Source organism: Pinus tabuliformis, chromosome 9, assembly GCF_031772625.1.
Source record: "Pinus tabuliformis cultivar Carrire ecotype Pingquan chromosome 9, CPIR1, whole genome shotgun sequence".
Classification (NCBI taxonomy): Eukaryota; Viridiplantae; Streptophyta; class Pinopsida; order Pinales; family Pinaceae; genus Pinus; species Pinus tabuliformis.
In genome coordinates this window covers 319287557-319431735 of record NC_142307.1, presented here as the reverse complement: position 1 = coordinate 319431735, position 144179 = coordinate 319287557, and the positions used below count along the sequence as shown (strand labels likewise).

Genomic DNA, 144179 nt, shown 5'->3' with positions numbered 1-144179 from the left:
ATATAGGAGGCATTAACTCCCTCCCAACAACCTGGAGCTAATCTAGGAACTGAATCCCTATTGTTGTCATCCTTCAGAGATTTTTGCCTATTTGACTAAAACAGAAAATCCCAACAATCTCCACCTTGACAACAATTCGCCTGATGCCCTGTTATTATTATTTTATCTTTTCTGCAAGCCAAGAGAAGCCAAACACCAGCGTAGCTTCTCCAACGAAACTGGTTTCGTGAACATGTCTGCACAGTTCTCCTTTGTATGCACCTTTTCAAGAGAAACTCCCATTTCAGTGATAACCTGTCTTACAAAATGATATTTGATTGGAATATGCTTTGACTTACTATGATAGGCCGGATTCTTAGCCAAATGTATCGCACTTTGACTGTCACAAAGTAACCTGATGTTATCCTGTAACCTACCAAATTCACCAAACAAACCTTTCAACCAAACCGCCTCTTTGCAAGCATGAGAAGCAGCAATGTATTCTGCTTCAGTAGTAGACAAAGCAACAATGTTTTGTAGCTTTGACATCCAGCTAATAGCTCCACCTGCAAGAGTAAAGACGTACCCTGAAGTTGATCTTCTCTTATCCAAATCACCTGCAAAATCGGAATCAACATATCCACAAACAAATTCACTACTCTTATTGTAAGAAATACAATAACTACTTGTGCCTCTCAATTACCGAAGCACCCATTTCACTGCTGACCAGTGTTCCTTACCCGGATTTGCCATGTACCTGCTGACAACTCCAACTGCATGAGAAATATCTCGCGTACACACCATCGCATACATCAAACATCCTACTACATTGGCATAAGGAATTCGAGACATATAATCCTTTTCTTCATCTGTATTAGGACATAAACTCGAAGAAAGCTTAAAATGGGAAGCTAAAGGGACTGACACAGGCTTCACATTATTCATACCAAACCTCAAAAGTATTTTCTCAACATACTTCTGTTGTGATAGCCACAGCTTACCATTGCCCCTGTCTCTGAAAATCTCCATGCCCAAAATCTGTCTTGCGGCTCCTAGATCTTTCATATCAAACGTCCTTGCCATCTGAGTCTTCAACCTGTTGAATTTCTTCAATGCTTTTGCTTGCTAAAATCATATCATCAACATATAACACTAAGATAATGAACATGCCATTATTTAACTGCTTAAAATAAACACAATGATCATATTCACTTCTTACATATTTCTGACTCAACATGAAAGAATCAAACTTCTTATACCACTGCCGAGGCGACTGCTTCAGGCCATATAATGACTTCTTGAGCCTGCAGACAAATTTCGCATTGCGATGTTGAACAAACCCTTCCGGTTGTTCCATATATATTTCCTCATCTAAATCACCATGTAGAAATGCAGTCTTAACATCTAACTGCTGCAACTCCAAATCAAACAAAGCCACCAATGCTAACACAACTCTAATTGAAACAATTTTAACCACTGGTGAAAATATCTCATGAAAGTCTATGCCAGCTTTCTGAGAAAACCCTTTTGCAACCAGTCAAGCTTTGTACCTGTCTTCCGTATCATTCACACCCCGTTTCAGCTTGAAGACCCATTTGCATCCCACAGTTTTCCTGCCTTTGGGAAGTTCAACCAGATCCCACGTACCATTCTTACCTAAGGCCATCATTTCTTCCTTCATGGCTGCTTTCCATTTGTCACTATTTGAACCTTCTACAGCTTCCTGATAACACAAAGGTTCATCATCATTAGCGATCAAAGCAACTGAAGTAACATGATCATCATACCTTCTCGGACGGCGTTTGATCCTTGTAGACCTCCTTAAGAATGTTTCTGGTGCTTCCACAATTGGCTGTCTATCAACTGTAGGAATTTCTTCATGATCGCCATCTGAGACCTGTTCATGTCCTCCATCTGAACCCTGTTCATAATCTGATTCTGAAACCTGTTCATGACTAGAATCTAAACTATGGTCGTTATGACTATCATTAGAAATGCTGTCAAACTGAATATGCTGGAAATCAGATACATCATCCTGTTTCAATCTTCTATCTACATCTAACTGTACAAGAGAGGATTCATTAAACTTTACATCTCTGTTGATGATGATTTTGCGGGTAGTAGGATCCCACAATCTAAATCCCTTTGTTCCATCACCATACCCAACAAAGATATACCTTTTAGACTTTGGATCTAATTTCGTTCGCTGATGTTTAGACACTAGAGCATATGCATCACAACCAAACACTCTGAGTTTAGAATAGTCACAAGGGTGTCCTGTCCATACCTCTTGCGGAACCTTGCAGTCTATTTCCGTTGATGGAGATCGGTTTATCACATAACAAGCAGTTGCCACTGCTTCCGTCCACAACTCCTTCGGCAACCCGGCGTTACTCATCATACACCTTGCTCTCTCTAGAAGAGTTTTGTTCATGCGTTCAGCAACTCCATTCTGCTGAGGAGTATAAACCGTGGTCTTATGTCTCTCGATCCCTGCATCCTTGCAATAGCTGTCAAACTCCTTGGAGGAAAAATCACCACCATTGTCAGTTCTTAAACATTTTATAGTTCTACCAGTGTTGTTTTCTACCAATGCTCTAAACTGCTTGAAAACTGTAAAAACATCAGACTTCTTTTTCTACATGTAGACCCAAACTTTCCGAGAAAAGTCATCAATGAATGATACAAAATAAGATGAACCACCATATGACGCTGTAGGAGCTGGACCCCACACATCTGAATGGATATAATCAAGTATGCCTTTACTAGTATGTTTGCCTGTTTTAAACTTTTGTTTACTTTGTTTACCTAACAGACAATGTTTACAGAAATCCAATTTTCCAGATCTTAGATTAGGAAGTAACTTTCGGTCAGCCAAACTTTTCAATCCTCTTTCACTCATATGCCCCAATCTTTGATGCCATAAGTGAATGGAACTACTGTCATGTTCAGACACAGACACATGATCTGACCCAGTTCTACCTTCTAACTGAAATAGATTTCCTACTTTCTTAGCTTTCATCACTAGTAAGATACCTTTATAGATTTTCATAACTCCACCTTGAATAACAGTTTTATATCCATTTGAATCAAGTGCTCCTAATGAAATCAAATTTTTCCTTAAATCTGGTACATGCCTCACATCAGTTAATATTTTGGTTGTGCCATCAAACATTTGTAGTTGTATGCTTCCAATCCCAACAATATTACATGTTACATCATTACCCATGTACACAACACCATCATCAATTGATCTATATGTTTTAAACCAATCTTTATGAATACACATGTGGTTAGATGCCCCGGAATCTAACAACCAATGTTGATCATGTTTTGAAATATTAACTGACAATACTTCATCACTCATACCTGAACCAGATACTGAACCTGTATCTGTGGTGTTGGCTTCCTTCTTTTCTGTCGAAGAGCCTTCTTTAGCAGCCTGCTTTCGCTTCCAGCAATCCTTTTTCAGATGTCCAGCCTTGCCGCAATGCCAGCACTTCACCTTGGGCTTCTTTCCTTTGGATTTTGAACGAGAGTCGCTATGCTTTCCCCCGGAGTGTCTCTCTCGTGAGCGACCTCTGGCCATCATTACCTCTGATGTAGAGGTGTCTGCATTCGACCTCTTCCTCGTCTCCTCAGCCAACAAGGCTCCAAAAACATCGTCAAATTCAAGAATTTCTGATGTACTAAAACTTATGGAAGTAACAAAGTGATCCCAGGATTCAGGCAAAGAACATAATAGAGTTATTGCCTTATCCTCTGAATCAAATTTCACATCTAGACTGTTTAATTGCACCAACAAGGTATTAAAAACATTCAGGTGATCAGCAATTGAGGTACCTTCTTTCATCCGCAAACTGTAAAGTTGCCGCTTCAGGAGAATCCGATTTGTCAAAGATTTCGTCATATAGAGCTTCTCAAGCTTCGACCACAAACCTGCGGCGGTTTTCTCTGACAAATGTTGAACAGAACATCGTCCGCCTGACATAACCGAATTGCACTCAGAGCTCTATCGTCCATCTCATCCCATTCATCCTCCGTCATGGAAGAAGGTCTTTTGTTTTTCCCCAACAGTGCTTTTGCCACACCTTGTTGAACCAACAGATCGTGCATTTTCACCTTCCAGATCTCAAAATTATTCTTGCCATTAAATTTCTCAATTTCAAACCGGGCACTTTGAGTTTTCGCCATTTGATATCAGCAAAAAACACAGTAATCTCCAAATATCCAACCAGCAAATTAAAAAATTGCCTATGCCTTTGTTTTTACATAACAAAAAACTGCCCTTCACAAAAAAATTTCTGCCTTTGCATTTGTTTTCACACAACCAAAAAAAAAAAAACAACCCTGCCTATGTCTTTGTACTTTGTCAATATAAAATTGTAACATCTATTGCTTGCAAATTTTCGACAGATAACATGAAGTTGGGGGCTTATTTCCTCACAATTCACTGCCAATGGCCTATTTTCCGCAAGTCATTATAAGAAATTGTAGCGTAGGTAGGTTAAACGGTGAAGAATAATCTGAAATGGAATAACATGTGTTTTTAGAAGCTACAGGATAGGGTGGACTTTTTATGTGACAGGTGGAATCGCTCAAAGGCAAACCTAGACCAGTAGGAAACTCCCCTGCATAACACTTCAACCCACACTGTAAAATATGCAATATTCTGCTTCCGTCACCGTGTGCTTCAAAGTCACAATCATTTCTGATCAATACTCAGAGTCTCTGGTATATTATATTCTAAATATCCCTCAAAATATTATCCTTCCGTGTTATCCACGATGCCATTTAATAATATAAATCCACGCGATTTTTAATATGCAGGGTCTGCTTACATAAATCCACGCTGTTTGTAAATCATTCCTGTTTCCACGCTACACTCATAGGCTCGCTGTTTAAAATATAGATCAACGCATTTTTCAAAGCCATACTCATGCTGTCTTTATAATACATCCACACCGTTTTCAATTCATATACGTATCAACGTTTTCAAAAACATACCCACGCAATGTTTAAACGGAACTATGCACCAATTTCAAATATGTAACAACGTTTTTGTTTAAACGGAAATACGCACCAATTTCAATACGCACCCATAACAGCGCTCTGCCAGGTATATCACTGCTCACGCAAGGCTCCACCGCTCCACGCAAATATGACAGTGCTCAGCGCGCACACACAGCAACAAAACCTTCAGCACCACGCTCCCACAGTGCTCAGCTGCGCGCCACCTCCAGCACCTCCAACATGCTCTGATACCAATTGTTGGATCAGGTGCACAGCGAACTTAATTCAACACACAGCAGAAAAATAAACAAGCACATAAACACAGTATTTAACGTGGTTCACCCAATCAATCTGGGCTACGTCCACCAAACATAGGCATCAGGAATATATTAATCAAATTAGGAGATTACATCATGAAATCCTCACACTCTCTTAGCAAATCATCCGAATGACTGCATGTTATATAGCATAGAGAATCTAACAGCCTCATAACTCCCTCACATCAAATATAGGAGCCATTAACTCCCTCCCAACAACCTGGAGCTAATCTAGGAACTGAATCCCTATTGTTGTCATCCTTCACAGATTTTTGCCTATTTGTCTAAAACAGAAAATCTCAACAACATGGACAATATAGAGTGTTCTGCAGTGCCAAACTCTCCTAATTCAAACTCTCTTTCAAGCATCGCTTTTTAATAATAACACCCATAAATTTTCCTAATATTTTTACCACTTATACTCGTCGACTTAAGCGTAAATTAGAAAACATCGAGTGTTGCACGATTTTATGGACGAAGCAGTCTATTCATAATATAGTCAAACTTGAAGTACGTACAATAATATGCAGCGAAAAAATTTACCATATGAAGTGATTAGGTCAACACATATTCACCCACTTAAATTTCCAAGTGGTCAGTGGGGAGGTAATAAATACCAATTAAGTATCGGTGCACCTTTCACTCTCCATAACGCTAACTTCTTCCAGGTTTCTACCAAGTATTGCCGAGACAACCAGACTTCTTAGTCGATTCAAGCCAAATATATTCATTATTCTTGTTAGCAAAAAGATGATATCCGGTAGAGATCAATGAGCTCCTATAATTTTCCGTACTTTGCATCTGTTTACCCCAAAACTTTTGGAGTCGGTAACATTGTAATTTTGGCTCTCAAAAATTCTACAGCTATAGCACACATCAGAACGTCTCACATATGGTAAACTTCTGTGTTTTTTCTCTTCAAAATTGAAGTATTTTGCGTAAGTAAAAAGCTTGTTGTCTGGCACTATAAACGCATTTTTGAACAACTCTAGAGTATCAATTATCCCAATTTCCATGAGCAAAAACTGACATGTAGTGTAGAAGGCTTCATGAGTCAAGTGACATCAAAACGTTTCAGACCCATAACCTTCTATCAAGAATATTAAAGATCTTGGGTGCAACTTCTGGAAAGGAATGGGTTGTGTTGAACTCTGGGTCTCTCATCTTTGGAGGAATGTATTTTAAATCAAGAGAGGGACTAATTGGAAAAGTATAATGACCTTTCTCTAAAGTATTCGACACACACCACCGAATTCCAACAAGCGGCATTTCCCTCTCATGGTTCGATCATCTTTACTCTGATAAGGCCCTTCGGACTTATCCCTTTATAACGTATACGACTTGCATATATAAATTTTTGGAAATTATTTCTTATATGGCTTTGTTCCTCATAAATTTTGGTATAAGCATTACCCCTATTGCCCATCGAAAATGAAGTGCCCCTTGAAGTAATAAATGAGAAAGGTCATCAATAAAGTCGATTATTTTACTCATACAAACGAGGCTTCATATCTATCGCTTTTTACGGTGATTGTAATTGGACTACATCGACCAATCGAATCAAAGAGATGTTGTATGAGGGATCAAATTCTTTTTTGGCTTGCTCCAACACATCTTAATACACATGTAGTTAGTGTGATTTTCTTTTCTGTAGACACTACACAAAACTCTATCATCCGGCCACAAGTAAACAAGCCTTTATGCTTCGGGAAACGATCATAGTCGATGATAGATATAAATGAGTCATTCTAAATGATGTTTGATTAAATAAAACTCTCTGATGATACACTTCCCCTAAAAGGAATTTAGTAATGGTGACAATGTATCTGAAGACCTTCCTCCTAAAAAATATAATCATTGGTTGAGGTATGGCCTGTTGTCATTACATGCAAAAATATTTGTTTGGGATGCCACTTCCTAATTGAGGGCCAATGCCATATAAAATTATTATCATGTTCGTCCTGAATCCAAGTCGGCTTAGTTAAAACTTGTACGTCAGTAAGGTCTCTTGTGGCAATAATTTGTCCCACTATAGTGCACAAGCTACAACTATCACATCTTCGTTGATTTGAATAGAAATAAAGGTGTTACCCCAAAGTACGACAGTTGAAGGGTGCAGTGTCAAACTTCGTGGCTGAGATCAAGGTGAAACGCTAATTATGAAAACTAGGGACAATGTACAAATATCCAATTTAATGTACTTGATTTCGTTACCTCCATTTGTCATTCAAAATGGCTCTATGCATCATTTTATTTTCTTTTTTGGAATAACATCCCACAGATTGATGAAAGGCTAGATAAGAAACCAACCCACTCTCATAATAATCTTCCAATTAAGACAATGTTTGATAAAAATAGATTACAGTGAGGAGAAAAGTCCAAGTCTATGGAAAGCGAATGAAATCGAGCGTTCGTGACCTAGAAACTCAAACAACAATGACGACCATAGACTTAACAATGATAACCCTAACCATGTGCCTCTTCCAAACATGTATTTCAGAGCAGGCTCTACGTCATCTTGAGTATAAAGAGAGAGAACGAAACCCATGGTGATGATTCAGGAAGTGTAGCGCAAAGGTTGCATCCTTCCATTCGAGCGTGCAAACTAGAAATTTCACAACGCTTTTAAATATAATCCAACAACAACATAAAGCATTAATTTTTCTTCCACCGGCCTACACAAGAAGTCGTACTTTGTGGCATGCCCACGAGAGAAATCATGATTCCTTAACAAAGAAAGCTCTTCACATGTATCTGATATATATATTTTTTTTAAATACCGAGAATGCTACTTGTAATAACATGGTGAAATGAACAGGGAAGGGTAGGTCGCCAATCCTCCCCCATATCATATCGAACCACATATTTTATTCATTTCTTTATACAATTGTATGGCATGTAAAAGTCAATGAGCAACGAATATACAAGTATATAGTCTGGCATCTTTAAACAAATTCCACAAATTTGAACGACCACTCTTTTTCATCCTTGCAACTTTTCCAATTGATTCATCTTCACTTTTCTATTCTGCAAGTTCGATTCTCCTCCATTCGCTGCTACTATCAGCCCGCCAAATGAAGAGGCAACCACGCTAGATTTTTATACACGATATGCGGAGAAAGAACAACGTACATTAAGAACAATAGGAAGATACATGGAACATGGAAATATGCAACATGAAACAAATAATGGGAAGGGAATTCCATTCCAAAGTTCTATTAAACTTTGGTTATATTTATACATGATTGATGTAGCTGGAGTAGTTGTGCCACCTCATAACCAATTTTCATTCACATTTATGGAAACTGGCTGACATTTACATATACATGATGACAACATATGGCTAAAAAACCTTACAACCCTTACCATATTACTCATATTACTCATTAATAGAATTTTTAAATGGTCAACTATATTATTATTTCATTACTTATTATGTTTATAACTAGAGTTTCTTAGCATGAACAATTGTTCTTAAAGACTATAACAATTTGATGTGCATATATATACATATACATATTCCAGTGACTACCCAAACACCAATTTCATTATTTCGTTTAATATTTATCAAACATTATTTATTTGTAAAGCGATATTTATCTCAGGTATCAAATACAATAATTTATTTTATTGTATTCTTGAAATGGATCTATTCATTATTTTTTTAATTTTTTTTCAGAATAAAGAGATCTAATAATACCTCTTATTATTATTTTCACTTTCAAAATTATTGTTTTCACTTTCAATATCCCCACGTACACATAGAATTTCTCTCTCTCGATATATATAGGAAGGTTTAAGTTGCAGTACACAACTGTATTGATGTTTTATCTTTACAAATAAGAAAAAGCTCTCTTCATATCGAGAATTTGTTATATTAAATTTTTGAAAATCTCTATATAAACTTAAGATTTCAATAACATTAGAGTTTTTTCATTACAGAAGTGATAATCAGAGTTTTCAAGTTAAAACTCCGTCACTTTTTATATGGTTATAGTTTAAAATAATTCAGGTAGAATTTTATTTTAATATAAAGAAAAGACTTTTTTCAAGAATAAAAGTGAATTCCTTTCCCTCTCATTGTTTCCTTTTTTACTATTACTTTCAGATATGTTATCAACACATAAAGGAAAGAGAACAAGTTTTCAGAGTCTTTTCTTTTTTTTTTCATCATTTTCAATAACATATAAACTACACATGATTAAAAACACAACACAACTACACATTTTATTTTATAAACATAACACAAAGTAAGAATACAAACTTGAAATTGGCTTATGGAAAATTGATAATTAGGTAGTTGGATAATAGTCTTGACACTTCCTCCAGAAGATATCCCCCCCGGAGCACACAGCTATGCAACTACTTTTTCCTTTTTCTCAATTAGTTATCTCTAGTCTCTCCTTTTTTCCACATAAAGAGATAAAATAAGGCACACAAAAATATTTATATATATTACCTATCTACCACAGTTTTGGTCATTGGCAACTACCTCCACCTCCCCAATAGGTGGTAGGTAGTTACTAGCTCGTTAATGAGCATCTATTTATCACTCCCAAAGATCATGTATTTTAGGGAAACAATTAATTGGGGAAGTTCCATAGTTTCTCAACCAATCTAATCATATAAATTATATGCTTAGGACTTATTGATGGGTAATTAATTTTCACCAATAATTTTGTGGCCACATCTCTTTCAACCACATGTACTTCAAAATTATTTTTCCATATTTCTTTATTTATAAAAATTAAACATCATAATTACAGATTTATAACTAGTCATTATCAATGATAAAATACTGCTAATTCATTAGAGGTCTAAAATGAGCCTCCTAAGGAAATTATAAAATGATAATGTAAATAATAAAATAATATTACATTAGATCATCAAATTTTAAAGCGAAAAAGAAAAAACTATATTTTCAACTTATCTCCCTATGAGTTAACTCACATTTTGAACGGAAACACTTGTTGGATGCAAAATTTGATTCCTCATCCAAGAAGTACCATGATGCATATTTTTGATGGACCCTACTACACAAAAAAATGAGAAATACATGAAAAATGTGAATGCAATCATGCTTTTTCTTGTATTTCTCATTTTCCATGTAGCAAGGTCCATCAAAAGTATGCAACATGGGTACTCCTTGGATGAAGAATTAAATTTTGCATCCAACGAGTACTCCAGCTATAAATGTGAGTAAAACCTTGGGGAGATAAGTTGAAAATATTAGTTGAAAAAGTAGTTTTATTATTTTATTATTTTTTAATCTTTTGACTTTTTTTACTCCAAAAATGGTGAATCATCCCCCATGGTTGACACCATCATCTTGAATCCTACTGGTTCTTATAAATTTTATTTTGGTTGTGCATTTTTCTTAGGAGGCCCATTTTAGCCCTCGAAATTCCCCTAATGAAATTCTTCACATGCTTTGAGACTTTAAACATTCAAGAGGGCAACACACATATGCACAATTAATTACATAAAAGCATCAAATTAGTGGATATCACAACATCGTGGGGTTGTGGCTCTAGGATTGAGGTCTTAGCCTCCAAATTAACAAAGTAACTAAAAGAGAACCATCTAGAAGTATGCGTTCATTTACATATTATCATAGCGCATCAACGTAACCATAAACACATGAATATACATTCTTCATGATCATTTTATTCAATAGTATAATATAAGAATACAATAAACCATGAATTCATAGGTCATCATCCATAGTGGACATATCAGTGAGCTTCATAGCTCAAGCAATCATTGATAAGTATAACATATAATATAATGCATTATGAACATTGTAATATAATTCATCATAGTCCGTAAGAAATTTCACATGAAAAATGCGTTAGTGTAGAGTTTTAGGAGAGGTCTACGAAAATCACTTACTTAAGTTGTAGGTGACGTTGGGCCTCCAATTTGTCATATTTTTGTTGATGAAACCATCCATTTTCAAATCATTCCATTCATCCATTGTCCATAAGACATTTCACATGAAAAATGTGTTAGTGTAAAGTTTTTGGAGAAGTGTACTAAAATCACTTACTTAAATTATAGGTGATGTTGGGCCACCATTTTGTCATAATTATGTTGATGAAACCATCAATTTTCGCATCATTCGTTTCACCCATTGTCATCATTTTTAACCTGCATACATGTTTACATTTACCATTATTATTATTTCCATTATTTTTAATGAATTAAGAATAATTTCAATGGTTTTACTAATGATAGTCTAGAAAGTTCAAGTCGCCATAGTTTTGTCAAGTTTCTGTAGCCATCTCCATGGTTGAGGTAGTAGCACCACTCTACAAGTAAATCTGGCACTTGGAATTGGTTTCTAGAAGGTCTAATATGGATATGTATTGTTAAATTCCACCCATCTCTTATGTGTGGACCTCTGGCATCAAATCAAGGGAAAAGCACAACAATTTTCACTAGTCAACTTTAAACATGTTTTCTAAGCAAACGAAAGCAAATTTGAGGAAAAAAACATGGGTTTTGTTCAGCACAGGCCCAATTATGATTTCATCAAGCAATGTTATAAATTTCATTATCATTTGAGATATTTTCAAAGATATTTGGACCCTTATTTTGCAGATTACGTGGATATATGGTTTTTCAAATTTTCATTTAATGTATAGTCAACAAAAACACACGAATGATATATTGTTTAGAAAAATCATGGCATATAGATATGTTTGATAAAATATAGGATGATCTTTGATTCAAAATCCATGAATTTATTTTTTATTTGATCTCGTGACCAAAACTTAAGCAAGAAAAATCTGAGTTTGTTAATTGTCTCAAAATTCTATAAATTACAGTCTCTTTGATTAGAGAGGGGATGATTAGAGATTTCAAGGATGATCTTAATTTGTAACTGTTGTTGCTTATTGAAGGATAAGAACTATATTTTTTTCATTGAATGCAATTTTGTTAACATGATGCAACTCTGAATGAAATTGGTGATTAAAACCTCTTCTATTGATGTTATCAAGAAATCTAGTGTCTATTCAGAGCTGCTTGTCCCACTAAGATGGGTAGCTATCTTAGAAACAAACAGATTAAAGTCACTTGTTTTTCCTTTACGAGAGAGAGATGAGAAAGAAGCAGAGAGTACCAACCTCAGTCTTCCACTTGGATCCTTGCTTGTTTCCTTTCTCCTTTGACAAAGTCTTGACACTGCTTCCTTACTTGTCCCGCTTCAAAGAGCACCTGTAGATTCACAACAACATAATACCTTCAAAGCATAGAGATCTATGATTGTAAAAAATATAGGATCAGATATATATTGATCATACAAATGAAAATATCAACACAATATTCAGAGATACACAAGAATATGGAGGAAAACTCAAATAGCTTTATTAGTAAAAGTAGTAGAAGGGAGGATTACAACCACTTGGTTTGACCCAGCGCCATCCTCCCAGCTTGAAAGCCCTCTTCACCTCACACAAAGCAAGATCACCCAACAATGTCTTCAAAGAGAAACCAGCAGCACCTCTTTGCAAATTACCAAATTCCAACCTCTGGATCTCTAGGATGAGGGATCTATTTATAGATATTTACAGAGGGTGAGTCAGCTTCTGGGATTTTGATTAGTGTCATCTCTCTGGTAGTTCTTTGTTCCACTTGGAGATTTCATGATCTCTTACTCATCCTTGGGTGAATTCAGGGAGGCAAGTGTCAAATGAGTAGCTTTTAGAAGATTCTCAGGGTCTCCACCTAGAAAACTGCTTGTGCCATTTGTCTTCTCTCGCTCATCGCACCCTACAAAAGTGCTTTCCAATATGCATTACAATTTTTGCATGTGGCAGGTGAGATGCATCACACCCTTTGCACTGGGCAGTCTTTATGGTCCTGCTTTGACTAGTTCTAAGTGGTTTTTCATGGAAAACTTCTGGGAAATGATGTAATCAGTTGACCTTGATCATTTAGGGTATGAAAAAACACTTTTAGGGGTTTAGAAGCCCTTGGTTTATGGGCATATGTGATTCCGGTTGTAGTGCCCAAATATGTCTATAATAGTTGCCCCCTAAAGCATGAGGTCATAAATATTTTGATGTTGGGTGAAATGCTTTATAATGAGGATCCGAGGGTTTTTGAACTGGAAGGTGGCCTGTAAAAAGATACAATACAATACATTATCTTCATAATATTTTCATGATCTAGCTGAGGCGGGCATTCCCATGCTCAGCTTTATAAATTCATTTTCATGTACATAGGACATACAACCGTTTGTGTGCAGACTGATGATTCTGGTAGAGCCATCATTCGTTAGTTTGGATGATTATCTATGAAGCAATGATGTACATTTGATGTCTTTATTTTCCTGAATATATCGCAGCCCAGATGGATGAAACTAGATTCGAGGTCTTGAAAACTCGTTCAATCTTCGCCTGAAAGTACAAGTTGGTCCATGTGAAAAGATCTTCTGATGTCGAAAATGGAAAGACATCGCCTGATTACCAGCCAATGATTAAGCTATTAATAGGTGCGAGAAGAATCATCGATGATGATGATGACCCTCAAGGTACTATAGTAAAATTCACGTGGTGTGAATACATTAGTCGATGTTGAACACGACGCAAAATCTTTCAGTCGAAGGCCATTAATGTAAATCTGTCGCTGGAAGTGAGAAACTTGTGATTGAGGCATGCAAGCTTCAAAGTACTGAAAGGGTTGTTCCTAGGTCGACTTCTTGGATAATGAGCTGATGTCGACAAGAAGTGACCCGTTGTAGGAGGGCCTTAATGAATCCCACATCTACACCACGAAACGGAGCAAATGATTTTGTGGAGGTGAAAACAATCTGATGAGACAACGTTTAGGGTGGTGGTCATGAAAGAATGAAGCGTAAAGGTATTGTAGCAGATGAGACACAATTTGGGTAGGTGAATTATCTGAGTGACTTCTCTTGAACATATCGGTGACACTGAAATGGATTGGTAGCATTAACCCCAAAAGTGGATGGTACAGTGGACCAATGGTGATATGACCGGTGAACAGAATAACCCAACCCAACTCAATCATGGTGATGGAGTGAAAGCGTCATGTTGAAGAACGACCTGCTACCAATAAAGTTTCTTCAAGTTTTCTTCCCAATTTTCCCCAGTCATTTCTTACCAGTACCTCTCTATTTTTGTCAAGCTTAAGGAGGATAACATATGCTTGTTCTATAATTTTCCCTTTGGGCAAACCAGTTGCTATGTTTTAACGAGCCTAGCGATAGTGAAACTTGCTCTTGTCTAAAAGGACAAGTTTGCCGCTATTGTTTTAACGAGTTTAACGACAAGGACAACTAGGTTCTTTTCAATTTTATAGAGTCTGAAAAGAGACAAAAAGGAAACTCCATTATTCCTTTTTCGTAATATAATCCCGTAAGTCTGAAAAAGTATAAAACAATGCGAAAGGGATAACTTTTCGATAGTTGTAACGAGCCGAACAAGACAAACGCTCGATCTTTTTGTGTAATAATCCCTCAAGTCCAAAAAGATTAAAACCTAGAAGAGGGATGGCACTTCCAATCACTTTAACAAGCTGGAGAGGCCAATTGCTCGAAAATCTTTTCATATTTTACGAGTCAAATGAAAAGAGCTTAAAGGAGACTAGTTTTTCGAGGAACGAGTTATGTTCTCGTATAGCAGCTAGTTCTAGGTAATGTTTGGAACTTTTCAATCACGGTAGTGTAAAGAAGGTGGTTAATAGGATCACTTGTCACAGCTATTCCTCAAAAGGGGTAAACAATCAAACGGAGGTGTATTATCGGCTTAAAAAAGAGTGGAGGTGATAGTGAGAACACGACCAAGGCTCAAAAGATAATAATAATGCAATCACACTAGTTATTTACTGAAGGTGGGCTCATTTTTTAATGAGCTTAAACTCTAGTGGAACATATGCTCATTGCTAGGTTTATTTTTTAACGAGCTTAAAGTTCGTGTAAAACTACTCATGGCTAGGTTTACTTTTTAACGAGCTTGAACTTTGCGTAAAACTGCTTAGATTCGGTTTCATGTTTACACAAGCTTGAAACGAGAAACTATGCTTGTTATAAGCTCGCATGCCCCCGGCATAATGATGGAAATCGAGGTGAATGCCCCGTAAGCTTCATTGCATTCAACGTGGTGGTTGGAATGAAGGTTTACCTTCGAAATCTTTGAAAGACTCAACTTGGATTTTATGAGATCGTAATCAAAGACTCAATTTGGAAAGGGAGTTGTTTCATTTTTTAATGAGGTTGACACAGTAAAAGAACTATCCTCATTACTCGTTTCATTTTTTAATGAGGTCGACATCAGATAACAATTGTCCTTGGAATCCACCGTATTTACAGTATTTGATAGAAAATCAAAAAATAAAGGATGATTAAGGTCGCTGGAATAATCTTCGTGGTAATCCAAAAGATGGGAACGATAGTGGTAATCTTCCCATGGTGCCTCTCCTATCATCATTGACTGAATGATTCCTTCGTCTATAGAATGTACATGCGACCAAGGATCTGAAGAGGTTCCATATTCCTTAGACCTATCTATCCAAACACTCGATGAGCGTTGATTTGGGTTTGCCCCCCAAGCCAAGAGAATTGATTGCTACAATATTTCTAAAATGGTGATGATCCATGCTCACAAAATATTTAGGAATCTTCTAAATCTTTTAGATATAGAAGACATCATATTGCAGGTTTCCACCTTGGCCACTTCCGCCAGATTACTCTAAGGCGGTAGGGAAAAAGTACCCATCAATGTAGGGTCTTTTAGCAGGCCTACTCCGATATTTTGAAGCAACAGAGAGCTTTTGTGGATCATCGAGATGCTTCTCGTAACTTGTGAACTGTTGGGGAGAAAGGTTTTCTAGTCAACGATTGTAATTCCTCCTTGAAAAGGAAATGCAATCTTTTTGAACTACGTTGACACAATAGTAGCCATAGCATAAATCCAAGGCCTTCCCAGTAGGATGTTATAATTGAGATTTCCATCGATAACTTCAACATCAATTTCTACTATTTTTCCCCCAGTTCAACTTGTAAGTTACTCAAAATCCCATATGGAGTGTATGTTCATCCATCAAATTCTTTTAACGTCATTGACGATCACGACAAGGGTGGTGATCCTAAAGTTTTCTAGCAACTCATTGACATAATACATGTAGATGCCCGCTCATCAATAATTGTTCAATGAACAGTTTTGTTAAGGGCTTTCACTTGAATGAGGAAAGCGAGTTGAGCTGGTAATTGAGGTTCATATCCTTTATGATTAAAGGCCACAAGATTGGAATCTGTTGGGTCAATCACACCTATTGCTGATAATAGAGCCCACCTTTGGGAGGGGCAATTTTGTAGTACTTCAAGTGTCGACATAGCAGACGACGATTGGGCTAGGTCCTCTACTATATTATAATTTTGTGCCACTCTGGCACGAGGATTAAATGTTGATTTGAGTACTACTCCCTTTGGCGGCTTTATTGTTAGCTCAGGAATGATGGGTGGCACAACTTCTGTCGAAGTTGTTGTCGAACTAATAAGTTCATCGGTAGCCTTGTTGTTCGACAGCTGCAGATTCCCGTAATCTTTATTCCTTATCGATATCAAAGCATAATTTTGCTATTTTGAAATGGAAAACATAAGAATTTGGGATGGGGAAGCATTGTCGCTAGCAACCAGATTGGTTCCTTGGTTCGGAAATGGGTCAGTCAATACTGCCGAAGTTCTTGAATTCTTAAAGATTTTCTTAACTTTAGCTTTATATGGATAATCTCTCATCCAATGAGTATCATCGCATATGAGGCATGGCTGACTAGGTTTCTTTTGCCCAGAAGGGTTTGCCGAAGATTTTTCAGTAGATGAATCGTCCTGTTTCTTCTTTTTGCTTTTCCCTTTCTTCTTGCACCTAGTTTCTTCGGTTCTTTGCCTTTGTCGGTCAACACAAAATTAACCTCCAAGGCTAGAAGTTCTTCATTTGCATTCTGACCAGAAACCTTATGGGATTTTTTAGATGTAGCCTTTGTCAATTTCGTGCTTGTCGTACCTATCACGCCATCACCGACATGAGAGTCTTTGTTTGATTTAGGAGGAGGAGGAACGGAAAATTCTGGCCTTGGAGCATCAGGGATTTTGTCATAGAGCATTCCATACTGAGTATAGATCAAGTCTAGATATTGCGCACGAGCAATGACCTACTCTTCAATGACGACTCCTCTCTTTGCCACATCTTCTGTAATACAAGCTAACAAGGACTTAATAAACCATTCAGCTAGTAGCTGAACAGGGACATATGTTTTTACCATTCTATGACGACGTCGCCATTCATGAATATGATCAGATATTTGAGTGGCCATCGTCTATTTGAAACTAGTAAGAAGCTTTGTTCCTATTTCGTACCTTATTGGTAACTGAAAATGGGTTAAAGAGGTGGTGGCAAGGGCGCCAAAGTTATCAAACAAAGCTCTAGGCAAGTATTTGTACCATTTTGTCACCAGACTAGTTAATGTTCACTGAAAAATGTGAAACCTAATCAAACCATCATTTAGAGTGTGGGAGGAACACCATAGATGAAAGGTCATCGCATGATTCGACGGATCTTCACCTGGATTTCCATTTAATTTAGGAATATATAACGAATGTTTATGAGGAATCGTCGACCACCAAGGGGCATAAGTGATTGGATCGTTTGTTAGCCGATGTAGATTTGGTAACTCTAGAGTTGCTACAAAGGGCAACTGTTGATTCAGGTTCGGCAAAGCGTACCCAGGATAAGATGGGATCACTTGAGGAGTGGGTCTTTGCATACCAACATAATGCATTTGATGCTGATAACTTTGATAAGGTTGTTGGGCATAACCAATTTGGGATGACTGGTGATAACTGTTTTGAATATACGGCTGCCCATTACCTGCAAAGCTTTGTTTCTCAGGTCCTTGGTAAGCTTGTTGGAATTGCGGTTGTTGATGTTGCACTAGCCATGGTTGTGAAACCATTTGCTGTTGCCCAATACTAGATGTTTGACCAAGATGAGGGGTAATAGTACCCGTTTGAGCCTGAGTCGCTCCAATTAAGGAGCCACTAACTGGCGATTGCGGTTGTGTCGTGGAGACAAGAGGCTATTGTACTACGACCTCAGAAACTTGAAGCTGGCATACAACAGGCAATGCTTGCACTTGCAACACTGTCACAATAGCTGGTGTAGTGGGGATATTCGACACAGGTAGACTTGGTTGCATTGAGTATACAACTCTTGGTTGTTGAGGCAATATTGGCACCCAACAATTGGATTTGATTCTAATTTGACCCGAATTCAGTTGTGAACTCTCATATGGTTATTCTCCTGGAGGGAACAATGAAAGGGTATAGTGCCCTCCATATGGCAGCAATCCAGTGCTCAAAGGAATGATTGGTCTTTGGAGACCAGACTGCCTAAACTGATACTGTTGTGAAGGATCAATTTGCTGAGATTCAACATAAGAAATTCCAGATATTATTCCGGACGAACAAACGGGAATAGACCATACTGTCAAAACAGCCCCTGGGTGGACTCCCTCTAGCGGTTGACAGCTAGTTGGGACAGATGGTATACCAGCATACATTGTCAAAGTGGTGGTAGGAGGTTCTTCTATTGCTGTATCGGATGACACAGTCCTACATGTTGACGGTTGTCCAGACATATCGAGTCTATCCAAAAGACTTCCTAGCGATTCTACAGGAACTTGTGATGAAGGGGTATTAACTTCTGAAGTAGAAGGATATAGGTGGATCCCAGTCCCAAAGTTTGATGGAGTATTGGATGGAATATCTTCTGTAATCTCTTCTACAACAATCAATCCGGGTGGAAGAGGTAGACCGTCGGGTCTGTAAAATATTTCTAGTGTCGATGAAGGTATAGATTCTTCAACGATAGATGTTGGAGGGGTAACACCTTCCGAATCAACTCTAGATGGAGTTGGTTCAGGAAGCAAAGTGTTTACTGTTACACTAGGACTAGTTCCAATGTCCTCTTGTAACTGCGGAACTTCTTTCATAGAGGTAGGGATACTAGAAATGGTTGGAGTAACTGGAGTCTCAAAGGATGTTGAAACACAAGTTTCAAACAAACTAGGAGACTTTGACCCAGTTAAACAAGTTCGCTTGGCCTAGAATGGTTTGTTTCCGGAGTCAAAGACGGTTGACTCATCAGTCTCCACGAACGACAAGGTTTTGATTGACTTTCTTCCATGATTGCAAATTATTTGATCAACTCAAAATAAGAGGGGAAAATGTTATTCCGAATTAAATGAATTTTAGACGCTTTGACACAACTTGCTTTTTCAATTTTTAAGAGTCAAGAAAAAGCTAATGATGAATCTAGTCGCCTTTGATTTTTAATGAGCCTAAAGTGACAAGTGCTCAGATGGACCTTTTCATTTAAGGAGTCTGAAAAGGAATGAAAGAGACTACTCTGGAAATCTATACAGAGGGATTACCAAACCAATTGCAAAACTGCAGAATACTTTTTACGGTACAGCAGTCAATCTTCCCGAATGCTGTGTTCAGTGCATTGCGATCGATAGGGCAGTAGACACGGCTTCCTAAGGATAAAGGATATAGCGTGTTGTGGTCTCCCAATACATACTCGACAATACATGGGAGCACAAGTCTGTACTGGAACTTATCGTCTCAAAGAGGAGGAATCACCCAACCTACGATGAAAGCGATAGTTACCAAGCATTACGATGTCGGAATACGTCTCTAGTCTAGACTTCTAGATGTTGTGCGTTAGGTTACAAAGCGTTTTTATGTTCACTGAATTTATTTTATAGTTGATCTTTCTTAAGGATTTTTCCTTTAAGGTTCACCACGTGGTGTAGATATACAATTCCTAAGATGCAATCGAAGATGATAAACAGTCATTTAATCTTCTTTTTGCAATGAAAATCCTAGCTACTAAGGAAAGAGAAACGAAATCCTTTCAACATAGAGCAGAGAGCACACACTAGATGCACTGTCCTAAATCAAAATCAACAATAAATCTAAATGCAAATGCACATGCATGTATTTGTTTTCCGCTTTATTAATGTGTGAATGAAAAAAACAATGCTAAGTACAAATCTGAACTATATCTTGTTTCAAAGCGACAATACTAACGATTTTCTTTTCAAAAGAACAAAAGGGAGACAAGATGACTCTTTACGATTTTTAATTGAAAAATGCTTTTGACACTCGAAGTATTATTAATTCAGATCAAGTACAAGAGTAACAGTGTAATCGACTATCAAAAAGAGAAGGATTCTTTTCTTTGACTGAAAACGACACTTGGGACACTTTCAAATCCAAAGACGACAGTTCGATTAAGCTACCATTTTGCAAATGAGAACTATGAATGGCAAAAAATACATAAAAACATTCACAAATCTTTGTACAATGGAGGCTACATGATGCAAAGGAAGGGGGTTTCAATAGTGGTCTATGGTGAGCCCGAGTATTGCAGCAATAATGTTGCAACTCCTGAATCTCCATTTTTTAATTTTATCAACTCGGTAGTTCATAACAAACTTGGAAGTGACGGTGTTGTATGCACAAGTACTAGCTCTTACCGCGGCTGTCACTTGATCAGCTAGCACAAGTCCGCTAGGAGCTTAAGCCAACTTCTATGAGCTCTTAGAAGAAGCTTTTTAACTGATGGATGAAAGCTAACTCAAAGGAGGCTAATCTACTTGTAGAAAGAAACTGAAAGCGGAAAGGAAATGCAAACCCTAGCAAACCCTAGTTTTACCGATTAACCCTACTGGTGCAAGAAAAATGATGCAATCTCCAGAAAGGAATACCATTGACTTTTAGAAAGTTAAAATGCATGTGACTAAGCTACTTCTGAGGTGAAATCTAAAAAGAAACATCTTTTTGTATTTTTGACTAAGTTGGCAGAATTATCATGCATGCGATTTAACTGTTTTTTACTGTGCAGAGGTGGGTTGGCAAAAGGAAATGCTTGGAGGAGGTTGGGAAGGTTCAGAGAGGGCCTAAGGGGTCCCTAACACCCTTCCAGAGAGTTTCACAGAGTTTGGCTATCAAAAAACCTCATTCGTGAGCTTCTACAGGAAGTTTGCAGGGGTTCTACAGGATGTTCTGGAATTTCTACAGGATGTCCATAATTTTCTACAGGATGTTCAGAAATGAGATTTTGGAGGATGGATGAAGGAGTGGGTATGTAGGTGAGATAAGGGTGTGAGGAGGTCCAAGACTTGGTGGATGGAGCTAAGGAATGGCGAGGATGGTTGGATTTGTTCAAGGGAGAGTGAAACAATGTTGCAAAAAAATTAGGGTTATGTGAGCAAATGTGGCAAATGCGAGGCAAGGATTCTAAGTAGAGGATGAAGTAGGTGGGATTGATGGAGAATGGGTAGATAAAGAAGGATAATAGGCACCCTGCAAGTTATTTTTCGAACTGAACAAACAAACACTTGGAAAACCAATGACCTAGTTACTTCACTCTAATCTAACCTATGTAACAACAAAAGGAAATGGACATAAGTTTATTCGCAATGAAATACGTGAAATAACTATGCAACTAAGAAATCATAAACTGAAGCATTTAAACACAACTAATATCAATGTCTGCAAATGAGAATTCCAACAATAATGATTGCATGGCAAAGCAAAAACAATGTTTTTGTTGGCAACAATGTCACCTTTGTCCCAGCTCACGATCCCACTGAGGGAGAGGTGAGATCAGAGGTGCTTGAGGCCTTTTTCTGAGGATCCTTTCTGTTATTAACCTATCAAATCAATCTGAACATGAAAAGCTATTTTTAATCATCAAAAACGACTTAAGTAACAAAGAAATATTTTAATTTAAAGAATAGATTTTATTCTAAGAATGCAGCAAAGACACATGAAAGTAAACAAAGGAAGTATTGGGCACTTGAGATGGGCCCAACCCCAAGAGCTACAGCCTCCTAGGAGAGATTTAGAGCTGGTGCAAAGCTGGATTCATCTTTATTGATCAAAAAAATAGTTACATTCCAAAAACTGTCCACAAGAAAAACTTGAAAATGTGCTGAAATGCAGAGCTAAACTACTGCCTAAAAATGACTAAAATCGAACTACAAACTAGCTAACTTCTGCCAACAAAATGACTAGCTGAAATGAGGCCCTAAGCCCTCTAATTTATACAAATTGAGGACCCCAACGGCCCTCCTAAATTTTAGGAACTTGGTTGCCAAAACTTGTAGTTAACAACCCTTTTACTAGCACTTGCTCGGCTGCCCTTGTGATGATCAATTTGGTGGCCCTTGAACTCCAAGCTGATGGTGGAGAATTCAAGGTAAAGGTCCATAAATGAAGGGGACACCTTTCTACAAATCCTCTCCCTTGTTCTCCCACGAATTTGGCTGCCAAGTGCTCATTAAAACCTTTGATTTTGTCTCAAAATTGACTACAAATCTACACAAAGCACCCATTAGACTTGTTAGCATAATGACTAACCCAATTCACTCTATTAGCATAAATATAATAAGAAACATGCAATAAACTAATGAGAACGGTGGATTAAGTCAAACTAGGAGGTTGAACGAGCCCATATAATTGTCCATTTTTGGGGCTTATCATTCTACTGATCACATACAGGAAAACTCCTGAATAAAGCTAAAGACAGTGAAGAAAAAACCAAAATTTGGAGGCAAAAACAGTCTTATCTGATCATTGCACCTGTAACATAGGGAAACATGGATGCACCTCACCAAATGCACACAGGAGGTGCAATGCATCCATATTGCTAAGAAGAGAAGGTGCGATGGTCCAGGGACGAGACTTCAACTTGGTTTTTGGTCACAGTTTGCAGCTTAGTTCAGGGATTTAGGCCGAGATAATGATAGTCAGTAAATAAAAAGTATAGGGGCTGATCTAATGAGGTTACTCAAGCTACCTCTAGGGCACTTAGGATGTTTGCAAGTCAATTTTTCAGTTCATAAACAAACTCGAAGATTGACTGAAGCAGCATTGATCTACTTTTCACTTGCATAGCAAATGAAGTTCGAAGGCTAGCTGGCTTAACTTCCATCTCCATCTATGGCTTATGAATCAAACAAATAGAGACAAGAAATCAAACTAATCAGTCCCCAGCAGAGTCACCATTTTGTTATCGGGAAATCTAGTGTCTATTCAGAGCTGCTAGTCCCACTAAGACGGGTAGCTATCTTAGAAACAAATAGATTAAAGTCACTTGTTTTTCCTTTACGAGAGAGAGATGAGAAAGAAGCAGAGGGTACCAACCTCAGCCTTCCGCTTGGCTCCTTGCTTGTTTCCTTTCTCCTTTGTCAGAATCTCGTCACTGCTTCCTTACTTGTCCCGCTTCAAAGAGCACCTGTAGATTCATAGCAGCATAATACCATCAAAGCATAGAGATCTATAATTGTAAACAATATAGGATTAGATATATATTGACCATACAAATGCATATATCAACACAATATTCAGAGATACATAAGAATATGGAGGAAAACTCAAATAGCTTTATTAGTAAAAGTAGTAGAAGAGAGGATTACAACCACTTGGTCTGACCTAGCACCATCTTCCCATCATGAAAGCCCTCTTCACCTCATACAAAGCAAGATCACCCAAAAATGTCTTCAAAGAGAAACCAACAACACTTCCTTGCAAATTACAAAATTCCAGCCTTTGGGTCTCTGGGATGAGGGATCCATATATAGATGTTTGTAGGGGGGTGAGTCAGTTTCTGGGATTTTGATTAGTGTCATCTCTCTGATATTTCTTGCTTCCAGTTGGAGATTTCATGATCTCTTACCCATCCTTGGGCGCATTTAGAGAGGCAAGTGGCAAATAAGTAGCTTCTAGAAGATTCTCAGGGTCTCCACCTAGCAAACTACTTGTGCCATTTGTCTGCTCTCACTCATCGCACCCTACAAAAGGGATTTCCAGTATGCATCACACTTTTTGCATGTGGCAGGTGAGATGCATCGTACCCTTAGCACTAGGCAGTCTGTATGGTCCTACTTTGACCAATTCTGAGTAGTTTTTCATGGAGAACTTATGGGAGATGATGTAATCAGCTGACCTTGCTTCTTTATGGTATGAAACAACACTTTTAGGGACTTAGAAGCCCTTGGTTTATGGACATATATGATTGGGTTTGTAGTGCCTGAATATGTCTATAACAGCTGCCCCCTAAAGCATGAGGTCATAAATCTTTTGATGTTCGGTGAAATGCTTTATTATGAGGATCCAAGGTTTTTCGAACTGGAAGGTGACCTATAATAAGATACAATACGATACATTATCTTCATAATATTTTCTTGATCTAGCTGACGCGGGCATTTCCATGCTCAGCTTTATAAATTCATTTTTATGTACATAGGACAGACAACCGTCTGTGTAGCAGACTGATGATTCTGGTAGAGCCATCATTCGTTGGTTTGGATGATTATCTGTGCAACAATGATGTACATTTGATGTCTTTATTTCCTTGAATATATCACAGCCCAGATGGATGAAACTAGATCAGGGGTCTTCAAAACTCGTTCAATCCTCACCCGAAAGTACAAGTCATTCCATGTGAAAAGATGTTCTGATGTCGAACATGGAAAGACATCGCCTGATTACCAGCAAATGATGTAAGCTGTTAACAGGCGCGAGAATAATCACTGATGATGATGACCCTCAAGGTACTGTAGTACATTTCACGTGGTGTGAGTACATGAGTCGATGTAGAACACCACACAAAATCTTTTGGTTGAAGGCTATTAATGTCAACCTGTCGCCGGAAGTGAGAAACTTGCCGTTGAGGTGTGCAAGCTTCAAAGTACTGAAAGGGTTGTTCCTAAGTCTACTTCTTGGATAATGAGTTGATGTCGATAAGAAGTGACCCGTCGTAGGAGGGAATTAATGGATCCCACATCTACGACATGGAACAGAGCAAATGATTTTGTGGAGGTGAAAATGATCTGATGATACAAGGTTCAGGGTGGTGGTCATGAAAGAATGAAGCGTGAAGGTATTGTAGTGGATGAGACACAAGTTGGGTAGGTGAATTCTCTGAGCGACTTCTCTTGAATATATAGGCGATACTGAAATGGATTGGAAGCATTAACCCCAAAAGTGGATGGTATGTTGGACCAATGGTGATATGACCGGTGAATGGAATAACCCAACTCAACTCAATCACAGTGATGAAGTGAAAGTGTCATGTTCAAGAGCGACCTGCTACCAATAAAGTTTCTTCAAGTTTTCTTCCCAATTTTACCCAGTCATTTCTGACTAGTACCTCTTTATTTTTGTTAAGCTTGAGGAGGATAACATATGCTTGTTCTATACTTTTCCCTTTCGAGAAAACCCGTCGCTATGTTTTAACGAGCCTAGCGACAGTGAAACTTGCTCTTTTCTGAATGGACAAGTTTTTCGCTATTGTTTTAACAATATTAACGACAAGGATAACTCAGTTGTTTTCAATTTTAGAGAGTCTGAAAAGAGACGGAAAGGAAAATCCAATATTCCTTTTTCGTAATATAATCCCTTAAGTCCGACAAAGTATAAAACAATGCGAAAGGGATGAATTTTGGATAGTTTTAACAAGCCGAACAAGACAAACGCTCGATCTTTTTGTGTAATAATCCCTCATGTCCAAAAATATCAAAATCTAGAGGAGGGATGGCACTTCCAATCACTTTAACGAGATGGAGAGGCCAATTTCTCGGAAATATTTTCATATTTTACGAGTCAGATGAAAAGAGATTAAGGAGACTCGTTTTTTGAGGAACGAGTGATGTTTTCGGATAGCAGCTAGTTCCAGGTAATGTTTGGAACTTTTCAATCACGGCAGTGTAAAGAGGGTGGCTAATAGGATCACTCATTGCAGTTGTTCCTCAAAAGGAGTAAACAATCAAACAGAGGCGTATGATTGGCTAAAAAAGAGTGGAGGTGATGGTAAGAACACAACCAAGGCTCAAAAGCTGATAATAATGTGATCGCAATGGTTATTTATGGGAGGCGGGTTCATTTTTTAACGAGCTTAAACTCTGGTGGAACATATGCTCATTGCTAGGTTTATTTTTTAAAGAGATTGAACTTTGCGTAAAATTTTTCGTGCCAGTCATATAATAAGGATGTCTCATCGATAGGTTCATTTTTTAGGGAGCTTGCCCCATTCGAAATTTTGCTCTGACTCCTTTTATTATGTAAGCTAGGAACAACCAATCCTATGAGTTTAAAGCGTTAAGAACCTACAAACTAAGAAAACAAAAGGTCACTTTTCACTTTCATGCAAAAAGGTTTTCATTCCCCCAGGTATAGCGAAGTAGAGTTTCCAGGTTACCCTTCAATTTATAGACAAAACATTTGTTCTGTCGGGAAAGGCATACCTTCTGACGGAGGTATCTTATCTCGGTCTAATCCCATTTTCCTAAACAGATGGGTGTATCAGAATAGTCATATATCCTCCACGAAAACCTACCCTATACCTGAAGTTTTCCTACTGAAGCAGGCCAGGGTGAATGCCCCTGGGTTTCAGTCACAACCACCGAATCACTCGCGCTCATCAGGTGGATAGACTAGAGATTGATGAGACATTACTTGCACAAAAAGACCTGTTAGGGATGGCATTTGACTATTAGCTATGTGTGAGCTGGGGAATGAAAGTTGTTCTATGAGTTGGACCACTCTGCCTTCATGCAGAAAACACATCACTCGAAAGAGTGAGGAAACAATAGATCCCATGCTATAAATGTAGTCGTTCCCAAGGAGTGGATTGTAATCTAAAGTTCCTTGGACTACCATTATGTTCAGATAAATGGTTTTCCTTCTCAAAGTTATAGGCAAATTTGGAAGGATCCCTAATGGTCGACTGGTTCCTTTGTCGAAGCCTATGATATTTTGCATCTCAGGCAAAAGCAATGGCCAACTAAGCACTTTCCAAGAAGTTGAGGAAAGGATACTAATAAAAGCCCCTTCATCTATGATGGTACCAACCATGACCATTCTGTAAGTTTGCACTATGATTCGGAATGCTACATTAGATGGTAGACGGGGTCTGCCTAGTAGATTCCAATCGAAGGAAACGACTAGGTTGCTTGGAGGTGGGACCGAATAAATGGCCGGATACATCTCCCATGAACTTCCTTCCCGCGGTAAAGGAATGGGTAGATTTCCCCCATGTTCATCGGAGTCTATTTTTATGAAAATAATTTGAATGTTGTCGTTCTCATTCTCTTTGGTGACTGTATCATCTAAAGGTAAATCTTCTGAGGACAAGATGGGGTTGACTGTCGTCTCGACCTGTTGACTTTGGTCCGATGTGGACTTAGAGTGTTTATCTTCAATGATAGGTGCTTCGACTGACAACCAAGGTGTGTTAGTCAGATTTTCAACTAACAATGGACTCGGCAAGAGTTTCTTGTATCCAGGAGGAAGTCACTGTAGTGATGTAGGACGGTTATCGAAGACTCTTTTAGCTTCATCTACGAAGGGACAACAGTGGAGGACATGATCACCTTCACACAGTCTGCAAGGAAATTTAGATTTTCCTTTCTGTCTGGTGACTTCATTTTCACTAGTTGACGGTGTAGTCTCATCATGATCATCATAGGTTGACGACACTCGATTGTGCAAGCGGGGAGACTAGTCCCTTAAGATCCGTGGGATGTAAGGACAATCTTGATGATAGTGGTCCCTTTTGCAGATGAAACATGGAGATTTAGGTTTGAATGGTGCAGTGTGTGGATTTTTTCTAGACGATGTATGGTTGCCCATTTTTGTTGTTGGCTCCTTCTTCTTCTTCTCCTTCTCTTTCTTATTCTTCTCAGTTACCTGGTTTTTAGATTTACTAACTTCACGAAGTGAAGAGGAAGAAGGAGAGGGAGAAACAAACGAAGTAGAAGGTTGTGGGGTAACTCTAGTATCATCTAGTTGCTGATTTGATTGCTCAGGAATCACGTGCTTTGAACAATGGAGGTCGAGAAAAGCCATACTGACAGGCCAATTGTCGATCCTAGAAGGTACAATGTGGCCATATGAGGCGCACCAACATCTCCCCAAGAGGAGAAAGGACTAGGATTTCCCCCAAGGGGAAATCCTTGATTGGTGGACTCCATTTTCTCAACCTAAGATCAACGAGGGAACAATGACGTTATTCCGATTAAAATAAACTTTAGATGCTTTGAGAGAACTTGTTTTTTCAATTTATAAGAGTAGAAAGAAAGCTAAAGATGACGCTAGTCGCCTTCGATTTTTTAATGAACCTGAAGTGACAAGTGCTCAGATAGACCTTTTCCTTTAAGGAGTCTAAAAAGGAACGAAAGAGACTACTATAGAGATCTAGATAGAGGTATTACCAAACCAATCGCAAAACTACATAATACTTTTTATGGTACGGCAGTCAATCTTCCAGAATGTTGTGTTCAGTGCATTGCGATCGATAGGGCAGCAGACACAGCTTCCTAAGGATAAAGGGTATAGCCTATTGTGGTCTCCCAATATGTACTCGATGGTATGTGGGAGCACAAGTCCGTACTAGCACTTGTCATCTCAAAGAGGAGGAATCACCCAACCTACGATGAAAGCGACAGTTACCAGGCTTTACGATGCCAGAATACATCTCTAGCCTAGACTTCTATATTTTGTGTGTTAGGTTCCAAAGCATTTTTATGTTCACTGAGTTTATTTTACAGTTGATCTTTCTTAATAAGTTTTCCTTTAAGTTTCACCACATGATGTAGATATACAACTCCTAAATATGCAATCTAAGATGATAGACAGTCGTTTACTCTTCTTTTTGCAATGAAAATCCTAGCTACTAAGGAGAGAGAAGTGAAATCCTTTCAACATAGAGCAGAGAGCACACACTAGATGCACTGTCCTAAATCAAAATCAACAAGCAATCCAAATGAAAATGCACATGCATGTATTTGTTTTCCACTTTCTTAATGTGTAAATGAAAAAAAGAATGCTCAATACAAATCTGAATTACTTCTTTCAAAGCGACAGTACTAACGATTTTCTTTCAAAAAACGAAAGGGAGACAAGATGACACTTTGCGATTTTGAATTGAAAACTGCTTTCAACACTTGAAAACTATAAATTCATATCAAATAAAAGAGTAATAGTGTAATCGAATATAAAAAAGAGAAGGATTCTTTTCTTTGACTGAAAACGACACTTGTGACACTTTCCAATCAAAAGACGATAGTTTGATTAAGTTACTATTTTGTAAACGAGAACTGTAAATGGAAAAAAATACATAAATACATTCAAAATTATTTTTATGCTGAAGGTTGAATAATGCAAATGAAGGGGGTTTCAACAGTGTTGTACTGATCATAGACAACAAAACTCCTGAATAAAGCTGAAGACAGTGAAGAAGAAACCAAAATTTGCAGGCAGAAACAGTCTTACCTGATCATCACATTTGTAACACAGGGAAACATGGATACATCCCACCTACTACACATGAGAGGCGCGGTTCATCCAGTCTGCCAAAAGGAGATAGTAAGATGGTCCAGGGATGAGACTTCAACTTGGCTTTTGGTCACAGTTTGCAGCTTAGTTCAGGGATTTAGGCCGAGATAATGATAGTTAGTAAATACAAAGTATAGGGGATGATCTAATAATGTTACTTGAGCTACCTCTAGGGCACTTAGGATGTTTGTAAGTCAGTTGTTCAGTTCATAAACAAACCTAGAGATTGACTGATGTAGCATTGATCTACTTTGCACTTGCATAACAAATGCAGTTCGAAGGCTAGCTGGCTTAACTTCAGGCTCCGTCTGTAGTTTATGAATCAAACAAATAGAGACAAGCAATCAAACTATTCGCTCCCTAGCGGAGTTGCCATTTTTTTATCTGGAAAACTAGTGTCTATTCAGAGATGCTAGTCCCACTAAGACAGGTAGCTATCTTAGAAACAAACAAACTAAAGTCACTTGTGTTTTCCTTTACGAGAGATAGATGAGAAAGAAGCAGAGAGTACCAACCTTAGTCTTTTGCTTGGCTCCTTGCTTATTTCCTTTCCCCTTTGATAGAATCTTGCCATTCCTTCCTTACTCGTCCCACTTCAAAGAGCACCTATAGAGTCAAAGTAGCATTCAAAGCATAGAGATCTATCACCATAAATGATATAGGATCAGATATATATTGACCATACAATCAACACAATCTTCAGAGATATACAAGAATATGGAGGAAAACTCGAATAGCTTTATTGATAGAAGTAGTAGAAGAGAGGATTACAACCACTTGGTCTGACCCAATGCCATCCTCCTAGCATGAAAGCCCTCTTCACCTCATACAAAGCAAGATCACCCAACAATGTCTTCAAAGAGAAACCAACAACACTTCCTTGCAAATTAAAAAATTCAAGCCTTTGGATCTTTGGGATGAGGGATCCATATATAGATGTTTGTAGGGGGGTGAGTCAACTTATAGGATTTTGATTAGTGTCATCTCTCTGATAGTTCTTGGTTCCACTTGGAGATTTCATGATCTCTTGCTCATCCTTGGGCGAATTAGGAGAGGCAAGTGTCAAATGAGCAGCTTCTAGAATATTCTTAGGGTCTCCACCTAGCAAACTGCTTGTGCCATTTGTCTGCTCTCGCTCATCGCACCCTACAGAAGGGCTTTCCAGTATGCATCACACCTTTTTCATGTGGCAGGTGAGATGCATCGCACCCTTAGCACTGGGTAGTCTGTATGGTCCTGCTTTGACCAATTCTGAGTAGTTTTTCATGGAGAACTTCTGGGAGATGATGTAATCAGTTGACCTTGCTCCTTTAGGGTATGAAAAAACACTTTTAGGGACTTAGAAGCCCTTGGTTTATGGACATATATGATCGGGGTTGTAGTGCCAAAATATGTCTATAACACACCGTGACCCCTGAGGGGATTGTGGAAGATATGATGGTATCCATTGATTCTTGGGAGTACCCTGCTAATTTCTTAGTTCTCCAACCCAAGGCAAAGCTCACTAGGTATCCTCTCATTTTGGGAAGACCTTGGTTGGTTACCATTGATGTCTGGTTCAACTGTCAAGCTGGGAACATGACCATAAAGAATGGGCATATGTCCAAGCAGTTAATCCTATATCCTCCTACCCAACCTTCCTTCGAAAATGATCTGCCTCTCTGGTTGAAGGATGAATATGATGATGAATTTTATTCTACACCACTTTGTACATTAGAAACCACCATGGGAGGAAAACAACAAGATGAGGATGATATGATTGAAAATCTGATTCAAAATCCACCTCCCAGTGTATCACCTTTAGAGGACATAGTAAGAGAAACCAAAAACAACCCCTAAACTGATCTCTCTGTGGCCGACTCGACTTCTCTCTGTGTTAATAATATAGAGTTTGGGCAAGAAAGAACCTTGAAAATCAATCCATCCCTATCCACTTCCCAGGAGAAGGAACTGTGTAGCCTGCTAAGAAATCACTTAGATGCCTTCACCTGGAGTTATAAGGAGATGAAGGGAGTGCACCCTTCAGTTTGTACTCATCATATATACAGCAAGGAGCGTTGCAAGCCAGTTTGGTAGCCTCAAAGGAGAATGAACCCATCACTTAAAGATATTGTTATGGAATAACTGTAGAAATTGCTTGATGCAAGGTTCATCTATCCCATCTCTGATAGTGAATGGGTCTCTCCTTTGGTGCTAGTGCCAAAGAAAAATGGTAAGTGGAGAATCTGTGTTGACTATCAAGAATTGAATAAAGCCACTAAAATGGACCATTTCCCTTTACCTTTCATAGATCAAGTGTTAGATGGTCTGGCACGGAAAAAGTTTTTCTCTTTCCTAGATGGGTTTAGCGGGTACAATCAGATTCAAATCAGCCCAGAAGACCAATATAAGACCACTTTCACCTCCCCTTGGGGTACCTTTGCATACCGAGTCCTTCCTTTTGGTTTGTGTAATGCCCCAACCACTTTCAAAAGAACGGTACTGAGTATATTCTCTGAATTAGTTCATGATCCAGTAGAAATATACATGGCTGACTTTACTACTTATGGCTCTGATTTTAAGGATGCTTTATCTAACCTAGGAAAAGTTCTAGACAAGTGTATTGAGATGAACCTATCCCTTAGTCTAGAAAAATTTGAATTTTTTATGACTGAGGGGACTGTGCCAGGTCGTGCAATATCTCAACAAGGATTGCAGGTGGACCCCAACAAAATTGCCATCATCAAAAGGATTGCACCTCCTCAAAAGGTGAGAGATGCCAGAAATTTCCTAGGCTTAGCTGGGTATTATCGAAGGTTCATTAAATATTTCAGCAAGATAGCCTCTCCATTGTTTGGTCCTTTAGGAAAAGATGTCGAGTTTGTATGGTTGGAAAACTATCAAGAAGCCCTAGATACCTTGAAAAGAAAACTCGTAACCACCTCAATTTTGAGAGGCATAAACTGGGCTCTACCTTTTCACATTCATACAGATGCCTTGAACAAAGCAATAGGAGCAGCCTTGGGACAAATTGATGAAAAGTTACCTTATGCCATATACTTTATAAGTAAGAACTTGTCGAAGGCGGAGTTAAACTATACAATCACCGAAAAGGAATTCCTAGCTGTCATTCATTCCTTAAAGAAATTCATACATTATATCATAGGCTATCAAGCCTTTGTGCACGCTAATCATGTTGCAATTAGATATTTAATGAACAAGACGGGTGTGAATGTTCACATTATTAGATGGTTTCTTTTACTGCAGCAGTTTGATTTGACCATTGTTGATAAGCGTGGTAAAGAAAATGTTGTTGCTGACTTTTTGTCTAGAGTAAATTTGCCTGCATGAGAAGAAGGAATGGTGGATGATCAAATGCTAGACGAACACCTATTTTCTGTCTTAGTACTCTCTCCGTGGTTTGATGTTATAGAAAACTACTTGGTTTCAGCATAGTTCCCACCACACTTATCCTCAAAAGGGAAGAGCAAGATAGTAAGGAAAAGCGCCCCTTTCACCTGGATTGGAGCAATCTCTTCAAACTTGGCATAGATCATATCTTGAGAAGATGTTTCAGGGAGGAGGAAGTTTTTGACATCCTCCTGACCTATCATGATGGGCCTTATGGATGTCATTTTGCAACAAAAAGAACTGCCTTCAAGATACTGCAAGCAGGCTATTATTGGCCCACTCTTCATCACGATGTGAGGAGATATACCAGCCAGTGTGATCGATGTCAAAGGATGGGGAAACCTACTCCAAAATATGAAATGAACATGAAGCCTCAAGTGACCATTGAGCCATTTGAGAAGTGGGGCATGGACTTTTTGGGGCCTATTAGCACTCCTTCAAAAGAGAAGAAATACATCATTGTGTGCACTGATAACCTGATAAAGTGGGCAGAGACAAAATTAATTAAAGCAATGACGGAGGAAAAAGTAGTTTAATTTTAGAGGGAGAAGATATTCTACAAGTTGGGGTATCCAAAAGAGTTGGTCACAGATCAAGGCAACCAATTCACCTCTAATCTGATTGAATACCTACTCACACATCATAGAGTCAAGCACAGGAATTCCACCCCTTACCATCCACAAGCTAATGGGCAGGTGGAGGTCTCTAACAGAGCAATGCAAGGGATCCCGACAAAGGTAGTGTGCAGTAGTTGAAAAGACTAGGCCGATAGATTAATTGAGGCCACTTGGGCCTACAACACAACATGGAAGACCACTACAGGGTTCACACCCTATGAGTTGGTCTATGGGAAGAAGTCTTTGCTATCAATAGAATTTGAATTCAATACCCTGAGGATGGCAGCACAGCTGGACCTAGAGCTTAGCCATGCATAGAAAGAAAGATTACTCCAGCTCAATGGATTGGACGAACATAGAATGCAGGTCCTTCTCCACACAAAGGTAGTTCAGCTTCAGAGGAAGATATGGCATGACAAAAACATAAAAGAGAAGCAATTCCAAGAGGGAGATTGGGAACTACTCTATGATTCAAGATGCAAATATTTCAATGGCAAGTTGAGGACAAGATGGCTAGGACCCTACACTGTGGAGAAATGCAATGACAATGGTTTAGTTCTGATTAGAGCCATTAATGATAAAGCCATCCCCATGCTTGTCAATGGAAACTGGTTGAAAATCTACAAGAAACACTTCTCCAGGCAAGAGTTCATTGAAGGATTGAATAAGTCAGTGATGGTAGTGGAGCATATCTTAGCCTCCACTTCACCCACTCATGAAAGAAAAAGAAAAAAATATAATAAGGACTCAAGTGAAAACTTCCATGACGCGCTTGAGTCTCATCATTGGGTTGAAAACCTCTCCTGAGGCGGCCCAGTGATGCCAAAAAAAAAGAAGAGAAGAAATAAGCTAAGATCCCTAGGTGAAAACCTTCCTTGGAGGCGCCCAGGGCAGGCAACTAGGGTGAAGACCTCCCTCAGGCACCCTGGTTGTTTTCAAAAAAATAATTAAAAAAAAAAGAGAGAGAAAGAAAAAAGAAAAATGAATTTCCAGTTGTATTGCAGGCACAGGAAGACTACAGGAAGAAACAACATGTGCCAAGGGAGCTCTGAAGCCAATATCAGCACCTATCCTACCTTCCCTCACCTTTCTCCATCATTCTTGACATTCTTTTCACCTCACTATGCTCCTTTTTCAAAAATTGTGTTTTCTAGAAGAGGCCCTGCGTTTTCTACAGGAGGCTTCTGTAGAAATTACAAAGAGCCATAAAATGAATTTGAAAAGAAATTCGAAGAGCAGGGAGGCTTCATAAAGGATTTATAAATCCTCCTACACTCTTCAAACCTCTCTTTCATCATTTCTAGACCTGCATAACATCCCAAGCACCATTCTTCTCCCTGCCAAGGAAAAAACACAGAAAAACAATTTTCTTAGAAAAAGAAAAGAAAAAAAAAAGGAACAACACCATTCACCTCGCTTGAAGCCTACATGAGGGTACAAATCTGAAGGTTGAAGCAGACACCTGAAGATCAGATCTAGCCAAAAAGGAACCTGCACACAACACAACCATATCTCAACAAGACAACAAGCATGCATCAAAACAAATAAAGGCATGCAACAGAAGGAAAGGCCATAGTACCTCACAACAAATGCATATGGATCCCAGGTAAGTGTCTTCACTCATCCGAAGATGTCCCCACACGTGCGCTTAGTCAAACTCAAGAGAGATGTCAAGGACAGGTAGTGGAGGCAACGGGTATTCCAATGCAATCATGAGGGGTGATTACAAGGAAAGGGAAATGATAGCAAGGCAGGTGGGGACCAACAGTCCGATTGGGACCAACCTACACTTGGCTAGCTCACCCTCCATCATCAGAAATATCCATAAAAAGACATAAGTACTCCTCACCAAAGCACTCTCACCACCTTTCTCCTTCATTCTCTCCTTGAAACTCCACTCCTACTACCTTCTCGTTCCCCTATAATCCTCGTATCCATCGTTCTTCACTGATCTCTCCATTATCCCTACTCTGGGAACTCTACAGGAGCACTTACAGGGTCTATAGCAGAACTTATAGGAATCCTATAGGAGGGTTGGCCGTGTTCTACAGGAGGGCTAGTAAGTTGTTTTGGAGAGGAACACCACGGTTTTTAGCACAATTCTTGGGCTACAGAGGTAGGTTTTTGGAATACCTCCATTGAATATCAAAATATGCTAATAGTAGTTTAAATTTTGAGGAGAAAATAGAACTATTGGCTGGAGGAATTTCATAAAAGAATTGCTGCTTATTTCTTAAAAAAAAAAACACAGTCTCTGTCTCTCTATTTTTCTTGAAAAAAATTGTTCTCCCCATTTCCGTAGTTGGCTTTTCAAGGAAGCATAGACAAAATGATAGGAGGTTTCATGAGGAAGGAGCCAACCAACTCCTCCAGATTCCATGCACACCCCGAAGTAGTGGACATATTCACAAGAGCCAATTGGATGAACCTTTTTGAGAAATTCCGAGGGTTTGATGAGGAAATTTCTCAGGAATTTGCCGACTCTTTGGTCCCTCACTCCAAAACACATGCCACTGTCAGTTTTAGAGGACTTTCCATCGAGATAACCCCTGAATTCATCAGTAGCGTGACTACCCTTCGTCTTGGGTTGCCTTGGAGCAAGGATGAAAAACCAATTGGCCAGGCCGCCAAGAAAAACTTCTTCCAAAACAATGAAACCCCTGTAGAAGATAAGAATGGCATAAGAAGGGTTAGCATACCATACCCTTGGGATGAAGTTAGCTATCAAATAATCAAGTATATTTCCTGTGAGGAGAGGTATAGCATTGTCTATGGTTACCACTTTAGAATCATGCATGAATTAAGGTATGGCATGGACACTCCAGCCCCTCAGAAGCTCAGCATCCCTTCCTCCTGCAATCCCTCATTGACTCCAGCACTAAAGAAAAAGTAGGAAATCTAGACTAGCTAGCTCACCGTGGGTTAATCAAAATTTTAGTGGAAGAATCCCTCCATACATTTACAATCCCTACAACATGGGAAATTTTCCGAAACATGACTGCTGAATATGACATCAAGGCCCTGACCTATGATATTAGCCCCACTAGTAGTGAGGAGGAAACACAGCAAGGGGGAGAAAGAGAAGAAACTGGTGATTTATAGGAATAAGAAGGTAACAAGAAAGAAACCAAAATAGAGCAGGGAGAGACAGAACAAACAAAGATAGAGAAAAAGACAGAAGGAGGAGAAAAAGGGGCAGAAAATACAGAAGTGTCTCTTGAAACCCTAGAAAGAGAGGCAACAGCTGCTCTCACTACCCTCAGCACCCCAATTAAACCAAAACAAAAGAGGAAGAGGCAAACCTCAATGTATTTTAAGGCTAGAAAGAGCACAAGGATCAAAACAGGGAAACCCCAGCCTTCTTCTAAAGTGCCTATTGTTATTGAAGATTCACCCTCTGTCTAAGGAAAAGAATCCCCTTCCAAGGCACCTATTACATATGAAAGGGGGACTCCTAACTATCCCACATGGAAGGAAAAATTAGAACTACAGGACTCAAAAATGGTTCTATAGGAGGCACAAACTATTCTACAAGAGACCCTGTCAAAACTACAAGAGACCTTGTCAAAACTATAGGAGACTGAAAAACTTCAAAAAAGGGTAGAAGGATAGCCACAGGGGAAGGAGGAAGAAACAAAGGCACAGGAACCTCACCCCCATCCTAGTCTTGGCTCTTACTACAATATTCTTGAATGGGGGAGAATCATTCCACAAAAATTTGCAATTCCACTATTCTTTGAGTTGGAGAAAGAAAGAATAAGGACCCATAGGTGGATGCAAATAGCCAAATCCAAGGGAGTTGAGGATATTGGCCACATGGAGAACAAACTCGAAGAAATGGGCAGAGAACTAAGTGTTGTCAAACACAAAGAAGCAATCAGAAGAAGTCACCTAGAAACTCAAAATGAATTGCTAAGAAGACAACTGCAAGAGAAAGAGACCCAACTAGCATGCATGTCCAACTGGTCCACAGAGGCATTGCAATGTAGGACACCAGCAAAATCCTATGGCATGTATCTCAAGGACCAATGGATGCAATTTCAGATCAAGACTTTGGCACAAAGAGGCACAATGCCTTTCCAATATTAAAGGCAGTTTATGGACCCGTGTGACCAAAGCACATCAAAAGATCAGTCAAGGATGGTAGAATTCTATCTGCATAACATGGCCCTCACATACATCAATGTGTGGGGCCCCAATGCTAGGCTAGGGAACCTACAACTAATGGCCATGTCCTCATGGATGAACCATGAAGAGTTAAGGGCAACAGAAATAAGAAAGTTGATGATAAAGGAGCAGAATGAGCCCTTAATGATCAGAGCTGAGCCATCAGATCCCATGGCCCTCATCAACACACATAACCTACTTGCACATAATCCTCAAATTTCCCCTAGATACATTAGTGATCAGGCACAAGCCATTGCACATTTTGAGGATATGGAAAGATTACTTGGGGATGACTGTGTGCATGCTTGTATGAGGAGATGGAATACCTTACCACATAGTTTGCAAATCAGGGAGTATCATTCCCCAATGAGGATGAAGAGGCATTAAGGAGAGTTTCAATATACAAGTGCTCCATACAGAGGTTGCAGGTCAATTGGATTGGCCTTAACTTGAGTTTGCCATTGCTGCTAGGAATTCTAGAGGGTAGAAAAGAAGAAGAAGAGAAACAACAGTGGGAAGAGGTAGACAGAAAGGCATGATTCTATGACAAGGAAGAGGAGACCACATCATAAGCATGGGATGCTAGGGAGGCCACCAGGTCCATCAAAGATGAGGAGATGGACTAAGTTGCTCAGAGGATGAGAAACATTTTTAGTAGGCTGGTGATGATGAGCTTCATAAATGGGTAGTTATATGGGCTCATTTTACCTCCTAACCTAGTAAAATCAACCATTCTCTTAGCTTATTGCATGCGTTTCTGATTAGATTTATGCTTATAGAGTGAGTTGAGTTAGTTATGATGCCATGACGTCTAATATGTGTTTAATACAGATTATTGATGATTTTTGTGTTCAAAGTCAAGGATCCAGTGGACAAATGCCAGAAATAACTCAAATTGGACAAATGAGAGGACTTATAGGAGGGAATCCCCCTCATTTATTACTCCTCACTTCGAATTTCCCTTCATTCAGCTCAGAGTATAAGCAACCAAGTCATGCATTAGCAAGTAGCCAAGCAAAGTGGAGGATAACTGATGTTTATCTCGAGTTTTGGGATCCAAGCCTCTCTGATTCTGAGGAAGCTGTTGGGAGCTTCATTTGTATAAGTAGAGAGGCCTAGGGCCTCACTAAATAGTTGGTGGAATTTTTTTTGAATATTTGCTGCAGTTTTTCCTATGTAAACTCTACTCAACTTTGAGCTTATTATTTTGACAATTCATGTAATCTTTCTATTGTTTTGGAAATAAATATGGAATCCTTTTTGAGTTAGCATTGAATTACCTCAGAGGGCTAAAGCTATTGGGTTAGGGTCCGATCTAAGCATCCATGCTCCTCTATACTTGTATTTATATGTTTCATTTCAGTTTGTCGATTAGGTTGCTATGAGATGCATTTCTTTTATGGATAGGAATAGGTTGCTTTTGATGATTCAGTTGTTTGCTTCCATTTGTGTTTTCAATAGCAGGTTAAGCAGTGATAAAGAAAAGATCCAAAAGGCTAGAAGCAGTGCCTTGGCCTCTCTTCCTCCCTTTGGGACAATGATTTGAGGCAAAGACCCTCTTATTGCCCCAAAAAGTCAGATTTTCCTCCTTCATAGGACTTCTAGTGTTTGCAGCATTCTAGTTGGTTGATAGTCTCGTTTTTTTTCTTCAGAACTTCTTCATCATGCTCATTTCCTTATTTTGCAACATTCCTCTTTCATGCTTTTATTTCATGCAATGGTTATCAGCATTTCCTTTCATAAGTCATTGTTTATTTTGATGGAAAAACTCTGTTTTTTTAGATGCACTTATTTCTTTGCTTTCTTAATATAATTGGTTAACTGTCAGTTGTTTATGCAGCAGATATATTCTAGCACTAAGCTAGCCTATTGTCCATCCCATCCTCCATTTGATCCATGCCATACAGGTCGCACAAGTCTCCCCTCAATTCTGCCTTAGTTTCCTGCATTTTCCATAGACTTTCCTCTCTCTCCTTGAGGAAATCCAATCATATTTCTCTCTCCTAATGATTCTTGGTAGACCCCAGGTGCCCTAACACTTCATTGAAACCTTCATCTACCTTTTCCAACTACTCTCCCACCTTCAAAACATTGAAAACTAGTCTTGGCCTCGTCTTGTAGGCCTCCTGTAGAACGTTGTTTCTCCTCTTGTAGATTTCTTGTGTCCTCCTGTAGATTTTCCTGTAGGCTTCCTTTTGAAGGTCGATTGTGGGAAAGCTTCTAGAAGGCAACTTGATACATCCTAGGATCCACCCACACCATCCTACATCCTCTCACATCCCCAAACCACCCTCCATCGCCACCTATTCGCTGCCACATTCACAAACAAATAAAGTACATGCATGACCAATTCACATAAAAATACATAAAAATCCAAAAAGATGTATTTTGCTCATTTACTTCCAGAAATAGCTTAGTTAGATATTCTTTACTTCCTTGAGTAGGTAATCGCATTATTTTCATAGTTTTCATAGTGCCTTTTGCAAAAGTAGGATTAGTTGGTTAATTATGGTTTCCTTGGTTTGCTTCAGATTTTAATCTTCCTTTTTGCAAGTACAATAACATTTGTAGAGTAATCTTTTTTTTCCCTTTAATCACATATACAGCTTCTTCTAGAATCCATAGAATTTGGCTTGAGCTCCTGGTGATCTTGCACCGGCTGACCAAGTGACAACCTGTAGTAAGAACTAATACTTGTGCATACAACACCGTCGCTTCCAATTTGTTTTGAACTATCGGGTTGATAAAAGTATAGGAAGCCTAGGAGTTGCAACATTGTTGCTGCAATACTAGTGCTCACCACTTTTTGGTGCCGTTGTCAGGGAAGCGTCGGAGTATTATGTGATTACTACTTTCTTCTATTTTCTATTGCAACATTCTGCTAATAGTTTATTTCAGCAAAAATAGATTATTAATTTACTTGCTTTCAATTTTGCATCTCCTTGCTTTATTCTTCAATTCTGCAATTCCCATTTGAGAAAAAGTATATTAGTCATTTCCTTGCTTTCAGTTCTGGATTTCTTTCACTTTCCTCTTCAGTTCTGCAATTTTATCTCAGCAAGTTCATTTCAATTAGTTGCAATTTGTTTGTTTTATTAATTACAGTTTTGCAGGCACTATTAGTGTGGGGACAAAGAAACAAAAACCAACCAAAAATATTTCCTTTCATGGCTCGTAGGAATAGAGATAATTCGGGTAATTTTTTTCCCAACACCCCCACTACTTCACATTGCCAACCTTTTCTCTTCTTCGGTGGCTGTGATAAAGAAGAACCCTTAGGTGAACTGCCCGACATATTGGAAGAACCTATAGGGGAAGAAGAAGAAGAAAATATTCCTTTGGAGCCAATGGGTGAACACAGAAATGCTGGGGGAAATGGAGAAAGAATAGAGGATGCCTTCCCCATTCGGGAGACCAATACGGACACCAAAATGAAGAATATAAGCCCTTCCGCCCGACCTCATTTCCATGGTCTGGCTACAGAAGATCCCAACACCTTGTTGTTTGAGTTTTATTGTTATCGGTCAAACCTCTGACTATGCAGAAGATGAGAAAAAGTTGAAATTGTTCCCTTCTACTCTCAACGATGCAGCATTGCACTAGTTAATGGGATTACCTGCAAATAGTCTCACAACTTGGGTTTAGATGCAACAAGCCTTTAACAACAAGTATCAAGACTATTGTAGGTCAAAATTTACTAAATAAGAAATTTTCTGAATGACTATACGAAGTGATGAGTCCGTAGAAGAATATGAGGAGAGGTTCCAGCTCAGTTACAAAAGGGTCGGCTGTACACTTCACCCTGAGTCTCTGAAAATGGTTCTGCTGAGGGGAATTCAAGAAGATCTTTTAGACACCCTCCATCTACTGGCCAAGGGAGACATCTACCAACTATCATATGAAGACATAAAGACTGTTTTTATGCCATTCTAGAGTAGCGAGAAAGAAAGGTAGGGGGAGTCATCCCATAGCTAGTACCTCTTCCTCTAACTCATTCATTAAGGGGGAAATTGGAACCATGCTGCAGGACTTCAAGAGTGAGATGCTGCAAACTCCTAACATGCAAATGGATACCTTGCATATCAAAAGGAAACAGGGGGAAGCAAAGAGGGCTTTGGTCATCTTTTTCCCTAGATGCACCAGGAGGCATCATAGGAATGAATGCCCATTGAACTCTATAGAGGTTTGTTCAGTTTGTGAGGAGAATCATTCTATAGATAAGTGCCCTTCCTTGCCCGGACTTAAAGTTGTATATCAAGGGGCTGAGGGAGCCACTAAACAACTCTATTACATAAACCAAGGAAGGTCGCATGGACCTACACCATACCAGCAGGGGATGCCAGAGACATCCCAGGCATACTACCACCCCAACCAAGTCACTTTCGTACCTTCTTGGGGCCCCCTTGCTCATCCTTCCTGGTCCATGCCTCCTCCTTGGTCCTTCACATCTCAATATCATGCTCAACCAGCCAACCATTCATTTCAACACTATGCTCAACCATCACCTCAATGGAATGCACTTCATTAGGGGTGGAGGCCCAAATACAACTCTCTTCCCACTCTTTTGCCTCCACCACCTACCTAACGACAACCATTACCTCCTGCTCCTCCAAAGAGACCCCAAATGCCTGCCTAGCTGAATCCGAACCCAAACAACAGACAGGCTCAACAAGTATATAGTGGGGAACCATCATGCCCAACTTATTAAATTGAAATCACCCATAAATGACCTTAGAAAAATAATGAAGGTATTACAGAATCAAGTGTTGGGGATTACCTGCAAATAGTCTCACAACTTGGGTTCAGATGCAGCAAGCCTTTAACAACAAGTATCAAGACTATTGAAGGTCAAAATTTACTAAAGAAGGAATTTTCCGAATGACTATACGAAGTGATGAGTCCCTAGAAGACTATGAGGAGAGGTTCCAGCTCGGTTACAAAAGGGTCGGCTGTACACTTCACCCTGAGTCTCTAAAAATGGTTATGCTCAGGGGAATTCGAGAAGATATTTTAGACACCCGCCATCTACTGGCCAAGGGAGACATCTACCAACTATCATATGAAGACATAAAGATTGTTTTTATACCATTCTAGAGTAGCCAGAAAGAAAGGTAGGGGAAATCAACCCATAGCAAGTACCTCTTCCTCTAACTCATCCATTAAGGGGGAAATTGGAACCATGTCGTAGGACTTCAAGAGTGAGATGCTGCAAACTCCTACCATGCAAATAGATACCTTGCATATCAAAAGGAAACAGGGGGAATCAAATAGGGCTTTGGTCACCTTTTTCCCTAGATGCACCAGGAGGCATCATAGGAATGAATGCCCATTGAACTCTATAGAGGTTTGTTCAGTTTGTGAGGAGAATCATTCTATAGATAAGTGCCCTTCCTTTCCCGAACTTAAAGCTGTATATCAAGGGGCTGAGGGAGCCACTAAACAACTCTATTACATAAACCAAGGAAGGTCGCATGGACCTACACCATACCAGCAGGGGATGCAAGGGACATCCCAGGCATACTACCACCCCAACCAAGTCACTTTCGTACCTTCTTGGGGCCCCCCTGCTCATCCTTCCTGGTCCATGCCTCCTCCTTGGTCCTTCACATCTCAATATCATGCTCAACCAGCCAACCATTCATTTCAACCCTATGCTCAGCCATCACCTCAATGGAATGCACCTCATAAGGGGTGGAGGCCCAAATACAACTCTCTTTCCACTCTTTTGCCTCCACCACCTACCCAACCACAACCGTTACCTCCTGCTCCTCCAAAGAAACCCCAAATGCCTGCCTAGCTGAATCCGAACCCAAACAACAGACAGGCTCAACAAGTATATAGTGGGGAACCGTCATGCCCAACTTATTAAATTTAAATCACCCATAAATGACCTTAGAAAAATAATGAAGGTATTACAGACTCAAGTGTTGGGGTGTCCCTATGTTATTTTATGCAATGGATCGATAAGATTGCAAAATACATAGACACTGAAATAGTAAGAGAACACAGTAAGAAAATACATAAGCACAACAAATTTAATAAGGAGTTCATCCAATCCTCCTGGGCTACGTCTCCTGGTCTAGCCTTCAGTGGTGGCCTTTCTATTGTCTCTTGAAGCAGAGTTTTTACAATAAGGAGCTCAATTTTAGTCTCACTTTAATAGATGATGATTAGTAGGATTGTACTTGGATTCCCCAAGTCTCTAGAGTACACAGACTCCCCTTACTAAATCTCGACCTCAACTGGTCTCAGTGGTATGAGTCCAATTTGGTACTCAATACCTAACAGGTATACACAGAGGAGTTTCTTGAACCTCTCAAGCCTTCTCTAGAGTTCACAAACTCTCAGACTCTCTCTGTCTCTGTCTGCTCGATGCTGCCTTTGCTCTGCAGGTCAGCTCGGCTTCTTTGTTCTCTGCAATTCACTTCTTTCTTTCCTTTAAGTTTTCTGCTCCCTTTACTCTTTGTCTGTTTGTGGCTTAAATCCAATCTGCTCCTTGACTATTCATTTCCACTTCCCAGCTCTCTGGATCTTCTGTCCCTGTCCGCTTGAATTCCCCAGCTCTGCGTCATCATCACTATGTAATGCTTCAAAAAAAGGAGGCCACTTGTTTTCTCACGAACTAAGTGTGAATTCTCTTTGAATGGTCATTATTTCCGTTGCACCAAGATTGCCCGTGAAACTAATTCCTTTTCCAACTCATCGGTCATGCCAGACCTCAATTCTTATATGGCCTAGCCTATTTCCCCATCAAATCCGGTCATCCATTGAATCATTTCTCTGCCGTTGATTTGGAGCCTCCAGATCCTATGGTCTCCATCCATATCGCGCGGGTAAGTAGCATGACCTTTACGTACGCGATGTGAGTGGTTTTATCTCTCATCCACTGGATGCGTGTCACCTAGTGTATGGCATCAGGCGAGACTCAGTCGAACCCGCTTACCGCTTGATGCCCTTCCGATATCCTGCTGGTTTTAGCATGGGACCTACCTTCTGATAGAATTAGTGATTTCCATATGGTTTTACGCTTTTCCTCATGACCGAGCACTTGGGGGCTTTCCTTCACTAAGGGGGATGCTCTGCGATCAGAAACTGCCTCTATTTTTGGATTTGACCTCCCGTTTTCCAATTTGTGCCAGTGCGCGTCACCATGGGCCAACTGTCTATGTGCTTTGACCGAGGGTCCTCGTTGTTTCATGTTCACCACAAATTTCTATTGTTTAGAGGTAATTCCTGATAAGCTTCGACATCCATAATACTTTGAAACTTCAGTATGAGTTTTACAGAGTTTATGGAACTTTAAGAGTGTTTAAGGATCCAATTTGAATCATGACCTTCCAACTAAAAAGGATTTTGGACCACCAAAAGTTGGTTTTCAAGCATCGACTGAGGGTATAGCTATCTCACATGTCCAATCTCCATCCATTTTTCACTTGTTGGCTTTGAACCCTTGAGTCTAATCCTGAGGTACTCAACATCTCCCCTGCACGTCGTCCTCACCTTCCTATCAAGAACTGCGTCTTTCTACAATTCATTGAGATATTCAGGTAATAGATCATTAATAGAAGGCAATTGACTCTGCTCTTTAGGATCTTCAATTAATGAACGTTCAAATAGTCTCAAGGTGTCTACATTAACGATTGAGTAGATGTGCTAAGCTGGTAAATGGTGAGCTCCAGTATTGTAGCAATAATGCTACAACTCCTTGAACTCCCTTCTTTAATTTTATCAACCCGGTAGTTCGTAACAAAATTGGAAGCGACGGTGTTGTATGCACAAGTACTATCTCATGCCGCAGCTGTCACTTGGTCAGCTAACACAAGTCTGCTAGGGGCTTAAGCCAACTTCTATGAGCTCTTAGAAAAAGCTTTTTAATTGATGGACCCTAGCAAACCCTAATTCTACCAGCTAGTCCTACTGATGCAAAGATGAGAATGCAAACTACTAAAAGAGATGTCGTTACTTCTATGAAGGTAAAATACATGTGTCTATACTACCTCTACCTGAAGAAAACATCTTTTTGTATTTTTGAATTGGTTATTAGAATTATCATGCATGTGCTTTTTAACTAGCTTTTTACTGTGCAGAGGTGGATCAAGGAGGAGAAATGCTTGGAAAATTTTGGGAAGGTACAGAGAGGGCCTAAGGGGTCCCTAGCACCCTTCCAGAGAGTTTCACATAGTTTGGCTATCAAGAAACCTCATTCGTGAGCTTCTACAGGAAGTTTGCAGCTGTTCTACAGGATGTTCTAGGATTTCTACAGGATGTTCTGTAATTTTTCTACAAGATGTTCAGAAATGGGGTTTTGAAGCATGGATGGAGGGAAAAATGTGGAGGAATGAGTATGGAGGTGAAATAGGGGTGTAGGGGAGTTCAAGACTTGGAGGATGGAGTCGAGGAGTGGCGCAGATGGTGAGATTTGTTCAAGGAGGGATGAAACGATGTTGCACAAGAAGATGAGAATCATGGCAAAGTAAGCGAATGAGGTAAATGTAAGGTAAGGGTTCTGAGTGAAGGATGAAACAGGTAGGTTGGATGGAGTATGTGCAGGTAAGGAAGGGTAATAGGTACTCTGCAAGTGGTTTTTCAAACTGAACAAACAAACACTTATAAAACCTATGACCTAGTTACTTTACTCTATTCTGACCTAAGTAACAAAAAAAGGAATTGAACAGCAGTTTATTCGAAATGAAATTTATGAACTTAACTTATGCCACTAAGAAGTCATCAACTGAAGCATTTAAACACTACTAATATCAGCATCTACAAAAGAGGATTCCAGCACTAAGAATTACATGGCAAAGCAAAACAACATTTTTGTTGGCAGCAAAGTCACATTGGTCCCAGCTCATGATTCCACTGAGGGGGAGGTGAGATCCAAGGTGTTTGGTAGCCCTTTTCTGAAGATCTTCCCTATGATTAACCTATCAAGCAAATATGAACATGAAAAACCTTTTTAATCATAAAAAGCAACCTAAACAACAACACAATATTTAAATCTAAATAGCAGGTTTTATTCTAAGAATGCAGCAAAGACACATGAAAGTAAACAAAGGAGGTACTGGGCACTTGAGATGGGCCCAAACCAAAGAGCTACAGCCTCCTAAGAGCGATTTAGAGCTGGTGCAAAGCTGGATTCATCATTATTGATAAAAAGAAATGTTACATTCGAAAACCTGTCCACAAGGAGAACTTGAAAATGTGCTGAAAGTAAAGCTAATCTGCTGCCTAAAAATCTAACTACAAAAATGACTAACTACTGGCTGAGAAAAATGACTAACCACTAGCTAACTACCAGCTAACCCAAATGAGGCCCTAAGCCTTCTTATTTATACAAATTGAGGACCCCAACAGTCCTCCTAAACTTTAGGGCTCGGCTGCCCAAAACTTGTAGTTAACAGCAATCCTACTTGACTTGCTTGGCTGCCCTTGGGCTAATTGATTTGGTGGCCCTTGAACTCCGAGCTGATGGTGGGGAATTCGAGGTAAGGGCCCATAAATGAAGGGAACACCTTCCTAAAAATACTCTCCACGAATTTGGCTGCCAAGTGCTCATTTCAACCATTGACTTTGTCTCCAAATTCACCAAAAAGGCTACACAAAGCACACATTAGACTTGTTGGCATAATGACTAACCCAATTCAATCTATTAGCATAAATATAATCAAAAACATGCAATAAACTAATGAGAATGGTGGATTAAGTCGAATTAGGAGGTTGAATGAGCCCAAATAATTATCCATTTTTGTGGCTCATCAGTAAATCAAGGCGAAAAGCATTCTCACCAATTTTCTTAAGTATTTTGAAAGGTCCATACCTTATTGGCTTTTGCTTTTTAACTTCACCTTGCATACTATCTTTATTGATATACAGCCAAACTTGATCACCAACTTGGAAACTATGCTCCATCCGATGCTTGTCATGCCTTGCCTTGTATTTGGCTTGGCTCTTTTCTAGCTATTCTTGTATTGCCTTGTGAATCTCTTGGATTTGTTCAATGAACTTGGTTGCCTTGTCCACATCACTGTGTCCATCAATTGCTATGCCTTTACCAAAGAAAAAATCCAAGGGAGACCTTGGTGTGAAACCAAAACAGGTCTCAAAAGGAGATCTCCATGTATAAGAATGTTTTGCTCAGTTGTAAGCATGTTGCACATAACACAAATGTTCATCCCAAAGTTTGGGATGCTTGCTGCAATGGCCTCTAAGCAACTAGATCACTGTCTTGTTGACCACTTCTGTCTAGCCATCTGTTTGTGGATGAATGGTTGACTTGACCAAAACTTCCCAACAAATCGGGTGTCTCAATCAAATATAATGGAAGTGGGTAATCTAAAATGAACCCATACATGCTAAAAGAACAACTTTGTAGTTTGTTCAGCTGTAATCTGTTTGTTACAAGGTATCAAAACACACATTTTGTTGAACCTATCCACAAAAACATATAAATAGTCATGACCTTTCCTAGATTTAGGCAGTCCTCCAACAAAGTCCATGGAAATACTTTCCTAAGGATGAGAAGGAACTGGTAGTGGAGTGTACAAGCCTAGTTTTCTATTGCTGGGCTTGCTTTTAGCACACATGGTACACCCTCTTACATATCTAGAAACTGTCTCATTCATTTTTGGCCAATAACAAAATCTTTGTAGCTGTGTAACCATTTTACTTATCCCAAAGTGACCTGATACTAGAGAAGTGTGTGCTTCTCGAATATCTTTGCTCTTTCAGTTTGTGGAATGCATAGATTCCCACAACGATACAAGAGTTGGTACTTAATGTGATAATCCAATTCTTCTACTCGTTTTCCTTGACTTAAAGTTGCATATACATCTTTAAAATCTATATCTTGAGCATATTGTTCAATGTAGCTCTCATGCAATACTAAGTTATGCTTAAGTATAGTAGATGCATTTATAATTGGTTTGGATAACATATCTGCAACTTTATTGTGTATGCCCTTTTTATATTTGATGACTAAATGAAACTGTTGTAGAAAACCCATCCATCTATAGTGTATTTATTGTTGCAACTTAGTTTGGGAGTGTAGATATTGAAGTGGTTGATGATCGGTATGTATAACTATCTCTTTTCCAATTAAGTAATGTTTTGCGGTAAAAGTGTGATTCGTTACATTATCAACTCGAATAATGGAAGGATCTTTTACATGGATCTTTGATCCATCTAAAGCCTTTAACTTTTCCACACTCTATACTAATGCATACAATTCTTTATCATATCTGGGATAGTTAACTACTGTAGAATTAAATGTCTCAAAAGGATAACATATGGGTTTACCGTGTTGTATCAACACTGCTCCCATGGCATAGTCACTGGCATTTGTTTGAATCTCAAATGGTCTTTGAAGATCGGGTAGTTCTAGTACTGGTGTTGCACTAATCGTTTCTTTCAAGGTGTCAAAGGCTCTTTGCTATTTGCCTCCCCACTGAAACACCTTGTTCAATCCTGTTAAAGCATGTAAGGGAGCTGCAATTAAGGAAAATTTAGAAATGAACTTTCTCCAATATTGTGCTACTCTTAAGAAGCTTCTAACTTCTGTAGAAGATTTGGGTTTAGGCCAGTTTACAGTGACTGCCACCTTAAAGGGATCTATCTTTAATTCACCACCCCCTACTATATGTCCCAAATAATTCAAAGATGTTTTGCCAAATTCACATTTTGAGAGTTTAACATAAAGTTTTTCTCTTTTCGAAACATCTACTATCTGCTTAACATGATTTAAATGTTCTTCCCATGTTTTGCTAAATATAAGAATGTCATCCAGATATACAATAACAAAATCATCAAGAAAAGTTCTAAGTACATCATTCATTATTCTCATGAAAGTAGCAGGAGCATTAGTTAAGCAAAAAGGCATAACCAACCAATCATACAATCCCTTCTTTATTTTGAAAGCAGTCTTCCATGCATCTTGTTCCGCAACTCTGACCTGATGATATCCACTATGCAAGTCTAACTTGGAAAAATAAATAGGTTCCTTTAATTGATCTAATAGATCATCTATGCGAGGAAGGGGATAACAATTTTTTATTGTTATCTTATTTAGTGCTCGGTAATCAATGCACATTCTCCACGAACCATCTTTCTTTTTCACCAAAAAGATTGGAGACCCACATGGTGATGTGCTAGGTCTAATGAACCCCTTCTTGAGCAACTCCTGCACTTGCTTCTTGATTTCTGTATTCTCTAAAGCGGACAACCTGTACATTTCGATGTTAGGCAATGGAGCATCTTGCTGCAAATTATATCATGCAATATTTCCTTTTTGGGTGGCAGACCATTAGGTTCTTGAAACAAGATATCATATTCTGAAACAAATTTTTCTAAATCAGCTTGTTGTTTAGCATCACAGCCCTCAAATACATTGGTTTTATCAGGTTTCTTTTCCCTTACAACCATTAGTAAAAATTGTTTCCATGAATTTACAATTCATTTCATCTACCCTGAGTTTACGAGAGTGTAATTATTCTTAAGCTTATCAGCTCTTACAATATATTCGATTCCATCATTAAGGAGGAGATACTTGTTCTGAACTCTATAGAAAATAGCTTTTCTATCATACAAGTAGGGACTTCCCAAAACAATTCCACATATATCCAAAGGAACTATATCTAACTCAACCTCATCTACAAATGCTGACCCAAAAGACAACTTAATTTTACATTGTCTAGTCACTTGCAGTTGTGCTTTATCACTTAACCAACCTAATGGGTATGTGTTGCACTAAAAATTGTGACCTTGACATTCTGCAATCTGTGTGAGTCCATTATCACTCATACTTACCTCCTTTGCAAGTCTAAAGGCTCAGTTCTTCATATCAAGCCTTGAAAGTAAGAGAGAGCCCTCAAAGTCTCTAAAACTCTAGTTCTACACTTTCTCTGAGAATTACCTGCGGTCCCGCACCTAACGGTCATGTCTCTTGCACACCTGACCGCTCTCTCTCTGTGTTATGGGTGTGGACCCCTGTAAAAGTTAAAAAGGCACAAGTATATTCTTAAAAACTCACTTTGAGTCATTTCTATAAGCTTTTGGAATGAATCTTGAGGTGGCAAGTTCGCTCCCTTAAGGTTAATGCATCCCATACCTTAAGGAGCTAACCCCTTGATGTGGGGATCTTATCCCTTTGAAGGAGGACTCTATCCCTTCATAGGTGGACCTGTAACCTCCTTCTTCTGCACTATAAAATGAAGCATTGGGCTGGTTACTTGAGAGGTTGAAAGCTGAATATTTTTGAGGTGAAATGTTGTTGGAACTTAGTCTTCTTAATTTAGCTTTCATGAAGAGAGATTACATACCTCTTTGATCTCATTTGAAAGAGTGTAAGGCTTGTAAAAGTAAAGGAGATTGTTGTTTCAGACCCTGGGAAGAGCTTGTTAAACATCAAGGCTGAAAAGGTTGTAAGGTTCATCTACTTTAAAGTTAATACAAATAAGTTTGTTTTTCTCAATAAGCTGTTGTCTTATGGCTTATTATATGGATTCCTTGATCACCTTAATGAACATGATTTATGATATTAGCTATGTAGGTGTTATTTGATGTTGGCTTGTTTTTGATTGTAGATTCTCAAAAGGAAACTCTTTTGGAGGGTTGAAGGATGGTTGCTACAAACTAGCATTGGACTTAAGGTAGGGTCTAAACACCTCTATAGTTTTTATTTATGAATTGCATATGTTTAGAGAAATATATATTTATTTGTTTGCTTGTTTCTTGATATCTTTTAATACCAGGAAGATTGGCCTTGTCTAGCAAGATCGATTTATCCAACAAAAAAATTGGTGACTCTGCTGGGGAGCTGAATTTGGTTTTTGGTTTTACTTTGTCTTTGACTTGAGAAACTTGTTTTCGTTTCTGGTTTTTGCTTGATGTTTGTTGGATTGGGTCGTTTCTAGAATCTGGATTATTTTTTGTTTTTTTTGAAGTTTTTAGGGGACCACATTTTCTCTTTACAGATAGTGCGGGCATCTTTGCACTTTTATTTTAGTACATAGAGCGGTACTGCATCTGGTTATTCTGGAAGCCTGCGGACCCTGTAAATTTTAAAAAAAAACCTAAAATGTTTTCTTTCAGTTAAGTTTAGGCTTCATTTATGACTTTTAGTGTCTACCCAGATTTGCATGTGTTCTGTCAAAAATCTCTTGTGAGTGAGTTCCATTGGTATTTTTGTTTTAGATGATCTTGTAGAAGTTTTGCATGCCTGGAGGGGTTTTCACTTGGTCTCTGTAGTGACTCAAAGATCAGAAGCCTGAGAAACCTTAGATTACCCTAGTGTCTTTTCGTCTTATTGATGAGTTTGACCTGTTTGTAAAATCTGTCCTTTGCGAGAAATAGATTTACTTTTCTCTTCGCAAATATTTGAACAAGCTTTGTCATAAGTTTTGAATTTCACTTTTATAAAAGAAAACATATCTGGATGTTTTTTGATTAATTTCTTATTCTGAACGAATGAATCCTTAGTTTACTGAACAACTAAGTAAATCATCCTAAAAAAGAATTGAAGCTTTTATACAATTATGTTTTAGAAGTTTTTTCTCAAAGATTAGTTTTTGTAGTTTTGAGTGTTTTCTAGAACTTGTAGAATCTCTTTTGAAAGAAATTGTTTTTTGTAGTTTTGAGTTTTGAAAAAGGAAAGGGGTTTATTGTGAGAATAATTAATAGTCTCGTTTTGAGTTCTTATTGAAAAAGACAAAAGGATTTTCTTTTCATTTACATGTTGAAATAAAGATTTGTTTCTCAAAGAATTGCATTCTCGAACTCTTTCTTTTAGCTAGGAATTCATTGAAAGAAAAAAGAATTGTTTATCATTTTAGGTGCATTTTTTAGTGTTTTTGGAGTCGAGTCTTCACACCATCAAAGTTTCATTTCTGTACCTATTGACTTAAAGAAAAACCCATAAAAGCACCGCTTAATTAAAATTGATCTAGTAATCTTTTTTATTTCTAGGGCCCTTATCACCAATATAGCTTAGGCTAGTGTCTTGGAGTAGGGAGTAATTAACTTTCCAAGATAGTTAAAAAAAACAAGAAGCTATATCTTGCGGTAGGAAATAAATCAAATTGTAATGGATATATTCTGGGAAGCTTCTGTTAAAGGAGTCAATCACGAGATCATGTCCGAACCTTTGAGACAATCAAGTCTGTGTCATTGGGAGAGATAGAAGATTTGTGCGTATTATAAATGGTAAACCTCGAATTAACCATTGTCGAGGAGCCTGGGGTCACTTGTTGGCAAACCTCAGATCGATCATGTCGAGGAGCCTTCAAGGGGATTGAGCTTTGTTACTCTGCCCTTGTGCGTAGATCATATCGTAGACTATTCCCCCAGTTGTATTTTTTGATGTTGGTAACCTTAGTGTCCATAAACTTAAGATTATTTCCTAAGGTGACGGTGAAGGATGGGTCTCATTGTACCTGGAGCAAACATCGACTAGACTCACTTGGACTCTCTGGGGGGTTCTCTTCACTCAAGATGGTTTTGTGAAGAAACTTTTGCTAGTCTGTTTCATTAAGCAGGTTGTCAGGGTAACTATTCCAACTGCCCTTTCTGTATTAAAATTCTACGATGTTGGATTTTATCACCAACTAGTGTTTTTGGTACGGGAAGTTACTGTTCGTGTGTGGTTTGAATTCTTAGATTTTTTAGGCATGTGATTCAATTGTTTGTTTCTTTAGAGATTTAGGTGGTTTTATAGAAATTTTTCTTTGTTTGCGTGTGAGTAATTAAATATTTAATCGTGGCTGAATTACCGAGACAATCTCGTAGACTCCGAGGGCAACCTCTTGAGTATACACCAAGCCAGCTTTAAGGGCTACGAGCTCTTGTATCACCTAGATACAGTAGAGTTGGGTCACCAGAAGCCAGAGAGTCATCTTTAATTCTTCATCTTGATTATCAAGTACAAACAACAGAGTATATTTCTAAACCAATTTCATTTTTTGAAGTTACTGGTAGTATTTCTCCTACCAGTGAATTAGCTGAAGAACCAGAAATTTCTGAGCCTAAAACTAAACCTACTACTACTCCATCCTCAAGATTTGCTTCTACAACTTCTAGTGGTCCCGGTTCACCCAGGGTAGGAAATATCATTACCCAAAATCTTCCTTCTGGCCTCATTTCTATTGAAGAACTTGTTAGTCTGGATGAAGCTATAATTCTTCCTGAAAATCAACCAACTTTAGAGATTAGGGAGCGTGAATCAATATTCTACAGTCCTTTTAGGAGTGATGCTTGGTACGTATCATTGACAAATTTTTTAGAAAACACGGGTCTTAGTTTTTCACCATCTCGAATTCCTTTTCATCCAACACCCAGAGGTTATTATCATCCGTTGAATATGTTGAGATAGTCATCTGTGTTTTCCCAAACACCGGAAACATTTTTATATGGTGGTCCTTCTGTTCCTTCAGGGTACCAGTCACTCACTAGTACTTTTTCAGGAGCATCTCCTCAACCAATCGAACATGAGCTATCAACTGGTAATAATGGAACTCAAGCGTTGAACATAGAAGAAATCCTAATGATGTCTGGTAGTATTCCAAATCCTCAACCTCAAGGTAGTCAGTTACCGCCTGGAGGGCAACCTGAAGGTAGTCACTTACCACTTTGGGGGCAACGTCAAGGTAGTTAGTTACTGCCTCTGGGGCAACATCAAGGTAGTCAATTATCGCCTGGGGGGCAACCTCAAGGTAGTCAATTACCGCCTTAGGGGAAACCTCAAGGATAGTACATACCTCAAGGTCAACCCCAGACTTAGTACATACCTCAAGGTCAACCCCAGTATCAATACCTCAAGGTCAACCCTAGTTTCAGTACGTGCCTCAAGGTTATCAACCTCAAGTTCAATACCCAACTCAAGGTTTCCAACCCACCTTCTGGTCAACCCTTTGTACAAGGAGCTCGAAATGTACCACTTAATTATCAGCCCTACGTTCAACCCAGTGATGGTCCTCCATATGCACAACCTTTTATGGGTCCATGCCCTGGAATGAATATGGTGTGGGATCCATCTCAAACTCAATAGGCTATGCAACCTAATGTGTAGTTATCAAGTCAACCTGGACAACCTTTGGTTTCTGCTCCAACCCAGCAACCTGTCCAACCTACTTTTCAAACTTCTTCACCGGGTTTAGTTTAGCAGCCTGGGCCTAGTTCGCCTCGAACTCCACCTCAAACTACTGTTGTAACTACTGCATCTTTTATTCAACCTACCACACCTATTTCTAAAGTATTGGTAGCTCTGGTTTCTACTGTTCCTGCATCAGTGCAAACTCCTCAAGCCTCTTTACCATAGTCAGGATCTACAGTTCAGACTTCGGTCTAGATGCCTATAGGACAAGTTGGTCCAAGTACGATTGTGACAAGTCAACCGCAATTCACTTATCAATAGTACCAGGGACAATACTAATTCATTCCCGCTCTACAAAACCCAGTTTATCAGTATCAACCGTACCCTGGCTATACTTATCAACAGCCTCAATAACCCCAGTTTGGTCTGATTAATCCTGGTTTTCCAGGAGGTTATAATATTCCTAATGCAAATCCAATTCTAGGTTATCCTGGATATCCTCCTCCTTGGGCTGGTCTTGTTACCCAAGGTTTTCACGACCCTGACTATCAGTGACGATTTATTGCAACTTTGGATTTACCTGATTTGTCGTGCCTTACGAACGATCTGATTTACTATCTTCCGTATTGGCCGCCAATGCCTAATAAGTTGCCTAGTGATATCCCAAAGTTCAAGGGTAAGTCGGGAGAGGATCCATTAAATCATGTGATGACTTATCAACTTTGGTGTGCATCTAATTCCATCATTGATGATTCAATTCACTTACGTCTTTTTCAACGAACTCTAATTCATCTTGCTGCCAAATGGTACATTGAGTTACCATGAGGCTCTTTTTATAATTTTAGTTAGTTAGCTACTTCTTTCTTAACTCATTTTCATTTGCTTGTGAGATATGACAATGGCACGGAATTGTTAACTTCACTAAAACAATCCACATCCACATATATTTCTGATCATATTCATGAATGGCGATGTAGAAGGCATTTAGTGAAAGTTTTTATTCTGGATCAAATTTTAGCAAAATGGTTGTTAAATCATTGTTACCTAAAATCACTGAAGATGTAGCTAAGGCAGGAGTTGTTACTGAAGAGAAAGTCATTGCTCAGGCTCAGTACCTTGACCTCATCTATACGCAGTCAGGTACTTTACATGCAAAAATCCCTGATCTTCCGAAACACGATGAAATAACTGTAGCTACTTCAAGGTATCATGCCGTTAATGGTAGGATCGGTTCAGTTAGTACTAAAAGCAAGAATAAATCTTCAAATAATTCTTCTCCTATTATAACTTCACCAGATTCTCCGGTAGGAGACTCTTCCGCTGAAATTCCTGTTGATATCCATGTCGTAGAATCATCTACGACCAAATCAAAATCCGGTGGTAAAAAGAAGGGGAAGAAGAAAAACAAAAAAAACTCAAAAGAGAAAATAGATAAAAATGAATCTACTGACGAGAAACATAAACCTTGCTTTCCTTGTCTCATTTGTGATGAGGATCATTTTACCAAAGACTGCCCACATCGAGCAGAGGTTTCGAAAATCATCAAAGGTTCTCAAATGCCTATTGTCTTGAAGGATCCTTTTCCTAATCAAGATAGTAAGATGATCGGTTCTTCATCAAATGCCTCAGAAGAACCTATTATGATGATGTCTCATGTCAGGATTGTGATGTGATCGCAAGGTTATGGTAGTTAAATTCCTGTTGGTGGTAAAGAAGCAGAATATTCTAATTCAAACCCATCAACTACAACTCCTCCTAGTTCTGATCTGCTACAGATCGATAAACCTAACCCTGACTTAGTAATGAAACCGCCTGCTAAAGGTATACTTCGAAAATCAACTTTCAATCCACATGCGAGATCTTCTCATAATTATAACATTGTTGAAGACTTAACTATTTCCCCTTTAACAATGTCGGCTTTGGAAGTGCTGCAATCATGCCCAGCACAGCGTAAATTACTATTGTCTGCTATAGGAGCTATTGATATTCAGGATTCGAACCTAATATCTTCAATTTAGAGAATAGTACACCCTGCCTACCTCATCAAATAGCATTCTAGATTCCAGTGTTAATAAAAAACAGACCTTGCTTTCAGACTGTGATTGATGAGGGAGCTTCTACGTGTATTATTTCGATCCAGTGTTGGAGATCACTTGGTTCTCCTACACTCAATCAGTGTCTGGCAATTCTAAAGGCTTTTGATGGCCGAGGGTTCCATCCTTTTGGTATTTTGCAGGATTTACCTATAGGGGTCGAAGGCAAAATTGTAAATCTAGATGTGGAATTGGTTGATGCCCCTCTAGATTACAACCTTCTCTTGGGTCACAGTTGGTCTTATGCTATGATTGCTATTGTTTCATCGGTCTTTCAGCTTATTAAGTTTCCTCATAACAGAAAGATCATTATGATAGACCAACTGACTTATTTCTCATCTGACCCAGCCTCTTCAGATAGTATTCAGCACGTCGGTAAAACAACTATCCCTTACAAGGATGTTGGGGTAGGTTTGATTAAAGATTCTTGTTTACTAGGAAATTTTTCCTTCCATCCTCCTAACGTATCGCCTTCTGTTGCAACTATTCATATGATTTCATTGAACACTATTTCTTTTGATGATCCTTGGATCATACCTTTCGATTCAGAGGTGGATTCATTTAATGGCGCGATGCCTTTGAGTCCCTTTGAAATTGCACATCGGGCCGTACAGTCATTTTCTGACTCTTGTTCAACTAAAATTGATCCAATGAATGTGGTCCATGGAGAATCACTTTTGATATCAATCTCAGCTTCAACAACATTTTCTGAGCCTGTTCATACTGATGAGCAGATTCGTGAACTTTTGTCTATTGATGATATACCATGGGAAGATCTTCATCATCGGTCTTCGTTTTTACCTGAGCTTGATCATTTTGAAAATGATTTTTCATCTATTTTTACCACTGACTATGTCAAAGAACCACAGAATCCATTGCAACATCCTGATTTTGAGTTAAATTTGGGAAATATCTCTCGAACAGTTCTTATTGATATTTCAGTTAAATCTGGAATTATTGAAAACATTCATATAGGTGCTTCCTGTACGGACGATGAAATCCAAACTTATAAAGCCCTATTTCAAGAATTTTGTGACGTTTTTGCCTAGTCATATGAAGAAATGCCAGAAATCGATCCATCAATTTTTGTTCATGAAATTAAAACTTACCCGGATGCTAAACCTGTTTGGCAACGTTTGCGTCAGATACATCCTAGAAAAGCTACTGCTATTAAAGCTGAAGTTGAGAAATTACTTCGAGCAGGTTTCATTTATCTAATTCCTTTAATGGATTGGGTATCGAATATTGTTCCTGTTAACAAAGAACAAGGAACGATAAGAATATATATCGATTGTAGGGATATTAATTGTGCTTGTCCTAAAGACAATTATCCAACCCCCTATATCGATCAAATTATTGATGATTGTGCCGGCAGTGAAATGTTCTCCTTTATTGATGGTTTTTCCTGTTACAATCAAACCAACATACTCCCTGCTGATCAACCTAAAACGACTTTCATTTGTCCATGGGGGACTTTTTATTATTGCAAATTACCTTTTGGATTGAAGAACACTGGAGCAACTTTTCAAAGGGCTATGTATTATGCATTTCATGACATCAAGCACATTGTGCAACCTTATCTCGATGATTTACCTGCCCATTCATTACATAGAGCCGATAATATCACTCATTTACGGGCTATCTTTATGGGACGTAGGCATTATCGAATTAGGCTGAATCCACACAAATGTGTATTCTGTGTAGAAATGGGTCGTTTATTGGGATTTGTCATTTCGAAAGCTAGCATTCATGTTCATCCCTTGAAGGTTGAAGCTATCGTCAAATTACCTCCTCCTTCGACTCTTTGCCAACTCCAAAGTTTTCAAGGGAAAGAAAACTTTTTATGTCGTTTCATTCCTAACTACGCCGAGATAATGAAAGGTTTTACCAGGTCGTTGAAACAAAATACTCCATTCTTTTGGGATGAGATCGCTGACAAATCTTTTGATGCACTTAAACACGTGTTAACACATGCACCATTATTGCATCCTCCCAATTACAACTAGGATTACTTTTTGTACCTCACCACTTCTCTTTCTACCATTGGGATGGTTTTAGTTCAGGAAGATGAATTCAACAATGAACATGTGATTTACTATCTTAATCGAACTCTGAATCCGACTGAGCTTAAATATTCGCATGTGGAGAAATTGGCCTGGCAGCTATTCAAGCTGTCCAAAGATTTTGTCATTACATCTTATTACGGAAAACCACGGTAATTTCTGATTATAACCCTATGATATACATCTTGACCAAACAATTGCTAGGGGGAAAGTATTCCAAATGGATAGTTATCCTGCAGGAATTTGACTTGGAATTTGAAAAATCCAAGGCAATGAAATCTTTGGTTTTTGCAGAACTAATGTGTGATTTCCCGCGTACTCATAGTGAAATTGTGGCGGAAGAGCCCAATGCGGACGAATCCTTGTTTCTTATCAGTACTCTTGATCCATGGTATGGAGATATTATTGTTTATCTCCAAACCCAATATTTTCGGCCTGAAATCTCACGATCTTAGCAACAGAAAGTACATTTCCAATCCCAACAATAAAATATTATTGGAGATACACTCTATCGTCGTGGGCTGGATTCTGTTTTCCGATGTTGTATAACTCATGAAGAAGCTGAAAAGGTTCTGAATGACTGTCACTCTGGAACATGTGGTGGTCATATGTCTGGGTATGCCACAACCCAAAAGATATTTCACGCTGATAATTTCTGGCCATCCTTATTTAAAGATTGTATCTATGCAGTACGAAAATGCCACAATTGTCAATTTTTTTATCGTAAGATGCGTGCTCCACCCACTCCTCTCCACCCTATAATTACTGTTGGTCCTTTCGCAAAGTGGGGTATTGACTTTATTACATGTAACCCTCACTCGGCCGGGGGGCATGTGTATATCATCCTAGCGGTAGATTATTTTACTAAGTGGGCCGAGGCGATGCCTACATTTTCGGCAGACGACAAACGTGCTGCAACTTTTGTATTCAATCATATAATTGCTAGATTCGGTGTTCCTCAAGCTATTATTATTGACCATGGAAATCATTTTCAAAACATCATGATGACTGAACTGACAGATCAACTTGGCCAGCGTTACGATAGTTCTACTCCATATTACCCATAGGCTAATGGTCTGGTTGAAGCTATCAATAAAGTTCTATTCACTATGATCCAACGAATCATTGGTATTCGTAGGTCAAATTGGCATAACATGTTATTTTCAGCACTTTGGTCATATCAAACCTCAATGAAAACATCAACTGGCTTCACTCCTTTTCAACTGGTTTATGGTTTGGAAGTAGTGTTACCTATTGAATGCGAAATTCCATCATTGGAAATAGCCATAGAATTACTCTCAGCCACTTCTGAAGAGGAGAAACATTTTTTGTACTTAGCTCAGCTAGATGTGAATCGATGCAATGCTGCATTAGCAATCGAAACTCATGCGAAACATATAAAAGCTCATTACGATCGAAATGTTAGACCTTGTAATTATTCGAAAGGAGACCTATTTTTACTATATGATCAAGAAAATGATAAGCTAGGGGCTAGAAAATTTGTACCTATGTGGCATGGACCTTATATTGTTAAGTGAAAGCTAGCAAAAGGGGCCTATGAATTGGTAGATTTTGATAGTGTCTCTTTGGGTAAACGCAGAAATGGGCTTTATCTGAAGAGATATTATGCTTAAATTTTGGTGGGGAGATTTTTGCTAGATTAGTTTCTTTATAACTGGTGTGTTTTAGGTTAGAAAAGTGTGCCGAGTTTAGAGAGTGCTTTTATCATTATTCCTAATTATCTTGATTTTACTCTTGATATTGCAGATGTCAACGTCTCTTCAAACATACATTGGTTTTGCTGATGGTCCTTGTCGTAGTACACAGAACATTTCTTCCATAGCTTGGGTTATCTATTCACCCTCTGATGAGTTAGTATCTATGAATGGGGTAAGCCTTGATCAAAGAACGAATAACATTGCAAAGTATAGTGTAGCGATTGAGTTAGTATCTGAATCCATCTCATTTGGGATTTGGAGGTTGATTGTTAGGTTAGATTCTGAATCCATCTTAGTGTCCCAGGGCATGCTAGGGACTACAGGGAGTGCTCATGTACATCTAGAGAAGAGGTGGGGAGACATCAAGCTATAGTCAAGAGGACTACAAGAGATGAGGGGAAGATACTCGAGGTACCCAACCTATTGGATTATACCTTGCTAAGGGAGCCCTGAAGAGAGAGTAGCAGGACTGGCGGATGTGGGTAGAGACGGATGTGGATGAAGCAACAGAGAGTGCTACAGTGTAGGATTCCCCATGCAACATGAGGCTATCAGGTTGCAATAGTGTGAGCCCTAGTTGTGGTCACAAAGGATCCCTAGCTACAGTCATGAAGGGAGACCTAGATGAAATCTTGAAGGATCTCTAGCCACAGTTGAAAAGGAATCCTTAGCTGCAGTAAAAGGCAGCCCTAACTGCAGTCAAAAGGAGGCTTAACCACAACAAGAGAGAGGTCTAAGACACATTCTATAGAGACTCCTAAGATGCAGTCAAGAGAGGCATTAAGACGCAGTCAAGAGAGGCCAAATACACAAAAAATGGAAGTCTCTTATCCACAGCAAAGGAGGCCTTAATCCATAGGAAGAGGGAGGCCCTAATCAGCCATCAAGAAGAAGCATATAGCTGTAGTCAAGGAAGGTCTAAAGTAGCACTCAGAGAGGCCCTAGACACATTCAGAGGGAGGCCCTAGCCACTGCAAGAAGGATCCATAAGACAACAAGAAAGAAGCCTTAGAAGCAATGTGGAATTCTTATGTTTCGTTGTAGGTACAACGCGTGAAAGAGAGGTTTTTTTGAGTGTTGTTCTTGGGTGCTCTTGTATGGAGAAGAGCTGAAGTTTGAAGCTTAAGATGACAACAAGAAGAGGCATTCAACGTGGGTTAAATAGGGTTGTTCTATAGCTATTCCAGGAATACTAAAGGGTTGAAAAGAGGCCGAGTATCTTGCTTGAAGCTTCAACTCAAGTATGAAACTCAACTAAAGGATGACTTAGCTTAATAAAGTTCATGATGGCCTTTTACAATCATATAATTATGAGTGAATCCAAAGATTATTATTGGGACTTATCCTAGTGTCCTAATAGGTGGGATATAGATGAAAAATACGATCTCCCTTTATCCATTGCATTCCTCCAACCTTGAAAATCGAAAGGGGACATAATGAATTTCATATACACATACTTAATAGATCTATATTCCCAATCTCTTGCCATCTACTAGTTGCACCTGGTTGAGTGAGGCTCATGCAATTAGTCAATCTAGAGCATGCATATCCCTACTTATTCTCCACACGCCTCTGGGTGGATCTCTTTATCCCTGTAGTGCCAGTAAAAGGGTTTGGGTATGGTAAGGGCTTTTAGGTAGTTTTTTGAACCTCTGTATTTACATCTATTTTCTCCTGGCCTTACCCTACTCTCATCTCTATGTATTCTCAAATTAAACCAACTACACAATCAAAAACTTTGTTCTTGTGTGGTATCTCAAAATACTTTTCAAACATAAAATTACAACATACTATCACAAGGAGACTAACCATTGTTTAACATATCAAACTTGACATCTTACATTAACAATTTCCTTTTACGTGATGCTAGTCTTCTACCCAGGCCTAAGAACCTTGCCTAAAGGGGTGTACTACATGTCCGGGGGTTTGCACTGCCAATAAAGTTAATTATAACTAATTATGAGAACAAGATAGCATTTTTTATATAGCATATTTCTTAAATCAAATATTAGCTTATTGTATGAATTACAGTGCACTGATAGAAACAGAGATAGTTTCCAACAAAAAGCACCCAAAAAAGCAGCAAAAGTCATAGGAGACACTTATTTCGCTTCTTCGATGCTAGTCTTTGAAGACCTCCACCACCATCATCACTTCCACATTCATCCTCCTACATCTTAAGAGTTCCAGGTACCACTCTACCCCTATTTCTTGAAATCTATCCGATAGGAGTCTCTACAGCTTCTCAGAACAAGGAATCATAAGTGGATTGGTTTTGTGAGACATCAACTCCTCACCACTTTCAATAGCTTCCATCATCAACTTCTACTCTTTAAAATCAAACTGAAAAAAAAAAAATGGTTGTAAGAAGCTTCTCCAGATGCCATTTTTGTAGCTCTGGGAGCATTTTTGGGGACAACAAAATGTTTTCCATTTTCATCAACATTTATTTCAACTCTACCATCCTTTACTAGAAATGATAACACAAAGATGTTTTCTACTATCTAGGAAAATGATATTCTATTTAGAACCAAAATCTCTAATTTGGCTTGCTTTTGTTTTCACAAAATGTTAAATATGCTTGCCATACTCTTGTTTTTTCTGATTTTTCATCTTCTAGGGACTCTTTCACTGCTTTAGGTTGAGTGCTTTCTATCGGCTTAGTCTTTTTTCTCTGTACTATAGCTTTCCTTTGCTTGGGTTCATTATACATTGGTCCAAGCATAGTGCAAATTCCCGCCAGATGCCGGAAAATAGAAGTAGCTAAAAGCCCAATATTTCTCCATGATATTTGGGTTTGATCATCATTTCCTTCCAAAAACCTGCTTCCATATGCCTGGTCACTATAGTTTCTTAGAATATCATTACTAATAAAATAAAATGGAGTATCACCATCATTGTTTTGTGATCTATTAACAGTAGCGAAGAGTGTGGATGTGATATCAAAGAGTGTATCAACATCTGTAACTTGCTCACGAGGTCTCTAAACAAAATTGTGCAAGCTTTCAACTTTGCTAATTATAGCCTCAAATTTGCCAGATTCTGCTTTTAAAATATTTTCTCTCTCCTCAAAAATCGAAGCCTTGAGGGGATGATAATGGTAGATTAATATACAATGATGTACCATACTCTGATTGTTACCACTGAATGTAGTAGCATCTTCTTTCTCTCTCGGGGGCTTACTATGGCCTTGTTGTGATCCTTTCACCCCATGAGAGGAATATTTTAGTGTCTGACTCAACGTTTCTTCGTCTTTAACTCTAGCTTGGGTACCAAGCCTTCTACCCATCCTTTCTATAACCTAATTTTGGAGTTGATATAAATGAAAATATTCAACCAAAGCTGGAAGGAAGGGCTTGAAATTGAGATTTCTGATTGAAGAACTGTCACGAAATAGAAAGAGAGCAAGAAAAGATTTTCGTGTTTCATTGAAATGAGGTAGGGCATGGCGTTGTGATTTCCCCTACCTTGAGAAGTCTTCTTTGTAAAAGAAGAGGGATGAAGGCCCACTACAGTGGATATAAAGTCCCAAGACATACACATTTCTGAATGAAATGCGTAGGTCCAGTGTGCCAATTAAGCGTGAGGATTGGGAGAAGTGACACATGTGGGAGAGTGGCGATATTATTGAAGAATTGTTTACATTGAGGAAGGACACCACTTTAATATGGTAAGAATGTCAATTCTAACGTGGAGAGTTTCCAACACCACTTTCCCATTTACATGAGGGATTTTACAGTTTCTATATATTTGTCTCGGTCCCATGGTGAATATATTAGTGTGAGGATCCACTGTTTCATGATCCATATGTTGGATGCTTTGTTGAACTTGAGCTTTATAAGGAAATCTCTTTAGATATCCAGAACATCTCATAAATATATTTGAACAATTATTTTGTTGCAACAATGTTTAGTGATGATAAATTGCTTGGTAATGTACACATGCATAGAAGAGTGTGACTGATGGCATGGATACTCGGCCTTTCAGGTCAAAATGGCCACCTCTAAAGATAATATTTGGAATATCCTTTGAACATTTCTTTGAGATGGCATCCAAGAAGTTGGAGTGAAGACATCAAGGAACTCTATATTTTGACATATTCTAGTTGAATCACCAAACATGCAAGAGAAACTAAAACCAGGGGTTATATATGTAATAGCCCCAGTGTATGGGAAATCCAGGCTTTTAGAGGAATATTTCCACATTTAATAATTGGATGAGGATGAATATTTCTATTACACTATGTGTTGTTATTGATATGTTTTGATGATTTGGGTGAACACTTGGCCCATCTTCAAGAACATCCAATAGTGTTTGAGTCCGAGACAAATTTAAAGAGATCATTTATCAAATTAGTTGTCCAGCTATGAAAGACAATCAAGATTTAGAAGAGATACATCATAGTACTATCAAAATATATTGTAGACCATGTTATAAAATGGATCAAAAATGTTTTCATAATGTCCGCTAAAAGTTGACATTTACCATGGTCTTACCATTTTCTTATCAACTTTCATGGAGGCAAAAGGTGACAGGAGAAACTTGCACAATAATGGTGGCCACTAGCATGAGAAACACAATGAATTATAAAAATGGAATCTGTTGCTATGATGACACATGGGAAGATACTTATTACTCTCAACATGGTTGTACACAAAAAATAGTTTTTTCTTTTGAGTATAGTTGATGTATCATAATGTAGAGGTTGTTTCCCTGCTGCAATAAAACAAATAGATATCCATCTCAAGGTGAAAGAATGACAACAATATATCTTCGAATGATATGGGCTGTGTGTTGTGCTCAACAACTAAGAACGTTTCTATCCATCATAGTGCGATGAAGCGATGGTTTCTGGTTTTCGTGCTCGTGCTGTCAAAGTATATCAATACAAGTGATGAAAAACATATGTTCAATTCCCTGGAACATATCTTATTTTCATTACTTGTCCTGGATATATCCATGGCCATAGTTGAGAAACGTAATCAAAAGAAAATAAATATGTAGTTTATTTAAAAAAATGTGGCATGAGAAAAAAAATATGCACCAAATTACAAAATGTGAAAGTCAAAGTTCTGTATAAAAGTTTTAAATTAAAAAAATTTCAAACAGTTTCCAGGAAGTTTAACGAATGGAACTACCTAGCACTCATCCAATGGCCATTTGAGGAGTGTCCAAGCCATCCATCAATATGAAGAGATCTATAAAAGCAAACAAGGACTTTGAAGAAGGGATCCCTGATTTTTAATACCCAAATGTTGCTCGATTATTGAGCAAGGGTCTGACGAGTTAGTGAGGGTTTCCCTTTTGTTTTTGTTTCAATCTATTTTCATGCTTAGTTTTTTAATAATATGATATCATTGGTGGACCTTAATCTATGGAACTTCACCATACTCTGATTGTTCCCACTGCATGCGGTAGCATCTTCGTTCTCTCTCGGGGGCTTACTATGGCCTTGTTGTGATCCTTTAACCCCACGACAAGAATCTTGCATTGTCTGACTCAATGTTTCTTCCTCTTTAATTCTATATTGGGTACCAAGCTTTCTACCCATCCCTTCAATCACCTACTTTTGGATTTGAGAGCAATACAGAAATTCAACCAAAGCTAGAAGGAAGGGATTGAAATCTATGTTACTAGAAACCAGAAAGGGGAAATGAAATGAGAAATGACAACGAGACGAGAAATAGAGTTTGGAGATTTCACATTAAAGAAACGAGGAGAGAGAAAAACAAGACAAATATGAAACATACAACCAAGCATTTTTTTTCACATTCAAGAAACGAGGAGAGAGAAAAAATAAGAAAAATATGAAACATAAAACCAAGCATTCATCATTAACATTCTCGAATAATATGATTCATAGGTAGTTGCTCATAGGCTTTAGTTGCTCACATTGGCAATTCCTTAATACTTATAGTGACCAACAAAGCTTCCATTTCTCACATAAGCCATTCTTGAATACCCATGTTTGATCCTCTAGGCTAGCAAATACAATAGTGAAGAAACACTTGGCACCAAATTCAAGTTTGATTTAGCCCTTGCATTTTCCGGATGAGTACATGATCCCACATATATTGTATATATTCTTGGATGCGACATCAGTGGACCTCAAATTTGGGATCTATTGTATCATTTTCCACACAGTTGTTGGGATATTGTTTTCATGGTTGGGTAACAAGATGGTGGAGATTGAGTTGATCTCCATTGGATATAGAGCCATAAATAGAGGGTTGTCTTGAACTATTGCCACTTGCAGAACCATAAATACTACAACATGTATTTGAAAACAAAATCTAAAGAGAAAATTTTCAAAAATTTATCTTTAATCCATTATAATACTAAAAATAATATATTTTAAAAGTATAGTTGAACTAGATATTAAATTGCTAGTTTGTGAGAAAAATAATTAACTAAATTATTTAACTACTAATTTATAAAAATATATATATAATATCTATACACATTACTAATTTATAAAAGAGATTTGATCCCTTTAGGGTGTTGGTATATCCCAAATTAAGATGGATCTAGGCTAGTATATATTATTTACCATAATTATTGTTAAAGTGTATAAAGACTATCTCTTATTTGTACTTGCATTGATTAAATGATTATTATATGTAGTCATGTTTTATATTAATTATTTTAATGCATCATATATGTGGTTTTGTATAGCAAAATTATTTTTATGTTAAATTTTAATAGTTAAATTTAGATATTATTTCTTGATATTAGATATTTTTTATTAATTTTCATTTTATTCTCTTGGATCCATTAAGATTTGTTTTCTGAGTCAATGTTTCCAATTAACAGGTGTGGTTGATCAATATAAATAAGTGAAATAAATTATTAAAATGTGATTTTTTTTAATTTCTATTTAGTTAAATATTATATATAAATGTCACTTCTGGTTATAACATACCAAACCATTAATTTTTAGTTGTTAAATATGATTATGCTAAAATAACTTTGAAAAAAATGTTATCACGCATGTTTAGAACTTACCAAACCATTCTTTTTTAGTCCCTAGATTTGTTTATGTTAAAATAACTTTTGAAAAAATGTTATGGTCAATAGTTTTGTTATATTCCATGGTTTTGTACTTTATATTCATTTAATTGCTAGCTTTTGCACATGGTTTTGTTAGCTTCCATGGTTCTGTATTTAATAATTATTTAATTTATTAGTTTTTTCTCATCCTTCAAAAGAAATGTCATAATCTAGGTATTTTATTCTAGGCCCCTCTTAATATATTTTGGGTTGTTATATTTTTGTGCCAAGAGACCCTTTCCACTTGGGGAATATGTTATAATATTTGGAATTTTAACTCAGTCAAAAAAAATAAAATAAAATCAAATATTAAAAAAAATAAAAATAAAAAACATAAAATTCTGTAGTGCATAGTTTTTTCTTGCCCATGGTTTTTTCCCATGATACTCCTAACTCATGGTTTTTGTCCATGGTACTTTCTACAATGTAGTCTATTCAAAGGCTAATAACTAAAGCAACCTAGATCCATTTTAACTGTGGATCAAGCATTGAGAGGATCAAATATCTTCACTTAAAGAGGTTTGTAGAGAGAGAGAGAGAGTGAGAGATTTGATCTCTCTTGATGCTCGAGAGAGATAGATCTACGTTGGTTATTTATAAATGAAGAGGAGTATTTTCTTGTAGTAGTAGTACTCCTATTTGTTTTGTATTTAAAATTTATTAAATGACGGATTTCTATTTTGTATTTTGATTTTTGAAACTTGTTTATTTTTCTAAATTTACAATTATTTCTATCACTATTTTTATGTAATTATGAAGCTTTCCATGTTTATCATAGTTGAAATTATGTTTGTATTATAGACATATTAATCAATAGCTTGTTTCTCTTAAGCTTTATTATTGCAAATTACCTAACATAATCTCTCTCATCACCGATGAAAAAGTATTTATGGGATAAACTATTAATGGGATGGATAATAGATAATTATTATTTTTTATATATTAAATTAATGTCTTCGGTTGATGATATTTAATATTATAGATAGTCTAATAGTTGATAAAAGTTTCTATAGGATGTTTTTATCAAAATCCTTTTCCAATCATTTGAGAGGTTATAAACTAGACCAACGACAAAAAAAAATATTGTGTCCAAATGTTTATATAAAATAATTAATTAACTAGAAAAATTAACTAAATTATTTAACTACTAATTTATAAAAATATATATATAATATCTATATACATTACTAATTTAGAATCATATATATAAAAAACCTCATACATTTAAATTTATAGTTTTATATAAAAATACACATTTTAAATATTAGATACAATTACTAAATCCACTTTTAAATAAAAGCAGCACAAAAATAACAAAAAAAAATTGTAAAAACTTAACCATACACTCCTACACATCAATAGCTAAAAATTAAAAAAATAATATAACTTTAACTAATAAAATCCCTAAATAGTCAACCTTGTTAAAGATATATTAAGCACTATTGCAAGGTGTTGTCACTGGGGAGAACACCCAACCTATTCACAACAAACCTGTTCTGTTAGCACCTAAGCTATATATGGTTGACTTCTAACCAGAGACTATGAAAATGCCTTTAAAAACTATCCGGAGAACCAATGCTTTTTATGATTCATGACAACGTCCAATCGGGAAGAGATCCATATTGCAAATGAAATAGATTAACGTTTTCCATAAAACAATTTCAAGAAACGAACTCTTTTTGGGAAACCCAGTTTCTTGCATTAAAAAAAAAGAAAACTACCGTATAAATCAACATTTTCCATATCGTTCCACTTTTTATAGGGTTTTTTTCAAAAATGAAGACTTCCGTTTCATTTCTAGTAGCAGATCTTGAAATTGTGATTTCTGATTAAGAAAGGCCATAAAATGGAAAGAAAGCAAAAAAAAAAATTCGTGTTGGATTGAAATGAGGGAGGGCAAGAAGATACCCTGAGAAGTCTATGTTGTTGTTTTTTTCTACTATTTCCTTGTGTGGTATACTACCAAACTATTATTTTTGTAATTTCTGGTGTGGTATACTACCAAACTACTATAAGAGTTTAGCATAGATTTAATATAAATTTCATTGCCAATATAGTAATTGTGGGGCCAGTTCATTTGACGCTAAAGTCTTAAAAAACAAATCAAGGAAGGAATTAAAGGAGAGAAACGGTACCTGTGCAAGTATTTTCTTGGGCTCTTGAAAGAAGACCAAGGCTTCTAATCCTTCCATTGTGGTCCAAATTTGCCTAGCGAAAATAGATCCATGTTTTGTGAGCAAGCCATTGAAGAGAACCTCCTCAATCTTATTTCTCAACATATCCAAATTCAACCATGAAACAATAACTGCCAGTGAATTAATGCAACATTTCATGTGAAAATATAAAACAAATTTGCGAAAACATTCTAAGAAGGGTCATCGATCTAGAAACCCTAAAAATTGATCCAAAGACCTGTACCTGTTTCCATATAGCTACATATCAGATTGCACTGTGCCCATGGTCTTTCCTTTTTTTTCAACTACTCAACATACATTTCATGTGAAAATATAAAACAAATTTGCAAATCATTTCTAAGAATTTCCATCGATCTAGAAACCCTAAATATTGATCCAGTGACCTGTACTTGTTTCCATATAGCCACATGATCCTTCCTTTTTTTTTCAACTACTCAACATTCATTGGAATACACTAAGGCAGGGAAGAAAACTTGTTCTGGTCTTTCCTTTTTTCTTCAACTACTCAATATTCGTTCGAATAGGGAGGAAAACGTGACATAATGGTCTTTCCTCCTTTTTCAACTACTCAACATTCATTCGAATACACTAAGGCTCAGGGAAGAAAACGCGGCAAAATGGTATTTCCTTTCTTCTCAACTACTCAACATTCATTAGAATACACTAAGGTGGGAAAGAAAAGGCTACAAAAATTAAATTTTTAATTTGGATGATTACTAATTTTTTTAATTATAATTATTTATTTTTTTATAAATTTTTAAAAAATTATATTTTATGAATATATCAAAATGTATGGAATGTATACTTTCTTATCTTATTGTATACTCATTTCAAAAAAATATATTTTTTAATTTTCAAAATTACAAAATAATTAACCATATTTTAAGTTGTAATTTTAAACAAATTCAAATTTGGATTTTATATAATTGAACCAAAAAGATATAAATATTTTTTTATTAATATTTAATTATCTAATACTAATATTATGGGTTTCCATGTTATTTTAACAAATGAGATTTCATTTTATAATGTCAAACTTTAAAACTAAAAATTAACTTTTAACAATGCAATCTTTTATAACCAATTTGGATGTAGTTCATTGTTATGGCAGCAAAAAATGAATCTCATGAGTCAATTTCGTCATAGTTCATTGTGATGGTAGTAAAAAATGAATCTCATGAGCTTGGTCCCACCCACACATTGGTATAGTTCCACCCAAGGAACCATTAATCTTTCTCCATGAATCTGTAATATTGTACCAAGAAGCACCATAATATATGGCATTTCTGTTTCCCACAATTGAAAAAACACCATAAATCCTTCTACATGAGCATTTTGCTTCTGTATTGTTGAACTAAACATGGCAAGACTTTCCTATGGCAATAAGAATTTCTGAAACCCTCATCCCCCCTATTACAATATATCTTAGAATCTGTCATGTTGGAGTGTAATATCCCTAGTAAGCAAATAGGAGTGTAGGGTAACACAACCTCAAAGTCAATGGGAAGCCAAGGGGAAAAGTTTGTGCATCTAAGAGGGATACCTCAATTACAAGGATGTGGTTTTCTAAGCTTTTTCATTAATCAAATATATATTTGACGGGGAATTCAGCAATAAAAAAATTCTTGACTGAATTTTCATACAGAAGGGTTGATTCTACTTCAAATTTTGATACTTTTTGTTTACTCACTTTAACGTCATTACACATAACTAATAATTTGCAAGTCCTTGTCTCATTTGATCTCATTTTATTTCAATTGTGAAGTGACTAAGACTTGAACCCCAAATCCTCATAGCTAAGATTTACAAAGTATGCATTGCCTCATTTCCTCTCATTTTGCTTCAGTTAAATGGAGCAACTATGCCTTAGCCCTAAACCCACACAACTAAGTTTTACACACAACAGAATCCTCTCTCTCCCTGGTATTGCACTTGGTTAGATATACTTTTCTTAGAAGAGAAGAAATGTCTCACTAAATACCTTACATGTTAACTTATCATCTAATCCCATTACATTTTCCAAGCATTGAGGACATTAATAAAATTTCAAAATTAAAGTTCACACTCATTTGATGTAATCACCATGTTGCATCAATTTAAGGTAAACTCTACAAATAAATGTAAGTAATTATTTTGATTTTTTTCATTGATTCTAAATTAGCAAGTGAGAAAACTACAGTTGCATCTTTATTTTTAAAGTACAATCATCCAAAAAAACTCATCAAAGACTAAAGATATGTTAAAACCTTAATGGAGTGAAAAATATTGCTGGTATCCTCAAGAATAACACTACTTTCAGACGTTGGGTTCAGATTTTACCACAAATGCGAGAACCAAAGTGAGAAGCTTATTTTAAAGTTTTTATAACATGATATATTATAAAAAAATTTGAAGAAGCACTCAATACAAAAAATATTTGTATCTAGTGTCATTCTAGATAGAGAAAATTACTCGTTAGGCTATATATGACATGAGTAAGAATTGCTACACACGTTGTTTCAAAATCATCATGGACATTTAAATATTAAAAAAAGGAATTGATTAGGCTACCTATGACTAAATAAGAGTTATTCCTCACCTTTCCAAACTATCATGTACATTTAAGCTATCATATTTTATCAACATCCTTTCTATGATGTAACACGTTACAACTTTCCATTATATTTATGCATTATATGAGTTGATGTACTTGTAAGGTGCATAAATTCCAAAGTAAGAGACACATTCTATTGTAGGAAGCATGCATTAACCAAACATTGCTCTACTCATAGTTTACCAACCCAACCAATTTTTCATACACAAACTCATTCAAGACTAATCCACAATAACAAACAACGCTCAAACCAGTATTCTTCATCGATCATCTACCAATTCATAAACAATGAGGAGAAAAGAGACTCATAGAATATTCGATCAACTAGGGCCAAAACCTCTCCAACATGAGAGGAAGACCTAAATGAGATCTTCTTCTTATATAGACTTCAATTGACGAATACCAAGACCATGGCCTAGACCCTTAACTCAATGACCTCTCGAATACCAAGTCACAAGGCTCCTTGATTCAACTTCCTTATTTTTCCTTGAGTCAATGATGATCAAGCTTCTTATTTCAATAACTCGACTATCCTTCAAATTCCAGTTTGATGGATCATATCTGTAGTTCTTGGCCCTCTTGCATAAACCGTAGAATGTGTGGTTGACAAACCTTTTGAACCTTGATATTCTTCGCTTGGATGGTATGAACTCTTATTATAATTCGGTGTGTAACCTTGCTTATCTTCTTCCTTGTTTCTAATTCTAGGACAACAACAAGATCTTTGACCTTTTCTGTAGTAGATAGTTCTTCCTTCCTTCACACCAGGTGGAATACTAACATCTCTGAAACTAAGGTATGTTTGGCTACGAGTATAAGACTAATAACATATCCACGCACCAACAACAAGAAGGCAATCTTTCAAGTGTACTAATGGATCTCCCACGGACTCAAAGTGTAACCAACCAACGGCTATCCAAGAGACTAATGTTGTAGGTTACCAATGTATCTCCCACGAACTAACTCATGTTGGATGTGAACGCCACTAAAATTGCCATAATGTGTGCTATTGGGGTGTGGAATAGAAGAAACTATGGGATTTCCTGGGTGTGGAGGAGAACCTTATCCGCTCCAGACATACGCAATGCTTTAGCCAGTACACCAATGTGTATACCATGATTTGTGGATCTATTATCCCTATAACAGACACATAAACAACACCAAAATCTTCTCTCTTTGTTTCCTTCTCTTGGTTGGTTATCTTTGCACTTCTTATTGCAGACTTACTTAACCAGATTTTCTTGTCCAGAAATGGAGGATGAGTTTCCATATATATAGTGTTTTGTCCATCAAAAACACGTGCTAGGAAGCATTAAGGAGTGCTAGGGGAACACAAGGGAGTAATGGGTGAAAATAATGCATGCAAATGAACTATTAACATTTTGTGACATGAAGTGTTAGTGAGTTCCAGGTGTGTTAAGGAGGGAGTGATAAGGTATGCTAGGTAGTGTTAAGGCATATTAGAAGCCAAGGAAACATGCCAAGATGTGTCAGGTGCTATGGTGTGCCAATGCATGCCATAGATTGTTATGGAGTGCTAGGGAAACATAAGGGAGAACTAGTTTCAAATGCATGGAAATGATTGACTAAGAGCATGTGACAAGGAGTGTCAGCGAGTTCTAGGTGTGTTAAGGAGGGGACGACAAGGTATGTTAGGTGGTGCCAAGAAATGCTAGAGTGTTAGGGTGACATGCCCGGGTATGCTAATGCGTGTCAGGGTGTGCCAATGCATGTCAAGGTGTGACAATGCATGTCAGGGAGTGTTAGGGAGTGCGACATAAACACAAAGGAAAACTAGTTCAAACTGCATGGAAATGAACGAACAAGAGTGTATGATAGGGAGTGTCAGTGAATTTCAAGTGTGCTTAGGAGGGAGGACAAAGTTATATTCTAGGTAGTTTGAAGGCATGCAAGAGTGCCATGACATGTCAAGGAGTGGTACAGTATGATAGGGAGTACTAAAGCATTCCATGGCATGTAGAGAATGCCATCATGTTCCACATAGTGCCAAGGGATTGTTAGACATGCCAAGTGCTATGCCATGTCAAGATGTAAACTATGTTGCTTAGTTGTTTTATGGCCATGGTTAGACATGAAGCTTGACTTGGTAACTTCTTAAGTGAGATGAGCTAATATTGGGCATTAGTAGCCTAAGATGAGTTATAGGCCATTCTTAGGTGAACAAGGCATAGTATAGTTGTAATACTTGTAACTTAGCCAATATGTTGTAGTCGAGGTAGGATTTGGCTGGTTCCCAAGTCTTAAAACCAATAAGTGTAGTTATGAGGGAATGATAGCTAAGGAATGCCAGGGCATGCCAAGGAATTAAAAGGCATGATAACACATGCCAGACAATGTCAACGCATGTCGAGGAGTGTTGAGGAGTGTGAGGGCATCACAAGGGAGAATTAGGTCAAAGTGCATGGAAACAAATGAATAAGAGTGTCTTACAGGTGTCCCAAGGACGAAGTATATTAGGATAATTTAATAATAGGACTTGCAATAGGTAAGCCTACGATTACAATGAGGGGATGGAAAAAGAAATTTTAGACAAAAGGAGACTTTTGTCTAGGGACAACACTATTTTTTCAATGACTTGGTTGGGTTCCAAAGTCACAAAAAAAAGTAAGGCTATCTATGAGGGCATGACAACTAGGGAGTGCCAAGGTGTGCAAGGAATGACAGGAAGTGATATCACATGCTAGAATGTTCCAAGGCATGTTAGTCATTCCAAGACATGCCAAGTGCTAAGGCATTTCAAGAGGTGTCAGGTGCTAGGGTGTGGCACCAACACATGCTAGGGAGTGCCAGGGAAACATAAGGGAGGACTAGCTTCAATTGAATGTAAATGAATGAATAAGAGTGTGTGATAGGGAGTGTTAGGAAGCTCTAGGTGTGATAAGGAAGCATTGACAAGGTATGTTAGGTAGTGTCAGGGAAACACAAGGAACGACTAGCTTTAATTGCATGGAAATGAATGAAAAATATTGTATGAAGGAATGGAGTGTTAGCAAGTTTTGGGTGTGCTAAGGAGGCATCTCTCGACAAATTTTGGGAGGGTGTGGAGAAAAGTTTGTGTTTTGGTGTAGACTTGCAATTTTTTGGAATTTTTTTGTCTCGCAACTTAGCGATCTCACGCTTTGCTTCTTCCTCAATGTTGCAAATGATGTAAAATCATCATTTTTGGAAAGCTTGTGACCCCATCTCAAATCCCATTTGCCCACTTTCCTGCTTTGGGGCTCAAGTTTTGAGAAATTTTCAAAAAAGAGGCCAAAAATCACCTTTCTGCCTCTCTCTTTCCATTTCGTTGTCCACCTAGAGACACCTTGGGAGAATGGCCATATCTCAGCCAAAAATTGGTAATTTTGAGTGAAACAATACTCTAAAGACATCTACACTCTCCTATATTTCCATAAAATGCTTCCGATATTGATTTGGACTTCAAAAAGGCACTCAGATATGGCCTCCAACAGCTCAGTGTACACCTGGAAATTTATGAGATTTTTGTAAAATTTTCACTGTGTAATTTTTGGTAATTCCTTGTTTGACTCTAGTAAAAGTCAAAAGGGTGAAGTAGAGGAATGTGAGGGGTAAAATTAAATGTAAATAATGGGTGGTTAGTATTTATGAGTTCTTTTGATGTAAATTTGACCTCATTTATGAGAGAGGTTGGAATCAAAGTTAATTGTAGAAGTTGTTTTTAACTTCCCTCGAAAATAGGGTTTGGTTAGAACACCTCATGGAACAATTCCTCAAGTCATTGGTTCAACCCCTAAGAGTGGGGAGATGTTGTTTTGGGCTTTATGTATCAGCTTCTCAGTGATAGAACGGGTTGAATTTCAGAGGATAGAACTATTGTAGCTTGTACTTGGACATTTTCTGGAAATAAAAGGACACAATTTCCAACTATTATCTAGGAATTCATGTGCAGTAAGTTTGTGATGTTATTTTTTCTCTGTTATAGCTTTATATAAAATATATTAATATTCTCTTTCTATTCATCAATTATTCAATGGTTTTCCTTACATTATAAACAAAATTCTTTGCATAAAGATCTATTTTGATGGAAAAATCATTATGTGTTACTTTATTTCGTGCTTAATGAATTCATGTTTCATGCTCATTAATACCTTTCACTTCTTCTAAACACTACACTACATACAAAAACCCTAAGATCCATCAAAAAAGTAATGCTACCTTTCTCCTTTTTGTATTTTTTGTTGTAACCCTTTGATCCTTTGACCTAGCTACCTGGTTTTTCTCCCTTATCCAACAACAAAACCCTAAATTTTTCAAAACACACTTGAACCTAGCTATCTAGCCTAAAATCATTTACATTCTAGTCATCTATTTGTTGAGATTTCATAGAGAGAGCCCTCTCTGGTTTGGTAGGACTAGCTACCAAACTAAAATCTTGGTCTGTGATTACCTCCGTCGATCTCCTCATCAACTTGGGACATTGTGGATGATAACAAAGGGCATGAAAACTATCGAGTTCCAATGTGTTCTAGTGAACGTAATGTTTCAAAGTCATGGAAAAATGCAATGCTATTTGTAAGGTCACGATTGTGAAGGTGTGTTAATAGTATGAGGACATGTCAAACAAGATAAGATGTGCCAAGTGTGAAGGCATGCCAAGATGTACAAGGGCGTGAAAATGCATGCCAAGGGCTGTCAAGGGAACAAAATGGAGGAAAAATTTAAACTACAAGTAAATGAGCAGATAATAGGGTTAATAAGTCATCAATTTACCTTTTCCATGAGGGTCATTGCTAGGAAAACCAACACTAGGTGCCAATAGGTGCCAAGTGCCAAGTGTCAATGCATTCCAAGTGCCAAATCTTCCTCTGTTTCTTCTCATCTAGTTTCCAATAATTGATCTCAAATAACTTTAATATTAAACCATGCAAAATCATACCAAGTCATCTCAATGCATGCCAAACATGCTAATACTTTCCAAGTGCCAACACGTGCCAAGCGCAAATGTGTGTTAGGGAGTGTGATGCATGCTATGAAGTGGAAGAGCATATTGAAGAGTGCTAAGGTGTGCTAGAGAGTGCCAATGCATGCTGGGGAGTGTTAGGGAGTACAAGGACAACACAAGGGAGCACTAGGTCAAAATGCATGGAAGTGAATGAATATAAGGGTGCTTCAGGAGTGTTAATGAGTGATAGGTGTCATGCCAAGGAGGGAGTGACAAGGTATGCTAAGCATGGGTAAGGCATGCCAGGTAATATCAGGGAATGTTAAGAAGTGCTAGAGTGTGCTAGGTATTTTCGGGGTGTGCTAGCATGTGCCAAATAGTGCCCATGCATTCCAGGTACTAAGACATGCTAGGATGTGTATGGTGCCATAGTATGCCAATATGCATCAAGGAGTTTCAAGGAAACAAAAGGAATAAACAAGCTAAAATGCGAGGAAATGAACACATAAGAGCGTTAATAAGTTGGGACTTTATCTTTTTCAAAAGGGGCATGCTAGACACACTTATAATATGTTCCAATACATGCCAAGTGCCAATGTGTGCCAGGTTCTAATGTTTTTCAATGCAATATTTTTCCGAGGTGTTCTAGGGCATGCCAACACATGACAGGAGAGTGCTATGCTATGCTAGGGCATGCCAACATGTGCTTGGGCATCCTATTCATGGCAAGATGTTCTAGGTACAAAGATGTTCCAAGACATGCGAGGTGCCAAGGAATGTTAGTGTACTGTTCCAAAGCATGTTAAGGTGTGCCATGAGTGTTGATGTGTGCTAGATCTCTTTCATTAATAGAATTGATAGAGCTTGATTATGTATTAAATAATATAGTTCCTAAACACACTAGTGGAACTTTATTTAAAGGAAATTTGCTAGATAATAAACCTAATAGAGATTAATCAGTGTTGACTCATAGGAAATCTATTTTCTTATGACTTGGGGGAAATGATACACACTAATTAATTCTTAACAAATTGACTGACTATTATAACCACTATGACCTTAGACACATAATAAAAAAGACTCCACAACAATGGTCTTAAATCGTTATCTTTTGACAAAAAATATAGTAACAAGTACATAGCTTCATCAAAAACTCATTGGAATGATCAATGATGACGAACATTTTTTGACCGTCACCAAAAGTAACAAAAAAGAGCATTGGTGAGGGTCAATAAAATATCATCACTAAAAGTGTCACCAAAAACAGAATTAGTGATGGGCATTTAACGACCCTCACCAAAAGTGTCACCAAAGAGAAAAATAATGATGGACCTTTAATGACCCTCACCAAAAGTGTCATTGAAAATGGATTTGGTGACAAACCTTAAAGGACTATAACTATATACACTTACAACAATGATTTTTTAAATATTGTCACCATATGCAACAATTAAGGTCTGTCACAAGCATGAAGCGTCATAAAAAACTCATTGGAATGATCAATGATAATGAACATTTATGGACCGTCACCAAAAGTAACCAAAAAGACCATTGGTGATGGTCAATAAAATATCGTCGCTAGAAGTGTCTCGAAAGAGAGAATTAGTGATGGGCATTTAACAACCCTCACAAAAAGTGTCACCAAAGAGAGAATTAGTGACGAACCTTTAACGACCTTCACCAAAAGTGTCATTGAAAATGGCTTTGGTGACAAACCTTAAAGGACCATCACTATATAGAATTACAATAGATCTTTTTTAAAGACCTTCATCATATGTCACATTGGTGACAGACCTTAAAGGTCCATCACAGGCATGACCCTCACCAATGACCTTTTTTCTTGCAGCGAAAAGAGAAAGAAGAAGGATATTTGCAAGGTCAGATGCTTTAAGTGTGGGGAACTTGGACATTATGCCACTCAGTGCCCCCAAAAGAAGGGAAAGTAGGAGGCTTCTAACTCGAAGGCTACTCTAGAGAAAGCTGACAAGCAAGGTGAGGATGACGATTGTGCCATGAGTTCTCATGTGCCTATGGAGAAAAGGTGGGGCAACATGGAATTATAGTCGAGAGGACTACATGAACAGGAAGGATCCTTGAGGTTCCCAAACTCTTGGATCACATATGGCTACAGGAACCCTTAACGACAATAGAAAAATGATGAGTGTCAATTGGAGTGAGGTGTGATTGAGCGACAGTGGTAGAGATAGAGTGTCAAAGCCTGAGGTAATGCAATGGATGTTGTAGCAGTGCGAGAGGCACAGAGTAGTTTTCAACTGCACAGTTGTGGGAGAGGGTCAGCACATATTAGTAGCAGAGGTAACTTCAGCATCATGAGACATCCAGAATGACCAACATGTCAGTGTTTGGGTGAAGTTTCAGTTACTTACTTCTCAATAACTCAGTTGCGGCACAACAGTTAGCAGTGGTAGTGATATGGGTAGCATGAGGAAATATTTTGAGAGGGAGTTGTAGTATAGATGTAGCAGTGGTAGTGGCAGAGTCGTGGGCAGCAGTACATGAAGCAACAGTGTAGTGGATGAAGGGTAGCAGGCTGCGCATCAACAACATAAAGGACCGATGAATTGGATCAATGTAATTCCTCTATGAGGAAGTATTGCTAGAGCATAATCCTCGCTAAGACGTAGTGTTGGTTTTGCATATCATAAGATGTACTCTAGCTCCGAAATTTTTTGGAGGGGCTACAACACATGGGATCTCTAGAACTTAGAAATCGTTTGGAGAAATTCCACCCGGATAAGGAGTTATTAAATTAATTAATATTTGTAATGGGTTCCTAAGTCTAACCTTAAGAAAATAAAATATTAATGGGTATTAATAAGAATATGGCTGAGAAACTTCTAAGTGATGAGGATCAAGTCTATTTTTATCTTATCCATTGATTAGGGACTTACTCTTAGTCATTGATTCATCAACAGGAAAAGTATAAGAGGAGGATTAAGGGTGAGTTTGAGATACACATGAGAGATCTGTGAGTTCAATTTTTCTAGGGCATGGTTTGCTGAGAAAATCGAATAGGCGATCTAAGTTGGAGTAGGAGGGGAATTTCAGCAGAGGCACTTTAGTCCAAGGCCGAGAATACATAACAAAGAGGCAGAGTAGCATGAGGAGAGACAACATAGAGGGAAAGCTCTGACGCAATGTTGTAGTGACGTTGTGATGCCATGATGAATGACACAATGATGCTGGCTAATGGGTCTTAGTGATGCAGTGAGCAACTCTTAGAGGAGGTGGCACAGTTCCAGCACAAAGCTTGGAGCTGCCATCGCTGCCCAACACTTGGAACATCGCAGTCACTTGTGCGGTTTGTTCATCCAGGTGTTGGGCAGGTTTATTCTATGTTGGGTGAGCCAGATTTGGCACCCTAGTTTTCACACTCTATATGTTTCACTGATTTTCCTGCATTGGGTTTTTTTGGGGATGATTGTCCAAAAATAATGGCATCGCTTGTGTATTTCTCTCATTCTATTTTTAGTTCATGATCTGTATGTATGTGTAGTCTGCAATAGTTTTTTCATCATTGTTTAAATAATTAAACAACTTATTGAATGTAAAAACAAGGAGGAGATGGTAAATCAATTATTGTAGTAGGATTTTTGAGGTGTAGATTCAGAAATTTTCACATGTTTATCACTGATGTCTAGGAAGTACTTAGGATTAACATGTGACCATATAAGTTCTCCACTATATTATATGTTTATGAATTGAAAATACCATTACCATACTCTTGATTTCAATCCATCCTACATGTTATGAGTTTTGAAATTTTTATGATGTGCATGGTACAAACTTTTGAGTGTTTATGACCATGTTTAATGCTATAGGTATAAGGTTTGTTGCTATACTCATGATTGTAATGATATACTATATAGTATTGAAGTTGGTTGACTTGGTAGTAGGAGTCATGCCTTTCTCTTGGTTGGGTTCGGTAATCCAAGATTTGGGGATGGAAAAGAGTGTGCACCCTAGTGGTGGCTTGGATGGGAATCAAGCTATACCTCCCTCAAATAGACAGGTCGATATTTAGATTTTGTGGTCTGAGAGGGTAAAACCGTAATGCAATGTTATAGCACCAGATTAGCCACAAAATAAACTTAACATGGAAGTATTTCCAAACAAGAGAAGGGACAAAGAGAGGAAACTTGAGTATTGAAACTTTGTCCATTACCCACATTTCATTTATGAGAGCTAAGATGTTGTCAAGCTATGTTGATGAGCATGCCAGTGGTGTTAGTCGACTTGAAAGTATTTCTCACTATGAAACCATGAGAGGGTGAGAGAGGGAGGTATAGTGGGGGCAAGAGTGGGGGAGTGGGAAAGAATGAGTTGTTGAGTGAGGTGAGAAAGTGAGAGAGATAATGAAAGAGGGTGGGGAAGGGAGAGGAAGGGAGATATTTGTGTTTGACACTAGGAGGAAGAAAGAGACAAAATTGGAGGGGGTGTTTTGAATGTGTGCGTCTGTGAGAGAGAGAGGGAGACTATGCCAACGATTAAGAGTTGGGGGGGTAAAGAAAGAAAGAGAGTGATAGAGGCGAAGAGAGTGAAGGGGGAAAAGAGAAAGAGTCAGAGATAGTGAAACGAGATAAGGGGGAAGAGAATTAGAGAGGTAGGATGGAGTGACTGAGAGAGAGAGTGGGGGATGGATATGTAGAGAAGGATAAACAAATCGATCTATATGTGTGTGTGTGTGTGTGTGTGTGTGTGTGTGTGTGTACAAACAGAGCGAGAGAGAGAGAGAGAGAGAGAGAGAGAGAGAGAGAGATTATTTCTAACAAATAAATTTCATCCCATAAATGAGCTAACCTAGCTGGTGCTCAATTTCAAACCAAACATAGTGAGTAGAAGAGTAATACAACAATAAATATTAATTTTACTATTCAGAACATTTAGAAAAATATCATAAGCTTAGCCCCTACTTACTGCTAAGCTACATCTTGTCACAAGTCAGTTCATGATCTTTTAAAATAACAAAAACAAATAGTTCTTTTTAACAACTCTTTAAGCTTCCACATCTTATGCCACCATTTAGTGGCACTGGTGCCCTCACTCAACAAGGCTTGGTAACCATATTTTTCCAAAAAGAGTCCCCATGACTTGTTGAAATACAAAACTAACACTTTCCATCCTTTACTCAAGTGGACATGTGGCTTTCTCAACTTTATTGAGGATTGGGAGTAGTATTGATGCTAATTGGCATGCCAACCCTCAAAACACAGAGTTATATCATAATCAACTATTTGACTGAGTGTATGGAGACCAATTTCTTGGAGGTAGGACACAAGACTATTAGGGAGGAAGGTACTTTCACCACAACTGTTAATTACATCTGTCTAAACTCACACTTGTGAACTTGAGCCAACATTCCAAGCCAAGAGCAAGCCTATTATAAGACATGAATGTATAATAGCACTCCATTGGTTGGATACATTATGATAGACTTCTTTCATCTAAAAATCCAATCCATATTAAATAGAGGAATATCTATATGTTTAAAACAACTCCAAAGATTATCATTTTTCAAGAAACTCTCAAGGATTGTGTAATCAGAGCCTATAAAAAAAAAATTCTTGGTTGTTTTTATAATAGAGCTTTTTTTACTTACACATATATATTAAACACATATATGTATATATATTGAGAGAGAAATTAAAATTAAAAATTATTTTTAAATTACCCCTTAATAATTTGTGTAATAGAAAAAAATTATAACAATTATCATTTCCTCTTCTCATTTTAGGACATTAATATTCTTTTTGAAACTAGTTAATAAAGTTGATCCCATTTGTTCCTCGATTCTCGAAGGTCGTAGAACGCAAATTCAAGTATTACCCAATTATCATCCTCTCAATGCGGTCATTCGAGGATCTACGTCTCTATACTTTTATCCAATCACGTGGAAACATATTCTAACGAACAGAAACCTCGACTTGGTTCGAGGGTTGCCGTTAAATTAATTCGCCCAAAATTTCCCTGATAGCCTCACTCCATTATATATAGGTATCACAACAAACAGCCCTGCAGCCTCAACACAGATCGAATAGTGGCTATTCTTCTATATTAATTACTTACTTCATCCAATCGTTGTCTTGCTGTTGCCGGAGTTCATATAAATTGGGTTTATTCTCATACTTAGTATTCATTTAAATTGGATTTGTTCTCATACATAACATTCATTTATTATTATATTGCAATGGTCGCTGTGAATGCATCATTAATGGCCATGAAGGGAACAACCCTCCAACAATGGAGGCAACCGGAGAGGTTAACAGGTTTTGGTGAAACGAGAAATACCGTTATGCAGAGGGGCCTTCGAGTGAAGTGTATGGCAGAGGTAACTGTCAGTATACCTTTTTGCTTACTGTCAGTATACCCAATATCGTTGTTCTTTCTGTATATAGATGAATTTAATTACATGCTGAACAACAGTATTGTATGTCATGGAATTGACAATATCGTCTGGGTTCTTCAATTAAATTTTCAGGCAGATCCGCAGCCAAAGGAATCTGTCACGCCCTCCACTCAGTCTAAAATCCCAATTTCTCCTCGTCCTCCTAAAAAGGTAAGCGAGTTGGAGCTCACTTTTACAGAGAATAAGCGAATTAGTATTCATGTGATCATGCGCTGAAATGAATAGCTGCATTAATGCAGGTTAGCACCAAGTTTGGAGACGTTTTTGCTTTCGGTGGGCCTGCACCAGAGACCATAAATGGGAGACTAGCCATGCTCGGATTCGTCTCAGCTCTCGGGGTGGAGATTGCTAGTGGCAGGGACCTCTTCTCTCAGCTCGCCAGTGGAGGAGTTCCACTGTTTCTTGGAAGTGCGGTTCTCCTAACACTCGCTTCGGTGATACCCATGTTCAAGGGAGTCTCCACAGAGATAAAATCACAAGCAATAATGTCTTCTGGAGCAGAGATGTGGAATGGGTGTTTTGCCATGATTGGCCTCATAGCCTTGGCCTTAACTGAATACTTGAAAGGAGGTCCTCTCATCTCTTGATCATCATAACCTCAGACTTCGTTCAGTGTATGATGTAGTCATACCCAAGTTGTATTTGCTCTTCTTTCAAGCCAAGCACTGTAACAATTTTTTGGTCAAATACTATCATATTTGAGAGTTATCTCTATTGGGTATTTTTAAATGGGAAAATACCAAAAACCAGACAAACAAATAAACTCCACAGAGCCAATGCTCTGTTTCCACTGTTCCAGGATCTTTTGCACAGGGAAGCTTTTTAAACAAATTTGCTCATAACAGTCCATTACACAGTCACAAAAACATTTTTATTTGCTTAAAACAAAAAGGACTGATACAATTTCATCCTCTGTGCAAAGAGGGATTCACTGGAGAGACTCTGTCTCTCTCTCGCTTCTGGTCTTCCACTGCTGTGGGTATTACATAAACAATCTCATGCTATCTCTTGGTTTTGCGATGGCAAACCAATACAATACATCCCTGTTTTCAAATTCTTTTCGCACTGCTGTGCGTTCAATACATTTCCATGAACAAAAAAAACGTGCACAGGGTCAACACCATTACAATGCACCTCTGTTTTACAATGGCGAGCAAAACCATTACATCCCTGTTTTTTGTTTTATCGCACTGCTGTGCATTTATGAAAATCGCACTACTGTGCCCAGCCACCACATAACACCATTACATAAAAAAAATTGTGCGCAGGCACAATGCCCATCACCAAAAAAAAAACACGCACATCACTATACGCTGCCGCAGCCACAATACGCCACAACAAAAAAACATCACATAACATTTTTCACACACGGGCTTACATAGCCATATATAAAAAACATATAAAAATTAACATAAAGGACGTATGCCCCATAACCTTATTAAAGGGGCCTCCACCAAGATCTACGTAAAACATTAAATTCCATAACTCTTCTACGGCGGTCAACTGGAGAAAGTCTTTCACTCCACGCAATGCATTGATTTGTTGCAGGCCCGTATGCACCTTACGCGATCGACGACTGACAACACGCAATCAGATCGGACAGCTGGAATGGATATCGGGAGGCAGTTTGCTGCCAAACTTTAACGCCCGAGAAAGTGACTTCTGCTTACGTATGCTGACAGCCACGCGTCTGCACAAAATTTTCTCGGGCAGGAAGGCGGTCCGAGAAAAAGGACGGTTTTGGAGAGCGGTTTGGGTGTTGGTACGCTTGCTGAGTCGGCTGCCCACGTCTGCTTGCAGCCTGCAGTTGGAATTAACATTCCAACACTCCCCTTTAATTTCAACTGCTGGGCGTTCAAACGTACCCAAACACTTCCTCACATAGAGGGATTCACCAACTGCTGTTACAATAACATCTTCCTCACATAGAGGGATTCAACAACTGCTTCTGATGCAGTTCCACAAACAACAAAGTTGTCTTCCTCTTAATAGAGGGATTTACCTGAAACTATGCTTAAGAGCACCTTCCTCATGACAGAGGGATTCACCATAACAATGTGTTGAAGAGCACCTTCCTCTTGACAGAGGGATTCACCTGTGACTATGCTGAAAAGCATCATCCTCTTGATAGAGGGATTTGCCATGTGTATGCTAAAAAGCATCTTCCTCTTGACAGAAGGATTTACCATGACACTGTGCTGAAAAGCACCTTCCTCTTTAATAGAGGGTTTCACCAAATGACTGTGCTGAAAAGCACCTTCCTCATTAACAGAGGGATTACAAACAGACATTGCTTTACATGCAGTTTCAAAAACAAACAATCATTGCACTATTCTTTTATGCTGCTGCATATTCTCTGCTGCACTGTTGTGCCATCTTCTTTGCTGCGTCTACCCCACACTGCTGTGTCTGCACTTGCACTGCTTGTGCACTTTTCAAAGACAAAATACTCTGTCTTTTCTGGAACAATTACACTGTCCCAACTTACAAATTTACACTACTGTGTGTAAATATTTCTTACATTCACTGCTGTTGCATATATTGCATTTCAATTCAATGAACAACACATTCATTACAGTTACATATACTGTTGTAGAAAAAAAAATTTCTTTTACATGTGCTGTTGTCCATTACCTTTCATTTCTTCAACAAAACTTCATGCTACTGCATTTTCTTATTTGCATTGTTGTGTGCTTCTCCTTCTTGCCGTCATGCTGATGTCCATAACTTCTTGCTGCTGCATTTTTCATATTCACTGCTGTCCATACCCATAACCATAGACTGTCATCCCTGGGTTTTTATTTGCTGCTGCGTTGCCTCTGCAATTTGCACTGTGGCTGCCTTTTGTTTCATCATACTGTTGTGTGCCCATACACTAACTCTTTACTCTCCATTACTTGCACATAGAGAGAAATCATCCTCACGCTGTTTTGCGCTGCATTCTCCACACAACAAAAAAAAATTAACACGGGCTACTGCCTTTTCTTTTTACACCCTTGCTTCACACAATCTTCATCTTCATTTTTTTATTTTCATAATGCACTGCTGTGCAATTCCTTTCGATTTTCTGCTGCCACACACATTCTCATTCACCCATGTGCATTAAAAATCTGTTGTCCATGTTTTTCTTTAGGAATTTCTGTGCATGTTGCATTGCATACAAAAAAATATTACATTTTTCACTGCTGTGTGAAAAATTTTATTGCATTCTCAGCCACTGGGCATTTATGCTTTGCTGCGTTTTGCCTTCTTCTCATTTTCTTGTCATTGCTTTGCATTTTCATTCCCAATACAAAACATTTCCTTCTACTGTGTATTATACTCACTCTGCTGTGAGCATATTCTCTCACATTTCATAAAAGAAAACTACATTCCATTGCTATGCATTTCAATGCATGTACTCCATAAAAAAAATTTCAAACTGCTGTTCTATGTTCTATCTTCCCACTGCCGTGAGGGTCTTCATGCTTTGCACACTTCTTATTGCGCTGCTGCACTTCACATTTGAGCGTTGACCCTTTTTCTTCTCTGCTTTTATGGCAGATTTAACTTCATATTTTTCCCTTATAAAAGGTCTTCATCAAAGAGTGACTGTTAAGACAGTTCAGCAACAAAAAAAAATTACAAGCTCCCCTTTAATGTGTGCTTGTCTTCTTTTGGCAGACTCTTCTCAAAACAAATTTAGATCCACTGGGGAGTTCAAGGGGTTTTCAGATTGCCTTTCCTTCCTTCTCCATACTTGTGTAACTTTCTTCTTTTGCATGGGTCTAGCTTCTGTAAGAGCCCATGTCAAGTTACAATCTCGTGCCATATGCCCAATGTTATGACACTTGAAACATTCTACATTATTCATGAATAAGAATTCATGATTTCTTCTTGTAAAATTATTTCTTGGAGATTGTCGGGGACCACAACATCTATCTCCATGAAATGCTCTACAGTCTTTTGCCATATGACCAAAGTTTGAACAAGAGTAACAATAACCATAAAATGAACTTTGGTACCTGTGAGATGGAGGTTTCCTTGATGTACTTCTGAAGCCTTGCTGCCTTGAGATCCTTTGATGATCACCATTGCCTCTTGCCTCTTTGACATCAGCTACATTTCTTCTTGGAGCTGGTTTTCTTCTTGGAGTAGGATTTCTTCTATTGCAACCTTCATTTTTCTCCTTGCCTTTGCTGGAACTAGGAGCTTCACAACTTCTTTCTGGCTTCTTCACATCTCCTTTGCTTAAAGCATCTTCATCCTTGTTTGAGGGTTCACCTACATACCCAAGTCCTGATTTATCAAATGGAGATCTGTGATAGCTGAGCATATCATCCAAGGCTTGAGAGCTCTTCATGATCTTGTTCATCCCTTCAACCTTCTTCCTGAGGAGGACAATCTCTTCTTCCAACTTTTCACATACATTATTTTTCTTTGCTAGTTGTCCCTCAGTTTCTTCCTTGCTACGAGTAGCTTCAGCTGCTGCTATTTTAAGGGAGATAATATCAGTCTTCATTTTGGAGATTTCTGCTTGACTGCTCTCCATTTTCTTTTCAGCTCCTTGTGCCTGCTTCCTGGCTTCTTGTAGTTCAGACTTAAGGGAGGAGACCTCTACCTTGTACTGTCCAATCTCTTCTACAAGCTTGTTCACTCTCTTGTGCCTTTGTTCAAGTTGACTTGACAAGGTGTCTTCCTGCTTCTTTGCTTCATTCAGCTGATTTGTCATGGATATGACTTCTTCATGATGTTTCCTCTTGCATTGATCAAGCTCCTTCTTGAGCTTGGCAAGTTCTTCATTCCTTTCTTTTACTTGAAGCTTGATGAGGTCAAGCTTTTCATTCTCAGCTTCTATGATGGGTTCATAAGTTTCTTCTTGACTCATTGTCATGGTCAGTGCTCCCTTTGCATGAAGGTCATGCAGTCTGTCCCATATATCCTTTGCTGATGTATATTTTCCTAGATTCTTCTTCACAGAATCAGGGAGTCCATCCAAGATAGTCTTTGCTGCTTGTGCATCATACTCCATGGATTCTTTATCCTTCTTGCTATCATCAATCACTGATTCCCAGATTTCACTCCCTTGAAACTGTAAGAAAGCCCTCATTTTTATTTCCCATATATCAAGGTTCCCATCGAACCTTGGAACCTCAAATAGAATGCTTTCAAATTGATTGCCTTCTAGTTTAGTAGAGGAGGGAGACACATTTTTAGCAGGCTTGGAGGCTTTCTTCTTTGATCTTGCCATTCTTAACTATTTTTAAAATCCCTGACTGTGTTTTTAGAATGACTCACTGTTTCTTCAACAGCAACTCAAAAACTTGAGAAATACCTGAATCCTTTTGGCTGAAACTTCACACACTGCTGGAAAAGCTTTACTACTGCTGCAACAAGAGTCTTTCCTTCAGCTTCTTTGACACTTTTAAAGAGCCTGAACCAATTCTGTCACCATCAAAGAGCCTGGACCAGGTCTGATACCACTGTTGGGTATTTTTCAATGGGAAAATACCAAAAACCAGACAAACAAATAAACTCCACAGAGCCAATGCTCTGTTTCCTTCTGCCACAGGATCCTTTTGTGCACAGGGAAGCTTTTTAAACAAATTTGCTCATAACAGTCCATTACACAGTCACAAAAACATTTTTATTTGCTTAAAACAAAAAGGACTGATACAATTTCATCCACTGTGCAAAGAGGGATTCATTGGAGAGACTCTGTCTCTCTCTCGCTTCTGGGCTTCCACTGCTGTGGGTATTACATAAACAATCTCATGCTATCTCTTGGTTTTGCGATGGCAAACCAATACAATACATCCCTGTTTTCAAATTCTTTTCGCACTGTTGTGCGTTCAATACATTTCCATGAACAAAAAAAATGTGCACAGGGTCAACACCATTACAATGCACCTCTGTTTTACAATGGCGAGCAAAACCATTACATCCCTGTTTTTTGTTTTATCGCACTGTTGTGCATTTACGAAAATCGCACTACTATGCCCAGCCACCACATAACACCATTACATAAAAAAAATTGTGCACAGGCACAATACCCATCACCAAAAAAAAACGCGCACATCACTATACGCTGCCGCAGCCATAATACGCCACAACAAAAAAACATCACATAACATTTTTCACACACGAGCTTACATAGCCATATATAAAAAACATATAAAAATTAACATAAAGGACGTATGCCCCATAACCTTATTAAAGGGGCCTCCACCAAGATCTACGTAAAACATTAAATTCCATAAGTCTTCTACGGCGGTCAACTGGAGAAATTCTTTCACTCCACGCAATGCATTGATTTGCTGCAGGCCCGTATGCACCTTACGCGATCGACGACTGACAACACGCAATCAGATCAGATGGCTGGAATGGATATCGGGAGGCAGTTTGCTGCCAAACTTTAACGCCTGAGAAAGTGACTTCTGCTTACGTATGCTGACAGCCACGCGTCTGCACAAAATTTTCTCGGGCCCTTGTGTACGGAAACCACTCTCTGCAGGAAGGCGGTCCGAGAAAAAGGACGGTTTTGGAGAGCGGTTTGGGCGTTGGTACGCTTGCTGAGTAGGTTGCCCACATTTGCTTGCAGCCTGCAGTTGGAATTAACATTCCAACAATCTCTCTCTTTGATTCAAATGCTTACACGATGAATATCATTTAAATATAAGATTGTTTCCATCTTTGCATTATTAACAATACTCCTAGGAGTACTATACTCTTTTGTAATGCATTTCTTGAATATTCTTGCAGGAGGAAGCCTGTGAAAAATCAACAATTCCGTTATTGACAAATTTTGCGAGAAAAAAAATTAATCGCTGAACAAAAATTCCACCCCAACCTCGTGGACAATGACAAATTAACATCTACTACCCTCCTCTTAGATGGGCACTTCTAATATTTCCACGGGGATCGTTGCGAGGTTAAATCATTCCTTACCACATAGTAGTAGAATAATTTCTCTACATATCCGTCCTCCCACAATAGCCACAAGACTTTTGTCATAATTCAATTAATTTTACTAAGTCATGATGTTGTTTGCATGCGATGTTGGTCTCTATCTAAATAAAATATTGGAATCTTGATATTGTTGCTACGTACTTCGCTTCCCCTTGTCACTAGCACCTAAATATCAAGCTAACTTTCTCTGTTAAAGGTGTTAACTGTTTCTAAGTCAGTGTTTTTTCAACATTTACTTTCTGTGGATTACTTGATAATCTTTGGGGAGGGCATTGTTTCTGAATGGAGAGCTTTTATCATCATAGTTTTTCTGTTTTCTATTTTGCTATTGGTATGTTGATCAATCATCAAAGGTCTTCTTTTTCTGTTTCGACTCGACCAAGACTTTTATTGCCTCCATCCTCTCTTTCGAGATGGTATCCGTTGAACATGGATTCTATCATCTAAAGCCCACTTTCTATTCGGTGGAGGATTGGTCTTGGCTGATTAAAAGCGAATTAGCAGTTGGTGTAATAGGTCGCACAATGACCCTAGTCAAAGCGGTCCTTGAGAGCATTCCTATATGTTGGCTTTCACGATCTAAAATTGTAAAATGCACCATTCAGAAAATTCTTTAGCGTCTGTTTAATCTCCAGGTAAGATACAACAGGTTCGAATGCATTTGGCTAAATGGGATCTACTTTCTCAGTGCAAAAATTGTGGCGGATGGGGATTCAGAAATTTACATTTGCTTGGAATTGTTTTCGCCATGATGAGATTCTAGATGACCATTAGAGGCTCAAGCATTTGGTGTCACACCAGTGTAGATAAGTATGTTAATAACAAGCCATGCTTGAAGTGGTTGCCGTCTTTCAATCAAAGGAAATATATTGTTGGTTCGAATATCTAGAAAGGATTGGTGGAGGCCTTTCCCTAGATTCATATATGGATTGCTTGGAGAGTTGGAAATGGGTAGTTGGTCACTCTTGGAAAGGACTTTTTATAGATGGTTCTTCTAAGGATTGTTTATCCCTCATACTAATTGCTTGTATCAATCCACGGGGCATCTCTCAGCTTTGTCATGTCTCCTCCTCCCCCAGTTGGTACCACCCCTTGGAGGCTGGAAACGCTCTTCGACCTTAGAGTTGCAGGACTCAGAATGGGAATCATTCATCAAGAACCTGGAGTCAAATGGTCTATTCTTGAAGGACCAACAAGATTCCTTAATTTGTAGATGGAAGATCCTCATTGACCATATCACTACCAAACTGGCCTACCATTCAATCTCAGCCTCTTTCCTGCAGCCTAGGGTGAGTTGGTGGACTAGAAAAAGCTCGAAATGGTCAACTATGCGAAAATTGAGATGCTTCATTTGGTTCTCCCTAGAAAATCGTACCTTAACATGGGACAACATGATTCGAAGGGTCTAAATGGTCCTAATATGTGTTGTTTATTCCATAGAGATGTTGAATCAGTTCATCATCTATTTTTCCAGTGTGCATATTCGAGATCACTCCGAGAGGCTTTATTTGCTTTGCTCCAAATACGATATTCTGGTCCCCTCTCCTTCCTAGAGGTATGTTTGCGATGGTGGGATAGTAAAATGGGCTGAGGCTACTTGGAAGGTTTGTAACTTTCTCATTTTGAGGGGCGATCCATCAAACTCCCTTCAATGGATCGGGTCCGTGGGAATGACAACGCACACTCTGTTCGATTGGGCACATCTGTTGTTTGACTGGGAACATTTTATGTCGTCTCCTCCCTTGGTGCCTCATATAAGCGCTAAAAGGATAGATTGTGAGTGTCGATTAGTGAAAATGGGTTCCTGGCTTGTGTCATTTAGTGCACATATTATAACTCCCTTATTCCTTGGCTTGGTGCTTGATGTGTTGGAATTTGTGTGTTGACTTCGATTCTTGGTATGCACTTTCTTTTGAATAATTTGGATAATGGCCTTCAATGGCATATGTTCCATAAGATATGAAAAGTAATAATAATTTTATATTTGATGATTCATGGGATGATTCATGGGCGAGATTGACGGAGAGTCTACTGCAAATTCAAATTTTCAGAGTAATCGTAATGGTTTGAACGGATAGTTATGGAAACGGCACATCGCAGATTCAACGTCCACGTGTCTTTTGAGTGGGTAGAGTTGGTCCTAAAAGTTTTGCGGTCATTCTCGGAGCTTGATCGCTTTAACATTCAATTCGAGCACCCAGACCGTGGGACAGAGTCTTTTTTGTTGGAATATTAATTCCAACTGCACAGCGCAGGGCAGTTTTCGGAAAACCGCCCCGGTCTCCCCGCACCGCCTTTGGCAAAAGGCTGTATCCGCCGGAGGGGACCCGACACAATCAGGGCGCGCCACGCGTCCCATGTACGAGCGCCGAAACCGCCCTCTCCCCGGCCGCTAAAGGTCGTGCTGGTTGCGGAAGAGTGGTGTGCGAATTGCGTTGGATCGGGTCTGCAGGCTCAGATCTCCGCGAAGCTGCGCGGAGTTTAATGATCGGGCCCGACGAATGAGGTGGCGACACGTGGCACCGAAGTGACGTCAGCCGACCCCGCCCGCGTCAAAATGAAATTTTTTTTGTCGTTTTGTGGTTGACCGCCGTGGAGGAAAAGTAATGGTTTTTATGGGTTTTACGTGGAATTAGGTGGCGGCCCGTTTAATGTGGTTATGGGGCATTCGTCCTATATTTTTTATATATGTTTTTTTACGTAGAATTTGGTGAGGCCATTTAATATGGTTATGGGCCACGTTATTTTTTATATGTTTTTATATATGGCTATGTAAGCCCGTGTGGGGCAATGGTTATGTAGTTTTTTTTTGTTGTGTATTGTGGCTGCGGCAGTGTATAGTGATGTGCGCGTTTCTTTTGGTGATGGGTATTGTGCCTGCGCACACTTTTTTTATGTAATGGTGTTATGTGGTGGCTGCGCACAGTAGTGCGATTTTTGTAAATGCACAGCAGTGCAATAAAACAAAAACAGGGATGTAATGGTTTTGCTCGCCATTGTAAAACAGAGGTGCATTGTAAAGGTGTTGACCCTGTGCACGTTTTTTTGGTTCATGGAAATGTATTGAACGCACAGCAGTGCGAAAAGAATTTGAAAACAAGGATGTATTGTATTGGTTTTCCATTGCAAAACCAAGAGATAGCATGAGATTGTTTATGTAATACCCACAGTAGTGGAAGACCAGAAGTGAGAGAGAGACAGAGTCTCTCCAGTGAATCCCTCTCTGCGCAGAGGATGAAGTTTGTAACAGTTTTGTTTTTAAATCAATAGTAATGTTTTTATGGCCATGTAATGAACTGTTATGAGTCATTTTGTTTTTAATAGCTTCCCTCTGCAAAGATCCTGGAACAAAGGAAACAAAGCATTGGCTCTGTGATGTCTGTTTGTATGGTTTTGGTATTTTCCCGTTCTAAAATACCCAACACTGGTATCAGAGCTGGCCCAGGCTCTTTGATGGTGACAGAGCTAGTCCAGGCTCTTTGAAGACTCAAAGACACTGAAGGAAGGTGTTGTTGCAGCAGTCAAATTTCTCCAGCAGTGTGAAGTTTCAGCCAAAAGCATTAAGGTATTCCTCAAGCTTTCCTTTGTGTTACTGTTATAGAAACAGTCAGTGATTAAAAAAAACACAGTCAAGTATTTGAAGCCTAGTTAAGAATGGCAAGGTCAAAGAAGAAAGCCTCCAAGCCTGCTAAAAATGTGTCTCCCTCCTCTACTAAAATATAAGCCAATCCATTTGAATACATTTTATTTGAAACCCCAAAGTTTGATGGAAACTTTGATGTATGGGAAATAATGATGAGGGCTTTCCTAATGTCTGAGGGGATTGAAGTCTGGGAGTCAGTGATTGATGACAGCAAGATGGATAAAGAATCCATGGAGTATGACGCACAAGCAACAAAGACTATCTTGAATGGTCTCCCTGATTCAGTGAAGAGGAATCTTGGAAAATACACATCAGCAAAGGATATATGGGACAGACTGCATGACCTTCATGCAAAGGGAGCACTGACCATGACAATGAGTCAAGAAGAACCCATCATAGAAGCTGAGAATAAAAAGCTTGACCTCATCAAGCTTCAAGTAAGAGAAAGGGATGAAGAGCTTGCCAAGCTTAAGAAGGAGCTTGACCAATGCAAGAAGAAACATCATGAAGAAGTCATATCCATGACAAATCAGCTGAATAGTGCAAAGAAGCAGGCAGATGCCTTGACAAGTCAACTTGAACAAAGACACAAGAAAGTGAATAAGCTTGTGGAAGAGATTGGACAGTACAAGGTAGAGGTCTCCTCCCTTAAGTCCGAACTACAAGAAGCCAAGAAGCAGGCACAAGGAGCTGAAAAGAAAATGAAGAGCAGTCAAGCAAAAGATGAAGAAATCTCCAAAATGAAGACAGAGATTATCTCCTTCAAAATAGTAGCAGCTGAAGCTACTCGTAGCAAGGAAGAAACTGAGGGACAACTAGCAAAGAAAAATAATGAATGTGAAAAGTTAGAAGAAGAGATTGTCCTCCTCAGGAAAAAGGTTGAAGGGATGAACAAGATCATGAAGAGCTCTCAAGCTTTGGGTGGCATGCTCAGCTATCACAAATCTCCATTTGATAAATCAGGACTTGGGTATGTAGGTGAACACTCAAACAAGGATGAGGATGCTTTAAGCAAAGGAGATGTGAAGAAGCCAGAAAGAGATTGTGATGCTCCTAGTTCCAGCAAAGGCAAGGAGAAAAATGAAGGCTGCAATAGAAGAAATCCTGCTCCAAGTAGAAAACCAGCTCTAAGAAGAAATGTAGCTGATGGCAAGAAGGCAAGATGCAATGGTGATCATCAAAGGATCTCAAGGCAGCAAGGCTTCAGAAGTACATCAAGAAAACCTCCATCTCCCAGGTACCAAAGTTCATTTTATGGTTATTGTTATGCTTGCTCAAACTTTGGTCACATGGCAAAAGATTGTAGAACATTTCATAAAGATAAATGTTGTGGTCCCCGAAAACCTCCAAGAAACAATTTCACAAGAAGAAATCATGAATTCTTATCCATGAATAATGTTGAATGTTTCAAGTGTCATAACATTGGGCATATGGCACGAGATTGTAACTTGACATGGGCTCTTACACAAGCTAGACCCATGCAAAAGAAGAAAGTTACACAAGTATGGAGAAGGAAGGTAATACAATGTGAAAGCCCCTTGAACTCCCCAACTGATCTAAATTTATTTTGAGAAGAGTCTGCCAAAAGAAGACAAGCACACATTAAAGGGGAGCTTGTAATTTTTTTTGCTGAACTGTCTTAACAGTCATTCTTTAATGAAGACTTCTTTTTATAAAGGAAAGACATGAAGTTAAATCTGCCATAACAGTAGAAAAGAAATGGGGGCAGCGCTCAAATGTAAAGAGCAGCAGCGCAAGAAGAAAAGTATGCAGAGCATGGAGACCCTCACAGCAGTGGGAGGACAAAACATAAAACAGCAGTTTGAAATTTTTGTTATGGAGCACATGCATTGAAATGCATAGCAATGGAAGGTAGTTTCCTTCTATGTAATGTGAGAGAATATACTCACAGCAGAGTGAGTATAATACACAGCAGATGGAAATGTTTTGTATTGGGAATGAAAATGCAAAGCAGTGAGAAGAAAATGAGAAGAAGGCAAAACGCAGCAGAGCATAAATGCCCAGTGGCTGAGAATGCAATGAAATTTTTCACACAGCAGTGAAAAATGTAATATTTTTTTGTATGCAATGCAACATGCACAGAAATGCCTAAAGAAAAACATGGGCAGCAGATTTTTAATGCACATGGATGAATGAAAATGTGTGGCAGCAGCAAATCGAAAGGAATTGCACAGCAGTGCATTATGAAAATAAAAAAAATGAAGATGAAGATTGTGTGAAGCAAGGGTGTAAAAAGGAACAGGGGCAACCCGTGTTAACAGGAGTTAGTGTATGGGCACACAGCAGTATGATGAAACAAAAGGCAGCCACAGTGCAAATTGCAGAGGCAACGCAGCAACAAATAAAAATCCAGGGATGACAGTCTATGGTTATGGGTATGGACATCAGTGAATATGAAAGATGCAGCAGCAAGAAGTTATGGACAGCAGCATGATGGCAAGAAGGATAAGCACACAGCAATGCAAATAAAAAAAATGCAGCAGCATGAAGTTTTGTTGAAGAAATGAAGGCAGTGAATGTAAGAAACATTTACACACAGCAGTGTAAATTTGTAAGTTGGGACAGTGTAATTGTTCCAGAAAAGACAGAGTATTTTGTCTTTGAAAAGTGCACAAGCAGTGCAAGTGTAGACACAGCAGTGTGGGGTAGACACAGTAAAGAAGATGGCACAACAGTGCAGCAGAGAATATGCATCAACATAAGAGAACATTGTAATGAGTTTGCACACACAGCAGTGCAATGATTGTTTGTTTTGGAACTGCATTTGAAGCAGTCATTTGGTGAATCCCTCTGTTGAGAGGAAGATGCTCTTTAGCATAGTTTGGTAAATCCCTCTGTGGAGAAGAATTTTTTTTTATAACAGGTGAATCCCTCTGTCATGAGGAAGGTGCTCTTAATCACAGTCACATGGTGAATCCCTCTATCATGAGGAAGGTGCTCTTCAGCACTTTGTAATGGTGAATCCCTCTGTCATGAGGAAGGTGCTCTTAAGCACAGTTTCAGGTTAATCCCTCTATTAAGAGGAAGACAACTTTGTTTTTTTTTGAACTGCATCAGAAGTAGTTGGTGAATCCCTCTATGTGAGGAAGTGTTTGGGTATGTCCTAATGCCCAGCAGTTGAAATTAAAGGGGAGTGTTGGAATATTAATTCCAACTGCACAGCGCAGGGCAGTTTTCGGAAAACCGCCCCAGTCTCCCCGCACTGCCTTTGGCAAAAGGTTGTATCCGCCGGAGGGGACCCGACACAATCAGGGCGCGCCACGCGTCCCATGTACGAGCGCCGAAACCGCCCTCTCCCCGGCCGCTAAAGGTCGTGCTGGTTGCGGAAGAGTGGTGTGCGAATTGCGTTGGATCGGGTCTGCAGGCTCAGATCTCCGCGAAGCTGCGCGGAGTTTAATGATCGGGCCCGACGAATGAGGTGGCGACACGTGGCACCGAAGTGACGTCAGCCGACCCCACCCGCGTCAAAATGAATTTTTTTTTGTCGTTTTGTGGTTGACCACCATGGAGGAAAAGTAATGGTTTTTATGGGTTTTACGTGGAATTAGGTGGCAGCCCGTTTAATGTGGTTATGGGGCATTCGTCCTATATTTTTTATATATGTTTTTTTACGTAGAATTTTCTGAGGCCATTTAATATGGTTATGGGCCACATTATTTTTTATATGTTTTTATATATGGCTATGTAAGCCCGTGTGGGGCAATGGTTATGTAGTTTTTTTTTGTTGTGTATTGTGGCTGCGGCAGCGTATAGTGATGTGCGCGTTTCTTTTGGTGATGGGTATTGTGCCTGCGCACAATTTTTTTATGTAATGGTGTTATGTGGTGGCTGCGCACAGTAGTGCGATTTTTGTAAATGCACAGCAGTGCGATAAAACAAAAACAGGGATGTAATGGTTTTTCTCGCAATTGTAAAACAGAGGTGCATTGTAATGGTGTTTACCCTGTGCACGTTTTTTTGGTTCATGGAAATGTATTGAACGCACAACAGTGCGAAAAGAATTTGAAAACAGGGATGTATTGTATTGGTTTGCCATCGCAAAACCAAGAGATAGCATGAGATTGTTTATGTAATACCCACAGCAGTGGAAGACCAGAAGTGAGAGAGAGACAGAGTCTCTCCAGTGAATCCCTCTCTGCGCAGAGGATGAAGTTTGTAACAGTTTTGTTTTTAAATCAATAGAAATGTTTTTATGGCCGTGTAATGAACTGTTATGAGTCATTTTATTTTTAATAGCTTCCCTGTGCAAAGATCCTGGAACAAAGGAAACAGAGCATTGGCTCTGTGATGTCTGTTTGTATGGTTTTGGTATTTTCCCGTTCTAAAATACCCAAGATTTTTCGGGCGAGACCTTGGCAACCTCTGTTCGCAGGCCAAAAAGAGGCCAGACCTCTATTCACAATCTTGTAAGGGGATACCTGTGTTCATAGTATATTTCTATTGGGCAAGATTTCAGTTGGTAATCGAATGTGGACAAACATTCCAGGTATTTTTACTGGTTTTCATTTTTGGGCTAAAGAAAATTATTCTTGTGTTATAGATAATGATTAGAGTTTTATTTTGTTCGGTTGAGTATACCTTTGTTGATGAGAATTCTAGCATATGGTGGAGAAGGCTTTATTTACTCATTTCCTTTGAGAATGACCGGTGAGATTTTATGAACCCATCGATTGGTGTTTCACAAGCAGCAAAATCTCAGCTAGAGTTTGACCTGCCAGAGATCCATGAACCTTCTCTTTAGAGAAGGACTACCGCCTAAGAAAGGGCTAAGCACCTCTTCAGTCAAATCCAAAACTTCACCATTGTTGCTAGCTCTAGCCATGGTAAAAACAACTGTAATATAACAAATACGAGAGAACATTGTCTTGATTGCAACCTGGATTAGAGCAGAGAAAAAACAATTTCAACTCTATCTTGAGGTTTAAGCATAGGTATATCCTATGAATTAATGGCATACTTCTGTCCAGCGGCTAGCAGTTAATTCAATCTTCATATTTTAAATGTGAGACTCACTATTTAACTTGGTGTGTTGATGTCAATGGAATTTATTTTCCTTAGAAAGTAAATATTCTAGAAATATGGAATTTCGATCATATGCCCATGTAGGGAAACTAAATAACGTCACCTTGAATATTGTTTGCATAACTCTCTGTATATATCTAACAAGAAATAATTCTATTACCTTAGATGGAATAAGTACATAAGAACATAATACAATCAATGCAATGGTGGAAGCCAGTTAATCGTATTGATAAAATAGTGTAGTGTCATTGTTTAGTTTTGTAGTTCACAATATTTAACATTGAACATGTCTCTTTTGTTGCAATGAATATCCACTATAAATTTTATGGGTTCTTCAATTAAATTTGCAGGCAGATCCGCAGCCAAAGGAGTCGGTCACGCCCTCCACTCAGTCTACAATCCTAATTTCTCCTCTTCCTCCTAAAAAGGTAAGCGAGTTGGAGTTGAATGGAGAGCTTTTATTGTCTTATTTTTTCTGTTTTTTATTGTGCTATTAGTATGTTGATCAATCATCAAAAGTCCTTTTTTTCTCTTTAATAACATTTCAGACTCGACCAAGACTTCTATTGCCTCCATCCTCCCTTTCGAGAGGGTATAACATTTTGTTTGATTGTAATTGAAATCACATTTCAGACTCGACCAACACTTCTATTGCCTCCATTCTCCCTTTTGAGATGGTATAACATTTTTTTTCACTTTGTAATTGAGATCAATGTTTTCTCTACCTAGCGCTCGTCCAAACTTTTGTGAGGAATGTTACACTTCATGTTGGTCTAGACCTGCATACTTAAGTTCGGTTATAATGAGCTAGATGTAAATATGTGGTTCCTCCCACTATATGCACATCATTGGATTCAAAGATAAACTATATGCAACCCACTTGTTACATAGTCAACAAATTATATCCATAACACTTGTTTCATAGTTAACAACTGTATGCGTAACTTTTGTTTCAATATTAACGGCACATGTAATTGGTCCCTCTTCATGGTTTGTTACTTTGGCATAAGACTATGTTTAACTCTCTCTATGGTTGAAACTCTTACTCTCCACCGCAATTGTTCCACACTCTCAACACTCCTCTAATTGGCTCATTACTGTTAGATAAACTTGACCCTATGGTGGAGTTGAGGTTATGTCAATAGTTATGGTTAACAGTTGTGGTTTTGAGCACCTAGTATTGGTGACTCATGGTATTGAGCTCATGGTATTACATGTAGTTGAAACTCTTAAAAGGCTTGTGTATTCTCCATTGTAGGCAGTGATGGTTGAGCGGTGAAAGCTCAGGTTGTTGGCCGACTTGGCTGTGTTTTAGCCAAGGACAATAATAGATCTATTGTTGGTTGGTTTTTCTCTATTTGGGGTTTTCCAGATAATCATGGTGTACATGGTTTGAATGTGTATTTCTTGATTGTTATATTTATTTCTCTTAAACCCTAACAAGTGGTATCAGAACTCTAGTTGTCAAGGGCCTTGGATAACTGTTTGGAATGTTCCCATCGACGAAGTGGTGGTGCTGGTTGAAGCAATAGCTGGTTGCACAAACCAGCAATGTTCGTTGAGTGATGGTTCGAAGAGGAGCAAGAAGAAAATGAAGTCTCGAGCCTTTGCCGAGCCCTGAGAATCTTTTTTGGAAATCTAAATTAAAATTTGAAGGTTTAAATCAGAGCCAGTGAATTGAGTCTGGAGTCCAGAAGTGCTATCGAGAGGTTGCATGAAAGGGAGGACGTCAAGAAAACTGTGCCAAACCCTGTATTCTCAGCGTGAAGGCTGCATTCTTTGCGTGAAGGTGTCTCTGCGTGAAGGCAAGGAGATCTATGTGCGCAACCAGTTCTACGCTGCCAGACCTGCGTGAGGGAGAGAACTCATTATCTGAGCATGAGTCTGGTTGTGTAAAAGAAAATTATAATGCGACAGAGTGGGACATCACGCATAGGTCAGAGCGTGAGAGGCTTGAGGCTTGCCTTCTATGCATGTGAGGAAGAGGCCATATGTGTCCTTCGGCGTTTGAAGAGGAGTACGCTTCTGCGTGAGGAGGTTATCTGTTTTGCGTGAAATGTTGCATTAGTAGAGCATTGTTTTCAAAAAATCAAGAAAGTGTATTTTTTTTTCCCAAAAGAGTTCATGGAAGGGCTTTTATGGTTAAAGAAAAAATTTCTATTCTAAAATAGTAACAGAAATTTTAAATAAAAATTCAGTTACAAGAGAAAGGTTAAATAGTGGGATAGGAGTCTTACACGATGAAATGCATGGTTAAACTTGTAGAAGTTCAAGTTGTGTGTGGGTCAAGAGAGCAACAAAATAAAAAATAAAATGAAAATTTTCATGTAAATGGGTATACCATGTAAGACCTGGTAAGGCATGCGTACCCGAGTAAATCACTAGTAAAGTCTGAATGTCCACTTGGGTGATATGGGGATGCACGTGGTGATATGATGAACCATGCTGAACTACGACAATGTGTGAGATTATCAAATACCCTAACATTGACTGGGTAGGACCTGGAGGTAAGTCATGGCTGGCTCACTTGATAGATTTGGCCAAGGAAAACCCAAAGTCAAGTTTAAAGGGGGGATTGTTAGATAAACTTGACCCTATGGTGGAGTTGAGGTTATGTCAATAGTTATGGTTAACGGTTGTGATTTTGGGCACCTATTATTGGTTACTCATGGTATTGAGCTCATGGTATTACATGTAGTTGAAGCCCTTAAAAGGCTTGTGTATTCTCCATTATAGGTAGCCATGGTTGAGTAGTGAAAGCTCAAGTTGTTTGCCAGCTTGGCTGTGTTTTAGCCAAGGACAATAATAGATCTATTGTTGGTTGGTTTTTCCCTATTTAGGGCTTTCCAAATAATCATAGTGTATGTGGTTTGAATGTGTATTTCTTGATTGTTATATTTATTTCTCTTAAACCCTAACAATTACATGGCCATGTGAACTCAGTACCATGTCACATGGCCTTCACGATAGTCGAGACCATGAAACACCAATGGCCCATATCTCTTTTTACTCATTAAGGGCGTAAAACCTTTCTTTCAAACCCTAGTCCTTTTCTTTGCCTGCCCTCCATTCAAACCCTAGTCCTTTGCTCTGCAACAATGAATTGTGGCCTCTTCTTCTACCCTCACTACATGCCTTTGCTATCGTTGTTTTCCATTGTAGGGTATCCGTGTTTGAGCCAAGGCTTTGCCATGACTTGGGATCTGTCTGGCATTAAGGTGGCTAGACCTACCGTTCTTGTTATGCATTTGATTTAATACCAGTTTCAAAATTCCAGTTGGAAAACAATGGATGTCATTCACACCGGTTTTATTCGCCTAGGTAGTTTTCTTCCTCGCTCTTTGTAATTTCATGCTCATAGGTAAACACTTTTGTCTCCAACGTTGTTCTAATTTCCTTTTTTCACAGGAATGGAGGTGACAATTTCCACAGGGTCATCTTTGGGTTCTAACGACCAGTACCTAGCTGCCTTCAGTCCTCCAACCAGTATCTCAGTGAAAATTCCCACCCCTGTAATCATGGCTAGCTTGTTTACCCAATGTGTGAGTTCATTTGCACTAACTCAATTGTTTTGGCTGTTGGAAATTTCTGTTGATTTCAAACACAAAAGAAATTTGCACAGATAACAACACTCTGGTTTTCTACAGGATCTTTATTAGAAAACAACAAAGATAAAACTGTTACAAAATAGTCTTCCTCTACTCAGAGGGATTTACAACAGGAACTTCAGTTCCAGAATCTGATTCCACTATCTCAGAAAATTATACCTTCAGCACTGTTGTGCGTTGCAGAGAAGAAAGAACTCTTCTTGCTAATACTCTCCACACACCTCTGCTCTTGCATTTTTTTTTTATATATAATGAACAACACAAAATATCTTTACTATACGTGTTGTTTTTCCCCACTTCCGTGAAATAAAAAATAATAGAATTTAAAATTTCACCTACATTTACCAACCCTAGTAAATATCATTAATTACACGCCTCAAAATATCCTATTTGAATTTAATGCATGGCTTATCACACCATCGCATCGCAAGAAGAGAGAGGATGTGCCACCGCCTCTATAACTTTTAAATCATGCGATCTGCGATCTGTGATCGCATCGCAAATATCGCATCGCAGATAATACAAGCATGCAGCAAAGGGTGACGAGGGAAAGTACGATGTGCGATCGGATCGCATCGCAGGGAAAGTCCAATCGTTGTTTTCTGAATAAGTTGGGTCGCTGCTCAACTGTCAGCTCCCGGCAATTTAAAATTATCATTCCAACACTCCCCCTTAATTTTAACTGCTGGGTTTATTCTGCATACCCAGGCATTTCCTGAAATGATCAAAGCTTTTCTTTGCTAATGGTTTTGTCAAGATGTCAGCTAACTGATCTTCTGTACTGTAGTGCTGCAAAACAATCTCACCATTGTTAACCAATTCACGTATGAAGTGAAATTTGGTGTCTATGTGCTTTGTCCTTTTATGAAAAACAGAATTTTTAGACAATGCTATTGCTGAGCTATTGTCACAGTAAATGGTTATGCCCTTTCCTTGTTCATGACACAAATCTCTGAGAACTCTTCTCAGCCACATTGCTTGGCATGCTGCTGCTGTTGCTGCCACATATTCTGCCTCTGCTGTTGACAAAGCTACAACTGGTTGCTTCTTGGAAGCCCATGAGATGGCTCCCGATCCCATATGAAACACATATCCCGATGTGCTTTTCCTATCATCAACACTTCCAGCCCAATCACTGTCAGTGTAACCTGTCAATATGAAACTTTCAGAAGAGGAGTATAAAATACCAAACCCCTTCATTCCATTTACATACCTTAGAATCCTCTTGGCTGCCTGCCAATGAGTCTCTTTCGGTCTTTCCATAAATCTAGAAATTAAACTCAGAGCGTGCATAATGTCCGGCCTAGTTGCAGTCAAGTACATAAGGCTACCAACTATGCTCTTGTACAGTTTTGGATCAAAATATTTGCTGCTGTCTTCTTTGGTCAATTTCAACCCCACAACAGTTGGAGTCACAGCTGCTTTGCTGTTCTGCATGTTAAATCTCTTTAAAACTGCTTCTACATATTTATCTTGAGAAATGAAAACGCCATTTTCACTTTGGTCTACTTCAATTCCAAGAAAATATCTTAAGAAGCCCAAGTCAGTCATTTCAAATTCACTTTTCATGACTGCTTTAAAATCAGCAATGAGAGACGCATCATTGCTAGTAAAAATCAGATCATCTACATATAAAACAACAATAATAATCTTACCGTCATTCTCCTTTATGTAGAGTGTGGGTTCACCATCACACTTATCAAACCCATTGTCAATCAGATAAGCATCTATTCTGCTGTACCATGCTCTTGGAGCTTGTTTCAGCCCATAAAGAGCCTTCTTCAGTTTACAAACTTTATGCTCTTGGCCTTCAACTTCATAGCCCGGAGGTTGATGAACATAAACCTCTTCTTTTAACACTCCATTCAGGAATGCAGTTTTAACATCCATCTGATAAATCTTCCACCTGTGTTGTGCCGCAATAGACAACACTGTTCTGACTGTTTCCATCCTTGCTACTGGTGCAAAGGTTTCATCATAGTCTTTGCCTTGTTGCTGCTTGTAGGCTTTCACAACAAGTCTTGCTTTGTGCCTGCCAATCTTTCCTTCAGCATTGCTTTTGGTCTTATAGACCCACTTAACTCCAATGGCACCTTTGCCTTCAGGGAGATCCACTAACTCCCATGTTTTACTCTTCTCAATTGCACCAATTTCTTCATTCATTGCTTCAATCCATTTATTTTCATTTACATCATCTTCAAAATGGACTGGGTCATCAACATGACAATATAAAGCGAATAATGAATTCAGACCGGTATTGTTACTTACCTCTCCTTGTTCATAAATCTCATTCAGATCTCTGAATCTTGGTCTTCTTGGTGTGCTAGGAGTTCCATCCGAACTTGAGGGTATTTCTGATCCCTGTGGTGTGCTTGGAGAAGCACTTCCTTGACCTCTTAAGGCTGTTCGAATTCTAGCTTGTGGTGTGGTTTGTTGTACTTGCTGTGGTGAAGGAGGAGCCACCAAGGAAGGATTATTTGTTTCTGTCCCTTCCTCTTCTTCTTCGTGAGACACAATTGTCTTCACATTCACTGTCTTCTCTAAGCTTCCATCCCAAGCTTCATCTTCAATGAACTGCACATCTCTGCTTACTATCAATTTCTTGGTGGATGGATTATAGAGTTTGTATTCATTTGACTCATCACGACAACCAATAAAGACACACTTCTCCCCCTTACTATCAAGCTTCTTCCTTAGCTGATCCGGTACATGTGCATATGCCACACAACCGAATAATCTCATGTGAGTGACAGTTTGCTTTTGACCACTCCATGCTTCTTCTGGTATTCTGTTCATGACAGCTTTAGTTGGGCATCGATTCAAGATGTAAACTATGCAAGTGACAGCTTCTGCCCAATACTCATGCGGCAAGTGTTTTGCCTTCAGCATACTTCTGACCATGTCAAGAATGGTCCTATTCTTTCTTTCAGCAACTTCGTTTTGCTGAGGTGTATACCTGGTGGTGAACTGCTTTTGTATGCCATTCTCTCTGCAAAAACGTAGAAAGTCTTGGGAGATGTACTCTCCTCCTCTATCTGTTCTGAGCACTTTGATATAATGCCCACACTGCTTCTCAACAAGAGTTTTGAAGTGACAAAATTTCTCAAACACTTCACTCTTCTGTTTCAGCATATACACCCATGTCTTTCTGGTGTAATCATCAATGAAAGTTAAAACATATTTATTTCCGGCAAATGATGGTGTTTGCATCGGTCCACACACATCAGAGTGAACAATTTCCAATGGTGATTTTGCTCTTGTACTCTTTCCTGCTGGAAATCTTTCTTTGTGTTGCTTGCCCAAGATGCAGCCTTCACAAAGGCTGTCTGGTTTCTCAATCAATGGTAATCCCTTTACCATTCCCTTTCTGTGCAACAGATTCAGGCCTCCGAAATTGAGATGTCCAAATCTCAAATGCCACAACCAATTCACATCTTTCACTTGTTCCTGAAAGACTTCTTGCGTTACAGCCGCAATAGTTCTGCATTCCTTCAAATCTGCCCTGAGTTTGAGAGGCAACATTCTATTGCTGGTCATCTGCACCTGTGCAATGATCTTCTTACCTGGAGGTATGTCTCTGATTGTACACAAATCATCTTTGAAGAACACATTGTAACCTTTGTTTATGAGCTGTCCAATGCTCAAAAGATTACATTTCAGACCAGGTACATAGTATACATCTGACACAATCATCTGTTCTCCATTTTTTGCTCGGATACTGAGTCTACCCTTACCCTTGACAGATATCGTATCATCAGTCCCTGTTGTTACCTCAGATTTCACATTTTCATCCATATTGGCAAACATTTCAATATTTCCAGTCATGTGATTACTACAACCTGAGTTTAAGAAGCAAAGATCTTCTTGTTTGTCTTGTGCTATGTTACATGTTAACAACACGTTCTTTGGGTTCTTATCTTCTTCATTTGCAAGATTAGCATTCTGCCTATTATTCATGTCACTTTGCTTTTTCTTACATTCATTGGCATAGTGCCCATATTTCTTACAATAATGACATTGGACTTGGGATTTGTCATACCTTTGTCCATGAGCTTGCTGTTTGCTTGAACCTTCATCTTGGTTCTGATTGCAGCTCCTTCCGCTTGTGCTTGCAGGATAATTTATGCCTCTGTTTTGGCTTCTTCCACGACCTCTGTTATTTGCTCTGCCTCGACCTCTTCTTTGGCCAAAGGACATCTAAGTCTTGAATGCTTGCTCAAAAGAGGAATCTGTTCCTCTACTTAGTCTATGTTCATGAGACAAAAGTGAAGCACTCAGCTCATCTACTGTGAACTGTGAGAGATCTTTTGTTTCTTCTATTGCTACCACAATAGATTCAAACCTTGAGGGTAAAATTCTCAAGATTTTCTCTACAATCCTTCTTTCTTCAAGAATCTCACCATGAGATCTTATCTGGGTTATCAAGCCAATAACCTGAGTGAAGAATGAATCTATTGTGTCAGATTCTTTCATGCTGAGATTTTCAAAGTCTTTCCTCAACATCTGCAACTTTGCAGTCTTCACCTTCTCCATGCCTTGATAGGCAGTTTGGAGAATATCCCATGCCTCCTTAGATTTTGTTGCTGCTGCAATCCGCGGAAAAACACTTTCATGTACTGATTGGAAGAGGAAAAAGAGGGCTTTGGCATCCTTCTTCTTGTCACTCTTCAACTAGTCTCTTTCTGATGCTGTCAAAGCAGCCAACGCTGTTGCATCTGCCGGTTCAACATAGCCAGTTTCAACTAGCTCCCATATTCCTTGAGAAGCAAACAATGCTTTCATTGTTATGGACCAATAACTATAATTTTTCCCATTAAACTGTGGCAGTTGGGGATTCGTCAAACCAGTTCCAGCATCTGCCATCTTAACTTGTGAAAAATAAAGAAGAGATACTGACTGTAAAAAAAAACAAGCAAGAACTTTCTTTGCTGGGAAAAATCTGCTCAATAAGCTTCTTACAGCTCCTACAGTGAAAAACAAACTCTGTGTTTTTTAAATCACTGAGTGCCTAGACTAGCTCCGATACCATGTTGGAAATTTCTATTGATTTCAAACACAAAAGAAATTTGCACAGAGAACAACACTCTGGTTTTCTACAGGATCTTTATTAGAAAACAACAAAGATAAAACTGTTACAAAATAGTCTTCCTCTACTCAGAGGGATTTACAATAGGAACTTCAGTTCCAGAATCTGATTCCACTATCTCAGAAAATTATATCTTCAGCACTGTTGTGCGTTGCAGAGAAGAAAGAACTCTTCTTGCTAATACTCTCCACACACCTCTGCTCTTGCATTTTTTTTTTATATATAATGAACAACACAAAATATCTTTACAATACGTGTTGCTTTTCCCCACTTCCGTGAAATAAAAAATAATAAAATTTAAAATTTCACCTACATTTACCAACCCTAGTAAATATCATTAATTACACGCCTCAAAATATCCTATTTGAATTTAATGCATGGCTTATCACACCATCGCATCGCAAGAAGAGAGAGGATGTGCCACCGCCTCTATAACTTTTAAATCATGCGATCTGCGATCGCATCGCAAATATCGCATCGCAGATAATACAAGCATGCAGCAAAGGGTGACGAGGGAAAGTGCGATGTGCGATCAGATCGCATCGCAGGGAAAGTCCAATCGCTGTTTTCTAAATAAGTTGGGTCGCTGCTCAACTGTCAGCTCCCGACAGTTTAAATTTATCATTCCAACATTCGCGGTTCTGATGTGAAGGCTCAACTACAACAATGAGGTCTTTGTTCCGCAACCAATACACAGGTAATACTTCCTTTCCTCATCCTCCAGTGCATTGGGTGTATATTCTCTTTTAATTTCGATTGGAGATGTTTCAATTCAATAATTTTGTTGTTCTCTGTGGTATTGACTATTGCAGGTATGCTTGCGACATTTTTTAGCTGCGTGCTATGGTTTCCATGGCTTGGCGAGCACAAATAAGCTCCTCGTTACTTCCAGATCGGTTTCCTTACATGATTCCTCCCTTCCAGGATCGCCTTACCATGGTTGAGGGGCCGGGAAAAATCAAGCGTTTTCCTAGGCTAGCTTTGCTAGTTTCAAATCTCGAACTACCAGTTAAACGTAAATTCATTTATGTTAAAAAAAGTATTCTAGAAAAAGAGGCGGGAGTATCGTGGTCCATGGATTGGGTCCGTGGGGATGACATTGCACGATCTGTTCGATTGGGCACATCTGTTGTTCGATTGGGAACATGCGTTGTCCTCTTCATGGGCTCCTCCCTTGGTGCCTCATATAAGCGCTAAAAGAATAGACCGTGAGTGTCGATTAGTGAAAATTGGTGCTTAGCTTGTGACATTTTTAGTGCACATATTATAACTCCCTTGTTCCTTGGCTTGGCACTTGATGTGTTGGACTTTGGTTTGCATAGCTTGGTAGATGACCCGAAGATCGGGCTGTCAGCCTAGTATTTTTATTGCTTGGCGCTTGACGTGTTAGACTTTGTGTGTTGACTTCGATTCTTGGTATGCAGTTTGGTTTGAAGGATTTGGATAATGGCCTTCAATGGAATATGTTCCATAATATATGAAAAGTACTAATAATTTTATGTTTGGTTGTGATTCATGGGCGAGATTGACGGAGAGTCTACTGCAAATTCAAATTTTCAAAGTACTCGTAATGGTTCGAATGGACAGTTCTCGAAATGGCACATCGCAGATTCAGCGTCCACTTGTATTTTGAGTGGGTAGAGTTGGTCCTAAAATTTTTGTAGTCATTCTCGGAGCTTGATCGCTTTAACATTCAATTTGAGCAACCAGACCACGGGACAGAGTCTTGAATTGGGCGAGACATTGGCAACCTCTGTTCGGAGGAAAAAAACATGCTACACCTATATTCACAATCTTGTAAGGGGATACCTGTGTTCATGGTATATGTCTATTGGGCGAGCTTTCAGTTGGTAATCGAATGTGAAAAAACATTCCAGGTATTTTTACTAGCTTTCATTTTGGGGCTAAAGAAAATTATTCTTGTGCTATTGATAATGATTAGGGTTTTTTTGTTTTCATTTGAGTATAACTTTGTTGATGAGAATTTTGGCATATGGTGGAGAAGGCTTTATTTTCTCATTTCCTTTGTGAATGACCGGTGAGATTTTATGAATGCATCGATTGGTGTTTCACAACCAGCAAAAGCTCAGCTAGAGTTTGACCTGCCCGATTACCGTGAACTCTCTCTTTAGAGACGAACTACCCCCTACGAAAGGGTTAAGCACCTCTTCCGTCAAATCCAAAACTTCACCATTCTTGTTAGATCTATCCATGGAAAATCCTTCTAAGGTAATACAGCAACACTCAATTTCTTCCAAAACAACTGTAATATAACAAATACAAGAGAACATTGTCTTGATTGCAACCTCGATAGGAGAAGAGAAAAAACAAGTTCAACTCTATCTTGAGGTTTAAGCATAGTTATATCCTAAAAATTAATGGCATACTTTTGTCCAGTAATGGCAAGAAGTCTATTAATTTAGATGGAATAAGTACATAAGAACATAATACAATCAATGCAATAGTGGAAGCCAGTTAATCATATTGATAAAAGAGTATAGTGTCATTGTTTAGTTTTGAAATTCACAATATTTAACATTGAACATGTCTCTTTTGTTGCAATGGAAATGGGTCTTCGGATATGATGTGGCATTTTGATGATAATATTCCAGCTCGAGCATTTGACAACATCCAGGTTATCTGACGTGATTTTTAAAAACAAATGGAGAGAAATGATGTGGTATAATTTTCTTCCATATTTCCATTTAATTTTCTACCTTAATTTGTAATTTTTCTTTTTCTTTTGCAATTTGTGAAATTTACAGAGATCATGTGAAAAAGTGTTCCTCGATCTAGGAAGGACGCTGAGTTTTCCCTTGCGACACTTATGGAAATACCATCTAAGTACAAGGCCACACTGGAACTTCAAATACTAGGGTAGCTTGAATTTTCTTGGTATCATCTTCTCCATCTAGATTATAATAGTGAGACTTCTTTAGATAAAATATGTCGTCAATTTTTATACCAAATTTCAATAATGTGATTAAATCTGAAAGGAAATCTTATTATTAATTTTTATCTTATCGACTAATTCCAAAATATGGGTAGTTATTGTTGTTTTCTCTTTGTAAGAATTGTTGGAATATAATTGAAAAATCCCACTATATTTTATTTGTTTAAGATTAGAAAATTTGGATGGATTTTCATACAAAACATTAAAACAATAATAGCCCTAGTTCAGAATAATCTGCTACAACTAAGAGTGCATAAGAGGATTTTTAAGGTTCATTTTCGGTCTATGTGCTACTCTTGAAAACGTATATAAATCCTCTCCCAAATCAATCTATCAAACTTTCTCTGAGTAACTCTAAGGTTCCTATGCACTCTGATAGTAGAATCCATCCATTATATTTATGTCAAATAATTATTTCAACTTTGTCATATAGGCTAAGATCTCACTTTCCTAGTTCTATCTTGCTTTAATTTAGCCACTACCAATGGGCTTGCTTAGAAGTGATAGGTGTAGGAGCAAAAGTCATCTCCATAGTTGTTTTCAACTATAGTTACATTTACAGATTGTTACAAGATTCCAAAATGGGGAAACCTGTGGAGTGTGTGTCCAAGGACCATTTTTCTTGATTTAACTTAACGGTTGCTTCTATTGATCTCTGTATTGATGTGTATGGTTCAATTTCCCCACTATACCCTGTATTTCTTCTCTTTCACCATTCTTATGCCTTCAAAAAAATTTCTATGTGGGTTGTGGGGGTATGTATGCATTCTTATGGATTCCCACAAATGTGGATTTTACAAACTTATCATGTTTTAGAGGCCTATTCATGCTTCTTGCAACCTAGACTTGCATTCATTCTAGATTTGCATAGCTAGGTCTTGTGGTTTCTACCATATTGTGGCTATGTTGCTTTTTGGTCCTCAATCAGACGTTGATCATTATTCTTGCAGTCTCCTATCACTTTGAAAATCTTCACTCTGCACACTGCATCTTTGTATGTCCTATAGGTTGCAACTAACTTAACTGTCTATGAGATTTACACCCCTACGAAATCAACAAATTTGATTTTAGATTGAATCTCACCATTTTGAAGTTCATGTTCCTCATTGACATTCAAGTGTTGGGGATTTTCACTGGAAATTGTCTCTTTCTTGGATGCATCTCTTGCCTTTTTCTCAACTGTTATCAATTTAATATTCAGACTAACATTGATTAGGTGTTGCTCTAACATGATGATAATCAAAGAAACCTTCTCCTCCCTCTTGTATGAATTAATCAGATAAGGTTTTTCATCCTCTTACAGTTTATATTGATTGGCACACCTTAAGGTCATTACATATCTTCTCCACATGTAGGGAATATCTACCTTAATCTCACAAATTCCCATGGGAAGTATATCACATTCGAGTTGACTAGTAAACTCGAAAGAACTCATGAACTTGAACTCACACTATTTTGTGACAATCAACTCTATACATTATATGCAATTGTACTAAGGGATTTAGAGCTGGATGGGCCTTAGGTATAATATAAATTTATCAATAAAAAACTCTAATATAAAGTTCTTCTAACTTCCTAGATTGAAGATTGTAGCCACTGTAAACCTTTTTATTAGCATCTTGATAAGGAACATGATTTCTCTTTAATTTCTTGCAAAAACAAATTGGGCTTTTAGAATGGTATTAATGGACTTTGGGTCATGTTACCTTGGCCTAAATGTACATAGTTTTTTCATTTCTCACTAAAGGTTTAAAAATCAAGTGACTCTCAACTCTTGTTTTGAATGTATCCATGCAAGTTGTTGTCTCTAACTCATTTTCAGTGGAATTGCGAAACTTATTGATGATTCTAAGATAATGTTTTTTTATTTTCTAGAAAGTTGCAACTATATGGTATTCTTTTGGAATTCAACACTGTAATCATTAACCTTTTCCCATGATTTTGTCCAAGGTGTTGTCATTCTCTTTCATACCCTCAGGTCAGAACTTTTGCAATCCTTGTTGTAATATTTTTTTCCCAATTGAGGATGGGAAGTATTACTTATTTGACGACAATAATTTCTTTTCCACCACAATATGACTTTTCATTGTATGTATTAATATGGGATTTGGAGGTTTTCATGAAGTCTAAAGAGTCCAATTCACCAGATGCTTCTTAGCTGTCCAGTATACCTTTTCTAACTAATTTTTATCAGTCAGTACATTCATTCTACGAGTGGAAATCCAACATTAATTATGTATTACCATGGTTGTTTTAGATTTATGCCCCATTTCACTGTAGAAGCACCTTTGTCTTCACTCGTCATGTGCTTTCATCTTCCCATCATTTTCATCAATTAGTGCTCTAAAGACTTTACCACAACAGAAAATAAAGAAAAAATAAACTCATTGCTTAGTTTCTTTACCTCATATTTTCATTTGTTGCTTGGATATTCTTGAGGAGGTTCATTTTCCCTCACATCCTCTAAGGGAGAGTAGTTAAGCAAAGCTAGTACTGCTTTGGGGAGTAGCTAAGCTACCACACAAGTTCCTGCCCCTCACGTCCTGAATCCTACATGTTAGATGTGGCACATGGGTCACACGAGTTTGACTCATCTCCTATTTGTAGGACATGAGTTTGATTCGTGCCAGACATGAACGCTACTGGTGTGCTGAAATTTGGACACATATATAGTGCAAAAATATCTTGAAGTTGGTTTATTGCCTCATTCTCATGCAATTTAGTCACAATGTTGGATTCTCAAAAGTTTTGGAGTGTAGCTAAGGATAATTACACAATATTAGAAGGGAATACATGTGCTAGGAGGTCGATTTTTCTTGTCCCTATTGATGTTATTAATGATAATGTTAAATTCTTATCCTTCATTTTCATCCTTTTACTTAAATTTTTAACATTACCATTAATTGATTTAGGATGTTGGAGAGTGGTTTCGACCTCATTGGATTTCATATGGAGAAAATAGAATTTTAGATCACACTCAAAATACAACAAACTTAATAGTTTTTTAGGATTTTAGAATTGAGGGGGTTACAACGTTTATGTTGGAGTTTTTAATGTATGACGGTATGGAACAAGCATTTAATTAAGAGGACCACTCCCTTTATGTACCTTGATGTTGGATGCTAAGATTTTTCTATCTTATTTTAATGCTTAGAGGGTCATATTGATTATGAGGATCCCAATATAGATAATGATTTTGATGATATATATTACTAGACTAGTAGTTATTTTTTGTAGCATGATTTTTTTGGGACTATACAAGCCATCTATGGCCTATTTGTTGATGTATTTTGGTTTAGAGATTGATTGCATTTGGACTCAAGGTTATTTTGGTAATATGCATTAGTTGCGTGATTGAATTTATATCATCATCATGTAAATGTTTTATATATTTAATTTTCATATTTTAAGTGTAATTCACTAATTTTTTATATATATTTTTAATATATATATATATATATATATATATATATATATATATATATATATATATATATATATATATATATATATGTATGTATATATATATAATGTGTTCTCTGTGTCATACTTTGGGGGTAATCATGTCACGTGTAGGACACATATTTTCATGTCCTCCGTGTCTCGTTTCTCCATGGAGTAGTGTACTTTATTACCTTCTTTCTTAATCCACTATCAATCGACATTGTCTTACCTTTGTTTTGGAGCAATTTCACCTCTTCATCAAACTATGCATAATGCACATCAATGCCCATCAACTTCCAACAATTTCCCTACATCATCTGTTTACCTTACACATGAGATAATTTTAGTCTCAAACCGATAACCTACATTAGATTTTAGATTTTCCCTAGGGTGAAAAATACTTGTTTTCTAATCAATAATGACATCATTTTTTATGGTCATTCTTATTGCAAAATCTAGTAGCCTATAGCAAAGCCTCACTAGGCACTCTAGGTTTAGGACAACAATGAGATTAGCCACCATTGTTACCTTGGTGGATTCACCCCTTTTGTTTTGTTGTTAGATATTATCCCCACAAGGGAGGCTTACCCAATAAGCTTAGAGGTGAGATGACTAAGGGATTCTAATCCAAATGGCTCTCTAAGGAGCCTGGAAATTTACCCACCCTAGAAAGGTCTTCAGTAAAGGAAGGTTTTGGGGGCGGGAGAGTTGATGTATTGAAGGAAACCACTAGTTAGGCCTAAGAGTCTGAGATAAGTCCTATAGATATTCAAGTTAATTTTTTTACTAGCCACCATCAATTTATGGATTGTTGTTAAATTAGTTAATTAGGATATTTCACTTTTTACATCATGCAAAACTTATGATAGCAATAGGAAATCCTATTATAAGTTTGGACAACAAAATTTGAAAGGTTTAATTTGTAAACACTAGGTTTTTAGTAGTTGGAAATGTAGATAAAAAGAAAACCTAGAACTCAGCCCTAAAAATAGGGGTGAAAAATGCATAAAATGATATATTTTTCCCTTTTAACATAATATATTCAATGCTTAATTTTATGATAGTAATAGATAGGTGAAATCAAGCTATTAAATGCAGATTTAACCAGATCCTAACCCTATTTTAATATCAAATAAAGAAAAATTGAGAGTTTAGGTTTATCAACAAATAAGGACTAGTGCCTTCTATCATTTTAGCAATGGATTCAATAGGACAAGGTTTAAGTGGACCCTTGGAAAAATAGGGAGGAGAGAGAATCTGTTTTACTACTAAACCCTAGTGGCTCTCGATTCAAATGAGTGGATACTTGATGACAAATTCTGCATAATAAGAAACAAGAGTGCATAAATAATATTTCAATTTTTAATATGGCACAAGATAAACCCTAATTTCAACAATTAATGCATTATATAAGAAAAATAACTTTAAATATACACCATTCAAGCAAGCATGACATCAACAATTCAGAGAAAGTCTCCCCATGCAAAACATATCCTCCCTAAGACAATTCACATACCTGGTTAGCCATTGTGTCCAAGTGAAAGAGAGAGAAATAATGTGCACTCTTTGCAAGTAAAAGAATTGAGTGTCAATGACAATGATTCCCTCAATTCGACTCCCCTCCATTTATAGGAGAGTGACCAAGTCGAATTGGACATAAAATCCGTAAAATTACGTCCTTAAGTGTTCACAAGAAGAATAGGTCATAGGATGACCTATAAGGTAGCTTTCGTAATGTTGAAACATAATAAAATTCCATCATCATCAAGTGAACATCTCCATCAAGGAAAGTGCCAATGAGTGTCCAAGAGTGCTCCTCATTGTTGGACATCCCATCAATGTCAAAGGGTGCATCATTAAGCAACAACTCCTTAGCCACAACTCCTGAAGCTATATGTCATCATCAAGAGACCACATGTCATCACTTTGTCGTTTGCAAGGATGATGTTGCAAATCTAGTGCCTGACATCATCCTTACGGGGTGTACCAACCCTCCCAAAGTCTCTCAATTCATCATCATCCTCATTTGGGCTTTGAAACAATACAATGCTCATCACGAAGGTACAAGGACAACTTGGGTGCATCCTAGGTCCTTTGGGGCACATCATCAATTTGCCAACATCCTAGCCCTTATGTTCAATTGGACACACAAGGACTAGTGCCTTCTATCATTTGGGCAATGGAGTCAATATGACAAAGTTTAAGAGGACCCTTGGACAAAGATGAAGGAGAGAGAATTAATTGTACTCCCAAACCCTAGTGACTTTTGATTCAAGGAGTGGATACCTGATGACAAATTTTACATAATAAGAAACAAGAGTACATAGATAATATTGGAATTTTTAATATTGCAAAAGATAAACCCTAATTTCAACAGTTAACGCAAAATGGGAGAAAAATAACTTTAAACTTACATCATTCAAGAAATAATGACTTCAACAATTCAAGGAAAGTATCTACATGCAAAACATATCCTCCCCAAGACAATTCACATACTTGGTTAGCTAGTGTGTCCAAGTGAAAGAGAGAGAACTACTGTGCACTATTTGCAAGAGAAAAAATTAAGTTTCCATGACTATGATACACTCAATTCGACTTCCCTCTATTTATAGGGGAGTAACCAAGTCGAATTGGACATAAAATCCCTAAAATTACAACTTTAAGTGTTCAAAAGGAAAATAGGTAATATGCTAAACTATAAGATATCTCTCATAATGTTGAAACATAATAAAATGTCATCATCATCAATTGAACATCTCCATCAAGGAAAATCCCAATGAGTGTCCAACAGTGCTCCTCACTTTGAGACGTCCCATCAATGTGAAAGGGTGCATCATCAAGCCACAACTCGTCAGCCATAACTCCTCAAGTCGTATGTCATCATAAAGAGGCCACATGTCATCACTTTAGGGTTTGCAATTGTGATGTTGCAAACTTAGTGCATGACATCATCTTGAAAGGGTGTATTAACCCTCCCAAAGTCACTCTGGTCATCATCATCCTCATTTCGAATATGGAACAAGACAATGCTCATCAAGTAGCTCCAAGGATAAATTGCGGGGATCCTAGGTCCTCTAGGGAACATCATCAATTTTGGAAACATCCTAGTCCCTATTCTTAATGTTTCAAGATTTGGAGGTGTAGAAGTTGGCATATATCTATCTGAGGACTCATTTATGTCAGGCTGACATTGTGGTTGCAAGGTGGTAAGTGCAATCACGTTGAACTAGACTCCCTCTTCAAGTTATTGTACAAGTGTCAAGACATTCATTAAGATATATTCAATGAATTTGAGAGAAAACAACCACTACATACCCTTAATATCAAGTGAGATCAACATTATTAGGTAAAGAAACCATGAAAGTGTCATAGTGGACCATATTTAACGCTAGGGGCACCAAAATACTTCACACAAACCTTGCCTTCAAATGTCATTATAGTTGATGATTTGTAAGCAAGTTACCAAACTTATGTTTGTAATGTCTATTCACTAGCCCTATTATCTGTTTCCAACCATAAGGGGAAGGAAAGTTCCTAGGAAGACACATCAATCCATAGGTGCATGTGATAAAGGTGGACATGGAATGGGAAAGACTTTAGGGATGATGCAATTTCCTTAGTACCAATTGAATGGGGTTGAACATCTTGAGTGTAATGATGAGAAGATGGAATAATCATGGGCGCTTCAGTTACCCTTTCTTTGGCCTATTTTTATGACCCCTCTGGCGTGCCTTTTACTTAATGTTTTTTATTTTACTTTCTTGCATTAGCTTGGGTAACCTACTTGCTTGATTCTTTCAAATATCCCTTAAATAGGTAGTGGTTCCTTGCTCATCAGGGTTGGGACATTCATAAGTTTCTTATATTTACATAGAGCATGATATGTGAGGAATCAGGTGAGGGCTAATGAGGGGAGTCGAGCTCAGGCTAGGGCTTTGTCCAAACACTTTACCTATCATAGATATATTTTTCATTTTACATTTTCTTTCATTTGTGGCTATAAATTATTTTATCTTTCTTTTAGTTTCATTAACCTCTTATAGGGGCTCACTTAAATATGAGGATGAAGGGTGCCAATACTGGTGACAAACGACAATCAACCCAAAAAATGGAAGTGGATAAAAAAGATTGTTTTAAAGTAATAGGTTTGAATTACCTCGGGCATGTTGTATCAATGAGTGCCTCCTATTTGTGCCCCTCCTAGATTTTGAAAATTAAAGGCCTTACGTAAGGTCACATTGGACCAGAGACAAAGTAATCACCTCCTAGCTAAAGTGTGGGAACAAGGATACAACCAAGAGTGGTCAATCATCTAGCTAAACATGTGATTCATATTAGAATGCCCTTAGCATTAAATGATAATAGATCATTATAAAAATGGTTAGTGTGTCTTATAATATATGACCCACCTTCCTTCATGTATGCTAGGTGAGGAAGAAAGCATTGACTAAACATATGTGGAGAGATTTGAGGCATAGCTATATGTTGATTGTACTAGGACTGTTGGCTGTTAGGTTGTCATTTGGGAGAAAACAATTCTCCTAGTGGTTATCTGCTTGGGTGGGAAATAGTCACCATGTTATAACTTCAATGTAATATTTAACTAGATATAGGACTTTAATTGTTCATTATATTCAATTAACATCAATTTGCTGCATTGTGGATCTAATTTGACATTTCCTCATATAGAATTAGAACATATGCTACTACATAAAAAATATTTCAAGTTGCAACCATGCAATTTTCTTGTGCACTAAGCTTGCATTGGTGTGAGATTCCATCCTACCTTTGGTAGGATTCCTCTTGAAATGGTACATGGCAGTGTGCACTCCTTTCACTCAGTACCTATTTTGAACTTCCCTACTTCCCAACAATCATCCTATTTTTTCCTTCTCACAATCCTAATCTGTTGAGGTATATATGTTGTAGAAACAAGTCTTTGGATATCTTCCTCCTTACAAAATTGACAAATTCATTAGAGTGGAATTAACATCGACTCTCAAACCAAATGATCTTTATAATTTACACTATTTATTTTCTTATGTATTAATATTCTTAAATTCAACATATGAATCTGTCTAAATTTAAGAAATTAAACCCACATCTTCCTAGTGGAAACATCTACAAAGATGAAAAATTAAATTGCGTCGAATATTTACAGTCACCTCAATGGATGACAAATTTCATAGTTGACCAGTTCCAGCATTGCCTTAGTCCTTCAAGCATTCTCCTCATATAAATCTAATCTATGTTTCTTTCTAGCTAAACAATATTTGAAAAGATCCCCCTTTTCATCTACATCTAGCAAACCAAGCACCATAGTTCAGCCAAATTTAATTTAAAACAATATTCATGTTGGAAACATTTATTTTCACATCATATAAATAAAAATATTTGACTCTCAAAATGAGTGCCCTATTCTTCTAAACATGCTATATCTGTAGTGCTCCATTAGACTGTTAATGTTCCATGATGTTGTCTTCATTTTCCTATGCTTTTAGGGAATCAAATGAGTTAGAAATTGTCCCTTAAGAAATGAGTGAAGAAGTCATGCAAGTTGGGAATCTTTGGATTTTTTAGGGCCTCCATGGGATCTTTTGAGGTATAAAAATTAAAGAGTGCGCGAGGTTAGAAAGAACTCTTGTTTATATTTTCTTAGGAAGGTATTCGAGAAGAACATGTTGTGTCCTTGTTTTGTTTCTAAAAGGCTTACGGCCTTCTGATGACATGTATGACCTTGGAAGGTGGCTAATAATATGGATATGTCTAGCTAGATAAGGCCTTATTGGTCTATGAATTATTTCTTCCAACCTCTGTTCAACATTTCTCTAGGAATATTCTAAGTGGTTGGTTGAGCATGAGGAGCTTAGGTTTGTCAGTTGTTTCGTTTGGACAAAAAGGAATGTTTCCAAATCTTGTGGTCAAGGGTCTGACACATAAAACATGTGTTGGATAGATTATTATATTGCATTGGTTGGTTGAACATTTTATTCAGAATGAGAACATATTCTTCAAGGTCCATGGACATATTGACCCATATATAGATACATTTTTACATCGCAAGGCGATAAAACCTTAGGCTTGTGATAGTTAAACTCCTTAATAGGATTGGCGGGAATGGCCAAAATTGCATAGCTAAGTTTCAAAATTCACTCCATATTAGGTAATGTAATTGAAAGTTTTTCTTAAAAAAATATCTTTGGCCCAAGGTTGCTTGGAAGTAGAAATCAGGAGTGGGAGCGACAATGTTCATAAACTTTCGGGTCGGGAAGCATTGACTGTATTTTTTTGTTATGTACTCAATTGTGTTTTGTTCCACTATTGTTGTGGATAATCCATCTAAGCACTTTCAAACTATGACATTCACCAATTCTGTCTATGCCAGAATATAAACTTGACAGTTCTCTTCATATTCAAAAGATTGGGACTCTCTAGCCAATGTTCAGGAAAAAATCATACCATGGGAGAGATCAAGGGCCTGAAGATAGAGTAAAATGATCTAGTGTAAGAATATTGAACACTTTACCTTATCATTAATTAGCCATTGGCATACTACCATGTCCTACTGCATTCTTAGAAATTCATGACCACTAAATTCTATTTTACCTGAGAATACACTTTAGTTGATGTAAGACTCTTGAATTGAGTGTGTTGGATGAATGTTTATTCAAAATGAGATTAACGATTGGATTGCTTAGAGTGCTTTGTTTGACATGGCCATGTTTGCAGAGATCGTCAATGGTGTTACTGCTATGAAAGGTACAACGAGGATCCAAGCAATGACAAAGATAATCTTTGGCATGTAGTGGCAACATCCTACCAATTCCATGAAAAATATGCCTTTAGTAGCTAGACAGTTAATTGAAAACCTTGTGTAAAGGTTTTCCAACAACTAAATTGTCATATTAAAGGGTTTCCAACAACTAAAGGTTTTCCAATAACTAAAGGTTTTGCAACAACTAAATTGCCATATTATGAAATTTTTCTATCCCTTTTTCTCCTCATACATAGATTTTCTGCATAAATTTCTTTATCTTTTACTACAAGGAAGTCCATTTTCCTTTCAAAAGTAAAAACCTTACATCAGTAAATAGTTGGGGCCTTTCATATCTTACTGGAGCTTGATGTGCTTTCTATTAACATTTGCCTATACATAAATAACTATCAGTACTTGGCATGTGAATGGCTTTTTTTTGAATTTACCAATACATATATTTTTGGCATATTTTTTTTCCTTAAACATTGCAAGAAAGTCTCATTTACTTTCATGTCCTCAATGATAGAATTAAAGGTGCAGAGTTATGATTAGCCTTCAATTTACAGAATGTAAAACGCCATCCTAGACAGTGGTGAGCATTACATGTAGGCTATTATATTTCATGTTTCTCATGATCAGTTAATATGGTTTCTGGCAGGCATAAATGTTTATGATGCTTTCCATTTTGAAGTGGATATTCATACAAAAATAAATATATATCTTCTGTTACGAGCTGAAAATGAGAACCTCGCACTCGGGGTGATAAATGAAATTGCAAAGGAGTTGAAGACTCTTGATGAATCACCTCATGGAGGTGTATAAAAGTGGTGGTGAATGATGACAAATTTTTAATCACAATTGCGGACATTGAAGAAACAAGTACATTCTGAAGGAATAATCCAGAACAATGTAGCATATTTTGGATGTTCTATGTTGTGAAAGTGATCATTTTTTCATATTGCATTTACTGATACATCTGAATTCGTTTTTTTGCATGGTTATTACTATATTTTTGGAACATGAGCTATATTTATACTTATTGATGTTTTTTCTTGCAGCTAGCACTCCATATGAATTTGGTGGTTTTCGAATGAAACTGGTTCTAACTCATGATTTTCCAAACTCTCATCCCAGAGGTCATTGTTGATCCTTATAATGAGGCTTCATCCAATTGACATTCTCATATTATGTTTGATTTAGATATTTAGTTTCCTATAGGACATTCTTTTTGTTTTTTTCTTACTTCTTATCTAAATCATCAAGTATATAAGGGGGATGCATGACTTGTAAAAACTGATAAATAAAATTTTGTGTCCTTCAATAGTAATGATTGGCTTAGATTGTAGGGTATTTTTTCACAAAAATATCCCACCCTAATATTGCAAGCAATGGAGAGATATGTAGAAATATTGAATAATTAATCACTTATTCACAGAGATTATCCTGATTATGCACTATTGCGGAATACATGCACAATACATAACCTCCTCTACGTTCATCATCAATTTAGCAGCATTAAAATCAATGAAACATCAATCACATGCACACATTAACACAGTATGTAACCGGGGAAAGCATACAGCTGAAAACACCACACCATCTGTATATTATAATGATTGAGAACATGTAACAATACATAGTACAATACTCCTCACAAGTACTCAGTACTCTCTCCACCTGTTACACACAAAACTAGCTCAGATCTGAATCAATCACAGGCTCAAATATCCTCCACTGCTTTGCTTGCCTCCACTGCACAATACAAAGTGAAAATCACGTGAGCACAGGCTACAATTACCTTGGTATTGGCCCACACTGCGCAGTCCTCATTGGCATAACTCAATCCATGCATGTGCAAATCTCATGCACAACTATAGTCACATCTATAGTCACAACCGATAACAATCTCAACCTCTAACACCTATCTCCACTGAACTGTACATGCACTGAGTTAACTGATGTATTCTTCAGTTGCTTTATGAGTTATTAATTAGTGAATTAATTAATAATTTAATCCACACAACTCATCACTAGATTATTCTTTAGTTAGACTAAAATACAACTAGTTTAACAAAGTCAAACTGAACACAACTCCATCAACTCCACAATCAACTCCACCAAACTCAACCACATGAGTTCTAACTAATGTCCTGCATGCAATAGCTCAACTGACCCACAAAGAAAGTGTATTTCCTTCTGACAGCTACATGTGCCACATGTATAGCTCAAACTGAAGTTCTCCAAGAGGATAAGATAATGTTTATAGTCCAAATATTATTATGAGACAATAATATTCGATTGTTCTATTTTTAGCCTGGTCGTCTAAAAATAGAAACCTACCCATATGTCTAAAAATAGAAGTCCATCTATTTTTACCAACATGACCAATCATCCACAAATAACATACTGCAAATCATAGGCCATGATCCATATGTCTAAAAATAGACATAGTCTAAAAATAGACTTTGTGCCAAAAATAGCCTGCGGGCCCACTTAGTGAAGGTGACTCCTTTCCACTAAGATCCATCATCTTGTTGCATTTTCAACACTCCCTCTCAACAAGATATGGATTATCATCAATACCTATCCTGCAACTTTGGAATGTTCTGCATGCAACACATTTGCCCGGTCCACTTTCGCCAACAACACTTGGAACAGAAACACACCCAACTGACCACTCTGTTGGGCTAGGAACATACTCTGATGTTGAAGCTCTACCTGCTACTGACAAGTGCTCCCTCTTTGAAATCTATGCTACCGCAACATCTCCATGCATCTCGCACCATTGCACACCTCTCTGTGCCACCTAGCATTGTGAAAAACACTTGTGCCTCTTGCACTGCTGCAGAGTGCTAGCTATGCGCTATCCTGGGATTCCCTACACTTTCGCTCTCTCTGCCACTCCATTCGCATCTATCTCTACCCAATCAGTCAATTCCTACTACTCCACATCAGGGCTCCCATAGCAAGGTCTCATCCATGAGGTTGGGTACCTCAAGGATCTTGCCCCTCCTCCTTGGGACGATCAATCCACATCTCCCCACATCCTACCTGGAGGTATGGCTACATGCGATCCCTCAGCCCACCTGGCTCGAAGTTTCCCCCTATGAGAGGTCTCTGCATGAGTAGATGTCTCTACTCGATCTCCTCTCAGCTTCCCTTGTTGTGGCTGCTCCACAACCTCCTGAAGCTACTGCACCAATCGTGGCTCCTCCACAATCATCTGAGACTTCTTCTGGATCTGCATGTTGAGAGGTAATATACGCTCCCTATCAACCACCAAGTCTCCATCAGTTGCCTCACTGCTCAAGGCTTTGCATGCATCTTGAACCTCAAGAGCATACAGGTTCTTGACCCGTGAACCAATCTGCTTCACCTGTCTAGTGATGATGTGTCTAAGGAAAACCTTTCCCTTACTAAGACTACACCATAGCCTCTGTCTTCCATCATCGCGATCGACACCAAGTTTCTCTTCAGTCCTGGTACATACTTGACATCGGTCAAGGTAAGGCGAGCTCCATGCTCCCTCTGAAAAATAATCGTGCCTACACCTGAGACACTATACTTCTCATCATTACCCATCGCTATGAGTATCTGGAGATCTTCCTCCTCCAAAGTACTGAACAAACTCTTGTCACCGGTCATGTGGAAAGAAGCTCCACTGTCAAGAAACCAACCACTTCCCACCATGGATGAAGCCATTCATGTGAAGAGTGTGAAATCCAACTCGAACTATGAAGCAAGTGGCTCACCTTCAGATCCTTCCCCGGATCCCTTCTTGGATTTCTTCTTTGGGCAATTTGCAGCATAATGGCCCAACTCATGACAATGAAAGCATCTCACCTTCAACTTGTCAACCTTATTTCCATCATTGGAAGAACTGGATTCGGAAAGAGAAACCTTCTCCTTCCCATTCTTCACCTTACTCGCTAAGACACAGTTCTCCTCATCATGCATGCATGAAGAACTGTCTCTGGTGCTCCATCTGATCTCATCCTACACAAGATCCGACCAAAGTCTCTCTCATCCTGGCAATTTCTCCCGACCATTGACAGAGTCCTAATAGGAATGCCAACTCTTTGGAAGACCAAGGAGAGCCAAGTTCACCAAGTTCTCATCATCGATAGTCACCCCCACACTTCCTAGCTCATCCCTGCACTGAGTGAACTTTGTGAGATACTTGGGCATACTGTCTGCCTTCTCTCATTTGATGTTTCTGAGTTTATCTTTGAGCACCAGCTTCCTCTGATCGCTCTTGTTTTGGAATAGATCTGTCAATGCTTTCCACATCATGTATGGAGAAGCATTTCCATGCAGGCTGGACACAATGTGATCCTTCACGCCCTCCAACAGAATCCTTTGACAGTTTTCTGTCTTCTTTTTCCAAACCTCAGCTTCGGCAGCATCAGTAGGCTTTGGGACCTCAGCCTCTATGAACTCCTTCAGCCCATTATCATCTAACACTACCTCCATCCTATCCTTCCATGCAATATAGTTCGAGCTGCCCTCAAGAGCATACTCCAATCACAATCCGTTGAAAGACATTGCAACGTTGACACCAAGAAAACACTGCTGCAAATTCGAATTCCACCAGCTCAAAACTCAACCACCTCTGATCTAAAATTCGTGAGAACAAAGTATTTCTCGTACAGAGATTGACTGTATGGGCTTTTATTGGATATCTCACCTTCCAAAAGAAGGATGAATCTAGAGGCTACCTGGCTCGATTACAAACTCTGCCTGAAGAAATAAAATGTAAACACTTTCTGAATAGTAGATCTGATGATCAACAGCTCTGATACTATGCAGAAATTTTCTTGCAAATTCTCTACAAATCTAGCTCCGATACCATGTAGAAATTTTGAATAATTAATCACTTATTCAATAGAGATTATCCCGATTATGCACTATTGTGGAATACATGCACAATACATAACCTCCTCTACGTTGATCATCAATTTAGCAGCATTAAAATCAATGAAACATCAATCACATGCAGACATTAACACAATATGTAACCTGGGGAAAGCATATAGCTGAAAACGCCACACTATCTGTATATTATAATGATTGAGAACATGTAACAATACATAGTACAATACTCCTCACAAGTACTCAGTACTATCTCCACCTGTTACACAGAAAACTAGCTCAGATCTGAATCAATCATAGGTTCAAATCTCCTCCACTGCTTTGCCTACCTCCACTGCACAATACAAAGTGAAAATCACGTGAGAAAAGGCTACAATTACCTTGGTATTTGCCCACACTGCGCAGTCCTCATTGGCATAACTCAATCCATGCATGTGCAAATCTCATGCACAACTATAGTCACAACTGATAGCAATCTCAACCTCTAACACCTGTCTCCACTGAACTATACATGCACTGAGTTAACTGATGTATTCTTCAGTTGCTTTATGAGTTAATAATTAGTGAATTAATTAATAATTTAATTCACACAACTCATCACTAGAGTATTCTTTAGTTACTGACTAAAATACAACTAGTTTAACAAAGTCAAACTGAACACAACTCCATCAACTCCACAATCAACTCCACCAAACTCAACCACATGACTTCTAACTGATGTCCTGCATGCAATAGCTCAACTGACCCACAAAGAAAGAGTATTTCCTTCTAACAGCTGCATGTGCCACATCTGTAGCTCAAATTGAAGTGCTTCAGGAGGATAAGATAATGTTTATAGTCCAAATATTATTATGAGACAATAATATTCGATTGTTCTCTTTTTAGCCTGGTAGTCTAAAAATAGAAACCTGCCCATATGTCTAAAAATAGAAGTCCATCTATTTTTACCAACATGACCAATCATCCACAAATAACATACTGCAACTCATAGACCATGATCCATATGTCTAAAAATAGACTTTGCGCCAAAAATAGCCTGCGGGCCCACTTAGTGAAGGCGACTCCTTTCCACTAAGATCCATCATCTTGTTGCATTTTCAACAAGATATGTGTCCATTAGGGGAATTTTGAGGTATAAAATGGGCCTCCTAAGAAAAATTTACAACCAAAATAAACTTTATAAGAACCAATAAGATTCAAGATGATGATGTCAACCATGGGGGATGATTCACCATTTTTGGAGTAAAAAAGTAAAAATATTAGAAAATAATAAAATAATCAAACTACTTTTTCAATTCTTAGTTTCAACTTATCTCCCTAAGGTTTTACTCAAATTTTGAGCACGAGTACTTGTTGGATGAAAAATTTAATTATTCATCCAAAGAGTAAACATGTTTCATACTTTCGATGGACCCTTCTACACGAAAACTCAGAAATACATGAAAAAACATGATTGCAATCATGTTTTTCATGTATTTCTCATTTTTCGTGTAGCACGATCCATCGAAAGTGTGAAAAATGGGTAATCATTGGATGAGGAATCAAATTATGCATCCAATTGTTTACGCTCGAAATTTGAGAAAACCCATAGGGAGATAAGTTGATATTACGAGTTGAAAAGGTAGTTTTCTCTTTTTTCTCTATAAAATTTGATGATGTCATCTAATCTTATTTTATTATTTCCACTATTATTTTATAATTTCCTTAGGAGGCCCATTTTAGACCTTAAAAATCCCATAATTAATACTCTGAAGAACAATTGGAATCCAGCCCTTGGACTGTGACACGTTCTTCTTGTATCTGTTCATCCACTTATCAATTTATCTTATTTATCATAACGTTTGTTTAACATTGTAGTGTGTTACATTTCACTGAACACAATTGTGCTTGTTTCATATTTTTTTCTTAAAATATATTTGGAAATTGAAGATGCACATAAGCTATTTGAATGGAATTGTTGTGTATTAGTTGCTTCGATACAAGGTGATCTAAAGGATTTTCACTTGTTGCATATTGCTTAAATGATATTTGAAAACTGATGTTGCGCATGAGCACATAACACAATGGATTTTTCTGAACTTGTGGATCACTTTTTAGTGGCCAGTTTTAACTTTCTATAATTAATTAAACAAGAAACTTGGGGATGAAATATTTGTGGTTCTAGGATTTAGAAGTGAATTTTAAAAATGTATTCAAAATATCACATTTGACACGATCTGTGCGCATTGCATAATGAGAACTAACTTGACTTCATGTGAAGAAGAAGAAGCTTTGTTGGAAGATTTTTTATTTTTAGTTGTTGCATAGTTAACACATCTTGTATTATTGTGTGAACTCCACTTTTTGTCAACTCTGCAATAGTAAACTGGCATGGACATTCATGCAGTGTATATGCATTCTTGAATCTTAGTTACAGGGACTAGAGTACATGATTTTTTCCATAAACAATAGTAATTTCTTTTCCTTTCTAAACTTTGGATTACTCTTGTAGGTCATTAGATGCCTACTTGTACAACCATTCTCGGAGTTTGCTTTGATTGAGCAGGCTGGCAAAATGCTCATGGAACACTATGAAGCATATTAAAAGCATGTGAGGTATGTTATATTTTTTCATCTATATCTGGAAAGTATTTACAAGATTAAATTTTATTCATATAATTTTGGGATATATTTGGCTAACCGTAATATTTCTCTCTATTCTTTCAGAAGATAGTATGACAATATAAAATTTGATATTAATAAAGTGATTGGGGTACTAGTAAATAACTGAAACATTGAACATACCCCTGTCCAATGAAATGAGTATTGGTCTTCAAATCTCAATTTTGTAGTTATTGACATGATTCTGGACATTTCCCCATGTAAAGTTGACCATGCTTTAAGTATAGTTTCTACTAACAGTGCCCCTACTAAGCAGGGTCCATAACTTCTTCAAATTTTCCTTTAATTTCACTTTTAAGTTCTGTCTAGACATTACATTTATGAGGTTCTTCCCTGGTTGTATTCTGTCGACATCTCCATCTACATCTGCCTGCACTATCTAATGTTGAATAGCACATGTCCCTTTTTTAGGGTTAACACTTGTGGGTCATCCTTTCTTAAGGTCTTCTTTCTTGTTTTCACTTGTATCCCATAGCTTGTAGCTTAGGCTTGTTAACTCAATTTTCTAGCCTCTAGTTTCATTCACCTATTTTCCTTGTGACAATTTTTTCTTTATCAATAAAAGAAATAATAGTGTGATAGGTTCTTAATGGGTCTAGATCCACACACCTCCACTTGTCTCTATACATATGCCTTTGGTTGTTGTCTACCTAGATCTTCTTATGTGATTCTACCTTTCGTAATCGACTACATGGGTCTTCCTATGTGAATGTGACTTTGGTAATTGTCTATGTGGATATTCATATGCCAATAGTAATATCAATAATATGTAATATGCAAATTATTGAGACAGGTTGTGGATCTAGTCAACTCTTCTAAAAAGAGTATCACCAAAATGCAAACAAACTTGTGTGCCTAGTTAATTATAGAACTTGATTTATTTCTCTTCTTTCCAAATATGTGTTTATAAGAGGTATGAGGTGCTTATGTCACAAACAAAATATATTGATATGGGTTTATATTGCCTGCTCTATATGATAATTCATGCTTTGAAGCCTAAATTGAAGAGTAAAGTGGAAATTTTAGAGTCTACTGCTTCAAATGAAGGCCCAAGAAAACCTTGTGACCTCTTCTACCCCACTTGTACCATGCACAACAAATAGGACAATAATATTCAAGTTCCAAGCATAAATGTTGCTTCATCGGAAGTTATAGGAGTTGGTGCATCAACAATTCATAAGAAGAAGGATCTAGCTTCTATAAAAAAACATGTTGATAATTAAAAATCTCGATAGAAGGAAGACAAGCCTTAAAAGATAGTAGAACTTTAGCCCTTGCTATCAGTTATTTGAGTCTTTTAACTACTCATGTTACAAATGTGAGCTAATTTATTCTATGAAATTCGAACATTGATCTTTTGAGGCAAAATTGAGTATAATTTAGTTAGAAGCTAGAAAGGTTTGGTGTCAGAATTTTTGGGAGCCAAAAATTGGGCACCCAAGACATAGTTAATGGAAACGCTACAAGTTTATCGGTTGGTGTCTATATTTCTTATTTTTGTCACCTCCTTCGATAATTTTGTATTTATGTGTTCTTTTATGAGACTTCATATATGTAAATCTAGTTTGGTATGTAATTTTCGATGATTTAATGTAGTTTTTGAAATAATAGTTTTGTTGGTGCTAAGTTGTTACTCTGAACAACCAGGCCCATAATGGAAACATTGAATCAATCTGAAATATTGAGTTTCTTTGGCAATGTTGAAATTTAGTCCTTTCACAACAATTAGTTTTTAGTTGAATAATGCCTATTTTTCATTTTTGTGGGTATTATCTGTGTTCAGAGGATGGAAAGGCTTGGTATTAGAACCTACTCCAATTATAAAACATAATTACTACTTAGACTAGAATGTTTAAAATTGATATCAAAAGTGAGTTGTTCTCAGGTTCAAAAAGATTTTCTCCTTCGAATTTGCAATGGATTTTATCCGTTGTTAATTTTTTCACCTGATTTGATTCACCATGAACCAGAACCAGTACTTATTGGTCCATTTGTTAAGGTTTTGGCTATATATTTGAACATAACACTACATGACATATGGGATCGCTTTTATGCTGTTATTCTAGACTGTACATCACAATTTTTGCAAAAATAATTGGGTCTCCAAAGTTAACTATAGGTTAATGATTGGGCATGCAATTTCTCCCCTTTCATATTAACTATTTAGAGCAAATTTTTGTATGTCTCAAACTTACATGCAGAAAACACATTTATACAAAAAAGCAGTCACAGTTCCACCACATGGCTCTTGTTGGATCTCCATGCACAACGCTAAAAAAAACCCCCATAAAGAAAAATAAGTGCAATGACATTGCCACAACGTGGATTTTGTTTCCCAGAGAAAACAACCTAATCATCTTATTTATAGAGGGAGTACCTATATATGGATTTTTAGCTTGTACAAGTGTAAAATAGTAACTTTTCATTAGTCGCATATTTTCCAAAGTTTTTATCATCGTAGATGTACATTACATGAAATATTTCATTAATATTTTTGTTGAAAAAGATGTTTATTTAGTGAAAATAACACCCCCTACATTGAAATAGTGAACAAGATACCATGGTAATGCATGTATTTGGGAGGGGTTGCTTAAATATATAGCTTCACTTCTATCATATAGTCAAAATAAGACTATGGTACATGGAAGGGAGAGACCGTCCAATGTTCTCTCAATCTGTAGCCTAGTGGAACTATCACAACATGAACATCTAGCTATTATGCTTCATTGTTAAGCTCCTTGTATATATGAGTAAGAGATTATGATGGAATTTGGAAACAATATCACATACAATTCTTACTCTTTCTTGATGGAAAATATTAATAAATGTGGAGTCACATGATGAACTGTGCTTTATTGCTGGTGGCACTTCCAAGTCTATGTTTGAAAGATGAGGTCTCACTAGAGGGTATTAAGAGTCATTCTCTAGTGTTTTTGGATTTGGTGTTCCCTTGAGAGGCACCATCAAAATATCCTCCAGACATTTTAGAATTGTATTTCAAAGGTATGATAGTGCAATGAAGCCTTGTCTTTGGTGAGTTGCACGATAAGTTAATGCTTTCCTTCAACATGTAGAAAATATTGTAGATATTTGGGGGTTTATTTTGGAGTACACCATTGTTTTTACCTAGCCAAATGGAGTAGATCACCTCTAGAACCAAAATTTTCTCTTATGTTCTAGTTGTAGTCCATTAATTTAATCCCTGTATGTTATCTTCAATCCATTGTTGCATTTTACATAGTCTATGAGTGATATTTGATATCTTATTGGTGAGATGACAATGAATCAAAAGGTGATTTCATGCTTTCATGCTATTCCCTTAAGAGTTCATGTGTTGGGACTTGTCCATCCTCTTCTTCTAAGCATGTCTAGGTTGGGATTGCACCCTAGATTTGATATTTGGGGCAGCAACCTTGGTTTTCGATAGTGGTCTTGCATCTAGAGGGTATAGACTTGTGCTTGAACACCTTATTTGGTGCAAACCTATTCATAAAGATTCATCAATTGATTTTTCATCATCATATAGATCAATTTATATGTTATTTCATATACATTCACATAATCAATCTTCCTCAAGTTTGGTTGATCTTTGTGTGCCGTAGACCATTAAAGACCACAAATCATAGTGAGATGTGCTTGAGTGTGGGTTGATTAATTGTATTATGGGAGAACTAATATGGATTTACAATGTATATCAAAAGAAGAAATGTGCGTTGTAGAATGCATGTGTGGTCATATGAGAGGCATCATGTCACTCTACTAGGGATATAAATATAAAAGAGTATAAAAAATGTTAATGAAAAAATAGATACATACAATATCTATTGAAAATACAAGTTTTTTAAATTGGGAAGGTTTATTGGATTTGTATTCATAGGGGGTTAAATAAAGTGATTTTTAGAGGTATTTTCCAACATGTAGTCAAATTGAGGGTATTGTTTCATTTTCCACAAACGCACATGCTATGTCAAAGGTTCATTGAGTGAAGCCCCCATGTTCAAACTGTGTTATTGGTTGGCTTGTTGAGAGAAACTGAATTTAGGTTCTTAACATACAATACTAGATGGAGCACATTACCAACCTAAAACTCCATTTCCAACTCCTTTTTTCTAGCACATTTTTAGGGATTGAGACCACCAAATTGATCATCTATCCAAAAGGGCCCTCACCATGACAATGGGGCACATCATTTTAGAGAAGTTACAAGGAACATAGGTGCTCTACCAAGGGAAAATTCATCTTTCAGATGGCCAACTAGTCTAGATGGATTAAATTTAGAAACATTTTCCTCTATACTATTTTGTTCCACTTTACGGGGCTTGTGTGAGAATTTTATCTATTGCAATGCACTACAATTTTTTTATTATAGTTTTTTGCATCTAAATGGACAGATGTTGCATCATATATCATACGTGTCCTTTTGTATGGATATCAGTTTACACTTTTTATTAACCAAGGTTTTTTGAAGCTTATACTTTAGAAATTGTGCATAATGTCTACTCGTTGTGCTCTAGGATGTTGTTATTTATGTGTTCACATGCGCACTCTCACCTCAAAACATTATTAGGTTGCATATACATTAATAGTTTCTAGGTTCGAGTTCTTTACACAAGTTTTTCTGATTATTACCATAAGCATGACTATTTAGAATAGGATTTTGACAATTTTATTCAATTATTAATAATTATTATATATATGGTTGAGGGAATATTTCAAAATAATTTTAGTAGTATACATAAATCAATGTTTGAGATTTATTTACTAAGAAGCGACTGCTTTTTGTTCTTTTAATTAGATTGAGTAACTAACAAATGTCACGTGAGAAAGTGCCATATCATTGTATCACATCCTTCAATATCCCTGCTATTTTATAATGACAATTATGACAATAACACCAGCATGGATAACCACCACTAGCCAAACCTCTCACTATATATCTAACAATTATTAATTAAAATTAATTAATTAAAACAACTAGACAAGGGATAGCCTTATGGATCCTTGGCCTAAGAGAAGCTTTCTTTCCCACATACTTTGAAAAGCAATCACCCATACCTTGCTAAATTAAATGCAGTAGCTGCTTTTAGCTAAGATAATCCATTGAATGACATGTTAAATGTGATGTGATTGGAGCCAAACTGGAGTTAGAAACATCCAGCTAATAGTGCATTTATGAGAGTTCACTGATGGATTTTATGATATTGGACTAGGGAGAGACCATTGAAGAGAAGCCATGAGAGGGATCTCTCTAAGTTTTGAAGGGATGTTCTCAAAGAAACATGAAAAGATGAATAATTTGGCACTCTTTCTCTCTTAGAAGACATTAAAAAAGGCTGAGAAGGATATACACACCCTCACATTGGAGGAAACCAGAGTTCTCACATTATCTCTCCCCTGCATTGGCTTAATGAGGCTTTTATATTCATTTGCGTAAGCTTATTCTCTGGGGAGAACATAGTGCATTCAAGGCAGATTCTAAGTGATGTTGTAGATCTTAATGTGGTAATGTTGGATATTACATTTATCATGTATTTTGTAATCCTAGGTCATGACCCTTGTGGATGTGTTTAAAACAATTAAACCTTTGTCTAAGCCCTATGATGCCTATGTGGATCTCAATGAATGAATGAACCAAAGTGCTTATTGCTGAGTTCATATAGATTTCATCTCCTGAGTACTTGACCAATCCATTGGTGTGAATTTATCCCATCTGCAGGCAACCCCTTAGACTTTGGATCTAGCTTGAGCATGGTCAATTGTAGGAAATATTGCAATGTAGATGCCTTGTGATTGGTGGAGAGCGGAACTCTCACTTTTAGTTTCCTATTAATCTAACCGAATCATATAAGTATACTAGTTTATGTATATTCAAACTACAGATTATGAATGTGCTTGTTCTGTTGATGGTTGATGTATGGTCTTGCTTCTTTGGCAATGTTGAAATTTAGTCCTTTCACAACAATTGGTTTTTAGTTGAATAATGCCTATTTTTCATTTCTCTGGGTATGATGTGTATTAAGAGTATGGAAAGGCTTGGTCTTAGAACCTACTCCAATTATAAAATAGAATCACTACTTAGACTAGAATTTTTAAACTTGATATCAAAACTGGGTTGTTCTCACATTCAAAAATATTTTCTCCATCAAATTCACAATCGATTTTATCCATTGTTATTTGTTTTCACCCGATTTGATTCATTAAGAACTAGAAATAGTACTTATTTCTCCAGTTGTTTAGGTTTTGGATAGATATTTGAACATAATAATACATGACATATAGGATCGCCTATATCATATTATTCTCGACTGTACATCACAATTTTTGTAAAAATAATTGGGTCTCCAAAGTTAACTTAGGTTGATGGTTGGGCATGCAATTTCTCCCCTTTAATATTAAAAATTTAGAACAACTTTTTGTATGTCACAAACTTACATGCAGAAAAAACATTTATACAAATAAGCAGTGACATTACCACCACATGGCACTTTTCGGATCTCCATGTACAACGGTAAAAAAAATACTCATAAAGAAAAACAAGTGCAACGACATTGCCACGACGTGGCTCTTGATTCCCAAAGAGAACAACCTAATCATCTTATTTATAGAGGGAGTACCTATATATGGATTTTTAGCCGGTATAAGTGTAAAATATTAACTTTTCATTGGACCGATATTTTATAGATTTTTTATCATAGTAGACATAGATTACATGTAATATTTCATCCATATTTTTGTTGAAAAAGATGCTTATTTAGTGAAAAGAACAACCCCTATGCTGAAATAGTCAACAAGAGACGATGGTAATACATGTATTCAGGAGGGGTTGCTTAAATATATAGCTTCACTTATATTCATAGAGTCAAAATAGGACTATGGTACATTGAAGTGAGAGACCCTCCAATGTGCTCTTGATCTGTAACCTAGTGGAACTATCACAACATGAACAACTAGCTATTATGCTTCATTGTTAAGCTCCATGTTTATATGAGTAAGAGATTATGATGGAATTTGGAGACAATATCACATGCAATTCTTACTCTTTCTTGATGGAAAATATTAATAAATGTGGAGTCACCAGAAATCTAACCTAGAACCACTTGTGAGTGCCCATATCTACTGTTATGAAACCATCTCAAGAAAAGATAGAAAAGATAGATCAACGCCTTAGAATTCAGCCTCTTCGAGGGGGCAACCTCCTTTACATTACATAAATGAACAATTCTTGGATGATACAAATGAAAAGAACTCCTTTATATATATAGGAGTCTAAGGGGTCATGACATAATCAGAGCCGACATAACAATAATAATGTAGGCCACAATAATAACAATAGTGGGCTTCTATGGGGCACAATAGTAACAATATGGGCACTACATGGGTACATAAATATAATAAGTGGGTTATACTAATAACAATAAGGGGTTACACTAGTAGTATAGGGGCCTAACATGCCGCTCTCCTTCAAAAAGTGTTGTCCTCAACGCTTGAGTAGTTCTTGATGCTTCTGTATAAAATTCTTGTCCTCCCATGTGGAATATTCAGCGGGTAAGTTCTTCCACTTGATGAGATACTCTAAAGTTGATCGATTTCGTAGCTGCCGGGTTCTTGTTTCTGTGACTGCTCCAGGTTCCAATATGATTTTTCCTTCCTCTTCAATTTCTGGCAATATTGTTTGAATTGGGATATTTTGCAACTTTTGAATAAGTGGTCATACTTCTTTGTCCTTCTTCCATTCATCCCTTGCTTCGTTTATCCAATCTGGTTGGATAATATAAATAGCAAAAAACAATGCTTCCACATCCTCATCCTTGAAGAGTCTTCCCATTCGGTAAGGTTGCCATTTTTTAAGTGCATGAAGTATTGCCAACATTTCCTTCTAATAAATAGCTTGCTTGAGATGTAGCGGTAAAAATAACCAATCACCTACATCAAAACGTTTTTCACTACGATGTTGATCTACCTGTTGTTTCGTTTGATTTTTCACCGAAGAGGTGTGATCCTTTAAAAGTTGGAGAACTTGTTGTTGATGCTCGATGTGATCTTTCACTACTTGAACCTTTTTATTCTTGATATGTCCTTCTATCTCTAGAGGTTGAGGAGTGGTAATTTCTTCCAATCCTTTACAAGATATGGTGAGATTCATTTCTTGATGCTTGATGTGATCTTTCACTTCTTGAACATTTTTCTTCTTGATATGTCCTTCTATCTTGATAGTTTGAGGAGTGGTAATTTCGAACAATGAATTACAAGATATGGTTGGATTCATTTCTTCTTTCTCGATGTGATCTTTCACTTCTTGCACCTTTTTCTTCTTGATATGTCCTTCTATCTTGAGAGTTTGAGGAGTGGTAATTCTTGCCAATGCTTTACAAGATATGGTCTGATTTGTTTCTTCTTTCTCTGGGGTGGGGTCCTGGCGTACATCTTCTTCTTTTGATGTTTCTTGATCCGTTTCTTCCTCCTCTTCATACTCTATGTAAAATAATTTCTTCTCAGTACACTTATGACCTTTAGTGCATTTGCTATCACAATTGTAACAAAGCCCTTTTTCTCTTTTTTCTTCCAATTGTTGTGGTGTTACCCTTGTAGGTTGTGGAAGGCTACGAGAAACAACACTTCCATCTTTATAGTTGTGAGGGGTACGCTTCCTGGTTTCCATAATTTTTCTTTCCACTATGTCACAAACACCTTTTACTCTTTCCAATTGCTGTGGTGTTGCTCTAAAGAATGTGTTGCTCTTTGTATCCTCATAATGGGCTATCATTTCCTTCATGAAAATTGACCACGTAACAAGTTTTTTACGAGAACAAAGCCCTTTATACCATAAAAATTGATCTGGTTCTAAATATGAGGATGCAATACATACATTTTGTAACAGTGGTACACCATGTAGATCAAAATATTGCTCCATCTGAAGTATCCAATTTACCGGATCCTTGCCATCAAACTTCTTCATCTTGCTTTTTCTTGACTTTAGGAGCTCGACCTTGAAACGATTGTAACTCTGTGCTTGTGGATATTTAAGTTCTGAAATTGCTACCTGTAGTATCCCTCTGTGTCCTCTTTCCAATGCCACCAGTCTGATCCAACTTGGATTCTCCAAAAAAACGTTATGCATAATCTCCCAAGATGACCTGATTATAGATTTTCCAGAAGAGCGAACTTGTATGAAGTGCCACGTGTCAATTTTTCGACCTTTGGCTCTGAAAAAGATATACAAGAAACTAAAGTCCGTCCTCTTTCTGTACCTTCTTAAGAAATTTCAATCCAATGCTCATAGAGAAAGTTATGACTATTTTCCCCAGGTCACCTGTTTTGAATGTAATTCAGGAGTCTGCAAAAAGACCAACTTCCTCAGATCATATCTCCGCCAATATCGCGCGAAAAGCTCTGAAATTTGGACCCAAAGTTCAGCGCGATTTCTTATCAAATGGGTTTTTTTTGCGACGTCTGAAACGTCACAGACAAAAAGTTATAATGAAAATGCCACGATGACCTGTTTGGAGCAGCGAAACCCTAGAATCCAAAGCTCTGATACCAAATGTTATGAAACCAGCTCAAGAAAAGATAGAAAAGATAGATCAACGCCTTAGAATTCAGCCTCTTCGAGGGGGAAACCTCCTTTACATTACATAAATGAACAATTCTTGGATGATACAAATGAAAAGACCTCCTTTCTATATATAGGAGTCTAAGGGGTCATGACATAATCAGAGCCGACATAACAATAATAATGTAGGGCACAATAATAACAATAGTGGGCTTCTATGGGGCACAATAGTAACAATATGGGCACTACATGGGTACATAAATATAATAAGTGGGTTATACTAATAACAATAAGGGGTTACACTAGTAGTATAGGCGCCTAACATCTACCAAGCGTTATCAAGAAGTGTGCACACTGTGATGAACTATGCTTTATTGTTGGTGGCACTTCCAAGTCTATGTTTGACAGATAATGTCTCACTAGAGGGTATTAAGATTCATTCTCTAGTGTTTTTGGGTCTCGTGTTCCCTTGAGAGGCACCATCAAAATATCCTCTAGAAATTTTAGAATTGTATTTCAAAGGTATGATAGTGCAATCAAGCCTTGTCTTTGGTGAGGTGCACAATAACTTAATTCTTGCCTTCAACAAGTAGAAAATCTTGTAGATGTTTGGGGGTTTATTTTGGAGTACACCATTGTTTTTAGCTAGCCAAATGGAGTACATCACCTCTAGAACCAAAATTTTGTCTTGTGTTCTAGTTGTAACCCATTCATTTAATGCCTCTGTGTTATCTCCAATCTATTGTTGCATTTTACATAGTCTATGAGTGATATCTCATATCTTATTAGTGAGATGACATTAAATCAAAAGGTGATTTCATGCTTTCATGCTATTCCCTTAAGAGCGCATGTGTTGGGACTTTCCATCCTCTTCTTCCAAGCATGTCTAGGTTGGGATTGCACCCTTGATTTGAGATTTGGGGCCACAACCTTGTTTGTAGATAGTGTTATTACATCTAAAGGGTCTAGACATGTGCTTGAACACCTTATTTGGTGAAAAGATATTCATAAAGATTCATCAATTGATTTTTCATCATCATATAGATCAATTTATATGTTATTTCATATACATTCACATAATCAATCTTCCTAAACCATGGTTGATCTTTGTGTGCCTTAGACCATTAAATACCAAAAATCATAGTGAGATGTGCTTGAGTGTGGGTTGAGTAATTGCATTGTGGGAGAACTAATATGAATTTACAATGCATACCAAAAGAAGAAAGGTGCGTTGTAGAATACATGTGTGGTCATAAGAGAGGAATCATGTCACTATACTAGTAATATAAATATAAAAGGGTATACAAAATGTTAATGAAAAAATAGATACATACAATATCTAGTGAAAATAGGTGTCTTTTAAATTGGAAAAGTGCATTGGATTTGTATTGGTAGGGGGTTAAATAAAGTGATTTTTAGAGGTATTTTCCAATATGTAGTCAAATTAAGGGTATTGTTTCGTATGCGACGAACACACGTGCTATGTCAGATGTTCATTGAGTGAAGCCCCCGTGCTCAAAATGTGTTATTGGTTGGCTTGTTGAGAGAAATTGAAACCAGGTTCTTAATGTACATTACTAGATGCAACACATTACCAATCTAAAACTCGATTTCCAACTCTTTTTTCTAGTCCATTTTTAGGGATTGAGACCATCAAGTTGATCATCTATCCAAAAAGGTCGTCACCATGACAATGGGGCACCTATTTTTAAAGAAGATACAAGGAACTCGGGTTCTCTGTCAAGGGAAAATTCATATTCTAGATGGCCAACTAGTCTAGATGGATTAACTTCGGAAACATTTTCCTTTATACTATTTTGTTTCACTTTGCAGCGCTTATGTTAGAAATTTATCTACTGTAATGCACTACAATTTTTTTTATTACATTTTTTTGTATCTAAATGGACAAATATTGCATTGGATATCATACGTCTCATTTTTTTATGGATATCAGTTTACACTTTGTATTATCTAAGGTTTTGTGAGGTTTATACTTTAGAAATGGTGCTTAATGTCTACTCATTGTGCTCTAGGATGTCGTTATTTATGTGTGGACATTACCTGTTACTTTAATCATTTTTTGTGTTAGTAGACAATGATGGTTTTTTTCTCTAGTGGAAAAAATAATAGCTATAATTACAATTGATGCAAACTTTATTGATTTTATGTTAATTTGGACCATTCATGTTGAAATTTGAAAATTTCAAGCTTCTAACTTTTCAAGAGCAGTGTTCTAGGTCGAATCTTCTATTAACAAAATTCCAAGTTCCTTTGTGTTTAAAAGGTATGTTGAATAGTTCCAACATATATTCAAAGCAACACTACAAAATCATTTACACTGACTACCTGGGTCATTCACTTTTATGACATGCACACTCTCACCTTGAAACATTATCAGGTGACATACAGATGAATAGTTTCTAGTTTTAAGTTCTTTACACTAGTTTTTATGATTATGATCATAAGCATGGCTATTTAGAAGAGGATTTATAGAATTTTAATTTAATTATTAATAATTATTATATAGATGGTTGAGGGAATATTTTAGAATATTTCTAGTAGTATACATAAATCCATGTTTGAGATTTATTTACCAAGAAGCTACATTTTTTTGTGTGTTTTAGTTAAATTGATTAATGAAAACAACAGAAGGCCCTGCATGAGTTGTCTATTTATTTTTCACTGCGCTTCCCTCTATTCATGTTTGAAGCTCTGAAAAGTTAGATGAAATTCCAATATCTCATGGACAGATTTGAATATTTCCTTACCAAATCACTCTGTACCAAGATAAAGTTGAATTTCAATCCTCGCTTGTCATACTTTAGTGATGGAGCTATGCAATTACAAGCGGAAACAATCATTGTCATAAGTGACTCTCCGCCTTCCCCTTATCAAACATCTCCACCACCACGGTGTGATGTGGGAGAACATGCGCACACATCTGTTCAACTGTCACATCGTCCCACCCACACTACTCTCAATATATGCGTAGATTTGGTTGGGAAGCCCATGGGTTGTCATACACACTTGTTACCTCAATCTCTGTCTCTGCATTCTACTGATCCTCCGGATTGCACTGTCATGTGTTCTTCCGTTCTAGACTCTACACCTGTTGTGAATAAGGATCAAGACATCAATGGAGTTGATGTTGCACAACCAACTTGCATTGTCATTCGCGAAGAGTATGGTCGAGAATATGAGCATGAACGTGTGGTGAAGGATGACTCCTCAAGGAAAACTTTAAGGATGAAAAATTACCTTCAATTTTAAAAACATTGGCGAATCTCACTGGTCCGTAATATGCAAACTATACAAATTTTATTGATGTATTTGTAAAATTATTCAAATTTATAATGATTTTATATATACTCACTATATAATTTTGGTGATTTATAAGGTAAAATAATTTTATATTGTAAAATTTAGGCGAATCATTTTTATAAAAAAAGGAAATTGGAAAATCCTTTATTTGCAAAAATCATGGAGAATTAGCGCACCTGCGAATATTAGCCCCTAAAAATTTCCATGCTCCTTCTCTCTGTGCCTCCTCCTCTTTTTCCTGACATCATTGATGATTATGTTATCCTTGATCGTCTTTGTGCTAATCCATCCACGGATGCATCTACTTCTGATCACATAGAACACACCTGATGTCAGTCCATCATTTGATAGCGGAGAGGACAAATCAATCATTAAAAATTCGCTTGATCTTTCATCTGATTTTTCTAGAAACGAATAAGGTGAACATTCTTGCTTCTCATCTACCCCTCTATATGATTCATCAAATCATGATGATGCTGACAAACATCCCAAATTTTCTGATCATGGTTGTTGTGATCTCTGTGCTTCTTCATTTGATCACAATGTTGATTCACTCGTTGTTAATCTATCCAAGCCACTCATCTCTGATGATTTATCTATTAAATAAGTGGAAACCTCGCAGGTTGTCGACGCACTTCAGCCTGAGCTGATGGTTATGTCAGGCCCTCGGTTTCCTGAGGTTAGTTCCACTTCTGATCATAAAATTTGCAAAAGACCCGTGGATCCTCATCAGACATCTATATGCAATGAAGATCAATCGAACACACAGATTTCACTTCCTGCACCGGAATCACACGATCCCATCGCTTGTGCACTTGAGGGATCATTCATAGCAAGCATAATTGAAAGGCACAATGCACCGGTGGCTACATTGGAAATGTCACTTCATGTGAGTAGGCCCATGCATTGTTTAGAGTAGGAGTAGGAGTAGCCTTTTCTTCTTTCTTTGCTTTGTTTTTTGGTTTACATGCTTATTTACTTGCTTTCTTGGTTTGGTTTGCTTGCTTTCTTGCTTTTCTTACTTGTTTTTCTTTCCCTTTACTTTTGTTTTTTTCTTTCTTTACTTTCTTATACCCATAAGTTAGCCTCTCGTGAAACCATGTTTGGCTCTCAAGACAAGCCGAGCAATCTAAGAGGACTTGTACAGCTATCAACATCTAGTTATCTATTACCCTCTCTCTTTATGATGAACGTATTGTGTTCACTCGATGATGCCTTAATGGAAAATATGTTTTGTTCAGAGTGAGTCTTGGTGAAAACACAACGCTTGCACTCTAACTACTACCACCTACTCTAGTCGGTTGTTTTGGGCTAACCCTTGTCATCTCATTCAAGTAGAGTAAGGTGTGGGGGAAAACCTTAACAAGTATGTCAAAGGTATACATAACATACTTCTCTAAAGGATCAACCTCTTCTGCTCTCAATAAGTCGAGATCCCTCCTCCACCTCTGAAATAAATAAGTGTGTATCCACAGTTCTTTGAAAAATGAAAAATGAAAATATGAAAATTATGAAAAAATGAATAAGGAGAAACAAGAGAGAGGCTTCCTGCACAGAGAGGTGATGCAAGTAATTTTGTTGGGGAATTGACCAGTCTCACTGGCAGCGGAGCGATGATTTTGTTCCTTCATTACTCCGTCAGGTAGTTTCTAGGCCTGCTGGCAATGGAGAAACACCGGAGATGAAACCTAAACTCTAATTACCATATTACTTGTGCACACATATACCCCTCATCCCTGATCGAAACAACTAACTTGACTTGACTTGGAATGTGTACTCACTGATCAAGGGAATGGTAGGGACTACATCTTTCAATCAAGCTAATGTGGAAACCAAGATGATCAAAGAATCGAACAATACTTCTGGAAGGGTTAGACTCACTTTTAATGAAACAAGGTCCATTCAAAGAGTTGTATTTCTACCATTGTGTCACCAAGTGTTGTAGCAGTTACAACCACCCTCCAAAATTTTGGCTCACATGCAAATCTCGAAGCCTACCTCAAATCCTGTGATCAATTATCCTTGGTCACTTGTTAGTCAGCTGATGATTTCAAACTCGTCTCCTTGATCTTAAGAGTTTTCTGTCTTCTCATCTTCATGCAGCATGTTTCATATTTGGGCATAGGGGTTGTTGTTTTTCATTCAAAGGGAATGTTGTCTTGCTTCAAGGGAATGGTATGTGTATGAGTGGTTGTCATTGCATAGACATGTTTCACACTCACCTCATGCACTCA

At 37.8% G+C, this 144179-nt stretch overlaps 1 protein-coding gene across 1 annotated transcript; it reads left to right on the top strand.

Annotated features, from left to right (window-relative positions):
* The first annotated feature begins 83656 nt into the window (after window positions 1-83656).
* On the top strand, window positions 83657-84776 carry LOC149148509 (early light-induced protein 2, chloroplastic-like). Its single transcript, XM_089438638.1, has 3 exons — window positions 83657-83981; window positions 84132-84209; window positions 84299-84776. The coding sequence occupies exons 1-3, from the start codon at window positions 83841-83843 to the stop codon at window positions 84644-84646; spliced, it is 567 nt and encodes a 188-aa protein (XP_089294764.1). The 5' UTR covers window positions 83657-83840; the 3' UTR covers window positions 84647-84776.
* The last annotated feature ends 59403 nt before the right edge of the window (window positions 84777-144179 follow it).

What these genes read in the sequence shown, in the direction of transcription:
- LOC149148509 (XM_089438638.1), top strand. Translation starts at nt 83,841, where the DNA reads ATGGTCGCTGTGAATGCATCATTAATGGCCATGAAGGGAACAACCCTC. An exon ending in GAGTGAAGTGTATGGCAGAG is followed by an intron (nt 83,982 to 84,131) that starts GTAACTGTCAGT and finishes TTAAATTTTCAG; the next exon opens with GCAGATCCGCAGCCAAAGGA. An exon ending in CTCCTCGTCCTCCTAAAAAG is followed by an intron (nt 84,210 to 84,298) that starts GTAAGCGAGTTG and finishes GCATTAATGCAG; the next exon opens with GTTAGCACCAAGTTTGGAGA.